Source organism: Triturus cristatus, chromosome 8, assembly GCF_964204655.1.
Source record: "Triturus cristatus chromosome 8, aTriCri1.1, whole genome shotgun sequence".
Lineage (NCBI taxonomy): Eukaryota > Metazoa > Chordata > Amphibia > Caudata > Salamandridae > Triturus > Triturus cristatus.
In genome coordinates this window covers 42,731,463-42,864,846 of record NC_140591.1, presented here as the reverse complement: position 1 = coordinate 42,864,846, position 133,384 = coordinate 42,731,463, and the positions used below count along the sequence as shown (strand labels likewise).

The 133,384-nt window shown below is 45.3% G+C and overlaps 1 protein-coding gene across 4 annotated transcripts; it reads right to left on the bottom strand.

Annotated features, from left to right (window-relative positions):
- Positions 1-39,929: 39,929 nt before the first annotated feature.
- On the bottom strand, positions 39,930-97,011 carry LOC146799964 (uncharacterized). 4 transcript variants are annotated; one of them, XM_085620911.1, is made up of 4 exons: positions 96,824-97,011; positions 79,985-80,062; positions 77,288-77,341; positions 39,930-45,692 (listed from the first exon to the last, which is right to left on the bottom strand). In XM_085620911.1, the coding sequence occupies exon 4, from the start codon at positions 44,645-44,647 to the stop codon at positions 43,481-43,483; it is 1,167 nt and encodes a 388-aa protein (XP_085477037.1). In that variant the 5' UTR covers positions 44,648-45,692; positions 77,288-77,341; positions 79,985-80,062; positions 96,824-97,011; the 3' UTR covers positions 39,930-43,480. The 4 variants fall into 4 exon arrangements, with proteins under 4 accessions (XP_085477037.1, XP_085477038.1, XP_085477040.1 ...); XM_085620912.1 differs by having other exon boundaries at positions 96,812-96,997; XM_085620914.1 differs by lacking the exon at positions 77,288-77,341 and having other exon boundaries at positions 96,812-96,997.
- Between the last annotated feature and the right edge of the window lie 36,373 nt (positions 97,012-133,384).

The window sequence follows — 133,384 nt, the reverse complement described above, 5'->3', positions numbered from 1 at the left end:
TAGTGATTTGGTTCCCAGGGAAGCTGCTGACAAACACATATGCCCACAGCACCCCCCCCTGAAGAGCCACTGCCGCCTCTACTGCACCAGGCCCACAGCAGCACAGAGTTACACAACAAGAGGCCTAGTCACTCAATCTGGGCCATCACCGCCAATATAATCAGCAGGCAAGTGAGGAGCAAACCACCTGCCCCAAGAGGACAAGTTAGCGGCTGACTCTAAGCGCAATGGAGACAACGACCAGGCGGCAGCACCAGGCCAAGTGGCAGCACCGGCCCACGCACCGTTCCAACACGCGGCATCAGGAGTCCTACCCCCATTCAGTGAACTGGAGGACCGAGCGACAGCCTCTCCCCGATGGAAAATTTGGATAGAACGGCTCAATAACTACTTTATCGCAACCCAGGAGAAAGACGAAGCAGTAAAAAGATCCCTGCTCCTGCATTACGCGGGAGACGAAATCTTCAAACTATTCAAGCACTTGCCCAACACAGGAGCAGCAGCCGACTATAACGCGGCGGTGGCCGCGCTCGACGCCCATTTTGATCCACAGTTGAACCCAGATTTCGAACGGTTCCAATTGCGCTAAGCCTGGCAGAGAGAGGGGGAGTCAATGGACGTATTCTATGCCCGACTTCGTGAACTCGCCAGCACATGCACAGAAGATGACCAGCCAAAGGAGATCCACGCACAACTGATCCAGGGGTGTCGAGACAAGACGTTGAGAGGGCTCATCCTGCGCCAACCGAAGATCGTGCTCGAAGACATGCTAGTACTGGCAAGGTCACACGACCTGTCGGCAGCCAGAGCAAACGAGATGGACCAAGCACTAATCAAACCCCAGGGACGGTCTGACAATATTAAAACACAACGTGCAGACGCCCTTCGAGCCAAGCCAAAAGGATACTCACTCAGAAGTCCAAAGCCGGAAATGGCCAAGCTAAGGTGTGGATACTGTGGACATGAAGCACATGCCGTGAAAGACTGCCCCGCACAAGGAAAAACGTGCACCAACTGCGGGATACCCAACCACTTTGCCTCCGTATGCCGAAGGCGCACCAGAAGTCGTGAGTTCCGGACCGAAGGCCCCCGACAATTGCGGTACGACAACTGTCGGTGACAGAGGTGACGCTGTTGCAGCGCGGAACGTCAAATTCCCTCTTCGGCACAGACCAACTACCTCGGCATTCCAATTCACTCAAATACATTAATTGGTGGGGCCCATAACACCAATATACTTACACTCCGTTGATCTGTTTTCTGAGGGAAAATACGCTTCCAAACACTGACATGAGAGGAATACCTTTACCTTACCCTTAAACACATTGCCCTCAGACTTCTAAAATATCCCTCTCATAAGGAGATGGATCATTTAGTTGTTATTTATGATTTTAATGAATAATGCTTGTCTATCTACACATTACTTCTTTACCACATTTCTCTTATTCAAATAATCGACTCAACACATTTGTCAATTAATCAAATATTCTTTATCTAAATTATATTGCAAGAAAATTAGAATTCATCATCAGCATTTCAGAACATAATATTTACCTATTCTGGCTAAAGTCGTCCTCTAAGTCAATCAGTCAAAGAAGAATTTATTCAGCAAAGTTAGGCCGCAATTCAGTCTCTCAAAGATTCAGGATAACAGCTGTCCAGCAGTGTCACCGTCCTCTCCGTCAGCATAACGTCAGGAAATTGAGTTCGTCAAAGAAGAGCAAGACCATCACCTTATCGTCAGATTTAGCCTAATTCCCTACCTACTTTTATAATGAAAATAATGTCAAAAAGTATTAAGATCGGGGTTTAAAGAGTCCGGATTGGTCAACTTTGGGTCGTGAGGTGAAGTTCTCACATAGTCCGCAAAATGAAGTCATCGCACTTGCTGGTTCCGGTTTTTAAATCAAGCATTGTCTTTTGTCTTGGATGGGTTCCCGGAGCGTCCTTGGAGAGTACATGTTCTCCCGGGGTCAGGTCCAGGCCACTGCTGCTGGCGGTGACGCCTGCGCACTTCACCCAGAACCTCATGTTGTCAGGGCAGTCACGTTTAACCTCTCGTTCAGCCATCTTGTCTAGGCCAAAATGGTCAACTTAAGCAAAAGAAACACAAAAACGTAATTAAAACATAGAAATGGCTAATAAAATGTTATCCCCTTGCTAATACCCATATGTGTGTGTATTTATCTAGCAGAAGCAACACTCAGAGCGGTTTATACTTCAAAATAAAGCACAAATCACAAATACATTACCAAAGCAACATATAACATGCAATATTCTAATTTTCTACTACTAATATGCGTACTTAAATTAGTTTACAATTAATATAGCCATGCAAAGTGCAATTCACACGTGTAATTCTTTTGTTAGTATGATTGATAAATGTTTTCACTGCAAACCAATTAATATGATTAATATTAGTTCATTATTCAGATTAATATAAACATGCAGAATAGGAGGGTATACAAAATTTTGTACTACCCGCTCCAGCAATTCCCCCTTTGGTGATTATATCACCACAATAATAAAAATGTTGTATCCCTTTTACGGAAATTTAAATTGATTTCTTGTTTCGTTCATATTTCAGTTTCCCCTGTTTCTTCTCTTTTTGCTGTTTTATACATGCTATCCTTTAATTCTTCTAGTTCTATTTCTTCAAATTCTCTTTCTTGTGTTTTATCCCTTCTCCTTAAGTTTTCTCTTTTTATTCTTTTCTGATTTTTATTCTTTCTACAACAAATACATCCTAGTCTAATTATTAATACTAAGGAAATCAAACAGGTTAATGGAAATAATATCTTACCTATAAATGTACTACCTAATTTTACTACAAAATCTTTAATAGCTGATATTTTCTTACCAATCTTCTCCCAGACACCTTCAACCTCCAGTGGTACAATTTCGTCATGCAATTCTGTAATATTTTTAATATAAATGTTCAAATCTCTACTTTCGTCAGGAATGTAAGTACAACAATGTTGAACTTTCAGCATTCCACAGACTCATCCTCTTTTGCCAATAATATATCAAGGGCAAGTCGATTTTGCATTACCATAGCAAGCATGGCAACCATTTCAGTATTCACCAATAGGAATCCTCCAGCGGTGCTTGTGGATAAGCGATCCACTACTGTTGAATATTTTCTAATTTTGTTCGCATTCAGAGATATTCCCACTGCGGGTATCAGTGCTCCAAAAATGTCACCCACAATTTCAGTCCAAGATTCTCTCTTACTACGTGCTAAATAACTACCTAAACTATGTACACCATCTTCTCCTCTATCCATGTGAAAAATCTTTGGAAAAACCAGGCCAACATAACATGTGCTATACCAATGGTCTGGCAAACGATAATATGCCCTGTTCCCACAAATGAAATACAGTCCTGGAAAGACTGGATCTCTTCCACCTTTAAATCCCCATCCTCCCATGATTCGGTATGCATCATGGCACTCACTATTCCCTAGAAAATAATTGTCATACGCCGTCTGATTCCTTCTTATACACAATTTCCCTGTCTGAGGCCAATCTAAGGCCATAGTTGGACTCGTTTCTCCTCTTAAATGTTTCTCCGTTTCTACATCCCAAAACGTTTTCTCCACTTTCCCTTCTGAAACCTTCCTTTGCATTTTCAATCTCCTTTCTTCAACCATATCCAAAAATGTCTTCTCCTCTTTCTTTAAACTGCAAGTCAAGTTATTTCTAAATATATATTCTAAGGTTAATTCATTTGTCTCTAAGAAAAATTCACCTAATACCTTTGCAGGTTTTACCTTGTTTAGTTTGTTAATTGCTGGTACTTGTGAAAATATGGTATCTACATCTGAAAAAAAATACTCTAATTTACCTGTTTGATCAAATGAACTAGCTATTACACTACATGATATTCCATATGTTACAGGAAGGTGATGATAAGTCACTCCTTCAGATACAGATGCAGGTAATTGCATACATACGTAGCAATCCCTTACGTCCATTGTTTTTACATATTCATACAGCAACTTTGAAAACACATTGTTAGAAAAATCTATTATTGACCTGTCTTTATGTAAATAGTTTTTATCTATTCTAGTTGGAACTACCTTTTGAACTCTCCCTATATTAGTTATGTTATCACTATGTCCTTCTAATGTATCCACAGTAACTTTAAATGAAATTAGTAGAGCGACAACACTCCAAAGAAGCATTAATAATCCTGTACAACTACACCACATTTTGTACCATCTTCTAAGAAAGGGACATTTACTTTTGCTACTTTCTATGTTTGCCATCTTTTCTAAATGAGCCGTGTCTTTTGACTTAGCCTCTTCTACTACACAACTAGTTTCTAACCCAAGGCTTCTAAGCACCTATGTTGTACTACCAGTGTTTGTCTTTTCCAGTATTTTATTGTTCTTCCATCAATAATTTTCTTGTCTCATTCAGTTTGGCATCTCATCGTCTTTCACTTACCCTTCGTTTTCAACATACAGGTTGTCCTGAATATCCGCTTCTCCTCCAATATCGGACAAGATAACTCTCAGGATTTCCGATTCTTCGTCTTCCTCCATCACTTCCGGTACAACCACCTCTGGATTTCCTTGGCTATCCGCCTCTTCCTTCACTTCAGGCAGGGCCACATATGTCCATTCCGGTGATTTATACTTCTGGTTAGGTTTTCTTGTTCATTTGTTTTCTTTGACTACTGTCTGTTCTTCTTCTTTCGATTTTTCCTGACTCGTTACTTCATTCACCTGTTCAGCTCTTGGCGAATTTACACGTGTCAGTCGATATCTCAGTCTCTTTATTTTGTTTGGCCACACCTCGTCTTTTGCCGCTCTTTTCTATTTACTCCCTTTATCATTCTTTTCAGTTCTCCAAGCTCTCTTTCTCAGAACTCGGCCTTCTGGTATTTCATCTTCGCTTTCCTCAGACTCTGTTTCAACTTGCTTTTTACCTTCAACTGGTTCCTTTTCCACCTCTTTTGTTTTCCCTACTTCTGTCCCTCCTCGAATCTCTGTCACGCAATCTTCCTGCTGACTACTTGTCCCTGCTTCTAACTGGATGTTGGAGTTCCCTACACCTCCTCGGGGGTCTTCCGCAATAATCTTTTCCTCTCTCTCTGTATCTGGCACCTGTCCATCTAAAGGTGTTGTTTCAGGTGGAATTTCTCTTAATCTTTCATCTGGTACTTCCTACTCACAGATTTCTTTTATTGTCTCTCCACTGTCCTTTTCTTTGTTCTTCCTTTGTTCTTCCTTGTATGAATGGGCTCTTTGTTCTGTCTCTGAGTCTGAACTGGATTCAGAAATCTATAACCTTTTCCTCAGGGAGTTACTTCTAGGGACCAAAGTTAACCTTGACTCTGTCTCCCCCCTTTCAGAGTTTTCTCCTTCTTTATCTTTTGGCTCTCCGTCATCTGACTCAGTACTGGATTCTGACTCATCAAAATACTCCTTTTCTTTGCAATCAACTGGATTTGGAATTCTCAAAGTATGACTTGCATGGATCCAGTTCTTCAATTCAGCACACTTCACAGCTGTTGTTGTAGTCAAAATGACTTGCCTTGGTTTATCCCACCTGGGAACCAAACAGTTTCTTCTTCTGTGTACTTTTATCCTTACCCAGTCCCCTGGGTTTAGATCATGAGCTGGCTTCTTTTCAAGAGTGGTGGCATCCGCTCCAACCTGATGAAACACAGAATGAACTGCGTCAGCCAGGCTATTACAGTATTCCAATACCATGTCATCAGTTATTGTCATCAGCTTGTTGACTGGTATAAATACATGTCTCATTGCGCATCCCATGAGGATCTCATGAGGACTCAAACCAGTAGTTCTGTCTGGTATTGATCTAATAGTCATGAGTACCAGAGGCAAGACATCGGGCCAATTCATACCTGTGGCTAAACACATTTTCACTATTCTGTTGTTGATAGTACCATCCATTTGTTCTACTACACCAGAAGCTTCTGGCCGATAGGCACAATGCAGTTTTTGTCGTACATTCAATGCTTCACAAATCAATTTTATGATCTCATTATGAAAATGTCCTCCTCTGTCTGATTCAATTGTTACTGGGAACCCAAACCTAGGTATAAATTCCCTCAACAATAATTTTGCCACTGTCATTCCATCATTTCTTCTTGTTGGGAACGCCTCTACCCACCTGGAGAATAGGCATACCATCACCAAAACATACCTCAACCTGTTACAAGGGGGCATCTCAATGAAATCTACTTGCATTCTGGTAAAAGGCCCTCCCCCTCGACCTATTGTTCCTAGACTCACCACTGTTTTTCTTCCTGGATTGTATTGCTGACAAATTAGACATCTTTGACAAATACTTTCCGCCACAAGCCTGAACTTGGCATTATACCAAGTTTGTTTAAAAGACCTAATCATGGCATCTCTCCCTATATGTCCCTGTCCATGATACATCCGTGCCATGGCAGACATCATGCTATCAGGCATAACTGGTCTTCCATCTCGATAGACCCACACATGATCTTTCTCTCTTGGTGCACATCCTGCTTTTAACCACTGTTTTACATCTTCCTCTCTTGCTTCTTCCTGCAATTGTCTTACCTCATCCCATGTTCCCACAGTGTTAGTAAACATTGGGAAACAAGAAATCGATTCCTTTTCCTTTGCCCGATTGATTGAATTCTCATTTTGTGCACAATACTGTGCCATGTCATTGGCGAATTTATTTCCAGTGGCAATGTCATCACCACTGCGACTATGAGCAGCACATTTTACCACAGCCAATTGCCTAGGCAGCTGTATTGCCTCAAGCAACTTTCCAACCACTTCAGCATTCTTAATGGGAGTCCCACTTGAGGTCAGGAAACTTCTTTGCAGCCACATTTGGCCAAAATCATGGACGACCCCGTAGCCATACTGGCTATCAGTTATTACAGTCACTCTCACAGTTTTCCCAATCTTACAGGCTCTGGTCAGAGCAATAAGTTCAGCTACTTGGGCCGACCTTACTCCTTTCAAATATGATGCTTCCATCACAGCTGCAACTGTACATACCGCATATGCTGCACTCAGCACTCCATCGTCTGTTCTCAAACAAGATCCATCAACAAACATGACATAATCACTTTCTGGTAAAGGGTCATCTTTTATGTCAGGTCTTGGTTTTGTACAAAAATCAAGTACATCCAAACAATCATGATCAGCCCAACCCAGAGCCACTGTGATGATATCGTCCTGGTCGTTCCTGATCTTTTACAGATTTCGGGGAAGGAGAGGCAGGGGTGGGAAGTCATAAAGGAATCCTGTATTCAGACCAGATGGAAAACATCACCTAGCGAGTGCCCTCACAGAGATTCTAAAGCGCAAAACTACTGATACTGTGCACTCACTAAAGTGGCAAAAAGATCTAACCAATGTTCTCCTCACTGCTGGAAAATGCTCTGTGCCACCAAAAGATGTAAACATCATTCTTGATCTGCCAATTGCTACCATCTTAACTAATCCACTCTTACATTCAAGGAAGCCTCCAGGTGGTTTGCAGTGAGGTTAATGCCCTGATGCTTCAACTAATTGCGGAGGCGCGGAGATTCCCAACACATTTGTTTGCTGTAAAACTTTTCGCCCTAAGTGAGATGGGTATGCCCAGACGTGGGTCCCTTGCTCACTGTGCCACTGGGTTCAAGCTAGTTTAGCTGAAGGGTGACATACCCTGAAACTGGTCCTAGGATGCTTGTTTCCGGTCCAAGGAGACCTACCTTGGCAGTTTGGGCTGGACTGTTCCCATGAGGCACAGGGTCAAGACTGATTTGCATATGGCTGGGTCTAAACTGGGGTGGCATGGTGAGCAAAAGAACAATGGATTTAACCCAGATCTTTTGACTGCGGGGGAATGTTTGCATTGTCAGCATTCCGTCCATCATTTGTTTGTTGTAACACTAGATTTGAGAATGAAATTAATAGGCAATTTTGCCAAAGTATCCTCAATTATATTACGTAATATTAAAGGGGAAGCAGAGGCGCTGGCAGTATGCCAACGTCTCACGCAGGTTCTGGTAGCAGACCAAGAGCAGGAATTGCCAAAAATTCTTGCTGAAATCTATACATCTATAGGTTGAAATAATTTGGGAGCCAGACCTAATAAGCCACAACACTGAAAAACAATTTACCATACAGGCACCTGAGAGTTCTAAAACAAATGCTGGAACAAACAGAAAAATAAAGACAGACCCACCACACAGGGTGGATCTCCGCAACCGGAGTCCACTGAAAAGCCTTACAACATCTGTAGCTGTGATATAATTAAACAGCCCGATAGGTATCAGTATACTGATACTAGTCTTGTCATTACTTTCGGGACTCACAAAACAAATGCTCAGAGAGGAGGACAACTTGAGCACAAGCAAGAATGAATGAATGAAAGAGGTTTTTGTATAGCGCGATGTTCACTCCAAGGAGCATCTTGCCGCTTAGCGGAAAAGGACATCTAGGAGATTTTCACAGAGGAGAGGATGACTGAGTGAACCGTTTAAATAAGAGATAGCACCAGGTGGTCTGGGGTGGCAAAAATCCACGTTTTGAGGAGCTTCCTGAAAGTGGGTTCAGTTTGTGTGTGCCTCAGCCATGGGCGTCCGCAGGGGGGCAAGGAGGGGTGCTTGCCCCCCCGGAGGGCCCCTCCTGGCCCCCCTGCAGACACCCATGGCAGTAATCACAGCTGAGCTGACTCGCGGCACCAGAATGGGCCATTAGCCTTTTCGTGCCTCATTAACTGGTGAGTTCACTTCGGGGCGCTGCGTTCACACATGACGTCACCAAAAGTACAGAGTTCACCCGAACGTGTCTGCAAAGCATTCACCAACGCATCCATGGTACTTACAATGTAAAATGCTCAGATGCGCAGATCTGGACAGGACTGAAGCCCAGAAGCATGACTGAAGCACGCACCTCCACTAGCAGGGAAAAGGCACGCTACAAGCCACGCAGGAACCATAAGACTCCTCCCCCACCACAAACGTCCTGCTCAGCCCCCATTCCAGAACAGGGATTTCTCAAGAAATCTGCTGCATGTGGGGGCCCTTTTGTTGCCGATCTTCATCTCACATTGAAGTGACCCCTCAGCCAGGGCTTTAAATGGGCCGGTTCCCCCCGGGTTGCAGAGGACGTTGCAACGGGTTCTTATTGGGCTCTAACGTTGTGCCCTTTATTCTGACATAAACACTGATCAATTTCTAAATAATGAATGTAAAAAGGCAATCCATGTCTACGATTTAGTTCCTGTTTGTGTTTGACGTTTTACTTAATATTCCATTCCCTTAGAGTGTTAACGATTTCCCGGATGTTGTGTTTCTGTAGTTTTTTCCGTGTAGCATATAACGCTTGTAAAGCACCTACTTTGATCTGAGTCACCACCAGGTGCTAAGAACGAGCCATGGTTGAATGCTAAGCATCTGAGAATGAGATTTTTATGACCCCTTCTGAGAGGCCCAGAACTAGCCCAAGCCAGCCCGCCTCTGAATGGTTTCAGCGACCCTCCCGACCCCACCCTTTGTTTTCTTTTAGACTGGTGCCACCGAGGTGATATCCTTGCCTGAAGGCAGGGATTTCACCTAAGCACTTGATGTGTTGTGAATGTGAGCATGGGGTGGGAGTGGGAAGATGTGCACAGCAGGGGGAAAGGGATGGCCAGTGCAGGTGACGCTTTTCTTTTGTATAGGAATTTCTGCTGGCGTCATAGCCCAGGGTTTGCTGTCTGTGCACTTGTATAGATGCGTATTCCATACAAGTGCACAGACAGCAAACCCTGGGCTATGACGCCAGCAGGAATTACTTTACAAAGGAAAAGCGTCACCTGCAATGCCATCCCTTTCGCCATGCTGTCTGTGCACTTGTATGGAATACACATCCATGGCGCTGCTCACCAGATGAATGGTGAACAGGGCCATGGATCTGGTTCTTTTGCCTCCAAGGGCACCGACGAAGAAGTAGAGGAGGCCCTGGCAAGGAGAAACCGGGAGTCATTTGACCCACATCTATCTACACATTGAGACCTTCGGGAGGGGCTGGATGCCAGGACGACAGTGCTGCTGATCAGCCCGACTCCACTGAATAGTATCAGAAGAGCAGGCAGCAGTTTTTAAGTAAGTTCCAGTAACTTTAATGCATTCTACAACATCAGCATATACTGGCTGCATATCTAGGTCACTCCAAGTGAACGGTGTTCTAGACTTACATGCATGGAAACGTCAAGGAGGACAGTCCCCTCCGAATATGCAAATGTAGTGTAAGCTTGTAGTGTTCAGCTTTTGGGTTGCCAGGGGGTAACTTTAGGGTTCAGGTTGGTTGTGGGTTTTAGGGTGCCAGGGAGTAATTTTAGGGTTCAGGTTGGGTTAGGGATTGGGGTGCCAGGGGGTAATTTTAGGGTTCCGGGTGGGTATGGGTTTTGGGGTGCCAGGGGGTAATTTTAGGGCTCCAGGTGGGTATGGGTGTTGGTGTGCCAGGGGGTAATTTTAGGATTCAGTGTGGGAGTGGGTTTTGGGGTGCCAGGGGGATAATTTGAGGGTTCACGGAGGGTATGGGTTTTGGGGTACCAGGGGGCAATTTTAGCATTCTGAGTCGGTATGGGTTTTGGGGTGTCAGGGGTTAATTTTAGGGTTCCAGGCGGGTATGGGTGTTGATGTGCCAGGGGGTAATTTTAGGGTTCAGGGTGGGTATGGGTTTTGGGGTGCCAGGGGGATAATTGTAGGGTTCAGGGTGGGTATGGGTATTGGGGTACCAGGGAGGTAATTTTAGGGTTCAGGGCGGGTATGGGTTTTAAGGGGCCAGAGGGGTAATTTCAGGGTTCAGGGCAGGTATGAGTTTTGGGGGTGCAGGGGTAATTTTAGGGTTCAGGGCGGGTAAGGGTTTTGGGGTGCCAGGGGGATAATTTTAGGGATCATGGTGGGTATGGGTTTTGGGGTACCAGGGGGGTAATTGTAGGGTTCAGGGTGGGTATGGGTTTTGGGGTGCAGGGGGGGACATTTTAGAGTTCAGGGCGGGTATGGGTTTTGGGGTGCATGGGGGACAATTTTAGGGGTCAGGTATGGGTTATGGCTTTTGGGGTGCCAGGGGCTAATTTTAGGGATCAGGGAATGTATGAGTTTTAAGGGGCCAGGGGGGTAATTTTAGGGTTCATGTGTGCTCTAATTGTTGTCCAGTTTCAAATGCAGAATTCACCACTTTTTTTCTCAGCTTGATCTGAGCATTACCCGATCCTGATTGTCTGCCATTTTAGCCCCGCCCCTATTGATTAACATTAGCCACGCCCCATCATTTGCCAGGTTAGCCCCACCCTGGAAAAATAACTGCGGACGCCCATGGCCTCAGCTGAGTGGGTAGACCATTCCAGGCTTTTATCCCTAGTACTGCCATAGTCTTTCCACCCCTGGTTTTCAATTTGAAATTGGGTACTGTTAACAAGTTCTCTGAAGTAGACCGCAGAGTACATTTGGTGGTGTATGGCTTGATTCTGGATCTTAGATATTCTGGTCCAGTTTCGCTTATGGCTTTGTATGTATGGTCAGGATTTTTAAAGGATTCCTCTTATGGACAGGTAGCCAGTGAAGCGCTTTAAGTGCTGCTGCTGAGGAGGAGTCTCTAGGCAGTTTGAGTACTAGTCTCGCTGCAGCATTCTGGACCATCTGCAAATCTTTTCACAACCGTCTTTTTCGTTCTTGCATAAAGACTGTTGCAGTAGTCCAAGCAAGATAAAATTAGGGCTGCTGCAACCATCTTTCTAGCAGGCACCGGGAGTAGGTCGAAGAATTTTCGGAGAGTTTTTATAGTTTGGAAACACATGCCTGCAATAGCAAGTGCTCGTTTGTGGAAAGATAGTGTGAGGTCGAATTTTATTCCTAAATTTCTGACTGTATCTACTGTTGTTGGTGGAGCATCTGAATTTGAGGGTCACCACTGATTGGGCCTAAATACATTGGACTTTCCAAACAGCATCATTTCTGTTTTAGAGCTATTACATTTAAGATGATTCAGTTTCATCCAATCCATCACTGCTGTAAGACAGTGGTGAAACTTCTCTTCCACTGCTGTGGAATTTTTATCAAGAGTGAGGATCAGCTGAGTGTCATCAGTGTATGCAATAGATTCAACATCAAAGGTGGCCATCAGAGAGAGAAGTGGTGCCATGTAAAGATTAAAGAGAGTTGGGCTCAGGGATGAGCCATGGGGAACCCCCGATGACAACCATTTTTCTCCCGATATGTAACTTCCCAGTGTTACAATCTGACGTCTATGATAAGACAATGTGAAACCGAGAAAGGACTCACAACGGTCAACTGGTTGTATGACATAATTTCGAAAGACAAAAATTCGACCTACAAAAATATCGCAACGAAAATATCGTGGTCAAGAATATCGACATCCTATCTACAACATGGTAAGTGCAAAAATATCTATAATTTAATATCGATGTCAAAAATATCGTAATTCAAAAATATCGTTTTTTTTTACTTAAAAAATATATGTAAAATAAACCAAATAATACTTATAAATCAAAGAAACATAATTAAATATATTTTATAATATGTAAAATTTATAATAAATGTATATAATTAAATAAAACTTTAATTAAACATATATATATAATATATAATATATACAGTTACTTAATAATTACTTTTAATAATATTTTCTGTAACATAAATTATTAAATATTTATTTAAATTACCAATACATCTATACACATAAAACAATAACATTAATAAATATTAAATAATTACGTATAGCAAATAATAATCAATATTTTTAATTTGAATAATTTTTATTATTAATTATATATTACAATAGCTAAAATATTACAAAACATATTAAATATCAGACACAATAAAACTACTAGTCCAACTTCAACAAAAACAACAGTAAGGAAAATGTTGGATAGCGTAGGGGTAAAAATAACTATTCCAACTCTCGAGAGTGCAACAGTAGGGAAAACATTGGATAGCGTAGGGGTAAAAATTACTATTCCAACTCCAAAGAGTGCAACAGTAGGGAAAGCGTTGGATAGCGTAGGGGTAAAAATTACTATTCCAACTCCAGAGAGTGCAATAGTAGGGAAAGTGTTAGATAGCGTAATGGTAAAAATTACTATTCCCACTCCAGAGAGTGCAATAGTAGGGAAAGTGTTGGATAGCGTAAGGGTAAAAATTACTATTCCCACTCCAGACAGTGCAACAGTAGGGAAAACGTTGGATAGCGTAGGGGTACAAATAACTATTCCAACTCCAAAGAGTGCAACAGTAGGGAAAACGTTGGATAGCGTAGGGGTAAAAATTACTATTCCAACTCCAGAGAGTGCAATAGTAGGAAAAGTGTTTGATAGCGTAAGGGTAAAATTTACTATTCCCACTCCAGAGAGTGCAATAGTAGGGAAAGTGTTGGATAGCGTAGGAGTAAAAATTACTATTCCCACTCCAGACAGTGCAACAGTAGAGAAAACGTTGGATAGCGTAGGGGTAAAAATAACTATTCCAACTCCAAAGAGTGCAACAGTAGGGAAAACGTTGGATAGCGTAGGGGTAAAAATTACTATTCCAACTCCAGAGAGTGCAATAGTAGGGAAAGTGTTGGATAGCGTAAGGGTAAAATTTACTATTCCCACTCCAGACAGTGCAACAGTAGAGAAAAGGTTGGATAGCGTAGGGGTGAAAATGACTATTCCAACTCCAAAGAGTGCAACAGTAGGGAAAGCGCTGGATAGCGTAGGGGTAAAAATTACTATTCCAACTCCAGAGAGTGCAACAGTAGGGAAAGCGCTGGATAGCGTAGGGGTAAAAATTACTATTCCCACTCCAGATACTAAAACAGTTGGGAAAGCACTAGATAGCATAGTGATTCTATGAACATTATAACCAATTCAATAATTTCTTATAAAAAAATTGCATGTTAACAATGGTTTAAAAAAAAATTATTATTAAATACCAATTATGTAAAATAAATATTTAAATAAATACATTTAAATTACATCCCACACTATTCCCCCTTTAACACACAACACACTACACATACAAAATACACAATAGATTTCAATATCAATTTATCTCTTATTTACAATTAATAATACATTCTTTATAATTAATATAGTTATTAATTGACTAATTAATACATATTAACTACGAAATTACAAATATTCACCTATTAATTATTAATTAACAATACATTAATTAGCAATACCAACAAATAAAATAATAAATTATTTATATTTACTATATTTAACTAACTAATAACAATTAATTAATAATAATTACGAATAAATAAAAAATATCATTATTTATTTTATTTTAATTACATCCCACCCTATTCTCCTATAAACCCACAACCCACTACACATAAAAATTCACATAATTAATTTAATAATCAATTAATCACTTAATAAAATTAAATCACCAATTAATTACTAATTAACAATTAATTAATTAACTATAACAATACATAAATAATATTAATAAACTAATTATAATGTATATAATTAACCAAATAATAAAATAATTTTACAATTAATAATTAACAATTAATTAATCTATTATTATAATTAATTACCAATTATTAATTAATTACCAATTAATTAATCATAAATACCAATTAAACAATACATATTAATTCATTAATTATAATTAAATTACTTCCCACCCTATTCCCCTATAAACCCACTACACATAAAAATTCACATAATTAATTTAATTATCAATTAATCACTTAATAAAATTAAATCACCAATTAATTACTAATTAACAATTAATTAATTAACAATAACAATAATTAAATATTAATAATAAACTAATTATAATGTATATAATTAATCAATTAATAAAATAATTTTACAATTAATAATTAATTAACAATTAATCAATTAATTACCAATTATTAATTAATTACCAATTAATTAATCATAAATACCAATTAAACAATACATATTAATTCATTAATTATAATTAAATTACTTCCCACCCTATTCCCCTATAAACCCACAACCCGCTCTGATACTAAAACGCTAAATTAAATTTAAAATAATTATTAATCTCTAAACATTTATTTTTAAATGTATTAAAATGCATTACAATAATCTTTAACATACAAATAAAATACATATTAAATTACATTACACTAAATAAATATCGATATTATTGACATCGAAATTTTTTCTTACGATATTACTTACATCGATATTAATTACTTCGATATTATTAACTTCAATATTACTTACCTTGGAATCGATATTCTGTCCGTCGATATTCTTGACTTCGATATTCTGTACCTACGATATTAAAAACACAATATTATTGTAGGTCGAAATTTAAAACTCGATATTTTGGCTAAACACCCGGTCAACTGACATCATAAAAAAGGAATAGAAACTTCCACAACAAAAACACCAATTCAGAAAGAAGAAAGTAGCAAGAATTTCCATCAAACACGCCACATTTATTGAGAATGTTTCTTCAGAACAAGAAGTGAGGACTGACACTGCTAGACAGCGCAGCAGAGGCCACATAGTTCTCCCGAATCCATACGAGTTTCTGGCTGCAAGAGCAACTAATTAATTTATTCAAGTTGAAATACCAGATCAGAGGGTCAGTCCTCCAGACAGACTGTATGATTTAGACATCCAAACTGAGGGTGATGTACTGCGTACTGTTAAAGTAATGTTCTGGGAAAATTTAACAAATACATATGCCATTCTCCTGGCTGAAATGGATTAGCCGCCAGAGTTTGTTAGAACAGTCCCACAAGGGAAGATGTCATCATTCCTTCCTTCTCTGGTCCTGTTCCTGACTTTGTCAAACAAGAGTATGCCACAGATTGGGCGATTGCACATGCCCCGGCATTATACCACAATCATGTAGGTTGGGATAAGGATTTACTTTATCACAGGATACCCGGATGGTCCAGCGCTGAAACTTTTCAGACACTCACCCCCAGTCACAGATCTGGGTTGAATCCATCATCTTCTTTAGCTAACTTCGCCACCCCAGTTCAGATACAGATATATGCAAATCAGTCTTGACCCTGTGCCTCATGGGAACAGTGCAGACTGAACTGCCAAGCCATGTCTTCCCTGGACAGGAAACAAGCCTCCTAGGACCGGTTTCGGGCTAACAGCCCTCATCAGCCAGGCTAATGGTTGAAAAGCTTGTTTTTTAAAGCTCCTCCATGGGTTTTAAAGTTAGCGGGCCAGACCCCCTACAGTGTAGGAAAGCTATGCCAGTATTGGTTACAGCATTCTACTCTTGCAGTAAAAGAACATCTTTATCGTCTTTCTGAAGACGTGGATTTACAAGATTTCTCGAAACCAAAAAAGTGCGTATCGGGAGGCTTTTTTAGTATAAAATTACTGTGGTTCAAGTCCTAGATGCTAACAATGATAGCTTCCTTGGTATGGTATGAAAAGAATGAGTGATATTCTAAAAATGTCTAAGATTTCGGTTTTTTTTAAACCATGGATTGAGTGAAATTAAGGGGTGAGGAAAATTAGTGTAATTTGCTTTAGCGTAATTAATACTAAAATCTGCATAATTATGTGAAATGCAAGTCCCTCATTTCACACTATATTTTAGTGCAAAATGCAGGCTTGCTTGAATTTTTGACGCAAGGACTCATTTAAACACAAGCACCATGAACAACAGCTCCTCGCGTTCTGTTCCCTGCGTTCACAGTAACTCTTACCATGAATTGCACACTTGTTTTACATTTGTATCACGTGTGTAATTACACAATGTGACATATTAGCTTAATTTCTGGAAATTCACATAACAAGTACAATGCAAAATTACCCAAATTACGCACATTACGCCGGCATAATTAAAATTTCACTCAGGCCTAGTCACATGCTACTTTTCTCGAATGACATTTCTTTTGCACTGTGCGGTGGCACTGGGGTGGGTATTAGGAGGGTTTTACATTCAGAAAGGCAGTTTGTTTGCCACTGTGAAGGTAGCTTTCAGGCTGAGTTTTACAATTATAGTTCTAAACCTAACCATAGCATGATGGGAGGATTCTGAGTGCTTAGTTTGAGCCGGTGGTTGCATGTGGTCACCACGGGCCCTGTTTTTTTGGGACCGGAACGTACTTTTTTATCATTATGCTTTGTCCCAGAGCAAGAGAGAGAAATTCAGAAAAGGGGTAAAGAAAGAGGAAGGGAATGACGTAAAAAGAGTGACAAAAAGAGGGAGGCAGAGATGAAAAGGAGCCAACAGAAGTGAGCTAAAGAGGCAGTAAGTTTATGGGGGTGGGTGAAGGAGGCATAAGGAATCAAGACAATGCAGCCTTGGTATTCAGCAGTCCCAGCATTCAGCTGGCCGGCCATCAGCTTCTGAGAGAACGCTTAGACTCCAGCACTTGTTATTTTACAAATTAAGCCCTGAGAATTCCATGGCTAGACCCGCTAGGGATGGTGTGGTCACTGAGAGAGTGTCATGTACTTATGAGGTAAAGCGGCAGCTATTGGTTTCCAGTGACGCCCAAGTGCCTTCTGGGACTTGCACATTGAAGCATTTTCCTGATGTACCTATCGTGGCCATTATTGATTGGCAGAGGTGTTATGGACTTTGGGAAGAGAACCTTTCACGGTCAAGGAATATCTGCCTACGGAAGCAATACAGAGGAACAGGCAAAGGTCTACACCAGAAAAAGGCACACACAAACAAGACAAACCACAAAGAGCATAGAGAAGGCAAATCAACCCTAATGTGAACAAACAGGGAACAAAACCAATAATGGACAGACACACTAGGGTACCACTAGTGCTGTACACATGTAAGAACTTCCCCACAGCAATAGGACACCTCAACATCTCTGTAGATTACTCTTACAGAGAGTTACACTACAAATCCCAAGGAAAGAGGGCAGCAGAAGGGATTCTGTACCTGGACCGTACAGCACAAACTAGGATTGTACTTAATTACAAGGGACAAACCCTTATGGGTCCAGCATGAGACACAGTGGCAATTTCTAAGAAAATAGAGATGCACACTGTCACAATTAAGGCACTTTAGACTATATGTAACTCAAGATGAAGGATGGGGCAGCAGTTGCCTCCTGGATACCAGGGGCCAAGCCCTGTACAAAAAGAATACACATTTACACAGGTGACCACAAAATAGCACTTTTTAATTCGAATAAAGACTATGATGATGATGATGAGCACACTTACCAGCCATAAGAGCCCAACAGAAGTACACAGAGCAAGTGCCAGAACGCAACTTAAGAGCAGTAGCAAGTACTAACTGGTCACACAAGAAAAAACTGAAGAACAAACGGGGCAGGAAAAGCACAAGGATACCAAGAACCGTAGTAAACAAGAGACTGGATCTAAAAGGCAAGAACAGATTGTAAGAGAAGCACAGAGAAAGGGCACATAAGTAAGGAACAGAAGCTAGGAGACTTGGAGGAAATACAAGAGCAATGACAAACAAAAGGAATAAGCATAAGGAAATATTAGCAGGAACAGAAGGAACAAACTAGGAACAATTAGAAAGGAAGCAGCCCAGAGGCTGCACCTTGCCATTTACAATGCCAATAGCTCAAAATCACGCAATTGCGAGACCTATGGCATTGCAAATGCTTGTTTATGCCACTTACAATGAGCTGTGAAGAATTTCTCAGCAGGAAGCTGCTCAACGCTCAAGACAAACTGAAAGGATTAATTTGTGTTTTCTTATGCAGACATGAAGAAACGCAGCACAGAAGATGCTTCAACTACAGAAGGAGGATGCGAGGCCGTGAGCGGTTTCCGCTCCCGCATAACCCAGCTCCATACACACGCCATTGCCATCGCCGCCTACTGCCTGTTCACCAGCCTACTGGTTTCCTGGTCACAGACGGTTCAGAAGCCGCAGGCGTCACTGTTGTGTGACTGGCGGCCAATCGGAGGAAGCAGACAGGAGCCGGCTGCGGTGCCCCCACTTCACCCCCGCTCTGCTGTTCCTGTCCCATGCCTCGAGGTACCCACCCATCATAAGGCTCAGGATCTGAGGTCATGAGGCAGAGAGGCCCCACAGGCGGCAGACAGAGGCACAAGTCAAAGCGCACTCCCACCAGTGCTAGCCGTAAGGCACAGCGGGGGAATCCAGCAACGGAAACTATGCCGAGCACGTGCAGCGGGCCTAGGTCCTACTTTACCAGGTTCAGCCCCAGGTTTGGGGAAGCTGCCGACTAGAATCGGATGCAGCTTGCAGACTGGGTGTGCTCCCACCCGCAGTGTGCCTATCTGTGCTAGCTGCTTTTTCCACCTCTCGCTCTCCAGGCTGCCTCCAACCCCACTTGCCACCTCAATCAGCTGCCTCTGGTTAGCGCAACTATTCCACCATCAGATGCAAAAAGCCCTAAAGAGAGTGGCAAAGTGTCACCAGGAGTGAAACTACAGTCTCATCCTCTCATACCCCAAATGTTTGTATCCAATTTTAAAATCGCTAGCAACAGCCCCTCTGTAGCGTGCTCGTGCCCCCCCCCTCTGCAATTGTTGAAGGATACATCATGGGGGGGGGAGGCAGCACTGGAAGAAGGGGAGAAAGGGTTCTAACTCACTTGAAACAAGCACCTGTGATCACCTAATAGCAAATTTGTGAGACCGGCCTCACGGCGTTGCCCTCCCAATCATCCAGCCAACCTGCAACCACCCTCAAGACACGACATCTCCGACTCCGGCCGCCCCAGCCACCCAGATCCGAGGGCCGGCCAGAGCCCTGACAGACTCGACACCCTACCACGCATGTCCGACCGAGGGAGCGGGAATCCTCGAGCCAGACCCAGAGGCGCCAGCCCAGTCACACCTCGGGTCGCCTTCCCCGGGAAGACTCGATCGGCCACCAGGCCCCTGGGGAGCAGGCGCATCCCCTGCCGAGCGTCTGGGGTCCCTCCCAGACCCACCTGAAAAGACCAAAGGAGTGAGCGGCAGGAAATCCCGCCGAACCCCCTCCGTCACCCCAGTCCCCCCTCTGCGAGGACTCCGGACTTCAAAGAGCAAGCGGAGTATAACAAGGGGTGCCGGAGAAACGAAGGCAGAGAAGACCTGGAACCATCCGAGCCTGCTGACGCTGTCGCGGCTCCTGAACGCTGAAGTCACCTGGGCCTGCTGAGTGACTCGCGGCCTCTCGCTATTTGAACCATCTGAGCCCTGCTGACGAGGTCGCGGCTCCCGAACACTGAACCACCTGGGCCTGCTGAGTGACTCGCGGCCCCCCAGCTATTGAACCACCTGAGCCTTGCAAACGGAATCGCGGCTCCCGAACTCCGACCACCTGTGCCTGCTGAGAGACTCGCGGCGCTCCCCTTGAGGACGACTCGGTAAGAGATCGCCCAGAGACACGACACCCTCCAGCTCGAGGATTGTGAGCTACCCGCAGGGTATTTCGCAGAGACACTATCTTGAAAGACTGTCCCGCTACCCCCATTCCCCACGACCGATTGTGGTACTTTGTGCCACTGCTGTACTACTTGCATCTTGGATCATAAAGATCCCTTGAAATCATCGATAAAAGAACCTATCGTCCTACAAAGAATACGTGTGGTGTCACTCTGTTCGTAGTGTATCTCAGGGTGTGCGCGCCTAGTTCGGCCTACGTGGGAGAGGTGGGTCAAAGGGGTGGGCAAGACGGGCATCGAACCCCCCTCCGGCGAACGCCTTTCCAACATTTGGTGGCAGACGACGGGATCCGAGCCGACACCGAAAGAGAGCGTGCAGTGAACAACTGACACACTACCAAACAGAGATGGAAGGAGAAACCTCCCTGGGTGCCGCAGGTACCGAAATAACCTCACCGTTCCGAGAGGATCAATTGGACTATTACACACATAGAGAATTAAAACAGTTTTGCAAAGACCTTGGCATCGCTACCACCGGATTAAGCACAAAGGAAGACTTCCAGAAAGTATTGAAAACCTGGGTCGAGACGGGGGCGCCCCCGACCCAAACGGAAGGAGACTCTGCCCATGAACCACCAAGCATCCCGGCGAGAAACAACAGGCCAGAGGGGAACCTGTCCCCCGAGGAGCTAGCGGACCGAGAGAGAAGCCGCAACCACGAACTTGAACTAGCAAAACTAAAAATCGAGGGAGAAATAAAACTAGCAGAGAAAAAGTTGGCCGTAGAGCAGTTACGGCTACAAGGGGAACTCGAAGAGAAAAGACGCCAAAGAGAGCACGACGAAAAGAAGCTCCAGCTAGAACATGAACGCAGCCTGAAGGAGATCGAGTGGCGGGCTAAAAACGAAAAGTCACAGCCACCCGGGAATCCACCGGCCGCTCCCACCGGGTAAACCAAAGTCCACATCCCCAAGGATGTGGTAAAGGAGTATTACAAGAACGACGATATCCAGCAGTGGTTTAAGGCCTACGAAGTCGCCATGACCTCTCACCGAGTCCCGCAGAAGGATTGGGGGGCTGGCCTATGGGGCCGGTTCTTAAGCGAAGGAAGAGACACCCTGCTAGATCTGCCCTCCACGGTCATGAACTCCTACAGCCACATGAAGGAAGCCCTCGTGGGCCGGTATGGACTCACCCCCGAGATGTACCGACAACGGTTCCGAGATTGCAAGAAGATACCGGGCACCACGTGGGTAGAATACGTGAACTTTTACAGCCGAGCCTTGGACGGGTGGATCAAGGGCAGCAAGGTCTCCACCTTCGAAGAACTGTTTGATCTGATTGCCTGGGAACATTTAGCGGCCAATTGCTTTGTAGAACTGCGCCAGCATCTCATGGACAGTAAACTCACCGACCCTCGGAAGCTGGCCGCTGAGGCTGATCGTTGGGTGAATACCCGAGCCACCCGGGGCCCCGTGGGGGACTACGGCCGCCACAGTCAAGGCCCCCCCCGCCAGAGGGGCGGAGGGAACCACGGCCGACCAAGAGACTTCCCCGGGGGGTCCTCAACCAGCCCCCCCAGCAGCCCACCAGCGGCGGGTTCCGCCCCGTCCCCAGCAAGCACCGGAGCCGCAGGACGGCTAGGTCCACGAGCTAAGACCACCTGCTTCCGCTGCCAACAGCCCGGACACTACGCCAATGACCCCTAGTGTCCCCAGTATCAGCGAACCACAACGACCAACCCCCCGGCCCGGCAGATGGCCTCCGTGGATCTGGGGGAAGAGATGGAGGACTCCGAAGAATGGGAACCGGCGGCCATGGCCCTGGTCTCCCTCGGTGATCGAGAAATGGTCCCCGGGACACCCTTGCCCGCCAACACAAAGAAATACCGACAGCAGGTGACCATCAACGGCCACCAAGTCGAGGGCCTCCGCGACACCGGGGCGAGTGTCACCACGGTCCACCGCAGCCTAATTTCAGAAGACCAGATCCTAACCGGTGCCCTCTGTCCGGTCGTATCCTCCGACAATTCTGAGAGCCTCTGCCAGATGGCGCTGGTGCCCTTCGAGTGGGGAGGGGTCTCCGGAGAACTGAAAGTAGCGGTCCGGACATCACAGCCCGTAGACTGCCTCCTGGGCAACGACCTGGAGAGTTCCCCGTGGGGGCAAGTAGAACGAAGAGCCCATCTGGAGATGATGGGCCTACCAGAATGGGTCTGCGCCACCACGCGCTCCATGACCGCGCGATTGCCTCTCTCCGAGGGCAGTGAGGCCCTCCTACCGAACACTATCCCGAGAGCCGGGACACCCTACCAGAAGCGGACAACCCTCCTTCGGAGGGAGAAGAAGACACTAACCCGGGAGAAGGGCCAGAACCTTCCGCCCCGGAGGCCCTGACTGAGCTCGGAGAACTGCCCGAGATGGCCCAGTGGCGCTGTGAGGGGGGGCCCTCCCGTGAAGAGTTCTGCCAGGAACAGGCCACCTGCCCCTCCCTCGTGGGACTCAGACAACAAGCCGAAGCCCAGGCCGCCGGTGATCGAACCGGAACCCATTGGATCTATTGGGACAATGGCCTCCTATACAGCGAGCAAAAGTCCGTCGAGCTAGGCGCAGCCCGGGTACTGGTGGTACCCCTGCGTTTCCGGAGCCTCCTCCTGGGCCTGGCCCACGATGTACCCTTGGCAGGACACTTAGGCCAAGACAAGACATATCAGCGATTGGTTACCCACTTCTATTGGCCCAAGATGCGAGCAAATGTAGAAGTACACTGCAAATCCTGCCCCATGTGCCAGGGCAGTGGGAAGAGTGGCGGAAAACGCAAAGCTCCCTTACAACCGTTCCCCGTTGTGAGTACCCCGTTCGAGCGGGTCGGCATCGACATCGTGGGACCCCTGGATCCGAAGACCACCCAGGGCCACCGATTCATCCTTGTCCTGGTGGACCATGCCACCCGCTACCCCGAGGCCATCCCCCTCCGCACCGTGACGGCTCCCGTGGTGGGCCGGGCTCTCATGGGGATCTTCTCCCGTGTCGGATTTCCCCGCGAGGTTGTGAGTGATCGCGGCACTAACTTTATATCCCGCTACATGAAGTCCCTGTGGCAGCAGTGCGGAGTCACGTATAAGTTCACGACCCCCTACCACCCCCAGGGCAACGGCCTAGTGGAACGCTTCAACCGAACCCTGAAGGGAATGATCCTGGGCCTCGAAGAGCCCCTGCGCCGGAAATGGGACGTCCTCCTCCCTTGCCTCCTGTTCGCATACCGAGAAGTTCCCCAAAAGTCTCTGGGGTTCAGCCCCTTCGAACTGCTATACGGACATCCCGTCCGAGGGCCCCTGAGCCTGGTCAAAGAGGGCTGGGAGACAAGCCCCCGGGGGACACCCCCTGATGTGTTCCGCTACATCCTGGCGCTCCGCAACCAGACGAGGAAGTTCAGAGAACTCGCAGAGGCTAACCTCGAGGCCAGCCAAGAAGAAATGAAGCGCTGGTATGACCAGAACGCAACCCTGGTCGAGTTCCAGCCGGGCCAGCAGGTTTGGGTCATGGCCCCGGTGAAGCCCTGCGCCCTACAAGACAAATGGACTGGTCCGTTCAAGGTGATCGAGCGGAAGGGCCAGGTCACGTACCTGGTCGATGTACAGTCCCCACGGAACCCCCTCCGGGTCCTCCACGTGAACCGTCTCAAGCTCCACTTTGTGAGAACGGAATTAAGTTTGCTACTGGCCACCGATGATGGGGCGGAAGAAGACACCGAACCCCTGCCCGACCCCCTGTGCGCTAAGGACCTGGATGGTTCCGTGGAGGGAGTAAGACTTTCAACCACCCTCACTCCCCAACAGGCCGACGACTGCCGCCAGCTGCTCAGACAATTCGCAGACCTCTTCTCCCTCATTCCAAGGGTCACCGACTGGTGTGTCCACGACGTGGACACCGGCGACAGCCCGCCTGTGAGACACCGAGCCTACCGGGTGCCTGACCGGGTCCGCACCTGCATCAAGACCGAGGTACAGAAGATGCTCACCCTTGGAGTAATCGAACCCTCCGACAGCCCCTGGGCCAGCCCGGTGGTCCTGGTCCCGAAGGCGGCTTCCCCTGGGGTCGCCCCCGAACTAAGATTCTGTGTGGACTACCGGGGGCTCAATGCGGTCACCCGCGCAGACGCTCACCCTATCCCCCGCGCCGACGAGCTCATCGACCGCCTGGGGGCCGCCCGGTTCCTCAGCACTTTCGACCTGACATGCGGATACTGGCAGATTGCTCTCACGGAGGGAGCGAAAGAACGCTCGGCCTTCTCCACACCAGATGGCCACTACCGCTTCAGGGTCATGCCGTTCGGGATGAAGAACGCCCCAGCCACGTTCCAGCGGTTGGTGAACAAGGTCCTGGCCGGACTCGAGGAGTTCAGCGCAGCGTACCTTGACGACATCGCCGTATTCAGCTCGCAATGGCACGAGCATCTCCAGCACCTCCGACAAGTACTCATGGCCCTGCGCCAAGCCGGCCTAACAGTGAAAGCCAGCAAATGCCAGCTCGGGCAAGGCTCCGTGGTCTACCTGGGGCATCAGGTGGGCAGCGGCCAGGTCGCCCCCCTCCAACCGAAGATCGACACCATCAAGTCCTGGGAGCCCCCCACCACGCAGACGGAGGTCCGGGCCTTCCTGGGCCTTACAGGGTACTACCGGAGGTTCATTAAAAACTATGGTAGTATCGCGGGGCCCCTCACGGAGTTGACCTCCAAAAAGCTTCCGAAGAAGGTGCAGTGGACCACCCCGTGCCAGCAGGCGTTCGACGCCTTGAAAACCGCCATGTGCACCGCCCCCGTACTCAAGGCCCCCGACTACTCCCAAGAGTTTGTGGTCCAGACCGACGCATCCGAACACGGCATCGGGGCCGTCCTCTCGCAGTTCGACGACAAGGGCATCGATCAGCCCATAGCCTTCATCAGCCGAAGGCTGCTGCCGCGAGAACAACGTTGGAGTACTATAGAACGAGAGACCTTTGCCGTAGTCTGGGCCCTCAAGAAACTACGGCTCTACTTGTTCGGAACCCATTTCCGAGTACAGACGGACCACCGGCCCTTGCGGTGGCTAATGCAGATGAGGGGGGAGAACCCCAAGCTACTACGATGGTCCATCTCTCTCCAAGGGATGGATTTCACTGTCGAACATCGCCCCGGGGCGGATCATGCCAACGCCGACAGCCTGTCCCGGTTCTTCCGCTTCGGCGAGGAGAATCCCCCAGTGGATGGGTAGTTCTCCACGCCTTTCAGCTGGGGGGGACGCGTGTGAGACCGGCCTCACGGCGTTGCCCTCCCAATCATCCAGCCAACCTGCAACCACCCTCAAGACACGACATCTCCGACTCCGGCCGCCCCAGCCACCCAGATCCGAGGGCCGGCCAGAGCCCTGACAGACTCGACACCCTACCACGCATGTCCGACCGAGGAAGCGGGAACCCTCGAGCCAGACCCAGAGGCGCCAGCCCAGTCACACCTCGGGTCGCCTTCCCCGGGAAGACTCGATCGGCCACCAGGCCCCTGGGGAGCAGGCGCCTCCCCTGCCGAGCGTCTGGGGTCCCTCCCAGACCCACCTGAAAAGACCAAAGGAGTGAGCGGCAGGAAATCCCGCCGAACCCCCTCCGTCACCCCAGTCCCCCCTCTGCGAGGACTCCGGACTTCAAAGAGCAAGCGGAGTATAACAAGGGGTGCCGGAGAAACGAAGGCAGAGAAGACCTGGAACCATCCGAGCCTGCTGACGCTGTCGCGGCTCCTGAACGCTGAAGTCACCTGGGCCTGCTGAGTGACTCGCGGCCTCTCGCTATTTGAACCATCTGAGCCCTGCTGACGAGGTCGCGGCTCCCGAACACTGAACCACCTGGGCCTGCTGAGTGACTCGCGGCCCCCCAGCTATTGAACCACCTGAGCCTTGCAAACGGAATCGCGGCTCCCGAACTCCGACCACCTGTGCCTGCTGAGAGACTCGCGGCGCTCCCCTTGAGGACGACTCGGTAAGAGATCGCCCAGAGACACGACACCCTCCAGCTCGAGGATTGTGAGCTACCCGCAGGGTATTTCGCAGAGACACTATCTTGAAAGACTGTCCCGCTACCCCCATTCCCCACGACCGATTGTGGTACTTTGTGCCACTGCTGTACTACTTGCATCTTGGATCATAAAGATCCCTTGAAATCATCGATAAAAGAACCTATCGTCCTACAAAGAATACGTGTGGTGTCACTCTGTTCGTAGTGTATCTCAGGGTGTGCGCGCCTAGTTCGGCCTTCCGTGGGAGAGGTGGGTCAAAGGGGTGGGCAAGACGGGCATCGAACCCCCCTCCGGCGAACGCCTTTCCAACAAAATTAAAGAAGCTGCGAAGTGGTGAAGCCAAGGGCTTGAGTATCTGACCTAGTGTTATATTAAAACTTAGGGAGAACCGTACCCCAGTATCTAGTCTTAGCGTCAGCACCTCCTACAGCCCAGACCAAGCTCTAGAACTATAAGCCGAACAAATAGTGAAAAGATGAGGTCTGGTAGGATGAGGAGAGCATTACCAATGGCTTTGAAGAACACGGTAGCCTACTTGGGAAACTTGGACCCACAAGGGGAGTCTATGCCCCCTGACTAGGAGTCTAGCCCTCAGCCTTTGGCCCCAACTTCTGCACCTGGCCATGCCTTAGCTAGCCCTAGAGGAAGGGCAAACCAATTGAGCTCACACAACCACGCTTCCAGATTTCTTCAAGAAGTCTGCAGCTGCTGTTAGTACACGCACCACCAAAGAAGAAGAGGGAGAGTTCTTCACTTGTGAATGCCCGGTGCTGGTCGAGACAAGGCCACCGAGGCTCATAGTTCAAGCTACAGTCAGCGCAGTCCCGCTGCCATTATATGACTGCGACATCAGCTGCAATGCTGCTGAAGGCCCAAAGGCCCGAACTATGAAGTTATCCGCTTCATTGGTCCCATTAGCTTCAAGCCCTGCAATGGGCTCTCTGCACCACTCCCCATTGGCCAATCCCCTTGGCCGGGATCCACAGGCACTCCCTTCTAGTCACCTCTCACCAGAGACACACCTGCCTGCTAGAATGCAGGAACGTGAACAAATAAAATCTACCCCATGGGTAAACATAATCTGCCCAGCTGCTCAGAGCCCCCAAATAGGTGCCCATGCACCACCAGTGGCCCAATCTCTGCTGGAAGTTACCTCAGAGTTAAGCCCACCAGCTTCTCAAGAGATCTGTGCCCCAGCTGGAAATATTGCCTTACTCTCCCTACCTGACTAACCTGACGCTTCTGGCAATCCTCAGCCCAGAACCACTTGCTCAGAACTAAACTATCAATCTCTCCTGGAGCTGTTGCTTCTCTTTCCAGAGATGCCCTATAGCCATGTGCCATCTAGCAATGCCAGCCCGGGTCTTCCTTTGGCCACCCCATGTTCTATCAGGCCACCACAACTCCTGTAGACCCTCCAGTCCACTATCTCCACCCTCGATTACCACTCCGATAAGCTGGATCTCCAAGACAACCTTCTTATTTTCCCTGTTGTTGTTATGGCAGGCTATAGTTAGCTTGACAATTTGAACAAATTAATATTTAGAGCTCAATCTACTACCAATCTTGCTCAAAGTGTTTGTTGCTGTTCCCCTATTATTTACAACTTTCATCACTGTCTTAACCGAGGTAAGAGGGTTTAAAGCTGGCTCAGGACAATCCCAAACTCTGTTTAAAGCAACACACCCCCAAGCCTCCAAAGCGCTCAACACTCAACCTTTGGAACTGCTCATCATGTCAATTGCTCCAGCCCAGAGCATAGAGGTTCACCGATTCCAAACAGCCCGGCAGCTATTTCAATTACAGTGCCTCAGCCTGCCGCTGGAACCCTCGGCTCAGATGCAACCCAGCTCTCTAAACTTCTAAGCGAGAGGGAAAGGAAAGGGCGCTGGTAGCAACGGAACAAAAATGGTAGTAATTCCTCTTCAGCCACACACAACCTGTTTTCGTGATTTATTAAAAAGTGCATAAGGACCCCAGTGCCCATTGAAGAAGAAAGGGGTTCTAAGTATTCCAGAAAGATTAAACTACATTACAAAATTGCTGGCTCAGAGACTGCGTAGTGAAACCTTCCTCCAAGTCGACTCACCTGAGAGCCAGGGCAACTTGCGCGTCAAACCGGCTCGAGCGCTGAAGTCCCCATTACAAGGGTCTACCAGCAGTAGAGGGGAGTCTTGGACCTCATGGGGGGTAGGGGCTGAGCCGAACTCTCCCATGCCACGTGCCCAGGCTAATAGAGAAAACATTCAACTTCCAATCTCAAGGGACCTGGGGGTCTCGAAACCATTGCCCGAAAAGGTCTAAAATATGGAAAACTTGCCACCCATCCCATCGGAGGATGAAAATGAGGAAGTGTCTATTGCCCTACACCCTGGTCAGGATTCCCTGTGCTCTACTAGAAGGCAAGGATCAAGTAAGCAAGCAGTCCTGCACCCTCCAGTGCCAAATTGTTGTTCATCCCGGAATACCACACATAAGGCACCCACAAGATCTTAAATAGGGGAAACATCCTAAGGCTAATGAAAGTCATACCTGAGGTCAGCTCCCTGGAATCACAAGACATTGTCTCAGTCGAGTTCTTGGCCCCAAGGGGCACCAAAATCTCTGAACCAACGCTGGTGGCCCTTGCCTCAATGGCCCTCATGCAAAATGTTCTGTCCAGAACCAAGTCATTCAACTCCAGGGGCATTAAGATCAGTGCATTAAAGGAAATCAGCTATCCCGCCATTCCCGCAAAACATTAGATAGCCCCAGAGGTGCCCAGGCAAGAGAACTACTCGGTCTTAAAAAACGCTTTGGGCCGCACCATTCTAGTGGTCAAAAAAGGGGCGACACAGGATCCTTCAAGGGACGAGTGGAATTGACTGCCGTCAGCCCTGTCCCACAGGCACTACGAATGAATTAAGGAAACTGTGCCCCCATGTTCTGAGTAACCATGTCTTTTCTTATGTTCCTGGAACATCAGTGGTCTCGCCCACAAGCACCAGTTCCCAGACCTCCTAGTCTTTTTGAGCAACTTTGAAATCATCATCCTACAAGAAACAAGTCTATGACTAGTGACACCGTTATTGGTTTCATCGAGCACAGCAAACCAGCTTTCAAAGGGGAATAAAAACAGAACACCAATGGGTGGCCTGTTTCTAAATGTCTCCATAAAACTCCAGTCAAAAAGCTAATCCATAACTATGCAGGAGAACTGGCAACAAGTAGTCACACTTCACAATTGGAGACCACATTGCTTGCTCCTGCAACTTCACATTTACATCAACTGAGAAAGGACCTAAACTAAACCATCTTATATTGGCCCTCTGTGACCTAGCCTGGGACCACCCCTTAGCAGATTCTATGATAACAGGAGACTTTAATATGAACCTCTTTCAAGACCACCATGAGGAAATCACAGTGACCTCCCCGGAGGGTGTCTGGAACATCGCAGAAAAACTTAGGCCCAAAGTTTGTCCACGAAGTCCGCTGGGTGAACTTCTGGTCTTTGAGCTTAGCAACCTGGGCTTTAAAGTTCTAAATGGCTGGTTTCCACAAGATGTTCCTCCTAACTGATAAAAAACAGATGGAAAAACACATTCTTATCTTAATTACTCCATATGTAACATAGAAATTTCACCTTAGTGGAAAGTAATTGCATAACTCTGTGCTCTGAGAGTGACCACCCCCCCCCCCCCACGTCATAAGAATAAACACCAATCTGGCCCAACATACACCAATTTGCATTACCAGCAAGGGAATTTACACAGATAACCTTAGGTATCTCAAATAGAGAGATGGCACTTATAGCAAAATCATGGCTGAATATACGACATCTACTGGACAGCCACCAGAAACATCTCCCCGATTGATGAGTGGACAAACCTCACTCTGCTTCTTGCGAAATTCTCACCATCAGCTACAATCACTGCCCGCTGCAGAGTTGCACCAAGTATTTCCCCCCTACTGCTGCAATCCGAAGCTTAAAGAAAGCCCAGAACATCACCTGGAGAGGATTTTGGAAAAACCCTGGCAATAATGAGCTAATTATGGCATTCAAGTATGTGCAAATAGGTTATAAGCAAGTAGTCCAGGCTGAGAAGGCAAGTCGTTTAAATCACTTTTGGGCGATTCTCCTTTACAAAAGTAAGTCAACCAACTCAAGGAATTTTTGGGCCCTGGTAAACTGGCAGGTGAATGATTGCGGCAGACCCGGTTGGGCAAACATCTCCAAACCCGAATGGTCATCCTTTCTCTCTAGGCACTTTATAACGAGTGACTCAGAAAGCCAGACCGATCATGCTTTCCCAAATTAAGTCACCATCTCTGCCACTTCTCAAGACCGTGATTACTTGTCCAAATCCCTTGTAAGTTCACTTTCTCTCTCAAGCCGGCTGCAACAGGCTCTGGCCAAGGCCAGATCAGATGGGCCCCAGGGCCCAACAGCCTTCCCCAGGCCCTTTTCAAGCAGGACATCCCCTTCTGAGATGGCAAGCACACTCCACTTCTTGACTGCTGCTTGAGGAGCTCTGTAACTCTGCAGTCATGGTGTGGAACCATTATTCAACCCATCTACAAAGGAGGCTCTTAATATGATCCCAGCAACTACAGATTAATTGTGCATCTGGATAACGAAGCAACATTTTATGCAAGTCTACTGCTGAAGGATCTGCAGCAATGGGCGAAGTTAAGGTGGCGTATGCTGAAGAACTAAACTGGATTTACTGAAAAATCCGGCACGCTGACAAAATCCATCCTACCAGACAAGGCAATCACCTTGCGCACATTGCTGCTTTGTAGATTTAAGGTGCTGTTTGACCCTGTTCCAAGGGGGGGCCTTCCGGTTAAAACTAAAGAAATGGGGTATTCCACCCAAACTCCTGGAGGCCATCATTCAGTTGCACATCAACACATGGGTCCAAATCGAATTGGGGGATAGATCCTGTGTTCCTGAAAAATGACAACTTTGCGTATTGTATAGCAAGGGTGTATATTAGCCCCCCTCCTTTTCAACTTGTTCATTTCCAATATGTACAATTTACAGGAAAAGCAGCTAGGTTAAGCTTGTATGCACTGCCTGGACATGTCACTTTTCAGTAGTGAAAGTATTACCCACCTCAAATGGCCAGCTGCTTAAAGGACCGTAAAGGATAAATATATGCACAAAAGTATGAGAGGCAACACAAAACAAATTTAACTAAGACAATGTAGTACGAAGAAGGTTGTAGAGTCCACACAGAACTTGTAAAATTTCAAATTTTCTTTATTCCATAGTTCGATACTGTCACATTCACAGCCAACGTGTTTCGTTCCTACACAACGGTACTCGCATCTGTACAGACCACCCAACTAAAGGAACCGGATTTACGCTATCTCAAATAACTGATCAGAAAATAATTTTCCTTTGAATACTCGTCATTCTTACGAATGTGTACATACGTCGCTCCACTGGCCTTACGCTACCACTCGATTATTCTGGCAAGGATTTCTTAATACAGAAATTTCTCTATGACTACTTATTTACGTTCTCGTATTGATGACACGCTACTAATTGACAAGACTTTACTCAACAAGGACACGCCTTGGTGTCGTGACAGTTCTTTATGCGTCATTTAGTTTGATATCTTGCCTTGAAGAAGCCCATGTTTGGGCGAAACGCGTTGGCTGTGAATGTGACAGTATCGAACTATGGAATAAAGAAAATTTGAAATTTTACAAGTTCTGTGTGGACTCTACAACCTTCTTCGTACTACATTGTCTTAGTTAAATTTGTTTTGTGTTGCCTCTCATACATTTGTGCATACATTTCCAATATGTCCAGCGCCCTTGACACAATCAACAGCCATTCCCCAAAGATAGGAGGCAACCGCATCAGCAGCCTGCTTTATGAGGATGACCTTGCCCTGTTTAGCAACACAGGAGTTGGGCTGCAGAGCTTGTTAAATATGCTGCGCTCCTATACCGCCATCACCAACAGCCAGGAGGTTAATACAAAGAAAACCAAAGTTGCAACACTGGGCAGGAAATCCTACAAGGGAGGCTGATTGTTTTACAATGACAACAAGATAATGAAGGCACAATCTTATAAATACCCGTCGGCCCTTATTAATGCAAGGGGCAACTTTGTTTGGCAAATGAAGGAAGTTGAAATTCAAGCTCTGGCACTTCAGAAGTCCCTGTGAAAAGTGTTGAGTATGCTGTTGGGGTGCAAGCCTTCTCCCCCTTCTGAATGTAATGAGGGCAAAAATTATTCCATCTTTGTCCAGGAGTTTTCAATCTCTTCCCAGTAGAATTTTACTGCCGCAGGACAAACTGGTCACCAAGATATACAAGTTTGTCCTTTGCCTGCTCAGATCTTCTTCCACTGCCCAGATCTGGCTGGAACAGGGCCTCTATGATCAGCAGGCAGCCACAGCTGGAGCTTTCCTAAATCTGTGTCACAAACTTAAGCTTGCCAAGAGAGGACACTTAGAGGCTCTACGTGGGATGAGATTCAAAGTGACGGCTCAAGACTACCCTTCCTGAATCTTGAGGACTGGCTTAGCACCTTCAATGCAAGGGACCTTCTTTCACAACACGCTGATATGGACATTCTAGCAAAACATAAGCATGCTTGGGCTAATCATTTCTTATCAACCTGCGCTTTGCTCACCCCATTTATGCTGCACATATTAAAAACATCAGAAGGCAAGATTCATGGCATTCAGGCTTGGGAAATGGCCTTTCCGAAAACCCCTTGCCAGGTGGTGGCGGCCTTTGGAAACAATAACGTGCAGGAGTTGTGGACTGCATGATGAATTTTTTTTAACATATCTGCAGCTGCCCAATTTTACTAGAGGAATGTAAATCTCTCCTGAAGTGGGAATGGAACAAACTGGATATTCGTTCATGCCGGGGGGCCACTATTGCGTCCCTCAATCCTAACAACATCTCTTTAAACATCCTGTTGGCCAAATATGTCGCTTTAGCCGCAAAGCTCTGCTCTCCGTGGACTCTACCGAGTGGCTCCGGCTTAAACACCCTAGTGGATCCCCCGCTGAGGGCTTCACTATAAAGGCGCAATCATTCTTCCGAACTGTCAGACGGTTAATGTAAGAGCTGTGCATGCCCTTGAGCGGAGCGTTGTTTAATTACCATTGTTTGTATTCATGAAATCTTAGCCATTGGATGCTGCGAGGCCCAGCCTCTCATCTGATCACTTCTGCGCCCATCTACAGAATCTTATTGTATTTTTCTTGTCATCTTAGCTATTGCACTTAGACTTTAGTGTCGCGTAGCGTGCCCCCCATGGCGAAGGTTTTTGTGAATTTCATGCTGCATTCATGCTGTGTGTGATATGGCTCTGGCCTCTGTTCCCCCTATACCCAGTTCCTTGCACCTTACTGTGGATTTTTCCTCAGTGGACTTGTTCCTTTTTAGACTTATTGTGGTTTAAACATTGGGCTTGGGGGCGATTTTCCAGGACATTCTCTAATCGCCCATTGCTTGCAGACTACATTTTTGAAAAGTTGCTATCATTGCGTATTGTACTTTGGTCAAACCAACAAGCTTTTAAATGTTTCTTTTTATGTTGATGCCTGTTTTAAACTGCTTCCAACTAGCAATATTGCCCTTGCTGCTAGGTGCGTGGCAATCTTCTGCACCTTGCACTTTCTCTGAAGCAAGAAGCCTTCTTATCCTTTTATCTGGATGTCTGTTTTAACAGGTCTGTAACTTGTAATAATGTCCCTGCTCTTAGGTGTGCGTAATAGTACTTTTGCGCCTCTAGCTATCAACAAATGAGTTAATTTATTTTGCAAAAAGCACCTAATACCCACAGACATAGGCCCACAGTTCGGTCTATTGTAATAAGTCAGTGAAATAAATAGGCTAACTTTTTTACTAAATTATGTTCTACATGCCGTGCCATACTGTCACACTGTAAAATGTGTGTTTTTTTACCTGATTTGTTGTTTTTACTATGCGTATGTGTTTCTTAAAATTGTAATGGTTTTAATTACCCACACAATAGATAAATAATACCGGACAGGATTAATTTGGAAATGGCATTGGCTGTTGTGGACAATGGCAGGACTACATTGTCGACTAAAATATATTCTTTGAATAATATTGTTTTATCTGCATTCGATGTTATACAGAATTACATGTCTCTCTTGCAACATGGACAAAGTCAGCTAAAATTGATTATGCGTTTGAGGAAACCGTGTGCCATGGAAATACCTCAACACAACAGTATTGTTTTTGGCATTCAATTTAACATGCACACTTGCTTAACATTGAGTGTTTAATTGCCTTTTTCGGGCCGAGACACAATCAGCTGTATGGCTCATCCATGGTTTTATCACACTACCAACATCAACATTTCAGTTCACATCTTGTCTGAAACATTTTCAGGTAGGCAGATTTGAGGCTTTAGGGGAGAGTTTGTACATGAAACCTCGATTTTACCTTTCAATTACAAATGTTTGAGTGGAGAAACAGATGCATTTATTAGCGGAAATTAATGTGAAACTTCTTTCAGCTATTCATTACTTTGTAAAGAGGTGATATTTCATGGTGCCAGCCGAGGTTATTTAATTTTCCCTCTGCATCGTCCCTCGAAATCCCCCTTCACTGCCCCACCGCTGTTTCCTGCTTGGACTGCAGCTGTATGGAGTGCTTCCATGACCAACCTGGCATGTTATCTGAAGAGAATGCATAGTTCTTTAATTCAGTCAGTTTTAAGGTTACTTTATAATGGAAGTTACTTGATCCTAAACGACCAAGGTTATTGTGGTATGAAACTGGAATTTCCATAAGTGGTGACGGTTTCCAGGGACCTTACATGCTGTAACAATGTGCTATTCCCTCCAACGCACAAGATTAGAGAAGTTACTGTATGGCCCTTCTATTCAAATTTTTAATGTTATCTTCAATAAGAATGAAAGCCTTATTGTTTCAAAAGGATGTTTCCTTAACATCTGCTCCAGAAATGTTCCATCTCCAAGTGGCAAAGACTTCTTCTAAAGTACAATCACCACTGTGCACAAACCTGCCTCAGCATTTTGGTGAACTTGTGCACCAAATATTCAATGCTTCAAATACTGCTGGGGTGGTACATTTTATTAAAGCGATTGAGTCTGGTTTGTTAGCTGTATTCAAAGTGATTCTGTGCTTTCTAAACTCTTTGGTTTCCAGTGTGTTTGGAGACATATCATGGATGTTATTCCTGTTTATTGAGGTTTTGGTTCTATTTTTGCTGCTCTGCAATGAATGTTCTACCTTGAGGCCAAATAGTGATAGATTTACCACACATCCTGATGTGTCATGAACACATGATGCTGCAATTTGGAGTGTATTTATTCCAGAAACTAAACAACTGGTCTTTGTTCTTTCGACCTCTTTTGTTACACTGACTGCAGCCTGTGTTCCGCTGCCTGTTGTGCTATTTTGAGTGTGCACTGGATTTACGTCTTGCTATATAGCTGGTTCGATCTTTTGACTTAGAACTGCAAATGCGCCCATTGAGGGCTCATCTTCAGTGCTGTCCTATGAGACTTCCATTGTTGCAGGATGGCTACTAAGAGCTATTATCTCCAGCCCGCATAAATGCTTCGCCTCATGAATTCCTGGAATATGGCTCGGTTTCTGCAGATACACCATCGGCCATCACATCATCAGCTCCTGCTGATTGGCCTGGATAAGATCACGTTTGTCCTTTGGGCTTTCCTAGGGTCATTGTGTATTCATCCTCTGCAAATGCAGGTTCCATCCTGGATCCCTCTGACTCTTTGAACATGGGAAACATCCCGGGAGCCTGCTAGACTTTAATTCAGCTTTTTTTGCTTTTAAACCAAATTGACAATTTTTTACTGATTTGCATGATTTTTTATTGACATTTCCAGATGGCTTTTATAATTATAGTATATTTTATTAGCATTTATATACATTTTTGGCTTCGTTTTTATGCTTTTAGTGAGTCGCCCTCTGACCAGAGAGAGGCTCAGTTTCTATTTTAGTTCCAAGTTTTAGCTTGACAGTTTTTTTTTCTTGTGACTTTTAACATGGTTGGCGCTTACACAATAATGTGTTGAGAAATTATACACACTTTTCATTTCTTAGCAAGCTTTATTATCATGTTATTCATACACTGTGTCCAAGACTAGAATACATGGAACGCAATACCCATGTCTGGCTGGAGACAGCTCTTCAGCTCTAGACTAACCATAGCATCAGCATTGCACCTTTGACACAAGGCTATTGGGACTGTGCTTTTATTATATAAACGAGCCAAGAGCCACATTGGGCAGAGGAGCACTTTGGCTGGGATTGTCCTGGATAGAACTTGCTGTGACTAAGATACAAGCAAAAGGCACACAATTGATGGACGGAATGCAGAACAAATCAAAACATTCACCCCCAGTCAAGAGATCTGGGTTAAATCCATCATTCTTTTGCTCACCATGCCACCCCAGTTTAGACCTGACATATGCAAATCAGTCTTGACTCTATGCCTCATGGGAACAGTCCAGCCCAAACTGCGATAGATTTAGGCCCAGATCTCTGTACTGGGTTGAATGTATGACATTGTTCTGCATTCTGTCCATCAACTGTTGTTTTTGCATTTGAGACTAAGATGTAGTCCTGCTGACTGACCCCTATCCTGCTACAGAAGATAGCCTGTTCTGCACAGGCCGGCTTCCTGATACATCACACTCAGGTATGGGGAGTTAGGCAATCCCAGAGGATCTGGCAGAGGGTACTACCGCTATGTTCTCGATAGTATAGGCAGTGTTAGGTAGGAATATAATCTGAGTAATGTCATAATGGTTGAGCTGTTATCCCGGGAAAACGTATTGGGGGATCCCCAAATCCTCGAGAAATGCCTGCTTCAGACTAATACATTTTTTCATATTGCACAGAGCCTACATCACCGCCGGGAAGATAAACATGTTTTTTCAGAAAGATGATGCGAAATGCCCGAGATGCGGAGAGGTGTGTGCAGAACTACTTCACATGCTGTGGACATGCCCTGAGTTACAGACCTTTTGGGAAGCAGTAACAACCACCATTGGGGGGCTAATAGATCAACCGATCCCACCCACTTCTGCTCACTGCCTATTGGGGCTGTTCCCAAACAATGTTAACAATCGGGTTACTAGTCGATTTCAGGATTTGGCCCTGGCCCTTGTGAAGCGTGAGATTACATGACATTGGAAATCCCTGGGGGGACCAAAAAGCCTCACTTGGAAGGCTGAACTAGAGAAAGGGGCGGCCTGCGAGGGGAGGGTACTCCTTCGAAATGCCAAGAAAGGGGTTGGGGCATTGGAACGAGTTTGTGCCTGAGAGGTCCTGGTCAATAGACTGAAGAAGCCTGAATCAACATCAGGGGAGACGACTCCAACAGTAGTGTCCCCATGAGGTACCCCGGAACCACGAGCGGTGGGGGGGGAGGAGGAGGACACAGGGCTTTAGAGAAGGGCCTCTGATACTCCAACACTAGAAGACGGCAGAGAGAACTGTTAGGCGGAGGGGTGGGGGGGGAGAAGGCCACAAAGACTATATTCAACTTACAACCTCACTTTTTTACAGATATAGGATGATTGCTGGAGATCTACTGGGGAGGAGGGAGGCGGGAGTTGGGCGTTAGGGTAGATAAGGGGATGTTTTATTAGCACCAGTTCCATGCAAACATATTCATAAATGTAGATCAGATGCAAAAATGATCGATATGATGTAACTCACTGTTGAAAATTATTACAGTAATGTAATGGAATGTGTATCAAATGTGTTACTGGAAACCCTAATAAAATATGCTTAAAAAAAAATAATAATGGTTGAGCTGTTTACTTTTTTTTTTACCATTCTTGTAATACTGGTTACACTGCTTTGTTTCTTTTACCTAATAATTGCTGCACGCTCTTTCTATGCAAGAATGAGATTGTTTTAATAAATGTTTCAAAACCTAATTCATCTCTTTCTTGTGTTACCTTAGGTATGCAAAACTAAAACAAAAGAAAAGGGTAGGTTGGCTTCCACGATTCCATGGGCAATAATAGGGTGGTCATGTTTGAAGTTGCTAATACCATCAGTCACCCTGGACACGTTAGAGGTCCAAATGGGGCACTGTGAATTAGTTAGGAACCAGGCCAATATTTGCTGATAGATAAGTGTGAACTGAATTCCCGTATTTTGAAGTCTATGATGTCCAGATACACAGTCCAACTGAATTTGTAGGAAGCGTATAATACGGTACGGTAAATAACATACATGTTTCCCCTGTTTAATTCCAGCATGTTTTACCTACCCAAATTTAACGAAGCTTGAGGTATTTAATGCATCTGATAATTATTCTATACGTTCAATAGCATTTAACTCGTAACTCCAACCTGTGCATAAACATGGGTTTACAAATGGGTCGGAATAAACGGGCCCTCTCAAAACCAGGCTTTGAGTCTCTTAGTTGATTTTGGTACTAAACACAACACATAAGAGTGTGGAAATGTTGGGTTGAGCAGTTCAACTTTGCTTTCGCCTAGGAATGTTCTAATCCCTGCTGCCCACAGCCAGTCCTCCTACTCGTGCCCCATCACCATGGACACAGGCCCAGCAATGCCAGATTACTCGGTCGGGTAAACTAGGTAATTATACTCATTAGCACTTGCATGGGGTGGACTGATGCAAATTCGCTGTTGTTAGAATCTGGTCTGGTGATTTGCAGCATGGATTGGGCCTTCCAATGAGCATGCTGGAATTGTCATGCCATACCTTACTTGGAGACAGAAGGCCCCAGTGATAACATAGTCCTCCCTCATTAGCTTTTCAAGCTGTGTTCTCATGCATTTTGTCTTCCACCTTCAACTGGGCACATCGATGTAGGCCACATGATGGTGGTGGGCCGTGCCACTGCCGGGGAGGCCAGTGCAGTCCACCGAAAAGCTCTTCAAGGCCCAATCAGGCCCTCAGCAGTGCAGGCCTCTGCCAGAGGGTCATTCAATAATAGTCCCTCCTCTGCTGGAACCCACATGAAGGTGTACTGCTGCTAAATGGAGTTACCGCATGGTCCTCTTCACTCCATTAGACCTCGCAGCCGGCATGAGTGATCGCAGCGGGACTGGCTTCAGGCATCCCGTACTCTGCTCAGCTCTGCAGTCACGCCAAGTACCCTCCCTGGCCTCAGCATCAGCACGCACTGGTTACATTGGGACAGCAGTAATCCAGGCAGCAGATTTACTGTGCTCCAAAAGCAGACGCCAAAACACTATTTAGGTATGCCGTTGTTTGGTGTTTTTGAGCACGTTAGCTGCAGGGTGGAGGCAGATTTCAGACTCCAGCTGCAGGAGCTTAGTGCAGTGTGGCCACCTTGGGCCTCTGCCCCCTGCCCCCATTGCACAAATCTAACCCCTTGTGCTTTGGTTATGGTTAAATAACTTTACCAATAACTAATGTACAGGAGAATACAGTATGACAAATCATACAATGCAAAGCTGCTGAGAATATTTTGCTACTTATTACCTTTTCTGATGGATGACTAACAAACTTCCCCACTCGAAAGTCACGCCTTCTCCCAACATACACAACATATTACCGTCTGTGCATCAACATACATACGGTCATATTTATTTACATGATTGGGACTCTTTATTTCAAGTTCAGTATTCGTTTTAAAAGCCATATTACAGAACAAAGGCCTCATCAACATGAAATATTTGCCATATAACACGGTTTTCTTAATCAAATAAATACAATCAAACAAAATAAATTATTTGTACATTACATTGGGCCTTCCATAGAGCCTTGTTCCATGGAGAGTAAAGCTCTCCACTGTGGCAGACAGTTAGGAAGATCTCCATACTAGACCCTCATTTGGAGCCAACAAATGTATTTCACCTGAGAGCAGACTTATCAAGTCAGCTTAGAAGATCATGGTGTGAATGATCATGCTTCCATATTTAGTTTAGCATTTTTCAAAGAAAGGAGAATGCTTAGGAGGTGGTATAAATTATCTACAGCTTTCCATATCATGTTCTGCTTTTCTAAAAATAAACTTCATTTACTTCCCCCATCTTGCGCGAGTATGTTACAGTCCAATCTGTTGAACCTGGAAAGCACACACTCCTTCTCCTGTAGTTTATCTGAAATAAATTAAATGTGTTTATGTCCCAGAGAGAATTGTTGTGCCAGAGTGTGCACTACAGACTGAGTGCTATGAAAGTAGAAATTGCTGTTTAATAAGGAAAAATGTATTAATTAACAGTATTGCCCAGTAAAGCAAAAATAAGACAGCAACTATGCTAAAGTGTGATCTTTGAACAAAGTAGAGAAAAATGTTCTAGACTGGATTGTTGCTTACAAATATGATAAGATTATCAACAGTAAGTGAAATAAAACACTTAAAAATGCATTCTGAATAATTTTTTTCTATCAAATATAAATACACCATGAGGATGGCCACATGAATCAATGTCATGTGGACGCTGCTTGACAGGTCTGGATTTCATTTAATATATTAGTGCATTGCAGGTATTGTAATCAAAGTTCATTTTCAATAGAAAGTAACAGATCTCATAAAAATTATTGTTCAAAGAAAGTCTAAGACTTGAAAATCTTTGGGAGATGATGTCATCTAGTCACCCTACACATCAGAATAGCTGAAAAAACATAGATAAAAACAGCTTGATGTATCCTATCCTTAACACATTGTAATCTTCTACTTACAACCATACATAATTTCCAGATCAGAGCACTGAAATCATATCATACTATCATAGAAGAAAAACACACATCAGGCAATCCTGTAATATACTCTTATACAGACTTCATGGAGTTCTGGAGACATTTCATGGGTCCCTATGAAACACTGGTTTCATCGGTAAGTGGATAGCCTCAAACCAGTCTAGAGAACTTTACTATTGCGTTTTGTTGATTCACTAGTTCAATTGTGAAAATGAAAACCTGACCATTCTTATTTTAATGAATGCTAATTCTTAGTTACAGCGTGTGGAGAACAGTTTTAACAATCTCACCTTTATGCAGTCTTCACTTACAATTTTAATTAAAAATTCAAATTTGAAAAACAATACATTTTTCAATCCTACTTCCATAAAAAAGGATGTAAGATAAAAAACACAAACTGGGTAACATTTATGACATGACCTTACATTGCCATCTAAGGGATCTGGTGATATTTACAAACCACATGGCCTTTTGGTTTACGATATCATCAGAACTCCATGAAGGAAATATAGAACCATAAAGCATGGTTACCTCGTATTATTCTACAAGAATAACAAAGGTTCTACATTGATATATACCTGGACCTTGATGCTTACATAACTCAATAAGGCATCCATCATCCCCATGTGTATGAAGGGAACGGAGAAATGAGCCCCATGGTCAACAGTTACCAATATACTGAGCAACAGGATCAAACAGCTATCTCTCCTTACAGTATGCACAAGGAAACCTCCACAGTGGGAAAATAGTTTCAACATAATATCGTGTTTTTTCCAAACCTAGAAAGCTTAGAAATTGAATAATACCAGACATTGGCAAGGGTCAGACACTCTTTGCTGAAAAGTAAATTATACCCTCCCACATTTGCTGGAGCCAAAATTATTTTCTTGGATGTGTTGGAGACAGTGACTTAGTCCGCTGGCAGCATTGATAAGATCCTTCGGGCTACAACTAACATCTTATGCGGACAACACCCAAATTGTGTTGTCTGTACAACGAGGAAAAGAAGCGGAAATAGCTTCAAAATGCCATGACTGCCTGAAAGACATCTCTGGCTGGATGGCCTCCAATTGCCTTAAACTTATTGCAGGCAAAACCGAGGTCATTATATTTGGAAACAATCCCAATCTTTGGACACCGGACCTTTAGGACAGCAGTCTCAGCCCTCATTTTGAAACGGCTGGATTATTGCAACAGTCTGTACCTGAATATAAAAAATACACCTGTACAGACTCCAGCTAGTGCAAAATGCAGCAGCTAGGCTGCTAACGGGCACACCAAGGTTTGTCTCAGTCAGAGATGGACTTCGTCAATTGCACTGGCTCCCAGTAACAAAATGTGCACAATTCAAAGCATTGCGTACTGTTTTTAAGTCTTTGATGGGCAGTGTTCCTGAATTTCTGAGCAGACGCTTCATATGGTATGTCCCAGGAAGAGCGCTGCATTCCTCGGAAGGAAAACAAGTAATTGTTCCCAGAGTGAAAAAAGCCAACTGGGGCGGCAGCAGCTTTTCCTTTTGTGCCACGAAAGCCTGAAACAACCTGCCAGTGCATCTTAGGAATGCCACTGAGCTCCTTCCTTTTAGGAAGGGGCTGAAGACATGGCTATTCTCTGAATAAGCCATTTTACCTATGGAATTAGTGAGACAGTGTTCAGCGCCAGGACACCTTTAAAAGCTCTAATAACATAACATAACTTATAATTTCATGACAGACTGAAACCCACCCTATTTGATGGTTATGTATGAGTTTTCCTATGTGCACTTTTGCGGAAGCACAGGTAGTTGTAAAACATCCATTAAAACAGAATGTTATTTCCATTTTGTGTGTTCACTAATTGACCAGTAGGCATAATAAATCATAAAAGTTCTTCCCTCATTTACTAAATCTGTGGGTGTGCAGAAGGTGTCTTATAGTTTGTGAATGACTGAAACAGTCTACATATTTTATGTTGTTTTTCCTGTGTGTGATTGGTGGTGGCATTTTAGGTACGTTGAGCTAGCAAAGCCCATTCCACCTTCACTACATTTGTGTGTTATTTCTTCTGTATGCCTTCACAGATGGATGGCTGGGACAGATGCTTAAGTAAAGCCCTTTCACATGCATTGCATGTGGGTGTTTTTTCCATTTGTGTGTTAGCTGCGGACTCTTTAGATGCATGGATTTACCAAAGCTCTTTCAACATTCACTGCATTTGTACGATTTCCTCCTGTATGCCATTGCAGATGGATGGTTTGGGTTGATGCTAGGGTAAAGGTCTTTCCACATTCACTGCATGTGTATGGGTTTTCCTGTGTGCGTTAGATTGTGGCTCTTTGGATGAGTAGATCTACTAAACCTCTTTCCACATTCACTGCAAGGGTATTGTTTTACTCCTACATGCTTTGGCAGATAGATGGTTAGCGTTAATGCTCAAGCGAAGACTTTTCCACATTCACTCCTTGTGTATGATTTTTCCAGTGTGCGTGCGCTGGTGGATCTTTACAGTTGATAAACGAGTAAAGCTCTTGCCACAGTCACTGCAGTTGTATGGTTTTTCTCCTGTATGCCCTCGCAGATGGATTGTTAGATGAGATGTGTGTGTAAAGTTCTTTCCACATTCATGGCACGAGTATGGTTTTTCCCCTGTGTGTGTTAACTGGTGACCTTTTAGATGCGTAGATCTACTAAAGCTCTTTCCACATTCACTGCAAGTATGAGGTTTTTCTCCAGTGTGTATCCGCTGGTGAATCTTTACAGTTGATGAACGGGTAAAGCACTTTCCACATTCACTGCATGTGTATGGCTTTTCGACTGTATGTGTTAGGTGGTGGCTCTTTAGATGTGAGGATCTTCTAAAGCTCTTTCCACATTCACTGCAAGTGTATGGTTTTTCTCCTGTATGCCATCGCAGATGGATGGTTAGGTCTGATGCTTCAATAAAGCCCTCGCCACATTCACTGCATGTGTATGGCTTTTCTCCTGTATGCCGTTGCAGATGGATTATGAGGTGTGATGCTTCAGTAAAACTCTTTCCACATTCACTGCAAGTGTATGGTTTTTCTCCTGTGTGCCTTCGCAGATGGATTGTTAGGTGTGATGCTTGAGTGAAGCTCTTTCCACATTCACTGCAGGTGTACGGTTTTTCTCCTGTGTGTGTTCGCTGATGGATCTTTAGGCTCGCTGAAAGAGTAAAGCTCTTTCCACATTCACTGCAAGTGTATGGTTTTTCTCCTGTATGCCTTCGCAGATGGATTGTTAGATGTGATGCTTGAGTAAAGCTCCTTCCACATTCACTGCATTTGTGTAGCTTTTCCCCTGTGTGTGTTTGTTGATGGATCTTAAGTTGTGATAAATCAGTAAAATGTTTGCTACATTCACTGCAAGGATATGCATTTTCCCCGGTGTGTGTTCGCTGATGGATCTTTAATTTTCCTGAGAGAGTAAAGCTCTTTCCACATTCATTGCAGGTGTATGGTTTGTCTCCTGTGGGTGTTCGTTGATGGATGCTTGGGTTAGCTAACAGTGTAAAGCTCTTTCCATTTTCACTGCTTGGGTCTGTGTTTTCTGCTCTCTGTGTTTGATATTTGCCCCACAGAGCCGATGACTCATTAAAAGTCATCTTACATTCATTACACCTAAATACGTTTTTTGTTGTGATGTTACTGGTGTCAGTGTAGGGATCATGAATGATTAAAACTCTTCTCACAAACACAGAACCTTTATGGTATTTCTTCAGTTTTTTAATTTGTTAATAAACTCCTTGTTGTGATGGTTGATTAACACTCTTGCCACAGTCACTTTGTCCTCATGGGTTTTCCCTGCTCATGCTTGGTGATGCTACTTTAGTACTGAGGAGAAGCCAAAGCTTGTCTAACGGGTGTATGATTTGTTTTTCTTTGTGGTTTACAAGTTAAGTATTCGTTATATTTTGGCATACATCCTGCTAATGTGTTACCTTACTGAATCAGTAACTATATTTTAATATTCACTTCATATGTGTAGTATTTGCAGTGTTTTTGTTCTTAATAAAAATGTTGAATAGTAACTGAAATTCTTGCAACACTGATAACATATGTATGGTCAACCTGCATTAAAAACTTTCAAGTACAAGTGCAAATAATAAAACTCACAGCTTAGCTAAATAGTCTGTTTCTTGGAACAACCATACAAATAACAAAACTCATAAGTAAGTCTTGATGTTATAGAATAATGTTCTCCATTGCAAGTAGCTGAATACTTCTTTCTTTGAACCTTTTGATGTCTGCTTCACAATTCATGTTTTCTATACCTATGGTCTCTTTCTACTGACTGTAGGATCCAGCTAAAACAGCCATAGTGATGAACTAGCAGCACAACATTTTTATTAGCATGCTAGAGAGGAGAATATTGTTGTAACTACCTGATAATGATCTAAGATAAAGGGTGGTATATAGCATGTTTATTTGAATGTTTTGAGTCCGGAAGCATGGATGCACTCAGCTTCTTGAAGCCGCTGGATGTTCTTGCAGGATAAGTCTGTTCATGTAAGAGATTCACTGTCTCCTAATTAGTTGTTCTTTTTCAAATTACTGTTTGGCATCATTTCGGGTTCTTCTTGAGTATCAGATACCTTTCCGGTATTGTCATATTTTCTTCATCTTATTATGTGCACAAGAACCTCCTCTCTGTGGATACAAAAATACTTGTAAAGTCAAAATCTATAAGCAGCAGAGTGTACGCTATGTATCTGATGAAATGTAAAAAAAAAAATCACTTCAATAAATCTCAGCCACTGGTAATTAATCTCAGTGGCAATTCAGTCTATGGCTTACTGTGCCACTATTGACAATAATGATTCTTATGGAAATCGGCACTGATCCTGCTCCAAAAAGAACAGCCCAGTATGTACCAGAGTCCACATTCATCTGACTAGTAACATAAGCAACCACACATGATGGTATTGACCTTGTTAGCCTTGGTCAGTGAGTTGTGGCATAAGTCATACAGCACAGCAAGACAAGTAATTAATATATTTTACTTTCTCATGTTCATTGCTTAGGACAGAATAATGTTACAATGACAACACAACACAACACAACATGGCCACTTGTAAGACAAAATCTGAATCCTAGAGGGGAAACGAGAATAGGGTGGCATGTCAAAGTGTATGATATCTGTACGTTCACTGTATTTAATTAACAAGGGAACCCAATTGTAAGGGTCAGGGACCTTGGTAGTAGTATGTTACAATTACAAAATAGTCCCAGATAGATGAGTTTCACACAGAAAACAATGAATATAGGCCTGAAATCAGCGCTATATTAAAGCTGTCCAGCCGGACAGAACATTTTATAATGTATCAACTCACATAAAACACAAGAATAAAGTGGGACACAATCCTGCGTCCAACGCAACATATATTACAAAGACACAAATGAACAGAAATTCACAAATTCAGAAAAAGGCTCAGGCAGGACAAAAAAGACACCGTTACACATCAGTAATTAATTCAATTGCGGTTACGGTGCACATACGGTCGACGACGTTTCGATCCCGTAGAAACAATATTGGGATCATCATCAGGAGGTAAAAATGACATGCCTGAGGGAATTTTAGCCTGAAAGACAATAGTGAAAGGTAGAGGTGACAAAAGAAAAATAAGTAGATCAAAAAGACTTTAGAAAAAATGGTCTGCCACATAGTGCTAGTGAGAGACAAAGGTGGTACAACTCTTCCATCCAGACGTCGTGTACTAGTTGTTGATACAATACACATGCTGGGTGAAAATTGGTAAGAAACAATGATCTCAAGGTGCAGCAATGGATCAAGACCTTAAAGTGTTACGGCGTGGGTGCTACGGGTGAAATGGCAGCCTTGCATACAAGTGCTATAATCGCGTGAGTTGTGATGGGCTAAGTTGTTTCTAGTGTAGCTTACCAAGCGTAATAGCTGGGGGTTAGCAATTAGACAATTGCGATAATGCCAGGAAGGGATTACTGCGGTCGCACGGAGGTCTGTTAGATCACTCGAGAGTCTTGGTGCTGGTAAAAAGAAACGTATTTCATGAATAGCCACCAATTGTATTATCTAAAACCAATACGGGCATGTGTTAACTCTTAACATAGCAAAGGAGGTAGGGTGGGTTTGGGGCAATTCCCAATTGAGGGTACTGGTATGGAGAGGCGCTGTAACTTAGTAAGAAGAGAGAAGGTGCACAGACAGTGAGAGTGCTGAGGGGATAGGCACGTGAAGGATAAAAACGTCTGCTGCTGAAGGACTTAGCTAATTACACAAATAGCAGCAACCAATCCAATTTGGAAATAGGAAAGGTGTTGTGAGTCATGCAACAATGATGCGAGTACCCCAGAGCCGGTACAATAACCTGTGCGGGGAGATAACAGCGTGTCAAGGGAGTGAGACAGGATATCTATGCAAGTAGGGTCTTGCCGGTGACGGGGCTTACCTGTGTATCCTTCGGTGTCCCGGTGTACTCGTGGAATGGGTGAGCTGGGAGGAGGGTATATAAGGAAGTGCAGGGAGGGTCATGTGACAAATCACGTGATCGGAAGGTGCCCGGAACGCGCGGAGACTTGTGCGAACCTCATTAAAAAGAGCATGGTATTGCCCCAGGGAATGCCTTTTATCTCCTGAACCCAAATCCACAAAAAAACAACTAGTGTGTGTCACGACCTTCTCACTAGTCTCGCATAAGGTGCGCAAATGCATCTTGAAACACTAGGATATTCTTAATGCTGGCAATCTGACAACAGACCGCCCGCTCTTTGCCTTTCGCAAGAGTAAGAATATAAAAGATCACCTGGTCAAAGCCGCACTACCAACTACAAAGCAAGCAGGCACACTGAATGAACAATAGGGGTTGGAACCCTTGATTGGCCATGCCAAATGCGGAAACTGTAGTGTCTGCAAATTCACTATTGAGGGGAAGGAGTTAACTTTCAATAACACCAAGGTTGAATCCAAACAATTTTCTAACTGTTATACATGTAATGTAATTATGCTATTGTATGCCCATGCAACAAAATTTACATCTGACAGACTACGCAAAAAGTGCAAATGCAGAAATGCCAGCACCGCAGTCGAATACGCTGCAAAACACCTCATGCACCATTGGTGGAACATTACTCTAGCAATGCCCACAGCGAGGATGACTTAAGGTGGACTGTAGTCAGTGTGATCAGAACACCCCCAAAAGGAGCAGACCTAGGATAACTGCTGAATAAAGAGGAACTCAAGTGGATCCTGCGCACTGGAAGCATCAAAACTGGACTCAACAGACTTGAAGATTGGACGACTTTACTATAAGATCCAACCTGAACTTTTTACAACTTTGTTCCTTTTATCTTTTTTTCCCCCCGCAGGTTATCCTCCGATTTTAAATGTACCACTTGCAAATATTACTGTGTCAGTATGTATGAATTCTTTAGAGTGAGACAGAGTACTTCCTTTTCACCACTCATGTTTGACTTAAAGATGTAACGTCTTTACACCTGGTTACCACGATACATCTTGTATAAGATCATACATAACCATTAATTGACCTATCTCTATTTTTGAGCTCTTCCACAACTCTAAGATGGCCACGCTGTTTCTTTGTTATTCGGTCTTATAACTATCAAGTAGCCAATGTATTTTCTATCACTCTAAGATGCCCGCCATTATCATGTAATGTTTCTGCCTATTGGGTTTCTCATAGTCTTTACAGCTCCATCGGTCAGCTTAACGGATCTGTTTATTATAAAAAATTATGCCCACAATCTTTTTACTATCTTTTCATTGCCTATAATCTTCTCTTTCTTTCAATATTCATTTTGCTCGGTTAATTCTACCTTTTCAATATGGCTGCTACTGCCGAGTCACCGAACACCTTCCGATCACGTAATTTGTCACATGACCCTCCCTGCACTTCCTTATATACCCTCCTCCCGGCTCGCCCATTACGGGAGCCCACTGGATTACCGAAGGATACACAGGTAAGTCCCGTCACCGGCAAGACCCTACTTACATAGATATCATTTATCACTCCCTTGACACGCTGTTATCTCCCTACACAGGTCATTGTACTGGCTCAGGAGTACTCGCATCATTGTTGCGTGACTCACAGCACCTTTCATATTTCCAAAATGGATTGGTTGCTGCTATTCGTGTAATTAGGTAAGCCCTTCAGAAGCTGGCGTTTTTATCCTTCACGTGCCTACCCCCTAAGCACTCTCACGGTCTGTGCGCCTTCTCTCTTCTTACTAGGTTACCGCTCCTCTCTATACCAGTACCCTCAATTGGGAATTGCCCCAATCCCACCCTACCTCCTTTCCTATGGTAAGAGTTAGCGCATGCACTTATTGGTTTTAGACCATACAATTGGTGGCTATTCCTGAAATTCATCTATTTTTACCAGCGCCAAGACGCTCGAGTGATCCAACGTACCTCTGCGCGACCGCAGTAATCCTTTCCTGGCATTATCGTAATTGCCTCATTGCTTGCCCCCTGCTATTACGCTTGGTAAGCTACGCTAGAAACAACTTAGCCCATCACAACTCACACCATTATAGCACTTGTATGCAAGGCTGCCATTTCACCCGTAGCACCCACGCCGTAACACTTTAAGGTCTTGATCCATTGCTGCACCTTGAGATCGTTGTTTCTTACCAATTTTCACCCAGCATGTGTATAGTATCAACACCTAGTACACGCCGTCTGGATGGAAGAGTTGTACCACCTTTGTCTCTCACTAGCACTATTTTACAAACCATTTTAACTAAAGTCTTTTTGATTTACTTATTTTCTTTTGTCCCCTCTACCTTTCATTATTGTCTTTCTGGCTAAAATGCCCTCAGGCATGTCATTTTTACATCCAGATGATGATCCCAATATTGTTTCTACGGGATCGAAACATTGTTGACCTTATATGCACCGTAAACGCAATTGAATTAATTACTGATGTGTAACCGTGTCTGTACATATTGTTTGTTGCATTTCTTGCTACAAGTTGCAAGCATTTTTTGTCCTGCCTGAGCCTTTTTCTGAATTTGTGAATTTCTGTTCATTTGTGTCTTTGTTATATGTGTTGTGTTGGACGCAGGATTGTGTCCCACTTTATTCTTGTGTTTTATGTGATTTGATACATTAAGTTTGCTGTCCTACTGCACAGCTTTAATATAGCACGGATTTCAGGGATATATCTATTGTTTTCTGTGTGAATCTCCCCTGTCAGGGACTATTTTTGAATTGTAACATAATCTGTACGTTCACTGGCAAAGAGAGTGGCCAGGCAATGTCTATATCATGCAAAACAGGATGTTACAGGGACTGCCACATTTCAGTATGATAATGTATCCTGCTGAATGCACAGACAATGGCTATGTGTTTGAAAATTGTGTATTTATTAGCTTGAACACAAGAGAGAGAGAGGACAGTTCTTGATGTTTGCAACTTTCACAAAGTAACTAAGTTGGCATGTGCGTATTTCTTGCAAAACAGTCCACAGTCCTGAACTAACTGCTGTCAACCATATCTGGTGCCATTAGATTTCGATGTTATACATACAATGCTGAGCAGCAACCAGATCTGCTAGTAAGAGACAAGTAAGATGTGTAAGATTAACTGAAGCGAACTTGCACAGGGCTTATGCACAAGTTAAAACAAGTTCTGGAAGTGCCAGATTTAAAATGGCATACGGTGTACTTGGCTACGGTAGTTTCATGAGATAGGTCTGTACCAGGTATGGAAATTGCAGAGAAGATTTCTATCCGTATATTGTAGTGAGATAACAGTGAACTCATTGAAAGTTGTTTAAAGAGACAACAACAATTTCTGTATTTACCCTGCTATCTGGCAGCAGAAGAATAGCCATGCACTGGTTAGACTGATAAGGCTCAGCAAGTGGTTTAAAGCTGCTGCTCACTGGAGCGTTGCTAAAAACATTCACATGCAGTGCGCAGGAAATGACGCTAAACTGAATAAGCACCTGGAAAGATTATACAAAATGCTGTCTAATGTGATGTAGGTCTTTCATTAGGGTACCTTTTTAGACCATTAGTGTAACTGATTTAGAATTATTACACTTTGTAAGTATGTAATATTGATGTGTTTATTAGATCACCCACCTCATACTATGTTTGTTGCTTGAATTTAAAAATCATTAAACATAATATAAAAGAATCTGTCAGTGCTTTGCCCAGTACTTTAAGGTAACCAGACAACGTCTAACTGCTGCATGCAGAGCAACTAAAACTATCACCTGGAAAATCTGTTGCTAACTACAGACTCATCCAAACTCAACCTTCAACTCTATTTAATGCTACTCACAAAAACAGTAGCAGCTAGTAAGAGAAGGTATGAATCTGATAATATTAAAAAACTAACTACAATGACACCACAGACATGGAAAAGCATACAAGATCAAAGGGCAGCATACAACATTTGAATAGTAACCGGCAGCCCCAGCAGCATCAACACAACCATCTCCAAACTCAGACCAAACATATCCTAAAATGCATGGGCTGATGGCAGGCTCAAGATGTAACCCTCGAAGACATGCTCTGAGATAAAGCGCAAAACAGGTCAGACAGCAACAGGCAGTGATAAGAGAAACAATAACTTTGGGCCAGAAACATAAAACGCTAAATTAAAAACAGCAGTACTGCAGTGAGCATTGAGTGGCAGACTCTGTTTTCAAGATCAAGGCAAGATCCCTCAACTGGGAAAAAATGCTATGGCACAATCATTATATCGTGCATTATAAGGCAGTTTAATTGCTTTATGCCACACTATGCAAAACTCATCATACCAATCACGTGCCAGTCTTTGCTATGATATGCCCATTATTTCCCTCTTTTAGTCAGACGGTAGTCATTATTAAGATGTGTCCAAACACTGCATCATACTGCTGGGTTGTGGAGTTATTTACACAATAAACTTACCCAAGGGGAAAATTGCCAGTGAAATCTATCTGCCCTATAAAGAATTTCACCTATCAAATCTACTCCCTCAATTAATTAAATGTTTGAGCAAAAAAGCATTAATAGACTTATTTCTTTTTAATAAAACTAGCATGAAATTAAATGCTTTGCAACAATGCTAAAAGAGGATGGTATTGGTACTTGGATGGGCACTGAGAGCAACTTGCTTCTCTAGACGTCCAGTTGAACTGTGTTGTGCACCCAAGAACTGGACTACAATACTAAATGATGTGGCCCTTGTTGTGCTCATACTTTTAAAGCAGGTTTGCAAATAATGGTTGTGCCTTTTGTCAAATCAATTTACAAGCAGAGAAGTAGCATCTACATCTGGTAAATGTCCGGTAGTGTCCTTGGCACAGTATTTAAGAGGGGATTAAAAACATAGAAGGGTATCCTTTATTCTAGAATCAGCTGATAGCTGTAGCACCTGTCATGTCGCAACAAAATGCTCACAGTGTGTGCTCTGGCACGTTTGACGCTGGGGGAAATTTTAGGTGGTCTTCGAATACTAACGCATTTTTATAAATAAATGTTTTTTGTATCGTAGGACGCAGGTGACTTATGAAAAGAAGTAGAGTCCTCGTACGGTAAGATACTTCTTTATTAGGCAGCAGGACACACGGACATACACAATGCCAGCTCCCTCCTTCTTTCTCCTTCTCAACCGTCTAACTCTCCGCTTCTGGAACTCCCGTGAAACCTCAATTCGAAGGTTCCACGTGGAACTCCAGACCTAGAACCTAACACATCTTTCCCCTATACAGTTTAAAACAAATTACATATGTCCATGTTCCCCTAAAACAGCACATCCACCCAAACTTAATAAGTCACGTTGTACATTAATACATTTCATAATCTCGAAATTTGCAAGGCAATTTAGTTGACCTGGACGAACGCTCTCGAAGATGGGAATCTATAGATGTACTAGTTTGGCTAGAATCAGTAACAGGCCTTTTAACACAAGATGAGTTACAGTGGTTAGAAACAGAAATCTTGCCCTTATTCCACCACTTTCCATCTTCTAATTGTACTGCACACTTATTCGTTCTCACCACAAGTTGAGGTTGAGAAAACTTAGATGAACCTTTGGGTAAAATTCTAGAACATTTAACACGCACCCAATCCCCCACTTTGACATTCAGTTGTCTAGAGCTTGATTGAATGTACTTCTCTTGAGCATCGTGTCTTTTCTTATCAACCTCTTGCAATTTCGTTATAGGCACACTAAATACCCCCATCCATCCTCTCAACATTTTAGAAGAAGGAACTCGACCCCTGAGTAAAACAAAAGGAGAAACTCCTGTATCCGAGTTCGGAGTAGTGCGTACAGCCCATAACAGATTCTTAAGTTCTTTCTTACAATCAAGACGACTAGCCTTAGACAGTTGAATGTTGTCCTTAATCACCCTATTAAACCTTTCCACCAGGCCATTACTCCTAGGGTGATAAAGAGAAGTCTTGGTATGTTTTATGTCAATGAATTTTAAAAACTCCTCAAACTCCGAGGAGGTAAACTGGCCGCCATTGTCAGAAACAATTTCATCAGGAACACCGTCTCTTGCAAAAAGGAACTCTAAGAACTCTATAACACAAGAAGACGTGGGAACCTTCACAAACTTTAATTCAGGCCAACGGCTGTAATAATCCATGACCACGATACCATACTTTGACACACCATGATCTGACAACTTTAAGGGACCTATGAGATCAATGGCCAATTTGGACCATGGTTTTGAAGGAACTTCTATAGCCTGAACCGGACTGGGAACAGTAATTTGAGTTTTGTCGCTGACAACACACTGCATACAATCCCTAACAAAATGTTCAACATCTTTGTCAAGGCCCGGCCACCAGAATTGCTCCCTAACCCTTCTTTTCATAGCACGTATCCCTATATGTCCTTCGTGAGCCAGGGTAAGAACCTTATTCCTCATAGCTGTAGGAACCACCAGAGAAGTGGAACGAAATAACCAACCATTAATGATTGACAGCTCCTCAAAAACGTGTTTAAATTTACTGATAGAATCACAAAGAGATACTCCATCATTCCATCCAGTGTGAATAGTGTTCATTACCTCCTTGATGTCCACATCAGTAGCATAAGCCTCTCTCCACTCTTCTTGTGAAATTGCACTACATGGATTAAAAATGGCAAAACAAAATACATCACCTTCCTCCACCTCTTCTACTTCTTTTATTTTCTCACTATTTGGCAACCTAGACAGGCAATCCGCCACAATATTCTTTTTCCCTGGAACATACTCCACATCAAAATTATGTTCCAACAACCTATATTGCCATTTTGCAATACGAGGTGTTGCTTTCTCACCTCCTTTAGTGGTGAAGTGTTGTACCAAAGGCTTGTGATCAACCCTCACCGTAAATTTGGAGCCCCACAAATAGTGCTTAAAGTGAACAATTCCCCACCAACAAGCTAGAGCTTCACGCTCTATTACCGAGTAAGTTCCTTCTGCACCTTTGAGGCTTCTCGAAGCAAAGGCTACAACACCCTCTCTACCATCCCTGCGTTGCATCAACACAGCACCAAGACCTTTCTGACTGGCATCTGTCATTAATATGGTCTTATCATTTATGTCAAAAGGTTTCAGAGGAATGGCATGAGCAACTTCATGTTTAATCGTCTGAAATTCCCTGTTGCATTCCTCACACCATTTGAAAAGTACACTTTTCTTAAGAAGATTCCTCATGTGAAACGTTTTAGATGAGCAATTAGGAACGAACCTTGCATAAAACTCAATGAGTCCCATGAAAGATCTTAATTGATCCTTGTCAATTGGAATACTGAAGTTTTCTATGGCTTTAATTAGACTATCCTTAGGTTCAATTCCTTTATCAGATAACCTATACCCCAAATAATCCACAGAAGCTACATCCATTTTACACTTGCTCACACTTAAGGTAACACCTTTTTCCTTTAGAATATTGAGTACCTTAGACAAGGTCTCATCATGTTGTTTTTGATCCGAACCATAAACCAAAACGTCATCCTGAAACGCCATCACCCCAGGAATGCTCTTGAACATACTTTCGACGATTCTCTGGAAAACCGCCGAAGCGGATGCAAGACCGAATGGCATACGTTTAAATTGGAACAATCCTTCAGGGGTGATGAAAGCAGTGTAATGCCGCGAATCAGAATGCAACTCAACTTGGTGGTAGGCTGAGGTCATGTCTAACAAACTGAACTTTTTCCCATTTTTGAGGGTGCTGGTCATTTCGGTAATGTTTGGTAAGGGATGCTGATCTATCCAAATGTTTCAGTTTAATTCTCGAAGGTCCACACACATCCGAAGAGAACCATTGGCCTTACGCGCTAAAACTATGGGAGACACCCAATCCGAAGATTCTATGGACTCGATGACATCACTCGCGCAGAGTTTGTCAAGTTCTTTTTTGAGAGCTTCACGTAGAGCCAATGGTACTCTCCGAACTTTATGCACCACAGGTTTGCTTCCCTCAATTAGTTTAATTCTGTGTTTGAAACCTTTAATTAAGCCTAGTTTGTCATTAAAAATCTCAGGGTGAGTATTCACCCACGTTTCATCCGTGAGTGCATGTACCCGAACTAAGTCTTTTTTTAATATTACCTGTTCAGGGTCATTTGGATCTAATATAATTCCCAAATTACCTTGGTCTTTCCAACTTAAAAGGCATGTGTCATCTTTAGCAACATACACAATTGTACTAGCATTATTACCCTTAAAACATAAGTTAGCATCAAATTCACCTATAACATTTATGTTTTTACCACCATACGCTATAGGTTTTACTAACGAATGTCTCAAAACATGCCCTTTAGCTTCGAACAGTTCTTCCCAAATTTTGACTGAGATTAAAGTAAATGGAGATCCAGAATCAGCTAGTACTTTGATGTTGACATCATTTACAGTTAGCATGCATGTGGGTCGTTTAGCCTCTGACTCAATTATAGCAATGACATCAGCATTTTGGGCATCAAATAGTGTACATATCTGTTCTTCATCACTAGAAGAAGATGTGTCCGAGGATTGTTCAATGTTCATGACTTTTTTAGTGGATGACGTGTTGGATAGGCTCACAGACATCTTACTATTGGATCTGCAAGCACTTGCAAAATGTCCCTTCTTTTGACACTTGCTGCAGATTTTATTAAGAGCGGGACAAAACTTGGCATTGCCCAGGTGGGAACTGCTCCCGCAACGGTAACACTCCCAACGTTTATTAGCTCTGGAATTTTTCTCAGTGTTGCGTTGTCCCTCTTTTTTCTCTTTGCGTCTATCTTTAGAAAAGGAATTTTGTTTGGTTTTTAGCGAAGAGACTGCTTGCGCTTGACCATCTGAACTGGTTATGGACATTTGCTCTAAATGAGAAGAAGTACTTTCAATCCTTGTGGCTATCTCGAGCGCCTTCTGTAGAGACAAATTAGGTTTGTTTAAAAGGGCTTCTTGAACCTTTTTACTATTGGTCTTTTCTACCAACTGGTCCCTAATCATCTCTTCTTCAACATTTTTGTAATCACATGACTCAGCTAAAATACGCAAAGCGCCAACATAAGTAGTAGCAGATTCACCAGAGAGCTGAGCTCTTTTCCTGAATTTATGTCTTTCTAGTGTTATGTTCTTGCATGCTTTGAACCTATTATCTAAAGATTTAATAGCAGTAGAATAAGGATCTTCCGCACCATGAGCTTCATCTCCGCTTCCTTCGTCTGCACTTAAAAAGACTACAACTTTTGTTGTATGTTTAAGGATGGTGCGACCTTCAGATCCGAGACAGTGCCTTAAAATTGAAAATTTTCTCTTTTGTGTAAAGGAATCGCCATCAAGAGCGTCAAGATATGCTTCAAAACTTTCTTTCCATTTCTCCCAGTCTAATTCCGGAGAAGATGAGCTTGGAGAAAACGCTGGAGGGGCAGATATAGATTGTTGCATTTTTAGTGGCAGCAATTAAATGGTTAAAGTGGTTGAGAACAAACAGGTGCAGAACCAAGCACAGATTTCAAAGTTTCAACTTTTGTTGGCAATACTGTTGATTTGTTACAAATTGAAGTATGAAAGTTCTTCAATATATCAGCATGCGCGCTGTATTAGAAATGCGCTATTGTTTGTACACAGTTCAAAGTATTAGCGTGCGCATCGCTGTATTAGAAATGCGCAATTGTCTTTCAGCGCGCGTTGCTCGGCAACGAGTAAACACGCAGAGAGTTCCGATGGAAGCGTGTGCGTCAAGCGTTGCTCAGCAACGAGTAAACACGCCGAAAGTTCCGATAGGAGCGTGTGCGTCAAACGTCATGCGTGAGGAGGGGCGCGCGGTGCTGCACGCGATGAATCGCTTGATTCCTTAATAGCCGCCACATACCTTAAAGTTGTTTCAAGTAGTGGAAAAACACACCGCTACATGGATAAACGTTGTCCGGATGCTTCAAACGTCGTGGGACACTCGGAAGCCGCTAATCTTGATCTCCAGGGCTCCGTCGGCTCCAAGACTCGTCCAAAGCACTCTCGTTGCACGCGTGGACGTCCTGCTGGCCAATCGTCGCCAGTGAAAAGAAGTAGAGTCCTCGTACGGTAAGATACTTCTTTATTAGGCAGCAGGACACACGGACATACACAATGCCAGCTCCCTCCTTCTTTCTCCTTCTCAACCGTCTAACTCTCCGCTTCTGGAACTCCCGTGAAACCTCCATTCGAAGGTTCCATGTGGAACTCCAGACCTAGAACCTAACAACTTACAGCTCATTCTACCAGTACATTATGGGGGAGGAGATATTTCACTTGAATTACAACTTGTGAAACTAAAAGGTAAACACTGACCATAATACACTAAGTGCAAAAATACACTTATCTATACCTACAATTGGAAACTGTGAACAAATCACTGCTTGACAAGTATGGTAACCATGCATGCAAGTACGAATGCCTCAGACCAGGGTAAGAAATAACGACTTCATAAATAAGAAAGCAAACACTTTAGACCTCTTTCAGAATGGCTTGAAATAGCGTAAACACTGGACTTTTGCAAGAGTCTATGAAAATAATGATCAAAGAAACCAGAAATGTAAACACACTACTCGACAAAATAATAAGGAAAACCAGGAGCCAAAACTGAAGGATACAAGGGCAGCATTATCAGTGTGCTCAATAAAGCATGCCGCTGAAGCAGAGGAGCCGGAGCCGCAGCAGAATGACACACCAGAGACAGACACAGATAAGGAGTCTCCCGGAAGTGCCTCACAAATGGAGAAAAAAATCTGCTGATGCTGCAGGCGGCTATGAGAGAACAAGACGGAATGATGACTATAAATGCATCGACAAGCCACATATGGATGGAGGACTCTAGTAATAGTATGGATCTGGATTCTAGTGAAGAATCTGTACATGACATTTAGAAATCACTGGATAGTGAAGAACCATGTGAACCTGGCACGCAACAAAAAAGTATATGTTTGAGGCATGTGTGGCTGTAGAAACATATGCTTAGGATAATACCACCATCTAGTGTTGGTCTCAAATGTGTGCAAGTTGGTTTTCTTCAAAGAAAGTCTTTCGAGTAATGAGTTATAGTGACTCCTCCTCTTGCTTGTAATAGACATGGTCCTCGACTCCACTGTTGCATTGTATACTTGTGTTGTCGGATTCAGATGTGTGCTCCTCTGCTCTGGTTCAACACCATCGTCAGTTACTTTCCTGAATACAGTCGGTATTATTTTTGATCGCAGATCTCTCTTTCTACATTAGTTAGGTGCATTGACATCAAATTTGCCCGGGCAAGTCGAATCGGTTGCAGTGCCCCAAGTCCTTTGCCCTTTGGGGCGGAATTCCTCTTTGGCGTTCCATTCAAGAGATATCCACTTGGTGATGGAATGGATGCCTTTCCATTTTTGTCCTTGTTGCCACACCAAATTTCCATGCACCGATCTCTATCAGGTGCCTAATTTGTGCCTTTCCCCTGAGCACGAGGAAGTGACCTGTGAGGCCTGCCGCTCTTTTCGATCAAAGAAGAGACTTGGAGATCGGAGAGCTTGATGCTTAAAGAAGTCTCAATGCAGCGCCAAAGACACCCCAGACTTCTTTGGTCAGAACATACTGAACAGGAGGTACAGGCACCTTCTCTCCTGAAGACAGCTCCGGTTCTGACATGGAGATTACAGATATCACTCCAGGGCAAACCATGAGTACTGTGCCCCCCCTCCACCTCACACCGAATAACGAATGTCTCTACAAAACATTGACTGCCTCCCTTTAATTGGCCAAAGACTGATGTTGGGACCCCACTACCTGCGGGCCGTAGTTGGCACCAAAGTTGTTTTGGACTTGCCCGACCTCTGCTCGGCGCCGGAAAAATGGCACCAACAGCATGTACCTGACCTGAAGTCTATCACATCGGACTACAGATGACCCTCGGAGCCGAACACTTGTGTCTAAACACCATTCCAACTTGACACCTAAAAAACAGCTTCAGAACCGAAACCATCTGCACTGAAAATTCCAGTGTCGAAATCCACACTGGAGCCAAAAACCTACACTTTTTCTAAGCATCCTTTACAGTCTGTGGAACTAGTGCTTGAAAGACTCCAGCAGGAGTAGGACTCGCCTCAAAAGCACATAATGATACACACGCATACTGGCCATATCATTGTGAAACCTTCTCATTCAGGGGCACCATTGTCTTTTAGGTAGCTTTAAAGATGTACATTCCTCCAAATAAGAAGAAAAACGAAGACAGGGCTACCAGTCCACTGCACCTCAGCCCACCACCAGTGCCTGCTGCCCACCACACTCCATCACCACCGCTTTTGCCTGTTCACCGCACAACAGATTAACCGGAGGGTTTCCTACATTGATACACAAGGGATGGGGTGGGGGGAGAAGATCAATATCTCATCCCACCGCAGGATGATCTGTGGGACTCCTAAGATCCAGATCCACCAGCAAATATGGACCCAGATCTCCATCTAGCCAAACCCCACTGCCTTCGATGAGTCTTCTACCTACCATGACCTCATTGGTAAGGTGGCTACATTACACACGGTCCAAATACACACAGAAGCTTTAGAGGATGATTTTGTATTTGAAACCCTCTCCTCTACTCAGCATTCAGCACAATATGTGAAAATGCTAAAAGGCATGTTCAGGCACACACAAGATGTTTTTAATGACCCTGTCGGGTTCAGAATTATCACAGCCAGGGTTGACCAAAAATACTAATCATCACCCATCGACCCTATATACATTAAATGTCAAATTCCACTTGACTCCCTAGTTGTGGCCACAGCCAGTAAGAGGGCTAACTCTCGAACATCTTGTGATGCGCCCCCACCAGATAAGGAGAGTAAGAAAAAAAGTGCAGCGGGTAAGATGGTCAATGCACAGTCTGCCAATCACTGGAGGATTGCAAACTCCATTGGACTCTTATCAAGTAACGACACAGCACATTGGGACAAAATGGATGACATCCTCTAACATCTTCCCGAAGAACACAAGAAAAGGGTCTATCAATCTGCCTCTGAGGAAAAACGTATCTCAAACACAACCATTTGTTGGGCCCTCGATGCAGCTGGCACCGCAGCTAGGGGCATACATGTCTTTGCTCCTTTGGAGACACGCGTGGCTCCGAGTTTCAGGTTTTAAGTCTGAGGTTCAAAAGAACCTGCTGGCTCTTCCCTTTGATGGGAAATACATTTTTGGGCCTCAAGTGGACTTCCTTTCAAAAATCACTTTCCGAATCAAGAAGGACAATGAGATGGCCAAGGCCATGGGGCATTACAAATGCCTTTACAACGGGACTCCTTTCGATGCTCATTTCATCGTACAGGGCACAAAACTACCTCCCCTAAGACCTCCACATCTTATTACAAAGCACATCCCCAAACAACCTCTCCAAGGGGAGATTACAGAGTATCACACAGAGGGAACAATTCTGGAGGCAGACAAGGGCGATTTCACCAAACCTTCCATCTCTACCACCAAACCTTGACTTACCAAACATTCCTCTTGATCACACAACACCTGTAAGGGACTGACTATAAAGGTTATTTCCGGATAGCTGAATATCACCTCCGACCAGTGGGTGTTGGATATTATCCAACATGGCAATTGTCTGAAGGTCACTTCCACACCTCCAAACATCCCACCTGCAACCACAAACTCTCAACAGACCATCAACAGTTCCTCAAAGAAGATGTTCAAGCACTTCTTACATTTTTTTTTTTTTAAAAAGGGTGTATTTGAACCAGCAAGGCACAGGGGGCTCTACACTTTACTTCTTTCCCAAAAAGGATGGCCATTCCTGGACCTCAGACCTCTAAACAGGTACATTCTCTCAGAGAATTTCCACATGGTCACTCTTCAAGATGTCATCCCACTACTACAAGGCAACTTCATGGCCGCACTCAACCTGAAGGACACCTGCTTCCACATATCCATCCAACCGGCTCGTCGCCAGTACTTCAGGTTCATACTAAACGGCCTACACCTCCAGTTCAAAGGGCTCCCATTCGGGGTCACTATAGCCCCCAGGGTTTTCACCAAATGTCTCACAGTAGTAGCTGCTCATCTACGCAAGCAAAACATACACGTTTTTCCATATTTCGATGACTGGCTCATCAAAAGCACAAAAGTATTTTTAACATGCACAGTCCACCATAAATTTACTTCATCAACTAGGCTTCACCATCAATGCAGTCAAATCCCACCTCCAACCCCTTCCAATACAACCATACTTAGGAGTTATTGTTATTTTAATTTTGTAAGGCGCACAGCTACCCTAGGGTTTCCCAGTGCCACCTGAAAAGAGCCAAAAGAGAAGAAAAGGAATCTGCATGTTAAATAGCCAAGTTTGTATTCCCCTCCGGAAAATTTCATAAGAGGGTTCACTTTGGAGTCATCCTCACCTCTCAGCAGGGAATGGCTTACCCAAATGCCACACCGATTCAATCATTCACAGGCGCTCATTCCCCAGTTTCAGCCTCATCAGCAAGTAACAGTGAGCACAGTAATGAATCTCCTAGGGACCATGGCCTCATGCATAGAAATAGTATCTCAGGCCAGACTCAATATGCATCCACTGCAGGAGTGCTTAGCGTATCCATGGTCTGTAGCATAGAGTCAATTGAAAGATCTAATGTTGGTGAGCTGTTAAGCTTACCACTCTCTGCAATGGTGGAATACCAGCAATCTCCTAATAGGGCGACCTTTCCTAGGCCCAGTTCTGCACAGGACCATAATAATGGATGCTTCCCTAAACGGTCAGGGTCACATTGGCAGGATTGCACTGCCCGGGAACACTGAACAATCAGTCAAACACATCTCCATATCAATCGCCTGGAGTTGCTAGCTGTTCTTCTAGTGTTCAAAGCCTTCCTTCTCCACCTCATTGGCAAGGTTCTCCCCATCAAAACCAACAACAGGACGGCCATTTATGATCTGCAAAAACAGGGGGGCACCAGGTTCTCTCAGCTCTCACATATAACCAAGAACATCTGGATGTGGGCTCTTTAGTACAACACTCATCTGTTAGAGGAGGACCTCCCGGGAGTGGACAACGACTTTGCAGATCTCCTCAGCAAGAGGCACCAATGAGTCCGCGTATGGAAACTCAAACGGCAAATCCTCCTCCCATTCTTCTGGCATTGGGGTCACCCACACATAAACCTTATCTCAACAGCCCAAAACGTCAAATGCCCAAACTTTGCCTGCAGGTTCCCACACGCAACTTCAACAGGCATCTCTCACCCTCATCCTAGTGGCTCCCACATAGGTGAGACAACTATAGTTCACTACACTCCTAGAACTATCAGTAATTCCCCTCCAGGTACTCCCAACAGGCAAGATTTTCTCACTCAGAACCATGGAGAAGACAGACACCCAGACCCCCAGTTCCCTCAACCTTGCGACCTGGCTCCTTAAGTCCTAGAGTTTGGTTACTTGACTCTACCTCAACAACGTTTGGACATTCTTAAAGAAGCAAGAAGGCCCACTACAAGGGCCTATTATCCGGAAAAGTGATTTGTTCACTATTGTCATTCAAAACACATTGATCCTGTAGGCGCAAAAATGCAGGATACGGTCTGTTATTTATTTCATTTGCTTACCTCTGGGTTAGCTTTTAAATCCATAAGGCTACACCTAGCAGCTGTAGCCGCATATCTCCAAAACAGACAACACACTTTTCTATTCAGGATTAGTAATTAAAGCCTTCCTAGAGGCTCTCAAAAGAGTCACTCCTACCACCAGCCCCTACTCGGAACCTTAACCATGTGTTAAAAAGGCTAATGGGTCTACCATTTGAGCGCCTCAATTACTGCTTCCTCTAGTTTTTACCCTGGAAGGTAAAATCTTTAATTGCAATCACTTTACTCAGACATGTCAGTGAGCTTTAGGCATTAACTTTAGAAGAACCTTTCTTTCAACTAGATAAGTACAGAGTGGAACTGGTACCAATCTTAAATTCCTTCCAAAGGTGATAACTCAATTCCACCTTAATCAATCAATCTATTGAATTATCAGTATTATTTCTATAACCTGACTCAGTTGCGGAAAGGGCTTTCCACAAGTTAGATATAAAAACGTCCTCATGCACTTTATCGATAGAACCAAATCATCCAGAAAAACACATTACATTACAAATGCAACATTTTTGTTCCAATTCAAAACCACAAAATAAATAGAAACAAATCATTTAGAAAAACACATTACATTACAAATGCAGCATTGTTGTTGCATTTTCAAAACCACACAAAGAACGAGCCATTTCTAAATCAGGCATCTCACGCCGGATTGCCAAATGCATCCAAATTTGCACTATCACCCCAAAAGTTCACTCGGCTTGCAAAAAAAGAGCTTCAATGGCCTTCTTAGGAAACATACCTATAGCTGACATCTGTAAAGCAACTACATCTTCTACACCGCATACATTTACAAAACGTTACTGTAGAAATGTCAAGGCCAGTCAACAAGCTAATGTGGCCCAAGCAATCCTACGTACGTTATTTTAAACTTCTGCAACCCCCTCCCCCCAAGTTAGCTACCGTCTATGGAGGAGAACTGCTATACAGTCTATGCTAAGCATATGTATCTACAGCCACACATGGCCTTAAACGGAAAATGCTACCTACCCAGTAAGCATTCGTTTGTAGCATGTAGTGCTGCAGATTCACATGCACCCTCCCTCTTCCTCGGAAATCTCTGTTGGTGGCAGTAACTTATATATTAGATTACTTTTGCATGGTCATCTCACTAGGATACATTATCCTTCACACTCCATCCTCACCTGCCGTGTGGAAAACAATCTAACAACGGAGTCGAGGGCCATGTGCATTACAAGCAAGAGGACTCGAAAGACTTCTTAGAAGAAAAACAACTTGCACACATTAGAGCGGGATTATGCTAAGCATGTGAATCTACAGCACTACATGCCACAAACCGATGCTTACTGGGTAGGCAACATTTTCTTCAGTCTTATTCAAGGCACATTTAGGAGCATTTAAATCAATGGTAATGAGGAGGGTAGTTATGAGGAAGTTTGATGTTTGTTTTTATCGCAAAGACAGATGCCATGGGGGCGGGGGGGGGGGGAGGGGATGAAGCCACTCGCACTCACTATGGAAGTTCTACACCCATTGGCATGTTTTCATATTTCTCCTATTCAAGGCAGAAAAAACCTCCATATCTCATAAAAACTGTAGCCGTAAGTTAAACAAGATGCAATTGTAAAAAGGTGTCTTGCACAACTACAACATTGTGCCTAAAGGCAGGGTCTGACCATTGTGATGGGTGTGAAATTAACAACTTCAGTCAACTGAATCATGACTGTCTTATGGATGGGTACTGATTGTCATGAAACGTTTATACGAATCCTGTTTTACGAGCTCCATCCCTTTACAATTGTGGAAGTGGTGAGAGTCATCTGCAGTGTGAAAGAGATGGCTGAACCTGCTGAATCTTTTAAGAAGATTGGACAAGTTTTACTTTACCTTAAAGGAGTATAAAGCCCATCAGAGAAAGTGGCAAGCATGTACAAGTAGGACAATGTGGACATTTGCTTCATAATGAAACATAATTTGAGTAGGAAGTATTATCGAAGGCCAATCATCTTTATAGGAGTCTAAAAATAGGGTCTATGGTATTTTGTAAAGTAGTAATTGAAAGCTGCTGATATTTGTATAATTTTTTGGTTTGCATTGCAAAAAGGTATATTTCAGCACATGGTGGAGACCGGCGTGTAGCTTAGCATTAAATGCCTTGAAGACAGATTTTTCTTCCTGATCAGAACAAACATGCCAGACTCAAGGCAGTGCCATAGCAAATGCTGTGAAATAGTTGATGAGATCGATAAAAAGCTAACGCAGAAACTGTCAGGCTTTTACAGTGTTAAAAAGCATGAAATGTTCTTGAGCCCCAAGGATGAGCCAGAAAACTGCATTAACAACTGAACTACGTGCATTTTGCACACAGAGAATAACCCAATGAAAACAGTTTTTCAGCGAATGAATATGTTCTGGAATATATTCTGTCAAGCCTTCTTGAGAGGGGTGGGAAGAAGGGAAGAGGAATAACTCAAGAAACAGCAAATAAAACAAACACTGAGCTGCTGTTCCACAAGCTTTTGAAAGGGTCGAGACAAATGGATTATTTTGTGTTTCAGTGCCATACCTACATATATGCATTTTCATGATCAGTTTAAGCATTGCATGTTCCAAAACAACACTAAGTTTAAAAGAAATATGTTTATTCATACTCAATAAAATAAGCTTTCAATTTTACATCAACACATCTCAGCATCTGGATATCATGATAGGCAAAATAATTAAATTAAGAAAGACCGATGATTCAGGATGGTGTGCATTTTGATTCAAAAAGTGACAGGATGTGGATGCTTTTAAAAATTGTTTATTACAACCCTTTGTGGGTTAGTAGTTTTGGAGGGGTAGACACATTTTACAAAGAAAGCAAAATTCACAAAAATAGAATATATGCACTGGACTGGTTATCAGAGGAAGATGCTCACACATTACTTAACAATGCCTGGAAATGCTTTCGAAAACATTCTACACTCGTCACAGGACTAAGGGCCCGATTTATATCTTGGCACTAAGGACATTCTTACCACCAAGATAATGACCCGCTCCCTGATTTAAATGTAGGCAGATCACTGATGTAACCACATCCCTCCCTGGACGGACCACCACTGCGTCCATTTCTCCTTCTCGAAACCCACCGTCAACACTCTCGCCCCCTCCAGAACTCCGACAGATGACACAACACGAAAGCCATCTGGTTCGCAACGAACCTCTGAGAATCCAAGCGATCATGCCTATGGCTGGAGAAAGTCTGGAGAAACAGAAAAACTATGGAAGCACGCACTGCCTACAGGGCCGCCACCATGGCACACCACCACCCATCAGGCCAATGAAGAGAAACTTCATTCAGGACAGAATCCTCTCCAACTCCCACAAAATCCAAGGAACTCTTCACCATCATAAAAGAATTCACAAGACCCCACAGCGAAACCACTGATGTCCCTCCCTCCCAGGACCTCTGCAACATACTCAGCTCCTTCTTTCTACACAAGATCAGGACGCTCTACAACAACTTCGATGACCAAGACCACGGCACCGTCCCTACACCCTCCACCCTCCACCAGCGACGCTACGCATCCGTCACTCTTCATCTGGACCCCCGTCACCTCAGAAGACACTGCAAAGACTATGAAAAGCATCCACTCTGGAGCACCCACTTACCCCTGCCCACCACACATCTTCTACAGGGCCGCCTCCACCATGGCACCAGAACTACGACGGACAATCAATTGTGCTCTCGAAACAGTCACGTTCCCAGACAACTGGAAACGCGCCGAAGTCAAACCCCTCTTCAAGATGCCCTCCACAGACTCAACTTTCGTCAAGAACTACAGGCTCATCTCTCTCCTCCCCTTCACTGCCAAAGTCATCGAGAAAGTCGGCAACACCCAGAGAACGCATTTCATACAACCCAACAACATCCTCCACTCATCTCAAACCAGATTCCGCAGCAACCACAGCACCGAGACCGCCCTCATAGCTGCCACTGACTACATCCGCACCCTCCTCGATCAAGGCCACACTGTAGCCATTATACTGCTAGACTTCTCAGCAGCCTTCTGCCTCCCACCGCATACTAGCTGCCAGACTCCACGACGCTGGTATCCAGGGAACTGCCGTAGATGGATCCGTTCTTTTCTCTTGGGAAGAACACAAAAAATAAGACTCCTGCACTTCCTCTCCGAAACCAAAGAGATCAGATGCGGAGTACCCCAAGGATCCTCCCTCAGTTCCACGCTCTTAAACATCTACATGGCCCCCCTCGCAATTATCGCCAGAAAACACTCCGCATAGTATCTTACAGCGACGACACCCATCCTCTCCCTCACCAAGGAACCCGACATCACCAGGCACAGTTTCCAGGAATGAATGGAGGACGTCGCATCCTGGATGAGCAGTAGCTGCCTGAAGTTCAACTTGGGGGAAAAAAACGGAAGTCCTCATCCTCGGATGAGAAGACACCTGGTGGCCCCACCCTTGGACACCCACCCATCCCCACGGACCACGCCCGCAACCTCGGCATCACACTGACTCCTCACTCACCATGAACCGCCAATTCAACGCTGTGTCCTCCACATGCATTAAAACCCTCCGCATACTCCGCAAGACCTTCAAATGGATCCCCCCCGACTCCAGCAAGGCCGTCACCCACACACTCATCACCAGCAGGTTAGACTACAGAAAAGCACTCTACGCCGGAATCAACAAAACACTCCTTCGCAAACGCCAGACCGTCGAGAACGCCGCAGCCAGACTTTTCCTCAGCATACCACGACATGACCACATCACCCAGCACCTCCGTGACCTCCACTGGCTCCCCGTCGAAAAAAAAGAGTAACCTTCAAACTGCTCACACACGCCTACAAAGCCCTCCATAACACCGGACCACAATACCTCAACGAAAGAATCTCCTTCCACGCCCACAAGAGAAACCTTTTCTCCGCAGACCTAGACCTTGCCAAGGTGCCCCACATCTACAGAGCCAGAATGGGGGGGGGGGGGCAGATCCTTCTCCTACATCGCAGCCAACACCTGGAACGAACTCCCCCTCAGCATCAGACGAAGCCCGACACTGCAGACTTTCAGAAAAGACCTCAAGAGCTGGCTCTTTGGTTAACCTCGGAGCTGCCCGAATCACCCGCACCCCAGCGCCTTGAGACATTAACGGGCGAGTAGAGCGCTCTATGAATCCCTGATTGATTGATTTGATTGACATCGGTGAACACTCGGTCTTCACCATGGGAACACTCCTCAGACAGCCTGACAGAGTAAGGGCCATCAGAGGTTGACCTCCATGTCCACCCACCTAATTTAGAAGGGGGGACATACAGGTCAATTCTTACTGCCACTCACCACCAGGAAAACCCTGGCGGTAAGGGGCAGCACAAACTGTTGATTGCCTTTTTAGACAGTTTTTTAAATGATAATTATTATTATTTTTTTATCTCACTCCTGGATTTTCTTTGAGAAAAAATAAATAAATAAATGGTCGCTTGATGGGAGGCTCCATCATGTTGATGGAGCAGTGGCTCAAACTCAAAAAGGCAGTGACAGGAACCGCTGTGACGGCGGTTCTTGACAATACATAAACAAGCATTTGCAATGCAATAGGTCTCGCATTTGCAAGAGTTTAAGCTAATGGCATTGTAAATGACTATTCCTTTTATTTATGTTTTAAAAATCAACACGTAAATAAAAGGCATTGTCATTTACAATAGCAATAACTGAAACTCTCGCAAACGCGAGACCTATTGCATTGCAAATGCTTGTTTTGAACTGGAACTGGTCAAAAATGAAAAATGATATCACTTCATTTCCTTACAGCGCTGACCCTAAAAGTAAAGGCTCTGCATTAATGAATCATATACACAAGTTTAAACACCACACATGTAAAAATACATGTCTTGCTTCAGTGGCAGACAATCCTTTCACAGATCTGTACTGTAAACTGGCAGCCAAAGGGTATGTGCTTCAAGAGGACGGGCCTTCTTGTCCACAGGACAAAGTAAATATGAAAACTTGTTGCCCTTGACCCTAAACAAAATGTCCCGGGCATTGGGCAATAGGAATTCCACACCCTACCGTGAGCAGAAACATCTCACTGCCCCGCCTCTTCTCGCTTTTTTGCTGCCTACAGGAGAATCTTGAGGTCAATCTCCCTTTCTGTAGATATATTTTATCCTACCCTTTAATTTCAACGTATAATCCTCTCCCACAATAATACAGTAAGAACGCTTTACAACGTAACAGCAAAGGTCTGACACAGAGGATCTCCCAGCAAGTTTTGGTAATTACTGCCGTGAGCTCACTGGAAAAACAGAATAAAGATGGACATCCAATTTCTCATTCTGTTTCCATCCAATTAGAATAGTAGGAATCACTTTTTGAGAAGCTTCTTTATAAACCACCGAATGGTCCTAAGGCTGAGATCCCCCAAATGTGCACTTCTGCAACACCTGTCTATGCAGAAGCAGGGTAGAGATGCAAGCCAGCACACAACTTACATTCCATAAGCATTTCACACTCATAGACTTTATCAATTTTAAAATGCTTTTCATAGGCTTTGCCTAATACAATCCACAAGCGTACTTCCATCAACCTAAGATTATTAAGTAAATACCTTAAACCACAACCAAAAACACTGAACAAGTTACTTCAAACTATCCTCTGGGACAGAAACCACAGGTTTGTTTTTATTTATTTTTTAAACACATAACCAAGAAATCTTTGTTCCCCACAGACCTCACAGACTCCAAGTCAATGCCACGGTTCGTGGAGACGAATTCAACCTTTTAAGATAAACGCCGACAAAGCAATTACAGGATAAAACATGTTCATTTTGAAAACGCCTTGATTTTCAAAAACTGCAACAACGTTTTTTGCTCTTTTTTGGCAGAACGTTTCGACATCTGACTTGGATTTAAAAATTGATGCTTTCTATTTAATATTGGTACTGATTAATTCAATCAACATAAATGTGTTCATCAGTGCTTAAGCAACAATACTTTCTCTAAGCAGTTGACTTTGAACCAACCAGGGTAGCATTGGAGAGGTTAGTTAAGCAGTAGCCGTAAATGTCACGAGATGCACCCCACCCATGTCCTCATGTTCAGCTGCGACACTACGTGTTACACGCACACTTTATCACTGCTGCACAGCCCCAAACAGGAGATAACAGGAAATGGAGGCTGCAGAGTCAGCTCTAATGCCAAATTTGTTTACAGGACATGGTGGGTCTGCATCAGTAAGAACTGCCTGGCGCCCACAGCTTACAGGGAGAGAACACAGTGAAACTGGAGATCCAAGTGAAAGAGCCACTGAGTCCATTCACAAAGGATTCAAAAACGGAAAGGAAAAAACCAACGAACTACACCTCTACAAACAACTCATACTTGCCCATCTAAGCCTAACGCCAAATGAAAATTGTCTATTTACTCAAACATAATAATAAACACAAGCGTGGCCGCGAAAGCCTGAGTGCTTAAATAAAAAAATAAAAAAAACATGAAACCGGGCGCCATGGTAGAGAGAGCAGCGCTCAAGTATGTTAATTAAAAAAACAAGGAAAAGCCCTCAGCTGAGGAAAACAAGCTGCGGCTGCCATTGCTAAAGCAGTGATGTAAAGCTTACAGCAAGCGAAACTGCTAGTTGAAGCTGCCCGGGATAACAAACGTTGAAGCTGCCCGGGATAACAAATGCATGCAATGTCTTTAAAAAAAACAGAAACACTAAGGAACCTTGGAAGCAGGGCAGCACGCACTTGCATGCAGAGCTGAAGGGTGAGGCTGAACGCATGCATATATCTTGTCCTGCGTGTGCGCAGACAGGAAGGGAGCGAGGGAGCCAAGCCGTACGCGCGTGCAGGTGCCCAAGCTTCAGCATCAAGGAGGAAACACAACGCCACAGAAGACACGTCGTGAGCGTGCACATCGGCTGTCCGGGCGCAAGCTCAGATGCCAGAAAAGACACTCCGTAAGCGTGCACATCAGCTGTAGGGGAAAGTGCACATCTCCTGTCCCCCTTCCAAACCCAAGGCGGCAACAATAGATCTCGCTAGCGAGCAGCGCTATGCGCTGCGTCGCTAGGCGAGACCTAAAAATAACCAATGGCTAAAAACTATGGGAGAAATGTGCTAACTTTTCAAGCAATGCAGCAATCAAAGTTGCAGCACTGCATTGTGTCAAGGTCAGTGTGAAAAACAGTGTTCTATCTACCAAGATATGGCACTGTTTTTCTGTTACCTAGTGTTTGTGCACTTCAGGCTGCCATTCGCCAACACACACACCTGTGCACCATAGTGCAAGGGTGTGTGCATTCTATCAAGCGTAGGTTTTATACTGATAAGGCAGCTTTCCAGTTAAAAAAAAGATGCTCTCATATTTTCCCAACTTTGTTTGTGTGCTGCACACAGGAAAAGTTTGAAAAGCATGGAGAACTTAAAACGTTTGTCCTCTGTTGGGCCTGCCTTCAGGAAGCATAATGTTAGGTGTAAATCTTTGTTTGAAACTACTAATATAGAAGTATTTGCGTCAAAACCCATAGGTGATTGCATGAAAACACCCATAGACCACCCATGGAATGACCCCCCTGGAAGCAAAGGAGCACATAGTGTTACTTCTCATCACTTGGGCAACTTTTCAATGAAAATACAAATTTGCTTTAAAAAGTAGATACCACCAAAATGCCTTACGCTGAGTTTCCATAACTCAAAGACAGAGGGCAGATCGCCCAACTCTGAGTGAGTTGGCAGGTCGAGAAGTGGGTGCTGCGCTAGGTGGCAGCTGGCCCTATGTGACCAATTGGGAGGGAAAAAAATAACAGGGACATCACGGTGGATGACAAATTAGCCTAGTGTTGATGCACTTATTAGGGATCTTGAATGTGCCCTGGGGTGTCATACAGGCTGGCATTATATGCCGATAAGGTCCTGACATTCCTTGATGAGCCTCAGCAGCCAGCACCCCAGGTCCTCCAGATCTTTGGGAAATTCTCAGTGTGATCAACAAAGATAAATCCTCTGTGAATCTCATTGGATGCCCCCCTTCACTGTTGGAAAGGGCAGAGGGCTTTCAAGTCCCGGCAGATTTAAATATCTCAGGGTATCAGTTACAGAGGATGTGCAGAGGGCCTGGGACATAAACATTCAACTGCAGCTGGATCGCCTGACCAGGGACCTGGGGTTCTGATCAGCACTCCGGCTGTCTTTTTTGGGGTGCTCTTTGAAGAGCTTTAAGATAGTAATCTTGCCCCACTTATTATACCAACTACAGACTTATCAATATATTATTCCCTGCTACCTCTTCACTCGAACGGATGTTTGCCCTGCAACATTTTCTGGGGAACTTCCACCCCCCCCAAAAATTTCTCTGTCAAAATGCTTCAAATCCATGTACGAGGGACATATAGCAGCTAAAGTGGATCCATATCAAAGAGAATCCCATTTAATTATTATAAATGAATGGTGGTTTGATACCCGGGGGGGGGGGGGGCCAGCCTTTGCTTCAGATAAATGAGCACTGTGGAGGACAGAGGTAACCCACCTACGTTATGGGGAAGAGACCTCTGAGGTGGAGGGAGGGCTTGACTTAAGGTGGTATCCAATATTGCCCCTTTGAATATTATGCACTTAGAGAGCACCAGGTAAGATTTGGCTTTGTTGACCGAAAAGCAGAGTTCGTACAAGAGTTGAGTGGCTTCTTGTAAGTGGTGAAACAGCAAATCTGGAGGATTGGCTTTGATTAGCCAGTCAGCCAGATAAGAGATTATAGAAATTATCTTCCTTCTGAGAGAGCTGCAACCACTTCCATCACCTTTGTGAAGAATCGTGGTGTGGAAGTGAGGACAAACACTAGGTCTTTGAACTGATAGTGTTCTGATCCTACAGTGAAGCAGAGATATTTCCTGTGGGATATAAGGATAGGGATGTGGAAATAGGCATCCTGCAGATCAACAACAGATACCGTGCAATCTTCCTCATTCAGCGCTAGCAGAACCGGAGCTAGGATCAGCATTTTGAACTTCTTTTTGAGGAACCAGTTCAAAATCCTGAGGTCAAGGATAGATCGTAACTTGCCGTCCTTTTTAGAGATCATCCCTGCCCCTTTCCTGCTCTGGACCCAATGCCACTGCACCCTTGAGCAGAAGAGAATGCACTTCCTTTTGGAGTATTTGCAAGTGTTTGAGCCGTATAGAGTCTAATCGGGCGGTATTGGAGGGAGCTGTTGTTGGAAGGGTAAAGTATTTGCTTTCTACAATTTGGAAGACACAAAGGTCTGACTTGATGGACTCCCATTTTTGAAGAAAGTGGAATACCCTTCCTCCAACGGTTTGAAAATGATCTGGTGTAACGGAACTAGCCTATTTCCCTGCAGTAGCTGCGGAAGAGAAGGAAAAGGAGGAGGATGGGAGGGAGAGGAATAGCTCGCCCTTATCCTAGACCACGTCCCCTTTGCTGCCGGTAAAGCGGATTGGGCTGCTGCAGGCAGTATTGCTGTCTGCGGCGAAAGGAGTATCCGGGGCTCAGGCTCTACATTTTTTGCATTGTCTGTAGTCTCTTAATTGAGATTGAAGACCCAATGATCTAGCTGTTGCCTTGCTACCCTTTATTCATTCAAGAGAAGAGTTGCCTTTGCTCAAAAAATGTTGGGAGCCATTAAATGCTAGGCCCATAGTGTTGGTTGGATGTTCTGGAAGTGGCCTGAGTTCCTAAGCCAAGCATTGAGAGGAAGGGATACTGATGAACCCATAACCCTGGCTACTGAATCAGCCATATTCAGGCCTGACTGGTTAATGTGCTTGGCTGTCGTTTGGCCATTTGCAACTAACCCAGAGAAGGGCCCCCTAAGATCTTCTGAGAGGTTGGGAGTGACCGCTTGGGTAGCATCCAGTGCAGCATGTACATATCTGCATAGCAAGCAAATGGCATTGAGGGATTTTAGTGCCATGCTACCTGCTGAGGAAACTTTCTTTGCAATATGCGCCATCTTTTTAGATTTTCTGTCCGCTGGGGTTGAGGGAAATGATTTTAGGGACGTTTTGGATGAACAGGAGGCTTAAATCACTAATCTTTCGGGAGAAGGGTGAGCTGATAAAAATGAGGGATCTCCTGGGGCTGGTTTGCATCTTCTTGCGACTGATCTAGAGACCGCAGTAGAGGTAGTTGGTTTTCCCCACATTGCCAGTAAAGGCTCAGTCAGTGTCTCATTGAATGGTAGAAGAGGCTCAGATGAATGTGTAGAGGACTGAAGGAATTCAATTAACCCCTTCTGTGCCACGCCCTTTCCCCCTCCTGTGCCGGGCGTTTAATTAGTGGGTGGGGTTCATGACGAGATAGTCTCGTCATGGGCACAGCGCGACCGTGCTCCATGACGAGACTATCTCGTCATGGGCACAGAACAGGTTAAAATATTAGGTTTTAGTTCTGTGTACGTCCAACAGATCAGCAGCTTTCCCTGAATGAGAAATGCCTGACAGAGATACTAGCATACATTGCGGAGATGTTATGTATCCAATTCACTTGCATCTTCAAGGCCCTCGGAAGTGGGATCTGGAGATACTCATCAGTGTCCCAATCAACTGGATCATCTTAAGGATCAAAGTTACCTTCTCTTCTTGACCTATGAGGCCTCATAGGCAGCATATATGAATGAGGTTTTGAGGCAGGTAAAGAGAAAAATTGTAGTGGAGTAGCTGATGGCATCAGAGGCTGCAGAGCCGGTGGAGTGTCCTGCGGTGCAGATGGTGTCCGTTGCAATCGTGAAGACGTTATTTGCTGCATCAATATGTTACGTTCCTTAGTTGATGGTGCAGAAAGAGGTGGGGATATCATTTTTGGTGCTGATCTTGTAGATGCACAAGCCGTTAAAGAATTTGCCCAAGGTACTTGTGGCACAGGGTAGAAGGGAGTGAACGGAGTTGACTGAAACAACATCAGCATTCCTCCTTTGCTATAGGAGAAAGGATCCATGTGGTCAAGCGGCACGCCAATGGGGTTCATGTCTTTATTGAAGAATCCATCCCTGAATCCTGAAATTTAGGGTCCTTGGTCCCTAACTGTGGCCTTGGAGGCAGCACCACAGGTGGAACTGGAGGCAAAGCTGATGTTAGTATCTTTGATGCTGCTGGCGTAGGGTCGATCGGGCTCGGCGCTAGTGTGTCTTTATCTTCCAGAGGGCGTTCCATGTCCGACTATGGACGAAGTGGAGTAAACAGTCTCAGTAAGAAATTTGGCGTCCATACCTTAAATTGAACATCCATAAGAAGAAGTTATCCAGCATTCCTCATCATCCATTAAATACATGTTATAAGCCTTGTCGAACTCATCAAAGTCCCATAATGGAGCAGGCTTATATAAACCAACACTAAAAAAGCGAATACAAACAAAAATTCCTTTCATTTCATGATTTCAGTATTTGTAGAGCGCACAGCTACCCTAGGGCATCCATGGGGATTTCAAATAAAGTGCATTTCTCTTATAATCTATATCCGCATCACATCACGTTAAAGGTATTGTCACCTCAAGTCTGTAAACAAAGAACAATTTATGAAACCCGGGGTCCATCATTTTATGTGAAAAATACCATGTTTCCTGGGAAAGAAAAAAAAAACACAAGACCAGGGGTTCAAGCAAGATAGCAGATGAGAAAGGGTCAATCTAAGTGATTTCTAAGGATAGTGTGAACCCTAAATTGGCAGAGGGAAATTCAAACACAATTACTGATCAGGGTGTTAAAGAACGAAGGGCTTCATTTGCATGCCAGTCGGACCGCCACCGACAGCATGCTGGTAGCGGTCCAACAGGCTGATAGCCCTTCAGTCTGACTGCTGGATTATGATATAGGATTTGGTGTCGGGGGAAAGACTGCTGCCTCCGACAGGATCTAGGCGGTTGGACTCCTATCCTTATAATGGAGGCAGGGAGTGTGCAGGCACCGCCATAGGGATTAGGAAGTCCGTTTACGACTGCCTTTTCATGGTGGTCCGACCGCCATGAAAACGCAGTCTTAAAAGGACTTTGGGGGCCTCTGCTAAGTGGCCCTGGGGCACATGTAGTGTCCCCCACACATTCATGCCCAGTGTAACAAGCACCACATGGTGGCTGGCACACGGGCCATGGATGTGCACAAAGTGCCTTTTCCTACTGCAGCTTGTGCTACCGCTCTTCTCCTGGGTATAAAAGGCTTTATTGTTTGGCCATGCTGCGCAGCAACAGCTGTACAGCATCACCCAGAGGCACCGGCAAATCCAATGGGTCCCAAAAGCGAGATCCACTGGCTTTCCCCAATTGTTAATTCCTTCTAGTATGTAGTTGGATGCAATACTCCTTTACAGCCTGCATGAACAGAAGCTTTCAGGTCCAAGATCCTGTAAAAGGCCTGTTTATTGGGGTGCAGATGCTTTGGGTATTTGAGCTCATCACTGAATGCATAAAAAGCCTCAGACAGCAACTAGTTCAAAGTAAGATTCTCAATTTGTTGAGACAAATGAACCCCCGCGGACATGTCACTGACTAAGTATCTGCCCGATTCCTTGCGGACTTGGCATTGCCAGAGTGAAAGCGAAGCCCAGCGCCAAACGTTCTGCAGCCTGTTCGACAGGACTGTCGCTTAAAAGAAGAAGTAGAAGTGCACCTCAGGTTTTGCTTTTGACATTAAGCATCTTGTTGAAATAAAGTGTGGTTTCATTATGAATTTTGGGTTTCATTAGGTCTTGCTAGTAGCGTGGATAGTGAAGCAGAGCATCATATTTTGGAGTGTGAGGAGCTGATCGAGGACAGTACAGTAATTTAGAAGAAAAAAATGGCTTGTATCCCCCAGAGGACTTCTGAGCTGTGGGCAGTCATTTGTTGTCAATTAACTCTTGGCAAAGCCTTGCAGAAAGTAAAGTAAATGTGTGTCCAGGCAACGTAAACCATTTGTAGCGCGCTCAGGGTCTGAAATATGCAGTCATTAGTCCCAGTGTAAATGAAAATGCCTATATATTGGTTTCATGTTTTTCTGTGTCAAGCGTAAAATAAATACAAAACTAGCCCACAACTTGAGGGTTGAATATGATCTCATTTTTCCAACGTATGGTTTTAATTACGTCCATCTAGTGTTGTGGAGAGCGAAGTACAGTGTTGTATTTTTGGTTACAGAGAGCTAACGGAACAATGTTTGATTTAGCAGTTTTGGTCATTGGGAAAAAATAAGCTGTCGTAAACCCCGCCGTGGATGGGAGTACTTACCCAAGGAGGAGGAGTCCCAATGACGCCCTCAGCATACAGAGAGTGGACGAAGACCTGCAAAGGAAGAAGAGAGGAAGGCGTAGAACTAGAAAACAGACTGAGAAAGAAGAAAAAAACGTAAAAGACATAGAGAGCAATAGAAAGTAGAGACGTGGAGAGGGAAAACCAACAAAGGAGTATAAAAGATTTTCACACGGTGGCAATCTTTGACCCCAAGGCTTGGAAAGCGGAGGACCTCCAACGAGGACTCGACTCGCGGAAGAGGATACCCTGCTGCAGAGGGAACACGATGAGGAGCTACAGCACAGATGACAGCCAGGAAGAACCGAAACCAAGGAGCTGCTGCTGGAGGGAGGAGGAACACAGAGGCAGACCTCAAAATGCAGACAAACGACAGAGATGAAAGACTGCACTCCACCTGGAAACACTGTGGCCCCGCCATGGTTTATTGGAGGGAAGTGGCTGACCAGGTGCATGACAGGAGTAGTTCGGAGAAAGAACAGGTTAGGAAGAGTACAGGCATAGAAGCTGTGGTTTCCCCAGACTTTATGCCTTCTGATTTCCTGTTTTTGACTGCATTGTAGACTTCATTTTGCTGGCTTTAGGAATCTGGGCACTTTACCACTGCTTATAAGTTCTAAAGAGCATGAGCTATTTTCCTAAAACATGATAAAATGTAGTTTATCCACAATTGGCCTATTTGATTCACTTCTAAGTCGCTAGTAGAGAGCATTACATGTGCCCAGGGCCTATAAATGAAATGCTACTAGTGGGCCAAAGAATAAACACCAGAAGCGCACCCATAAACCCAGTTGATATCTGGGTGGTAATTGTGTGCGACTAACAACAATATCTCACCCTGATTAAAACAAAATAAAAGACGCGCATCTTCACTCTAAGGTCGTGAGGTTATACGCTTGTGACATGGGTCAACATGTTTCTTGCCTTTTATCAATTAGATGGCAATTCTTCAGGACCAATCTTGGATCTACCTACACATATCAAAGACTTGAGCCTGCAACCAGCACCTGGACTCTGTCTGCTGTGAACCTTGTTCTGCCAAGTGGTGGCAATCCATTCCTGGGCCCTTGGAAGTGAGTTCTTAAGCTGCAACCCAAGAAGATCGATGCATCAAAGATGTTGTGCCAATCGGAACCAGTGCATTTTCTTCAACACTGCCACATCACCGCTGCTGCACAAACCATGGACACCGCAGCGCCAACTGCGTGACGCATCGTCCCCTGATTCCTCTGTAATTTGTTTATCATTGATTGCCTGGATGTCCTAAATATGTAATACTTGTTGTACCACTTTGTTCCTTGTTGCGCCCTACACCACCGCTGTATATACCACTTCACGTGCCACTTGCGCGTCACAATTTTCAAGAGCACTTGTGCACAGTATCCTATCAGTTATATTTCCATTAATGTAACGCAGTGTTTTCTGTCCATGTGATTGTACATATGCTGTTCAATATGTCCAACATGTTTTAAGTGACTTCAAATACAGAAAACCCTATATATATATATGTATATGTCTCCCTGCGTTTCTCCCCACACTGATTCAATCCTTAGCAACTCAATTTTTCTTACTGTATTTGTTCCCCAAATGAAACCCACATTGAGACATTGTTGTTTGATATAATGTACTGCCCCAGTCTCGCTGTGGTTTACGGGCTACCTCCTGTGGTCCGATTTTATTTTGAAAGCAAAAAATCATCAATCTTGCTTTCAAGCTTCGGTAAATATTTGCATCAAATCAGAGTGCATTCTGGAAGAATTATATATAGGCTCGTATTGCTAAACTTTGAAAACGTGTGTAAACATTTTTAGACTGGAACCACTGTCAGTAGTACAGTCAGACCTTACAACATTTACATAGAGCGCTCATTCTAATAATAAAGGCTTTCAATTAATGAACCATAAATACAAGTTTGAACAACATTAAAATTTGGACAAAAATATTACCTTAACTGCATACAGTGCCCTTCTCTGATCCATAATGTAGTACTGTAAACTTGCAGCCAAAGGGTTTGTGCTGCAGGGGGTTGGGCCTACTTGCCCCAAGAACAAAATACACATGAAAACTTGTTGCCTTTGACCCCGAACAATATGTCCTGGGTGTCGGGCTATAGGAATGACACATCCCTGAACTGTGTGTTGTTTGCACAAATACTTTACACATTGTCTCTTAGTTAAGCCTGACTGCTATGTGCCAAGCTACCAGATGGTGAGCACAGGTTAGTTACCCTGACTAGGACTGTGGTTCCTGCGTGTACAGGGTGCATATCCCTTTCAACCAGAAACCCAATTATTAACAGGCTGGCACCAAGCCCTGGAGGACAACTGGGGGCGAAACCATAACAATCGTGTATCGAATAATGCTTACAGGGTGAGTCCCAGAATCACATGGGTTTCTTTTCTTTTAGAAGGAAGTTTTGACGGCCTAAGTAAGGGTCTTATTCTTGTGATCGGGAGGGGAGGAGAAGAGTGTGAAGAAATAGGAAACAAAGCAGCACGGATAAACCAGGCAGGTGAAATAAAGAGAAAGAAATGCAAGTGTGACAAATATAGCAGAACATGGCTGGAAAAGATATAGCTAGGAAGGACAGCAATAGATGCGAGTTGAGAAGAATCGTCTATCCAATAAATCTGAGTTCTGTCTTTTTAATATTACCTGTGTTAAAATGACACTTACCTTTTCCTTTAATCTGAAGACACTGGAGGTGGAGGCACATGCGGCCTCTGGAGCTAGGCAGACTGCAGTGGTCTAAGCCTAAGGAAAGTAGAGGAACAATCCTGTGAGATATGTACAGACTCTCCAAAGAATTTGAGTCTATATGATAAATGGAGAATAAAACATTTAATTATTCAGAGAGCCTTGTAGTTGGCCTGTGTTACTGAACTAAAAAAAAAAAAACAGAGTCAGAGAAATGAATATGTGGAGTCCCACAGGGATCGACGCTCACCCCCACCCTTTTCAACATATATATGACACTATTTCGTCAGCTTCATCGACATCTCCTAATTTGATCACACTCTACTCATCCTCTCTTTGAAGGGCAAAACAACCACTGCCAGAACCAACTTCATCAACTGCATGACCATGGTAGCAGACTAGATGCGAAAGACTGCCTGCAGCGCAGCTCAACTCTGACAAGTTGAAAGCACTGGTCTTCGCCAACAAGACCTCCGCATGGAACTCCACCTAGTGGCCGTCAGAGCTAGGACCAACACCCGCAACCAAAGACCATGCAAGAAATCCTAGATGTGAAGCACAACACAATGGCTCAAGTCAAAACAGTGTGCACCTCCGCTTCCACACACTGCAAGAAAATCTTCAAATGGTTGCCTCAGAACACCAGATGGACTGTCACGCAAGACCTCATCACCAGTAGTCTGGATTACGTCAATACCCTCTACACCGGAATCTCCAAACTACTCCTACAAAGACTCCAGACCATCCAAAACACCACTACAAAACTCTTATTTGGGCTCCTGTGCCGCACCTGCACCACATCACACCTCAGGAAGCTTTACTGGCCGCCAAGCTCAGCCAATTCAAACTTCTCATGCTCACAAAGCCCTACACAACACAGGACCATAATACTTGAGCAGCCGCAAATACTTTCACCAACCACCCAGACAGCTATGCTCTGCCTCACTCTCACACATTCCTCGCACCCACAAAAGCAAAACTGGAGGTCGCTCATTCACTTACATTTTACCCAAGACATTGAATGACCTCCCTCGACACATGGGAGCCCTCTCCTCACATCTTGAGTTCTGTAAGAAGCTGAAAACCTGGCTCTTTGTATAAGCACCTTGGAGACCACAACCCAACAAAACCTACACAAGTGCCTGGATACCCTCTCGGGTGATATACAAATCAATATAACATAACCCACATTCCACACCCTCTTTTTGCCCAAAGATCCTCTGAATCATGTACGGTCTGTGTGTTTTTACAGAGTGAGTGAATGGGTGTTGGAGGGGCTGTGTTTTTGTGTGTGTGTCTGTCTTTGCATCTGGCCTAGTCTATCTGTATCTATATCAGACCTCTGGGGCCGTTGTGACAACAGCACTGTACGCTTTGGACTGGAGGCAAGTATTAGTGTTTGATATTTTTGAGGAAGGGGTGTTTGTGGCCTACAGCCAGCAGTATGCATCTCAATCACATCTCAAGTTTCTTCCCAGGGTTTATTTTAGGTTTTACCCGAGGTTCCCTTGAGAAATCTTTTGTTTTTCTTCCTTGCATCTCATTAGTCAGAAACCGTCAGTTTCAATTTTAACCTTGTGTGTTTGTCCCTTCGATCGAGCATGGACAAAGTACTGATTAATTACTTTATCAGTGTCATGCCACTGCTCAGGCTGAGATTAAGGTATTTATTAAAATATTTGCTAACTCCCAACATCATTGCACCATTGTGTTCGTAGCCTGCCCATTGTTGCTTGCAAGGCCACCTCCTGCTGGCCCCAGTCATCGCTGCTCATTACATTTTGGTTGCACCAAGCATTTTATTTAATCTATTAAGTGTGAGCGCACTTGGCAAACCTAGCATCTTGGTTGGAGCGAAAAGCAAAATGGTCAGCCATCAGTGCCATGTGTATTATTTTCTTTCTCTCTGCAGGTAGCCAAGCATGTGACCTCCTACACTTGCAGGCGATAGACCCAAGATAAGGCAGTAGAGAAAAGGGGACTTTACTCCCACATGTCCCTATATCCCTGAGTCACACTGCAGACCAGTGGTAGCGGGTGAAATTTGAAAATGGCGGGACAGAAAAAAACCAAGATGACATGCAGAGAGTAAGCAAACAAAACATGCAACCCTCAACACCTAGAAGAACGTTTAGCTGAGGTGGGGAGAATTCTGCCATGAAACCTTCCATTGTGAGACCAAGTAGCCAAAACGGAATCTATATCCAACCAGGATAAGAATAACTCAAGCACTACATGAACTGCAAAGAGCTGCTTAGTGTGCGTTCTCCGTGTAGGCCTGTAATGCAATGGAAACAGTACATTTTAGCTAGGGCTCCCCGTTTTATGGTATTTATTTTTTTTGACATTTCCGTCTGTATTTATCCATATTTATTTTTTGTCAACTTTATCTGTATTTATCCATATTTATTATGGGATTTGTGGAGAAAATAAAGCTGAAACTGGTATTTTTCCACATTTATTTAACCAATAAATATGCAGTCATGCTTGAATGCCTGCCAGGTTTCAGTGATATGAACACCCACAGAAGATAAATCAATGCACTTATATGAAAATATGCACATTTCAGTATCAGCCTTGTGCATATTAACTGCTGTTTAAGTCTCTTTACAAAAATTCTGTTCTTTTTTTAACCCCCTTACCTACCAATGCACACAGTATTTGGCCTGGCAGTCATGGCAAAGTGTATTTAGAATCACTCAAAAGCACCCAATGTCCGTTCCTATACACATTTAAAAATAAATACAGATAAGAAAATAATGGTTTTCTGTCTGTATTTATCTGTAAAAAACAGTAAAAACGGAAAACAGGGAGCCTTAATTTCAGCTCAAGCCATAACAACAGATTCACAAAGAGTTGCACTAACTTCAGTATAAAATTAAACCAGTTGCAACCTTACAGGAGGTGGCGCTGTTTGATTACACTACTTCAGAACAACTGCATTATATCAATCCAGGCACTGAAAGTGCTACTGGAATTGTTTACTGTGAAAAATGCTCACTGATGTGTTTTCTTAAGATGCTTGAAAATTTTGTGGAGGTTTCTGATGGCCATGAAGGCTGCACCACAACAAAGTCAAAGCGGGCCGTCTGTCATTGGTTAAACATTGAAGAGGGACTGCAGCAAAACAGATGTTTCTCACTGCCCGAGTGACATAGGGTCTGACTGCACCATGCCAAAGCCCTTTGAGACTAAATTTAATCGGCATGATGGGGTCACTCCTGAAGTACCTCTCTTTTGACAATCAAGAATGTAAAAAGAAAGCCACTAACAGAAAGAATTGCATCCCATAATTGCCTGGCTGCCCGATGATGATTTGAGGGAAGGTATGTCTTAGAATGTTTTTTCCTCATTGGCTAGGGTATGCACCTAAGCCAGGTAGAATCCACCACTCTAGTCAGGATAAGGAGATTACACGTATTAAATAACCCCTGCTCACCCTCTTGGTAGATTGGCATGAACAGTCAGGCTTAGCTCAGAGGCAATGTGTAAAGCATTTGCTATAGCAAACAGTAATACAGTGAAACACTACAAAAGGACACCACACCAGTTTCATAAAAATATCCAATATTTATCTGTGCAAAACCAGACCCAAAACAATAAAAATCCAACATACAGTGATCCAAATCAAAATAAAGGAAAAATAGACTTTATATACAGTTCCTTGAAGTCGATAGCTAAATCCGGGACTATCACGGTGTTGCGAGCAACCAAAGCCAACAATTCTGGCTGACCGCGGCGCCGTGGGCCAGCTGCGGCATTGGGGAGACCCGTAAAGCAGTACCTTTGGAGATGCAGGTCGTCGGAACTTGCGGTGAGCTCCGGAGGAGCAGCTTCGGCAGGTGTTGGGTCCGAGAGTCGGAGCAGGAGTAGTCGGGTCCTTAAAGGCATACGCGTTGCAGGCCGAACTCCTTAGAGTTCGAGGCCAGGAGTGGCAGCTTCGGCAGGCGCCGGGGCTGCGCTGTTAAGCGGAGTGGTGCGATGTGTGCTGCCCTCAGTTCGTGGTGCAGACAACGCCTCAGTGACGGTCGTCCAGCGGCATCGTGAGGCTATGGATGCGGTGCGAAGATGGGCGGTGCTCTTTGCGGTGCGGACAGATCACGGTGCAAGCAGCGGCATTGTCGCTGGTAGTCCCAAGGCTGCGGTGCGAGACGGGGCAATGCAGTGTGTGGGACCCACAGGTCGCGGAGCAGGCAGCGGTATTGGTTAAAGATCTAGAGTCGATGGTGCTGGCATCAGTGTGCCCAAGCTGCGGTATGGGACAGGGCAGTGCGCCGAGTAACCTGCAAGCGGTGCCCCCACACCTTGATGCAGGCAGTGGCGATGTCAGCTTGGAGCGTCGTCGGTGAGACCAGGGCTGATGTGCGAAGCGGGATGGTGCTCCGTTTGCACTGTCCGCAGGTCATGGTGCAGGCAGCGTCATCAGTGACGGTGTCGTCAGGGATACAAGGGAAGTAATGTGAAGCCAGGCGGTGCGGAGTGCGATGTCCACAGGTCACAGTGAAAGCAGCAGCTCAGTGGAAGTGTTGGACGGCGTCGTCAGTGAGACCAGGGTTGCGGTGCAAAGTGCAGAGGTGCCCTTAGCAGTGCCTTCACGTTACAGAGCCGGCAGCGGCATTGTTAACGGCGCTGGCTCAACTTTTTCTTATGTGGCAGCTGAAACATCCAGTTCCAGAAGCCGGGACCCAGAAGAAGTTGCAGTCTTTGCTTTCCCTGAGACTTCCAACAGGAAGCAAGCTCTACATCAAGCCCTTGGAGATACTTAGAATGCACAAAGAACAGTCTAGTCCTTTCCCTGCTCAAGACAGAAGCAGCAACTGCAGGCCAACCCAGCAAAGCACGCAGCAAAGTTGTAGTCTCTCCTCACAGCTCTTCTTGCTCTTCTTCCGGGCAGGTTCCTTAGTCCAGCAGTTATCTAAAGTTCTGGGGGTCAGGGCCCCAATATGTATACCACATTTCCCTTTGAAGTTAGCACAAAGTTCCATTGGCAAACATAATCCAGTTCTGCCTGGCGCAGGCCAGGCAAACTCCAGGGGGTGGAGACAGCATTGTGGAAGACAGACACAGTCCATTTAGGTGCACGCAACACCTCCTCCCACTACTTTAAATGCAGCCAGGTCTATCCAGCCTGGCTAGGAGTCACCCAGGAAAGGCAGGATGCACCTCAAACCCCCCTAGTGTCTGTCTGGTGTGAATGCCCCTGTCAGTCAAAACCCCAGACAGTGAATACACAATAGGTAGAGGCACATAGATGGTTAGACAAGAAAAATACCCACTTTCTAAGAGTGGTATTTTCAAACACACAATACCAAAATCATCTTTACTAAAAGTTGTATTTTAAATTCCCGAGTTCAGGAAGACTAAACTTAATTTCTCTATCATGCCCCAATGGAAATTTATGGTTGTAAGATGTTACAGAGCAACTCCCATGTCAGCCTATGAGACAGATAACATTGCAATAGTGAAAAACAAAATACAGTCTTTCACTATCAGGACATGTAAAACACACAAGTACTTGTCCTACCTTTCACATACACAGCACCCTTCCCATGGGGCTACCTTGGGCCTGACTGAGTGGTGGCTTACATGTAAGAAAAGAGAAGGTTTGGGCCTGGCAAGTGGGTGCACTTGCCAGGACGACATGGCAGTAAATACTGTGCGCAGACACTGCAGTGGCAGGTCTGAGACACCTTTGAAAGGCTGCCTGTGTGGGTGGCATAATCAGTGCCGCAGGCCCACTAGCAGCATTTGATTTACAGGCCCTGGGCACACACAGTGCACTGTACTAGGGGCCTAGTAGTAAATCAAATAATCCAATCATGAAAACACCAATCCATAAAAACAATTTACATGGACAGCATATGCACTTTAGCACTGAAAAGCATTGGTAAATTGCCCAGAGTCCTAAAACCAATAAAAACAAGGTAAAAAACAGACGGACAAACAGCCAAGGCTAACAGTATGTATTACACTTGAGAACTGCTAAGACCCTAACTTTAAAACTGTACAGTCTATCATTCCCTTGGACAGATAATATTAGAACTACTTCAGGATTCAGTCCCAGATGCACATATTTCTTAGCTATGGAGGCGTCAAGGAAGCACTTGAACATAAGCTTCATAACTTCATACCTGGCTGCCCTATATAATGAGTAGAAAGTGACCCATGCAGCTTCTTCTACACACATTTAGAGAGCATGTGGTTTGAAAACAGAGGTAGTCTAGTACCTATAGGCTGCTCTACATGTTTCAAGTGTAATAAGAGAGGCATGAGAGGAGGCAGGCTTTCATTTTGGGTTAGGCCTGGTACTTTGTGCTCCACGTCCCTAATGAAACTGGTAGAGAAATCTGAGGTTTAAAACATGTTTCCATGTGAATTAACCTTTATACTAATCCATATAACTCACCACAAAAACAACATTGCAAGTAGGCTGTAGATAATGTATTCTGTCAAGTTTGAACGTCTGACCTCTACCATGTCTCAGTCATGTATGTACTTCTACACGTAGTCTGACATCTGTGGTGCAGCTGATGACCCTAACTTAAAAACTATACAGTCTATCATACCCCAGGGCAAATATTGACAAAGCTATTTCACCATTCAGTCCCAGAACCACAGTTCTCTTGTCTAAGCAGACCTCATGGAAGCATCTGAACACACAGCTTCATACCCGGATGTCCTGTATGATAACCAGAAAGGCATCCATGCAGCTTCTTCTACACGCATTTACAGAGCATAGGGTTTGAAACAGAGGCAGTCTAATAACTACAGGCTACTTTACATGTGTCATCTTACCCTTAAAAGGCACTGTCACACTCATTCAGGTCTCTGGAAAGATGCAGACACTAACAAGACTGGCATGCATGTGGACTCTGCCTTTCCTTTTGGGCTAGGCTTGGCACTGGAAGCTCTGTCTCTCTAATGAAATTGGTATAGAAATGTGAGGTTTAAAGCATGTTCCTAAGTGTATTAACCACAATCCTAATACATATAACCCTCCGCAAAGGAACACTGCAAGTAGGCCGTAGATAGCGATGTCTCTGCTTGAAACTGAAAGCGTACTCTGTCAAGTTTGAATGTCTGACTGCTACCATGTCTCAGGGATCTCTGTCCATCTACATGTAGTCTGGCATGTGTGGTGCAGCTGATGACTAACTTAAAAACGCTATGTTCTATCATACCCCTAGACAAATATTTTCAGAGCTACTTTAACATTCAGTCCCAGAAGTACAGATCTGTTTGCTAGGGAGGCCTCATGGAAGCACTTGAACACATAGCTTCATCCCTGGCTGCCCTGTATAATACGTAGAAAGTGATCCATGCATCTTCTTCTACACATATTTACAGAGCATGTGGTGTGAAACAGAGGTAGTGTAGTACCTCTAGTTTTGTTTATATGTGTTATCTTTCCCCTGAGAAGGCAGGCAGCACCGCTCCTTTAACCTTTTCCATTTTATTGAGATCAAGTAAAACAAATGCACTTTCCTGATAGTAAATAGAGAAAGAATTGTGCTGATGGTAACTTACTGCTTAAAAGGGTGTTTTAATTTTAAAATCATCAAATACCATTTATGGCAGCTCATTAACAAGCTGATGCTGGCTGTGTCCTAATCAATGCACACTGCCTCCTTTTATATAGGAGCTGCAGAATGTCAGGGGTATGCTGCTAACTAATATGGGACAGTATTTGCACCTGGTCCCATGGTGCCATGCACTGTCAGGAAATGATGCCTGATGTCACCAATGACCTCCTGACCCCTCACTCTTGCATGGGGCAGGGAAGCTCCCAGATGGACTGCACATTTGGGATCAAAATTATTGTGGACTGTTGGCTGAACTAGGGGTGGCGGAGGCAGAATGCGAGGAGTGATAAATGAAATTACAATGCAGCACTATAAGTTATCTGTGCATTGCATATTTAGAAACGAACAGGACAATAGTGTGGCTGTTTGACCAATCAAGGTTTCCTGATGCCAGATTGCAGTGTTATTTTTGTTGCCCTTGTAGTCTTTCAGTTTTCTGTGCATTGTAATTCTGTCTCTGTGCCCCCTACTCGCCTCCCACTTTTCCCACCCTTCTTCTGCTGCCTCCTGCTTCCCGCGTCTCAGCACCCTGCCCCCCTCCCAGGACCTAATTAATGGAGGCCACAGCGTGACTGTGCTGCCAACACGTCAAAGGCAAGTCAGTCTGCGCCTATTCGAGCCTGGACCGGCCCAGCACCAGGAACCCTGGTTCTCCTGCTGCACACAGTTACTAAGCCGCAGACATCTGAGCCCTGAATACCGGGCACAAAGATAACAACTGCTGCTGCACATCTTGCACCACCAGAGGACCTTTCTCCTGCCAACTCTGCATCACCTGCAACACAGAAGCAATCAAAAACACCAGATACCCTGCGAACACGACTGCATCCAACATTCCAACTGAGACCGCCACGGCACAACTCCAGTGCATTCTATTAAACGCACGATTGCTTGACAAACACTCCACAGGGATCTGGAACACGATCTTATCCCTCACCCCGGACATCGCCTATCTCTTAGAGACCTGGCTCTGCAGCAGACATCGCTATCACCACACTTGAAGACTGCAAGATAACACTCCAGGACTGAATCAACAAACATGGAGGTGGAATTGCCAGCTAGGACACCATACGCTGCACAGCCTCCACAGAAGACTCACTGCCTATAATGAAGCACCTCAATTTCCAACTTCACAAAGACAGAAAAAACACCATCAGAGGCATCCTTGCCTACAGACCATGCCCCAGCTTCTGCAATGCCATCCCTTACCTCACCGCTCCTATCACCATCAACTCCAAGCACTACATCTTCCTAGGGGATCTTGACTTCCACCTCAACAACAGCAACACAATGACATCCTGGAAAGCATGAGCAACATCGGACTCAAACAACTTGTCACTGACCACACCTACATCGCAGGACACATGCTCAACCCCATTTTTACATCCAGCAACAGAGTCAAGTACAACCACGTCTCACAGCTCACCTGGACTGAACAGTACAGCGTCCACTTCACCATCTAAGGATCTACCAACATGGGCATCAAGCCCCCCAGCTTCACGCACAGAAACTGGAGAAAGATCAGAAGACCAGTGGAACAACACTTTAAACTGCCACCTCCCAGACACAACATCCGACCTAGAACAGGCTGCAAAGAACTTTTCCCAGTGGATCACGCACTGCCCCAACACAATCGCCCCATTAAACCAGCCAAACACAAAGTACCAGCCAGAAGAAGAAAAAAAATCTGCATTTGTAAAGCGCGAACTACTCACCCTTAAGGGTCTCAAGGCGCTGTGGGCCGTCGTGGAAATGAAGTGAGCTATTGCCCAGAGTCACATGGTGCTGAGCTGCTGCCGGGGATTGTACCGTGAACCCTGTGCTCCTAAGTCAGCTGCCCTGGCTGCTGCACCACACCTCTGCACTGAGCCAGCTGGTTCACCGTGGCGCTGAAATCCATCAAACGTAACTGCCGGAAATTAGAAAGGAGGTAGCCCACTAACTAGAAGACAATACCACCTTCAAAACAGCCCTCACCCAGTACCACCACCGCTTTAAAGAAACAAGGAAGAATGCTCTAGCAGACCGCATATGAACCAGCACAAACCACAGCAAGGAGCTCTTCTCCATCATGACGGAGTTCTCCAATCATGCAGCCACAGGGAACAACATCACCCCCTCCCAAGAACTGTGTGACAACCGGGCAGACTTCTTCCAAGACAAAATCTGTATCATCTATGAAAATTTCAAACCCCCGCCGACAGAATCATCCTACTCACATCCATGAACACCTGTTTACCCATTGAGACACTTGCACAACTCAAACCACAATCTCCATCATGAACTCCATACACTCGGGAGCACCCACAGACCCATGTCTCCACCTCTCCTTCAACTTCAGGAACAAGATAATCGGTGATGATTACAAGAAAGTCCTGAAGGCCTCCATCACCATGGCCTCCTTCTCAGAGGACTGGAAACACACCGAAGTGAGACCCAGGGCTCGACAAATTTTAAAAATCCTACTTGACCTGCAGGTCTAGTGACTAGAATTTTCTACTCGACCGAACATCAATGCACTTGACCCACAAATTGGTTGCATACAAATTTTCTTTAAAACATTTGCAGCGCCGTTGATCTAAGACCATTAAGACATGATCGAATTTTTTAGCCTCATTACTATTCTCACTGAAATGTTTTTAAAGTTACGAGCACGGCCTTGGATAAACACTCTCAGCAGTACTCGGGTACACTACTGTACATTAAACATACTAGAGCGTGGCCCCGGATGAATACTCTTAGCAGTACTCAGGTTCAACGCTGCACCTTAACATACTAGATTACGGCCCGGCGACTCAACATCCTGTCATTCTGGGCAAATCACTTAATCTCCGCGTACCTAACAAAAATGAGTGTGTCCTTGTGTACCATAACTGGTGCTTATGTTAAGCACTCCAATACCTTCGGGTCGAGTAAGCGCTATATAAATCTGCAAAAAAAGACACTCTTAGCAGTACTCGGGTACACCGCTGTACCTTAAACATATTAGAGTACGGCCCCAGACAAACACATGCTCAAAGGTCCTGTGACCTCAGTGACAGAGTCACTGTCACTCTATGGTGTGCTGCTTCATAGGCCTGACTTCAAGACTGGAGGTGAACTTCAGAATTAATTGTGGTGTACAGGCCTTCGAGGTTAACCTACACTTGCCACTGCTAGGGTCCACCTGCTGGTGCTAAGACACCAGGGCTTTTAAGATCTTGTGGGGCCTTCTAAGGTTTAGCATGGGAATGTGCTCCTTCAGGGAGAGTGGTCTGGTGGACTGGTCATGAAGACGGAACCTGGTTCCCCAGTTCCAAATTCAGCAGCTCTGACCATAGTGCCACATCCTCTCCTCCACTGAACACCATACTGCCCCATTGAGAGAAACTTGAACTGCACTGACCCGCTATAAACACCTGGATGCGACTCAATTCAAATTACACACTATGCTGCCTAAAAAAAAAATTTAAGAACATCCTAGAAAGAGCAAACACTCAGAGAATGCAATATTAAGTAAAGCATGTGAAATGTAACTTGGAACAACATGGTTACCTTTTTCTTTTTACACTCATTATTCAGAAATTAGTGAGTGCTTTTGCCTGAAAAGTTAAGTCCATTACTACAGGGTCCAGAAGGGGCCCGTTTCAAAGCCCATTTCTTATATCCTTACAAAACGTAAGCAGTGTGGTTTAAAAAGACCACGTTTGTGAATACAGAGCCACAGTATGCATTTTGTTTTCCACTTCACCCATCAAGCAGGTATTTCAGTACCTCCAGGAATAGTGCACTTTCCCACCCAGGAAAAACAATGTTGTTCAAAGAGCAAGGAGAAAACGAAAGTAGCGCTTCACTGGCAAACACTGTAAAGTGGCGCTAATGTGTTTAGGGGTGAATAACTCAATCTGGATTATCTGGCCACCTTGCAACCACTCTGTCTTGCTTTAGTTAGTTCGTTTTTTTTCATATTTTGAATGTTTTATTTCTCTCCACCCCGAGGCTGCACTTGAAATTGAAAAATGTCAGAAAAAGCCGACGTATCCAGCAAGTGTTTTTCTTTTTTGGATCCATTTCACAAGGGAGCAAATAAACGAAAGGAGGAAAGAGAAGGTAATACGCGTTTCTTGAAGTCTCGGTTTTACTAAATGAGCATGAGGCGACAGTAAGAGAGGGAAGAGAGAGAGGGAACAAAAAGGGGGTGGGGGCAGCTGCCAGCGGCAGGGGAACTAGACAATGTCTTTGTCTTCTTTGGTCACGAAGGAAAAGACAGAGTCCTTTTCCTTCTCTGCCCGTTTCGCCTGTACTGATATCACTTAGCAGGTTAATGTGTGTAGGTATTCGGCCGGCTGGCTGGGAATGAAGAGCTCACTCGCCAGGCCGGTCAAGTAGGCCTGAAAACTGTCTTGCCCTGAAAGAAATTGACTCGCATTTGCGAGCGGGAGAGTACATTTTTCGAGCCCTGGAGACCCCTCTTGAAGAAACCATTTGCTCACCCAGCTGCACCGAAGAACTACCGGCCCATCTCCCTGCTCCCTTTTCTGGCAAGGGTTCTCAAGAAGGCAATCAACCAGCAACTCAGCAAACACCTGGAACACCACAACCTTCTAGACCCCTTCAATCTGAATTCCAAGCCAACCACAGCACTGAAGTAGCCCTTATTACAGTCACCAATGACATCAGGGCCATCCGGATCATATCGAAACAGCAGCCCTCATCCTCCTGGACCTGTCATCTGCCTTCGACAGTGTCTCCCACCCCATCTTGATCAATAGACCCCACCAAATCGGAATCCAGGAGACGCCCTCAAATGGGTCCCCCTCACACCTCACAGAAAACAAAACGAGAATCCATCTCTCACCATTCACCTTGGAAACCAAGTAGATCATCTGCAGCATCTCACATGAAACGTCCCTCAGCCCCACCCTCTTCAACACGTACATGACCCCCGGCCAACACCATCAGATTTCAAGAACGCAACATCATCTCATACACCTATGACACCCAGCACATCCTCTTGCTGTCAGAGACCCCTTCCACCAACAGAGCTAACTTCCACAGATGTATGCTGAAAGTTGCTGACTGGATGAAGGATAACTGTCTCAAGCTCTTTGGGAACAACACCTTGCTTTGGAACGACGCTTGGTGATCTGCTGAAATCATCCTTTCCCCGCCCCGACAGACCACACCGCAACCTCTGCATCATCTTGAACAGCAAATCATCTATGCAGTAACAAGTAAACGCAGTCTTGTCTGCCTGCTTTCACACCTTACGCATGCTGTGTAAGATTTTCAGGTGGTCCCCAACCAACACCAAGAGGACCGACACTCAGGCCCTTGTCACAAGCAGACTGGACTACAGGAACTGACCCTACATAGGAATCATTGCACGCCTCCTGAAGAGACTACAGACAATACAAAACCCAGCAGCAAGACTTATCCTCAACCTCCCAGATAGACTTGCATCACTCCACACCTCTCAAAGCTTCACTGGCTCCCGATCCAGAAGTGATGCCATTTCAAGATGTTGACACACGCATACAAAGCCCTGCACAATAAAAGACCAGCATACAATGACAAACTAATGACCTTCCAACAACCGACTAAACACCTGAGATTCGCCTCTCTCTTTCTCACCGACACCCTCCATAACAGCCGAGCCAGCCAACAGAGGAGGACCTTCCATCTCTCACCTGGTGGCCAAAGCCTGGAACGACCTTACCCTGCACCTTACAACCGCCTCATCACTCCAGAAAGTCAGGAATGGGCTCAAAGCCTGGCTGTTCAAATGAAAAGGCACCAGAAAGCAGCTAGTATCTTCAGAACCTTGAGAGCCTCACAGGTGATTTGCGGTGCTTTATTTATCCTGATTGATTAAGTAATGCTTCACAGGTGGGCTGTGTTGCAATCATAGAGACTCCGTCTACAGAGGGCGCATGCAGGCTAAGAAGAAGGGAACGACTTGTCATAATGACGCTGCATTCACATATTGACCTAACACATATGATATGATGCCTGTGGTGTCAGAAAAGAAGTTTTAAAAATAAATTATATAAAGCAAGCAAAATTATGATCGGGATTCCTGCTTGTGTGGAAAGAGTTCCAGTCTCCAAGAACAGGTGGCACAGTGGCACACACTGTCAACCACCGGCACAAATTCAGCACTGCGGGTGACCTTAGCTGCGCTGCAAGAGTGTAATGCACCCCCTGGATCCAGGTTCAAGGTGCACAGGAGTGAGTGGGGGGTCTGTATGTCTAATGGCAGCTCAGTGTTTAGTCACCTACCACACTAGTTTCAGGGATCCGGAAAACTACAAATGGTGCCGAGATCCACGGGAGGCTGGACCCGGCAATTGCTGTTTGTGTATTTAAAGGCTCCTCCAAGCCAGCCGCAGCCAAACTGATCTATTGCCACATGTGACAGTGCATCTCCCATAGAGGTTGTGCACCAGAAACAATATACCAAAGAAATGAGCCGCAGACTGCGCCATCCCGGGTCACCATAGCATAGCTGCCATCTTTTCAGATTGCTTATGTGTGACATTTCCATGGTTTCAGTGCACTTATGAGTGACACTCAACTGCCAAATGTGTGACACTTAGAGTGACACTTTCTCATGAGTAAAACCAAACAATGAAGTGCATTGGGAACAGATAAATAACAGAAAGTTCACCCTTTGGAGGAATGAAAAACTCTAAAAATATATTAAAGCTGCTGCAAAACACTGGAAATAAAAGGTTAATGATTGCATTACAACGCTAAATCTCCGCACGCTTTGTGGTAGCCTATTTTTTACTGTGTGTAATACAACGTTAAAACAATGTGCTTCTTAATTGCGCTTTCAGTTGCAGGCTGCCACCTCATGGCACTATAATACAGACGTCACAATACCCCACTGCACCTACCAGGACTCAATTATGTTTCTCTCGGATTACATATCAAAACAAGAGAGAGGGGTCCAACTCACCAAAGGGACAGGACACCAAGTGACATTTGGGATTTTTCAATAGCATACCATACTACTCACTCCTACATTCAAACTGTCACACATCTTTCAGAGAAAACGGTTCAAGCCAAAAAAGTACAAAATATACAAATGTTTGTTAATTGAATCCGTTCAATACATTAAAATTTGCTTAAAATATGCAGTTTCAATTATTAAAAAAGAACAATCTAAATGAGTTCATTGCACGTTATACATAAATTCAAAAAAATGGACATCACAATTTTCATTGGCACATGATTATAACAATTCCAACCACTATTATTATCAAGTTATCCCAGTCATAGATTTTTGATTCATAGGGACCCCTAAATAGTGGTTGGGCAATAAAGGACCAGAAAGCGACGCATTTCATGGTATCAAAGGGTCCAACCACCTTCTTTAGTCTTAATAAATGATGTCTCCCAGTAGTCTTATCGAAGGTTAGGGTTGTCAGATGTGAGGGTGGGGGGCCTTGTTCCACCACTCAATATATCTCACAAGGCTCCTCACAATGCTATAGGGAGCAGGACTAACCAGTGTTCCTGATGTCGTCCTTATTATTCTTAAATATAAGAAGGGAATAGTCTCTAGATGGTACACTAGTCTCACACTTTTCTCAAGATCTTCCGTGTTCCACTTCTGTCGTCCCTAATATCCGGGCTGACATCAGAGAATCGTCTTCAGTTTGAATGTAGGAGTGAGTAGTATGGTATGCTATTGAAAAATCCCAAGGGAATTTGCTTTTGACTTAATCTCTCTGATTACACACAACATCTCTGTAGTAATTGCATTAACCAATTGACGTTTGATGATGGTAGTATAAAATAATGCATTTCCCACCAATTTATTTAACACTTATGATTTATCATCTTTCATTTAGTTGTGTGCTTATTTTGTATGTAGTTACCGAATGATGAAAGGCCAACATAGTAGCTATGGAATGTTTTTTCTTGTTTCTGTTTTGTTGTGACACCTAGGCTGCATTGGCTACCTATGCTTTATGAGCGCTGCAGTTTCAAATGTCACTAGATGGTTAAGACTGGCTTAGTGCAGGGTATCTGAGCAACATATTTCATAGGAAGTTACACGCATATCAACTACGTGCTTTTTTAATTACAAAGAACATTCGTAGTAACTGGTAACCGGTGGCCCCCACATCCCGGTTTGGTGCGCCAGCCCTACAGGGCTTTTCACAGTGCGCACACTGCCGAATGTGCATCGCCTGCCTCTGTGCACCGTGCGATCTACCCGCGGCGGGGCCTGTGAAAAGAAAGAGAGCTGTAGCACAGCCAGGGTCTGCATTGAGCCCGGAGCACACACAGCACTGGTCAGCCCCTGTATCCAGAGAGCCCCCCGCTGCCCCTGTGAGCCGTAGCTGTGGGCTGGCCTGTTACTGCAGGCTGCCTTCCCACAGCTGGGCTAGGCTGGTTCTGATCCACTCCCACCTTTCATTTATTCTAGCAGAGAGCTCAGCTCTGATGAATGTTGATGCTCGGCTGGTTTAGAGCATTGTTTATTTTATGCCTTGCATAAGCACCTACAATGCGTTACAACTGTTTTAATGTCCACTCAAGACCACTACAAAGCACACAAGGAAGTCATTTTTATAATTAGTCTTATTACATGACACAATGTATTTCTTCGCCTCACAATAAAGTGTTACTTAAAATGGCACATCTAAGATGTTGACATGTCCCACGTACAGCATACTACGAACATTCAAATGTCAGACATAAGCAAACTGACAACTTGGCAGCTATGAGCCCCTGATGCGTGGTACTTGGCAGGGTCGGAGGGTCAGGATGGAAGATACCGCAGCAGCTGAAGCTGGACTGAGACCCAGCAGCTCTTCAGACTTCAGCAGCCCCTTCCCTCCACCCCGAGAGGGCCGGTAGCCCCACTCTCTGCTCCCAGGCACCTCCTCTGAGTCAAAGCGGACATGGAGGGTCTCTCAAAGCAGAAGTGGGAAGACTGCGCAGGAGAGGAAGAGAGACTGCAGAGGAGAGGTCAGGTGGGAGGGGAGCGGTGAAGGGGGCCGCAGGTGGGGCGGGGCCATAGCTTGAAATGGGGGAGTGCAGAGCTAAGGTTGTCCAGAAGCGGGGAGGGGGAGAGGCTGCGCCGCAGAGGTGGGAGGGGAGAGGCTGCAGAGGAGAGATGGGGAGAGGGAGAGGTGAAGGGGGCCGCAGGCGGTGAGAGGCTAGAGCTTGAATTGGAGAGTTAAGGTTGTCCAGAAGCGGGGGAGGTGGACCAGAAGACTCCTACCCGCGCAGATACCTGCTCAGAGCCCTCTCTCCCTCGGCCTGGGACGGTGGAGATGACAATCCTGGGTGATGTCTGGGGCAGAGGTTGAAGGTCACCGCACAGACAGAGGATCCTTTCAACCCTACAGCTGCTGGAGCCGGAGGAAGAGTCCGGAAGTTACTACATTCACGGCTGGTGCTGTCTCTGCCCTCGCTGAACCGGAACAGGAAATCACGTGACTGCCGGCCTGAGCGTATTTAAATATTTATTTATTTATGCATTTTTATAAAGCGCGGACTTTACCCGAAGGTGTCAGAGCGCTGTACAATAGAACCATGAGTAACATGAGAGAAATGTTACAAAATAGAACGTACAAAAATAGCAGGACACAGAATCAAACACAGCAGGCAACAGGAACACAATGTCAAACACAGCAAGCAAGGAATGTACAAAAAATAAATAAATATAACAAATTTACAATGACTAACAAACTTCCTGGCGGGGTCTGAGAATGAAGGAATTAGTTCTGAAAGTGTCTTTGGAATAGAAGAGATTTGAGGTCCGCTTTGAAGATCCGGATGGAGGCACGGAGCAAAGGAGGTAGCGAGTTCCAGATTCTCACCGCATTACCTGAGAAGGATTGAGCCATCAATATTTCCCTTTTGATGGAGGGGGGCTCAAGCAGGAACTTTTCCGCATTCCGAGAAGGTCTCAAGCCTCCGGACAATTTCAGTTTATTCGCCAGATAGCGAGGGGAGGAAAAGTGCAAGGCTTTGTGGGTGATACAAGCCGTTTTGTAAAAAGCTCTAGCCTCGATGGGAAGCCATCGGAGAGAAGACAGGATAGGAGTGATGTGGTCACTTCGTTTGGATCCTGAAATTAAGCGAGCTGCTGAATGGGGGACGGATTTAAGGGGGGAGAGGTGAGATTTGGGAAGGCCAGTCAGAAGAGAATTACAATAATCCAGTCTAGAGAGAACTAGCGATTGGACCAAGGTTTTTAGGTCTTTCTCCGGGAAGAACCGACGAATCCCCCACAGAAGGCGCAGCTGATAACGTGCGTTCTTGGCAATGGAGTTGATGTGTGAGATTAGGTTGAGTCTTTTGTCAAGTATGACACCTAGGGATTTAGCGCAGTCGACAATGATGGGTTTACTGTTGAGTAAATTCAGCTGATCCATCCAGGATTTAACAGGAGGCAGGGAGAGAGAGGTAGAAAGGAGGAGGAATTCAGTTTTGGAGGGATTGAGAATGAGTTGGTGAACTAACATCCAGTTCTGAATAGAGTTGAGAGTAGAGTTGAGTAGTGAGAGATCTTGAGAGGAAGACACCTTGAGGTAGATTTGGGTGTCATCTGCATAGAGATGGTAGAGGATTCCAGATTTGCACAGGAGGTTTCCTAATGGTTCCAGATAGAGATTAAACAGAGTGGGTGCAAGGATGGAACTTGAGGGTCGCCTTGACCAATCACCAGTGGAGACGAGAGACTGTTCGAGACAACGGACTAAGCAGTAACATAGACCGCAGTGAACCTGACCAGGCCTCGAGGCTGAAACCAGCTGCAGTCGAAGGAGGAGAAGAAACCGAACCCCGAATAGAAAAGATGTTGGTGGGTCGAGTTTAACACCCCCCCAACACTCACCCCTGTGTATGTCAGGGGAAAGGTGATGTGTGTCTGTCCTAAGCCCCCTAACACTCACACCTGTGTATGTCAGGGGGAAGGAGATGTGTGTCTGTCCTAAGCCCCCAACACTCACCCCTGTGTATGTCAGGGGGAAGGAAATGTGTGTCTGTCCTAAGCCCCCTAACACTCACCCCTGTGTATGTCAGGGGAAAGGTGATGTGTGTCGGTCCTAAGCCCCCAACACTCACCCCTGTGTATGTCAGGGGGAAGGAGATGTGTGTCTGTCCTAAACCTCTTAACCTTTCAGAGCAGCTTTGAGGGGAGCAGCAAAGCTCAGCAGCCTCCGTGACAGCTGCAGACCCCGGACTCTGAAGAGGGAACGAGTGAGGGAGAAGGGAAAGTAGACACATGGATAGAGGCCATTGGACCTGGGAGGGAAATTACGAGAGCGCCGCTGCAAGGACCTCCGGTCTCCGGGCAGTGCATCACTGACCCCTGTTCAGCGACATGCCAAGTATCACGCATCAGGTGTCAGACTAACGCGTTCTAGTGCTGGTGTCCGCATCTTCCCACTAAAATACATTAGTCATGCATTGTAGCTCCTGAACCCTCTATGTCGCAAAATGTGATATAGTACATTGGACTTGGAGGGGAAGCGAAAAGAGTGCTGCTGCAAGGACTTGACAGCTGAGCCAGAAGGAAAAAATGTGTTTTCAAATGTTTTAAAATTTGTAAAAACATAAGAAAAACAGGCATGAGCACACTGCATGCCATACGATTACAATAGTTTGGACATCTGTGGGACATGGACAGCCTGTATCAATAATTCATACATAAGACATGGCATGCGCATATCTATGCTCAGTGCAGCTGTATTCAAGTAAAGATACAAACTATACCGCATTTTGTGTGTAAGTCATTAAATCAGCAATCATTTTAACTATGGACCTTGAGGTATCCAGGTAGTGTATCACAGACACATGTACATCAACATCACCGTCACTATCTTGTACCACATCAGGGGTCATTTTAGTGCTGTTGTCTGCATCACCGCAGTAAAATGCATTAGCCATGCACTACAGTTCCTAGACCCAGTATGAAGCACTAACCAGGTTGCATAACAAAAACTGTTACCATCTAATGTATATATGATAGAGTCTTTTTGATTTCTTGATCAATGTTCGTGTTAATTTTTCTAAGGCCATAAGATTGTTATCTTGACCCACTGTGACTAACAGGATATAATTGGTTATATTTATTTTATTTTTACTATGTGCCTTTAGCTCTCCTTGGATTGTAAGCCACTTCTGGTGGGATAGCTTGACTATCCATAGGTTTTGTATGCTGAGTGACTAAATGTTTTCAGCTATAGTCACGTTTTTAATAGGAAGAAAAAGCACCAACCCCTTTCTTCCCCTCCTCGCCATGCCCTTCTTCCTAACCCCCCAACCCTGTTAAACTGATCATTTATATATCTTGGTTAACTATGCTTGTCAGTGTTTTTGATGTCGCATAAGTTTTCAGGACCAGTACGTTCTTTTAGTTTCAGTTTTTTCAGTGGTCCCCATGTACCACTTGCCAGATACTATCCCTTCCCTACGGCGGGTCTTTCTCTTCTCCCTTGCTGGTACACTTTCTATGGTACAGTGCATGTTCAAGTCTTCTCTCACAGCACATTTTGATGCGTCAGCCATGTTTATATACAATCGGCACTCTCATCTGAAAAACACATTTTTCTCCTGCTTTGGACAGATCGAGGAATTTCTTTCCTACATGTTAGCTCCATTATAATGAATTAGACGCCTTGTTAGTTGTTCCCTTATTTCCTTGACCAGCTCTATTAACCTCAGCAACTGTTTAGCGCTAGTTTACTCACAGACTCTTTTCTGTGTAAGTACCAGTGAAGGCCTTTCTTAACTTTACGATTAACCTTTTTTGACAAAGTATTTATATCCTGACATTAGCATTTTTACAGGAGCTGGCGTTCCCTAAAATTAATCGTGACTTTATGCACTTCTCACCCTGCTGTGAGACTAGTTGTGCACCTTTCACATTCATTTTTCAATTTTAGTACCAATCAAACATTTATTTTTACCATTCTTTTCTTGCAGTTCCCTCTGTAACTACTCACACAGACACTAGTGATATGGCCTTTTACTAAATTACCAAAATCATATATATATTTCCTTGCATTCGTTTCCTCCTTCCTACCGCCTCTTACCCCTCCGCCTCCTTTATTGTCTCTTTTTCGCCACAATCTGATTTGTTTGTGCTCTATTTGTCCTGATAATGACCTGATAAATTACGGAAGGCTGAAACGCCGGCTAAAAGATCCCAGCTGACAAATGAATGAATGAATGAATGAAGAAGCATTTATAGAGCGCCTGGTTACCCGAGGGCATCCCCGCGCTAAAAGACACTCTAATCACTCGTAACAGTTCACGGGAAAAGTAAGGTTTTTAGCTGTTTACGGAAGTGGCCGCAGTTAGTTTGGGACTGAATATGCAAAGGGGCCATATTCCAGAGTTTTGCACCACAGTGAGAGAACATACGGCCTCCACATCTGGTGCGTTTTACTTTAGGAAGTATTAGCAAGTATTTGCCCTCTGATCTTAAAGTTCTTTGTGGTTGATAGGGGTGAACCATAGCCTGGACCAGCCTAGATCCTTTCCCAGTCAGACATTTTTGTATGATACACATAGATTTGAATTGGATCCTCTCCTGAATGGGGAGCCAATGCAGTGAGGATAACGCCGATCTGGCAGAGAGGTTTTTCGCAATATTTAACAGGTTTCGGGCTGCGCAGTTTTGTACCGTCTGCATAACTTTGATAGTAGACAGCGGGGCTCCAAGATATATGGCATTCGCGTAGTCCAACCTTGACAGGATAAGCGCCTGTACCAGCAGTCTTCTAGCTAGAAAAGGGAGCAAGGGAAGGATCCTCCTAATCATCCGAAGAAGACCGTAACAAGTACCTGCGACTTTCCGTACCTGTTCCTTAAAGTCCAGGTTGGCATCTAACACGATTCCTAGACTTTTTATGGATTTGTTTGGGGTGGGTGAGGGTCCAAGGCTAACTGGCCACCAAGAATCAATGGTCATAGGTGTTGCCTTACCAAGAAGCATAACCTCCGTTTTTGCTCCATTGAGCTTCAAGTAGGAGGCCTCCATCCAGCTAGCCACTCTTTCCAGACATACCGTAAGAGCCCCTCCTGAGTTGTCATTATTGTTCAAAGAGACGACTAACTGAGTATCATCCGCATAGGTGACAACTTGCACCCCAAATGGGGTAAACATACTTGCCAATGAACTCAGGTAGACGTTGAACAAGGTGGGGCTTAATGCCGAGCCCTGAGGGACTCCGCAAGAAAGAGGTACTGGGTCAGAGATGCAGTCGTCCGCAAAGACGGAGAAAACTCTGTCTTCTAAAAAAGACCAAAGCCATTTCAATACAGCACCCCCAACCCCAATGCCTTGGAGTCGGTTGAACACTTATTAATATATGTTGCATAATGGAACACAGATGAACTCTTGATTTATTCTCTTTTCCTTGAACATTACTGGATTAATATCTCTTTTCACCAATTTTCACCTTGTGATGTCCACATGAGTTCACAAGTACTGTGTGTTTACCCTGCACATCAAGCACTTATTTTTGAAATTTATATTGAGGTGGCTGCTAATGGATTATAAAAAGATTAAAAATACTTGATTAGTTTGGACTAGCATTGGCAATATCTTTCTGTAATTTGTTTACATACACAATACATGTGTTTTAAGTATTGTATGAGTGAAAAAGTTGTTTCTTTTGAATGATTCCTTCATGAACAGTGTTGCAGATACAACTAACAAAGGCAGCCAGCACATTAAATAAGTAGCTTAAGCCTGTGAATAAATGTCATCTCTCTTTGGGCCATATAAACAATATGTAGGGTAATGTGCATCTTTTATGAAGCACTCGTCTGCCCTTGTGCTGAGTGCACGCTATGTAAAACTGCCAAAAATAAAAAAAATGGAGATGCTGCCTGTCACCCACACTCTCATCTCAATCTAAAAGAATTAGGGACAAAGGATTAACCTTTGATGTGAGAAAGAGATACTCATCTTGTCACTGAATTTCACAGTATGAACACTGGAAAATGTGGCTTCCCTGCCTGACCAAATAGTGTGACCCTAAACAAATGTATTTCACTGAGCCTTGTTCTTTATCATATATGAGAGCAGCTTCAAATATGTGACCCTCAGTGTGCGCCATACAACAACTGCGCTTGTGTTTGATGTAAAAGACTATAATGTTACTCCATCTACAATAAGGATCTAGGCCACATAAAGGGAAGACATGACAACTGACTTTCCTCTTAGTTTATTTATAGCATTGCCATTAGGGCGGAGGCAAGAATTTTTCTCAGTTAATTTCTAAAAACATTTTAATAAAAACTTCTCAATCTGACATACTAAATTGAAACCCTTCTGCATGTTAAAGAAATACACTTTTTTAGATTTTGAAGACACCATATCATATGATATTTGTTGTATGATTTACATGGTAAATATTTGCAAGGCTTGGCTCATGCACAGACTCACAAAGTCGGAGCCAACCCTTGTCTTGGCTCAACCTGTTAATTTGTTGGCTTACCCACCTGTATGTTATGTTGTAGACTTGTAAAGCGCATAGCTGCCCCAGCAACGGGGCGTCCCGGCGCTGTAGACCGCTGGGGAACCCGTCCTGGCTATCCCTGTGAGATGGTCCCTTTCTGGGTATCTCCAAGGTGAAACCAGGCATCCCTGGCGTCTGTGGGGGGCCGTTGTAGAGATGAGGCAAGCTTAATGCCCAGAGTTGCCGAGTGTGTTCCTGGTTAGAGTAGGTACCGAGGCGAGAATTATCGAGTCCGTTTTGACCCTGGTCCACGACCCTGCCACGTCGGGAATTGAACCCTGGTCCCTGGCCGAATCTCTGCTTACGGGTCTGCCGCCTCTAACTAGTGAGCCACACCTCTCCACTGGCTCTTTATATGGTATACCAAAAAGAGGTATACTTTGAAAAGAGCCCAGATATTCTCTTACAGGTGGACAGGTGCATGCCCTATTAATCCCAAGGTTCTCTTCTAGCTGGTAGTGTGGTCGAGCTGCCTTAGGCTTATCAGAGATGAGTGTGAGACATCTGCAAATACAAACAATAGTCAATAATAGTCTGAGGGAAGAGGTGTGGCGGTGTGGCGCCGCGGCCAGGGTGACTGACTCCGGAATCTGGGGATCACGGTTAGATTCCCAGAGCCGGCGGCAGATTAGCCCAGCACCATGTGACTCTGGGCAATAGCTTGCTTAATCTTCCCGACGGCCCCCAGTGCCTAGAGACCCTAACGGGTGATTGTTCGCGCTCTACAAATGTGGGTTATTATATTATTATAAATGATGCACACAAACAATAGGGAGATTCACAGCAATGTATAAAAAATAACACATTTTTATATATGTTTAGGCACCAGAATCAAAACGATCAGGTAAGTACGTTTTTTATGAAGAATACTGTTCATGCCTTGGAAAATCCTAAAAACTTTACCAGACATTCAGGTCTAGTAACTTAAAGAATCTACTTGACCTATTTGTAAAGCTCTTGACGCCGAAACTGGTGTCAAATGATGTGATGGTGGGCAAATAATGTATGTTATTGAGCCGCCATTTTGTTCATTATCACATATGAGAGCACCTTCCAATTGGTGAGTTCAACATGTCTGCTGTACAAAAAACTCTTTGGTTTCATTTAATAGACTAAACTTTTTATCCATATAAAATAGAAATCTAGCCACATATAGGATACACATGCCCCCTGCCTTTCCTCTTAGTTAATTACCAGCATTTTCATCAGGGTGGGGGCATGAATGTTTCTCAAATCATGTTAAAAAACTTTTATTAAATACATAACTAAAGCATGAAGTGGTAGCACACTGTCATTTGTAATCAGCAGATTTTACATTGAAATGGTCACAAACGTTCCCACTGACATGCAGCTTTACTGACAAAACTATATAGTGTGCAAACAATAATGTTTGGAAATAGAGTTTCTGCAAATATCTGTTATTTGCAGAAACTTAACATTATTCTAGTTAGTTTTGCTCCTATTGAACTCTTTGTTTGCATCACACTTAATTACAAGAAATATGCTTTTGCAATTCCTGATATATTTTGAAAAATGTATAATATTTATTTACAGGCTATTTATTTAAATGTTATGCATTAGAGAAAAACAACTGATATTTTCAGACAGCTCACTAGACAAAAACCTCATACTCTAGTAAGAGAGAGAAAAATAAACCTAATTTTCCAAACAGCGTTTAGTTAAAAGACAAACTGACATGTGACCTCTTTCCTTAACAGCCAGAGATTAAAACAATATTTAATGACATCTTTTTCCTCATTCACTTTCTGAATGAACAGAACACCTGTTCCTTTCCAGCCGAAGTTCACTCGCCAGATGGGACTAGTAGGTGCTAAAAATAGCTCGACCTGATATATTTTTGCTTGCAATGGCGAGTGGGCGAGTAGATTTTGCGAGGCCTGCTTTTGCATTTAAAAAGTCAAGACAGTACATTTTTCAGAAGCTGCAAAGTTATCCTATGGGAGGAAAAACTAGTATGGCATTCAGGTACACTATATCGACTTACGAGACAAATCTACTGGACTTAAGGTGAGTATGGAGAAAGGTCCAAGGCAGCACTCACAGGTCACCTTGAGCAGCAATGGGGCAGCCAGGTGCAGAGGTGTTTTTCAGCATCGGGTGCCCAATGCTATCCTATGGAGATCAGTCCGGTTGAAAAGAGGCTGCAGGGTTGGACGGTGAAGCCAGAAGGGTTGAACCAAAAGGGGGCTCATGTCTCACGATGCTTGGGGAAGTGGGGACACCTTTGGTCCTCTTCTTCACAGGCCCGGGGAGATGAGTGCAGACGTGTCTTCAGACATTGGATTTCATCATCGTGGTTGAGGGGGCCTGCAAACCGAGGCTTCAGGTGGTCCTGTAAGGTCCGCAGTGGGCAAGTCAGGTGGGCTTTGTCTCTGGAGGGCAAGCTGGCACCATTTGCCCACTTCAGTTCAGACTAGCGGCACAGGTTCAGTGGTGCTTTCTGGTGCCAGGTTTTGGTGGTCCTGGGTCCTCTCAGGTCTCTTTGGGTGCCTACAGGATGCAGGGAAGTAGCTCCGCTGCTCCACGGGAGTTCCTTAGTCTTGGCAGAAGGGCTGGCAGTCCTCCCAGGTTTTTGGAGGCACAGCAGCTTGCAGCATGAGCCGACTTTAGCACAATCATCAGGAACAGCAGACAGACCGGCAGGGTTGGCCCCAAGTCAGTTGCTTCTTCCACAGTTCTTGCTTATCACGTGTCTGCAGTCCTTCTTCTTCTTTTGGTCATCAGGATCTGATTTGCTGCTACCAAGGTTCCCCTAAATACTGAATTTTGGGTCGTTAGGGGAGTGGGGGGTAGTAGCCAATGGGCTACCTACTCTTGGGGTCACTACATTCCCTATATGCCCACTTCCTGGGGGAGGTGATCATAACCCTGTCCCAGAATTCCTGATTTTGCCATCACCAATATGGCTTACTTTGAAAAGTCCCCTCCACTTCCCGCAGCTCACCTTAGGCACTAGCCTGAGGGTGGACATGCCTATCTGACTAGATAATTCTCCGGCTCTGGACAAAGGGGGTTGGCTTCTCCTGCGAGAGAAACTAGATTCACATACCAAAGCTCCCCTGTCTTGGAATGTTAATCTGCAGGTCTTCCCGTGGGAGGAGGTGAAAACACCCCCTGCCTAAGAAGGCCCGGTTTCTGGCCTCCTGAGAGCAAAGGCCCTCACCTTTTGGGGGGGGGGGGAAAGGGGGAGGTCAGACACTCGTTCTCTGGTGATGGGCTGACGAAAGCTAGTCAGTCAGCAAGAGGGGCTGGTAGGTTTTCAGGGGGCGCCTCTAAGGAGAACTCTTGGGCCATGTATTACTAAATCCGACACTGGCTTCAATGCGGGTTTATTAAAACGAGATGTTTGCTACCATTCAGATATGCCCTCGCATGTAATATAAGGCCCCCTGCCTTAGGGCAGTACGGCCTGCTGTATTTGTGACTTACAAATATTACATGCAGTGTTAGGGGACATGGCACATAGGGATGTGTGTCATGTCGTGTTTTCATTTTTGTCTGCACCAAGACACGAAGCCTGCAGTGGCAGTTTGCATGAGCTCGGTGAGGGGTCCTTTGGGGTGGCATAATTTGTTCTGAAGCCCTTGGGGACCCTTTATAGTGCCTCAGGCCCTAGGTACCAGGGGGACCATTTACTAGGGATTTACAGAGCGCACTAAAGTTATTGCCAATTGGGGAAACAATTGCACAGCTTTGGGAAAGAGATCTGGCACTGGGGACCTGGTTAGCCGGACCCCAGTGCTCTTTCAGTTGAACATCAAATACCTGGCAAAAAGTGGGGGGGAACTTGTCAAAAAAAGCACTTACACCTATTAGTGAATTTAGTCAATCACTCATCCGCAGTCCGTTCAAGTGTTTGAGGGGTGCCAGCATAGTGGCAGAGGGTGTGTGGTCACAGCAGCAGTGGCCAACCAGCCAGCCTTCACCCTGTTGATGGACCTGAGTCAGAGAGACGCACAAACAGCAGTCTGCCTGCCTGCCTGCTAGCGCAACAATTCCACCACCAGCTAACAGCCAGGGAGAGAAGACCTCACGACAGAGCAGTATTGTGACACTGGGCTGCGGTCAGACCAGACATTGAGTCCAAGAGCAGGCTCATTCCCTGGCGAGCACAAGGCCCAGGCTGCCTGCAGTCAGCACAGTGTGGTGCACCACAGTCTGCAGCCAAATAGTTGAGTAATAGAGTGAGAACTGTTGAGTAAAATGGTGTGAAGGAGAGAACTGGTGTGTTTGTGACACTTCAAATAAAACGACCCCTTTTCCAGACCTAGAACTATTTAATTCCAAGTCTAATACTTTCAGAAAAGAAACATTTCAATTGTCATTGTTAATCATTGTTGTTATCCATTGATCTGATTCTGCTAACAAGCATTGGCGACACCAATACGGCTGGCTTGTTTTAGGCATATGCTCATTGCTGTGTGATATTTCTGGATACAGTGACTAAAAATTCACAGAGAGGGACTCGGACACTGGCCATTGCTTTGATTTACTTGCAAGAAAGTGTCACTTGAAGTCTCATATATTTGACAGTTACAAGCCACTTATAGCCTTATCTTAACCATAGAAATTCCACACATAAGTGATCTGAAAACGTGAGAACTGTGCATGGCTCACCAAGTGTCAACATTTCATTTGGAGGTTGAAGCAGCGCGCCAGCGAGCTCAGCTATCCCTTTATCGTGCCTGTACACCGGCGTGGACGCGTCCTCTGCCGGCATGTCTACTGTTAGTGAATCGTCAACTTTGGGGCTCAGTCAAGAAATCATCCTCAATCGAAGCAAACTGTGTTTAGCTGGTAGAGACAACGCTGCTGTCGATTGATTTAGGAAACAGTTTAACATATTCCAAAAGCATTGTGAAAGGTGAGCACTCCAACTCTGCACTCTCAATATCTTGACAATAGTCTGGTATCCCTTTATGAAGTATCCGGGGGTCGTTCCCACCCATGTGAAAGAAACCAGCCGCGCCGCTCATGCAGCGCGCACACTGGGAAGGCCTGCCTGGGTCTATTCTGTGCAAGAAACTGGGGGAGCACTATAGGCTTTTTGCAAATTTGAAATGAAGCAGTTTATTTCCATAGTGCACTCATTTAGTTTGAGTTTCCCGAATCCAATTAAATGTTTCAAGAGCATTTTTAATAGCTGTAGTGCAGCGTTCAGGGTGTACACCATACAGCTTAGAAATCCAGCTCTACCTCCGGGATTTGTGCTCCTTGGAGTGAGTGGGGGCAACCATAGGTTCATCCGAGAAAGAGGGGCGCCTAGCCGACTCCGCATACCACAGCTGCCGATAATCGATCATGTCTATGGCAGTCACCTTCCTGGTTCCTTTAAATTGTTGTAGTGTTATAAATGTACTGTTTATGTACAGCTGAGCCAGTCTTACCAGATCACCCTACCCCAGTCTATATTTAACGCCCTTATCCAGGGTTGAAGGAAGACCTGGGTGGGTCAGGGAGTAAACTTGTGGCACTCCAGCCACCCTACAAAGGACCACACGACCAGTTAGGACAGTGGACGGGTTGTATAAGCTGTGCTGGTTTAGCAAGCTTAATTGCAACACTGGGGTTTAAGTCTCCCACATTTACCTGATTATCTTTTATCAGAAGATGGGGCGCACGCGCACAGTAAGTGTGAATCAAGCCACTGTGCTGCATGATATTATCTGTCCAAGTCAGGGACCCCTTTATCATATGGAACTGTGTACAATCCCCAGGTCGATTGAGCGCTTTGTCCTCCCAGTATCACTGTGGGCAATGCAGACCTCAGCTTAGCAACCTGGTCTGACGCAACCACAGACGCCGATCTTAATGAACTGGCAGACTTAACTGAACGTCACTGCTATAGGCATGCAGGAGGCCAGTACACATGACAAGGAAATCTACAGTGATACAAAAAACTGGTAATTAGGACTTCGCTCCACATTAATGGCTCAGAAATGGCAAGACATGACATTCCACTTCAGTATGTTGATGTGCAAAATATGTATTTTCACGCAGAAAGATCAAACACCGATGAAGCTCAACAGTCGTGCATAGCTTCTCATAAGGCACAAACTCCTGATTATCCTGCTTACAAGGATCTTTATATACCGCACTTAGGGCCTCATGTAGGAAGCCAAATACCGGTCGGTAACGGCCGAAATTCGGTAAATATCCTTTTACCGACCGGTATTTAGGCATTTGCGATGTAGGGGGCTGATTTCTGGATTCGGTATTTACCGAATCAGAAATTAAGAAATCGGTAAAATACCGATTCGGTAAATACCGAATCCTGAAATCATATGTAGGCAGCACTCTAAAGAGTGAAAATTAGTATTAGAAATTCGTTATTTACCACCAAATACAGGTTGGTGATAAATAACGAATACCTTGCAAAAAGCAATATTTTGCTGATTTAAGAGTGCCATGTGGCAGACATACATGCCCTTAGGGCATGTATGTGCGCCACATGTACACACATGCAAGATTCAGGGGTGCAACAGGGTGTCAATGTGACACCCTGCCACCCTTGTATATGCTTCCCCCATTACCGAATCGGTATTTACCGATTCGGTAATGAGGCATACCTTCCCATTGATTCCTATGGGCCTCCAGGCCTATAGGAATCAATGGACATCACATTTACCGATTCATAAATACCGAATCGGTAAAATTCGGTATTTATGAATCGGTAAATGTGAGGCTACCTACATATGGCCCAAAATGCCCACACATACTGGGCAGTTAACGCTATACAATTTCAAAGAGCTAGCTTCCAGCTCGAAAAGAGTGCATCTATAATCCGATTAACACCTGGGCGATACATTTTTAAAAATATTAACCGTAAGAGACCCAGTGAATGGGAACAGTAAGCTTTCTGCAATGAAACGTATCTGTTTTGGGGTATGGTACGAAATAAGTTCCAAATATTAGCCTGTGATGTTTTTGTTAGCAACAAGTGGGTACCTTTAGTTGCTCGAGCTCCTTGAAAGAGCAAGCATGCTTGCTAGCAAGAACAAAGAATGAAAAAATTAAATAATAAACTCCATGGTAGGAACATTGGAGTGATTGTAGCATTCTGCAAGAGAGTGTTTCTATGTTTGAAAGGACTTATGGTGTCACAGAACATGTTAAAGCACTTAGTATTTTAAATGTGAGGAAAAAATAGGTGCAAAATTTAAAAGCGGGGCCCAATAAACGTCGCCCTCCGCACTCTTTGCACAGAATGTTTAAAACAACAGGAGCCTAGATGGGAGGAGTCTGCATTGAAATCACAGAGTGGGATTATGACAAATGTGGCTGATGCAAAAGAAATACAGAGACAGGAACAACTGCGCTCCGAATGTGACAATGCCTGCAAAGAATGTCTCCAGCTCCAATACAGGGATCAATATACATTTACGACACAAAGATCAGCCTCGGGTTACAACTCAGGGGTCAGTCTCAGATCAAAGACGCAAGGCTCAATACCAAGTTAGGAATGCGTGGGTTAGTGAGTCGGAAATGAATTGCCCGGTCTCTGAACACTGGTCAGTCTCAGTTTTAGAGGGCAATCATGGAAGCACTGGTCAGTTCCTGGATAGACTGGTCATTTATGGTTAGCAAGACATGGGTCAGTCTTTGGTTAGGAGTCATGGTTTCATCTTAAGTTACAATGTATTGTCAGTCTTCGGTTTGGATGCAGATGTCAGTCTTGGGCTAGGGATGCGTGGATCAGTCTCCGTTAGGGACGCACGGTCCAACGCTGGATAGGAATGCACAAGATAGTCTCTGATTAGGACTCACTGGTTCGTCTCCATGTAGGGTGAAGAAGGGGTTTGCCACAGGTTAGGGATGAGCATGGGCAGTCTCCAGTTAGGATCTAGAGATAAATTTTCTGTAAGGCACTGGGGTCAGTCTCTGGTTTAGGAGTATGGTCAGTCTCGGTTAGGGATGCATGTGCCAGTCTCTGAGTAGAATGCCTTGATCGTTTTTGGATTACAATACATTGCTAAACTAGGGTGATGTACTATCGGTTTTAGTTTATGGCTGCATAGTGACGACTCTGCTTATATTGCTGCATTGGTAAACCTTGGGCTGATTGGTTTGGAGAGAGGATGTGGTATAACATCCAGAGCTGATGACTTTAGGCCAGGGGAACCGGGTTCAAGTCTTGGGGCGGATCTCTCCATGGCTACAAAAAGAACTAGGAGAAGAGGTCTGTATTTAGGCTTGATTCCACACACACATTACAGTTCCCACAGCGCTACCAGTTGTGGGGTCTGTAGCAATAAGAAAACAAGCAGCAAAGTGGGAGGGGTTTGGGGGAAATCCTCTCACTTTGGAGTGAGAGAAAGAAAATTAAAGAGGCGCCATCGAAAACAGCATCTAACATTTCATCTCACTCTTCGAATGCACAGCAAAAGTAAAGAGATGAGAAGAATTACAGCCCTGTTTACTGAAACGGAAGTCGGAGCTCGGAGGACCGAAAAGATCAATTGCTTGTGTAGACTGCTCTTAGACAAAGGAAAAAGTATTCCCTTTTACAGTTGCTAAAATGGGATAAGTAGAAGGCTACAAGTAATGGGGTACTGCTCGGTGGGAGTGAACAAACGATGAATAGAAGGGACAAATTGGGAAAATTAACCACTTGAAGCAATGATTTTTAAAAGACACTGAAAGAAACGAATGAAAAGCAATGGACGTGTTGTAAGCCCACAAAGTATATACAGCATTTCACAAAGCGAAAGCGCAAATGCTGTCTAGGCTTGACCTAAAAAAGATTTACCAAGAGGAATAGGAATATTGTTGAACAGACAAAAATGTGTGCATTCCTCACATTTTAATCAAAGTAACTCTGCCAGCCTTTGATAGTGGCAGTGTTATCCACTGAGTAACCTGCCCAATTTTCAATTATCGGGCCATATTTGCCCAGGGCACCAGGTGTTGTTCCTTATCTATAAGAACTCCAAACATCTAACCAAACTCTCGTACCAGTGCAGTGGGTAATTGGCCTGTGGCCTAAGGGAGGAGTCCATGAAGGGGAATTTTTCAGATTTTGTCCAGTTAATATCTATACCTGCCAGTGCCCTATACCTCATTATTTTGTTCATGATCTCCCCGAGGTTGACCTGCATTTGTTTCACAAAGAAAATGATTTCATTAACATAAAGTGATAATAAAGCGCATCAGTTTGGGAAGGCAACACCCCTATGTTGATAGGTCTTCTGCAGCCACGTAGCTAAATACTCCACAGTCAGGGCAAACAGTAGAGGTGAGGACAGCACCCCTCTCATGTACCTCTATACACTGTAAATGGCATGGAAGAATGTCTACTGGCAACACTTAGCCCCTCATCAGTGTGTTGAGTCAGTTCGCAATGATCCAAGCTTTTATTATCGAGATTCAATAGAGATGGAGCTCTGTGGGATGGGCATTCCTGGGCATCTTTGCCAGGATTTAGGATTACGGTGATCACAGGCTCTTTGTCAGTGGGGGCAGTAGCACTCCTGTTTCTATCGATTCTTGATAGAGGTAAGCTAGCCGCAACGCAAGAATTGTCTTAAATGCCTTATGCAGTAAGAGTGTCCAATCCAGATGCTTTGTTCCCTGATAGGCTTTCAAAGGCCAATGAGGTTTTCTGTGCATCAGTTGGCTGATGACGGCTGATAGCCAGAAACCGGTCCTAGGATGCTTGATTCCGGTCCAGGGAAGACATGGCTTGGCAGTTCGGGCTGGACTGTTCCCATGAGGCACAGGGTCAAGACTGATTTGCATATGGCCATGTCTAAACTGGGGTGGTGTAGTGGGCAAAAGAACGATGGATTTAACCCAGATCTCTTGACTGGGGGAGAATGTATGCATTGTCAGCATTCCGTCCATCATTTGTTTGTTGTAACGCTTTTCGCCCTAAGTGGGATGGGTATTCCCAGACGTGGGACCCGTGCTCACTACGCCACTGGAGTCAAGCTATCCTGGCTGATGATGGCTGATAGCCAGAAACCGGTCCTAGGATGCTTGATTCCGGTCCAGGGAAGACATGGCTTGGCAGTTCGGGCTGGACTGTTCCCATGAGGCACAGGGTCAAGACTGATTTGCATATGGCCATGTCTAAACTGGGGTGGCGGAGTGGGCAAAAGAACAATGGATTTAACCCAGATCTCTCGACTGGGGGAGAATGTCTGCATTGTCAGCATTCCGTCCATCATTTGTTTGTTGTAACGCTATAAAAAAAAGAGAGCATGCCTACTTCAAAAGAGAAGCTTCGGAAAGAAATAGAGAACTTGACAAAGAAACAATGGAAAGCGCCTTTAAATCTACTAAAAATAACCTTCAAACACTTTCCAAACATATATAGATAATCTCAACCATTATTTCTTTTGAAAGGAGTCTTGATTCCCTGCAAAAAGGGCGGGCTCAAATGTGAGCATTAAAGCAATTAAATTGAACATTAGAAATTCTTAAAAAAGCATTAATTGACGTGGAAGCTCATAGACTGATCAACTGTGTTTGTCCCCTCGAATTAAACTTCAAGGAAGAAAAGGTTCTCTGAAAAGGGGCTTCGTACAAGTTCTATCTCTAGGACCGACAGAGAGCACTCTAGCTGATGTGGCTCCTGCATGGCGTAATCTTGCAAATCATTGCATTGTACTTGTATCATTGTCAAAAACACAAATCTTTGGGTTGGGGAAAAAAAATACACACATCTTCTGTTTAGCAAATCTGGAAGTTCCCTTTTGATTTCAGCTGTTAGAAGAAATACAATCCCGCTTTCAACAGCGCAGCTGCTTGCACTAACCCACTAGTACATCATTCCTTTGTGACTCTATCACCTTGCTCAGCACATGCAGCCCTCTGATGCACTTTCCTTGGTTCTAAACTCCTTTCAAAAAGATGATGGACAGAATGCTGAACAAATCAAACATTTGCCCTCAGTCACAGATCTGGGTTAAATCAATAGTTTTTTACTGGCTACACCATTCCAGTTTGGAGCCAGCCTTATGCAAATCATTCTTGACCATGCTCCCCATGGGAACAGTGCAGCCCAAATTGCCAGGCCAGGTCTTCCCTAGACCGGGAAAAAGCACCCATAGACCAGTTTCTGGGTGTCACCCCTCATGAGGCAGGCTAGCTTAAATCCAGTAGAATAGCTAGCACAGGAGCCACGTCTGGGCATACTCTTCCCACTTAGGGAGACAAATGCAAAAAAGAACAGATGATGGACGTAATGCTGATAAAAATCAAACATTCACCCCAGTCACAGATCTGGGTTAAAATCCATAGATTGTTGCCCACCATGTCATTCCAGTTTGGACCCAGGCATATGCAAATCAGTCTTGGCCCTGCTCTCCATGTGATGAGTCTAGCCCAGACTGCCAGGCCAGGTCCTCCTTGCTGCACCTGTTTCATTCATTCTATCTCATAGCACACCACTAGGAAAGGGTTCATATCTAATTACAACAAATAAAACTGGCTGTGGGTTGACCCCAGATCTCATATACAAGCTAAATATTCAAAAGACAATAACATTTTGTGGTATTGCATTTTATCCTTCTCCAGAGAAAACTGTTTTAAAGTGTTCTCTGGCCAAGAGTAGATATAACAAATAGAAGCTTTGATGAATGAAACAATCTAGTTGCAACTCTGACACTAAAAGGTTCCTTTAGCGTCTGCAGGACATAGTTTGCAGAATCTGCATCTGAAATTCAGCAACTTCTGCAGACTCAATAGATCACCCATTTTGCTGTATTACTATCCCCTTAACTGCAGAGTGGTTGAGAAATGGGGCGGGGCCTCCGATCTCTCTGTGTGGGACTTACTGGTGGTAACAGGAGGTGTTCTTGGCTCCCAATGACCCTCTGCAGATAAGGGGTCTTCATCACTCAACCATTAGTGCCCCAGGAGGAGTGCTTGCGGAATAGTTGGAAAAGGGGGCGGGGACTCTGACAAGCTCTCAGTAATCCCACTGTGTAGGACTTACTGGTGGTAACAATAAGGGTTCTTGGCCCCCAGCAACCCTCAACAGCCAAGGGGACTTCATAACCCAACGAGTGTTGCAAGTAGCAGACAATGAGCCTCAGAGTGGAGGGTCGTCTAGCCAAGCGCAAAAACCCACTGGCAAGCACTGTAATAAATCAATAATGGATTTAGGTTCACATTTTAAAGCTCTCAACCATGGCTTATTAACATATTTTATAACAGGTCGTGACTGAGAGCTCTGGAATTGAGGCTGAAGGCAATGCTAGTTTCTCACAGTGCCTGTCAGTGGGCGAAATGTACAAATAAAACTAAAAACAAACTTGCATTTTTCATCCTAATTGCAGTCAGCGTGAATCCCCCTGAAGCCTCGGCCAGCTACCCTCTCCAAATTGCAGCGCTGTTTTTATGCTACTGCAGATGAGCAGCATGAGAGCAGCGACAGGATTGGCTAGCGCGGGACATCTCAATGCTCCATCAGGCACAGGGGGGCCTGTGTCGGCTATCCACTTAGTTGTCTTCCACAGCTGGGTGGAGAGGTTTACTTTGCCCGTGTCAGGCTGACAGTCGCAAGACAGACGGCCAAACTGACATATGCAGTGTAAACTGGAGTGAGCACCAGTCCCCTGCTTCCAGTCGGCAGCAATGGCCCCGCCCCTAAATACTGCTTGGGCTGAGAGCAGGGAAAAATAAAATAGTAATTCACTTTATTAATATTGGATTTTTCACTTTTGCTTCACTGGCAGCAGGGGGGCGACGATCCTCTGCCCTAATGGGGTTTTGCCGCTGAGTAGGGCACCAGGAGGCACGCTTGTAAAGTTGTTGAGAAAGGGGGCGGGCATCTGACAAGCTTTCAGTAATCCCACTCTGTGGGACTTACAGGTGGTAACAATAACAGTTCTTGGCCAGTGGTTAATTTGTAAAAAAAATAAGTGCCGGGGCTCTCGTCAGGAGGCAGCTTGCACCAGCCAGTCAGCGCTGCCTAAAACAGAACCAACTACTAACCATAAAAGTGGGTAGAGGATGCAGCGTAATGGCCCGAGCTGCCAACTTCAGAGCTGGGGATTCAGGTTCAAGTCTCAACATTGACTCAACATCCTGTGATTCTGGGCAAATCACTTAATTTCCCTGTAAATTAATATGTCCTTAACTGGTGCTTTGGAAAAGCACCGGTGTTGATGATTAAGTGCCAGTGCTGAGCACCGGAAACGACCACCTCAAATTAAGCACTGTTCTTGACCCAAACAACCCTGAGCAGCCAAAGGGACTTCATCACCCAACCACTAGTGTGCCAGGAGGCATGTTTGCAGAGTAGTGGAGAAAGGGGGTGGGGCCTCCAACAAGCTCTCAGCAACCCCAGCGTGTCTGATTTACTGGTGGAAAAAGGAGGGGTTCTTGGCCCCAAATGACCCTCAGCAGCCAAGGGGACCTCATCTCTCAACGATTAGTGCTAAGGAGGTGCGTTAGGAGACTGTTTGAGGAAGAAGGCTGGCCTCCACCGGACTCTCAGCAATTTCACTGTGTGGGACTTACTGGTGGTACCTGGAGGGGATCTTGGCCACCCAACTACCCTCAGCATCTAAGGGGACTTCGTCCCCCAACAAGGAATGTGCAATGAGGTACGTTTGCAGAGTGTCAGACAAAGGGGGGCGCGGGCTCCGATGAGCTCTCAGCAGTCTCACTGTGTGGGTCTTACTTGTGGTAAGTGGAGGGGTTCTTGGCCCCCCAACGACCCTCAGCAGCCAAGGGAATTTCATCCCCCAACCAGTAGTGTGCCAGGTGGGCGTTTTCAGACTGGTTGAGAAAGGAGGCTTGGCCTCCACCAAGCTCTCACCAATCCCACTGTGTGGGACTTACTTGTGGTAAAAAGGAGGGGTTCTGGGCCCCAAATGACCCTTAGCAGCCAAAAGGACCTAATCCCCCAATGACTAGTGCTAAGGAGGCATGTTAGAAGAGTCGTTGAGAAAGGAGGTGGGCCTCCGACGAGCTTTCAGCAATTTCACTGTACGGGACATACTGGTGGTAACAGAAGGGGTTCTTGGCCAATCAACGATCCTCAGCATCCAAGGAGACTTCGTCCCCTAATGAGCAGTGCACCATGATGCACATTTGCAGTGTTTTGGAGAAAGGTGGAGAGGCCTCAGACGAGCTCTTCGCAATCCCGCTATATGGGACTTACTGCTAGCAACAGGAGGGGTTCTTGGACCCCAATAACCCTCGCCATACACAGGTTTTTTTTCCGCCAACAAGTAGTGAACCAGGAGGAGCGTTTGCGGAGTGGTGAAGAAAGGGACGGGCCTCCAACAAGCTCTCAGTAATCTCACTGTGTGGGACCTACTGGTGGTAACTCAGAAGGGGTTCTTTGCCCCCAACAACCCTCAGCAGCCAAGGGAATTTAATCCGCCAACCAGTGTTGTGCTAGGTGGGGCGTTTGCAGATTAGTTGAGAAATGGGGCTGGGCCTCCGACAAGCTTTCAGCAATCCCACTGTGTGGGACTTACTGGTGGTAAAAGGAGGGTTTTTTGGCCCCAGATGACTGTCCGCAGCCAATGGGACTTTATCCCCCAACAAGTCGTGCCAGTGGCGGGCAATGACCCTCAACAGTGGAGAGTCGTCGAGAGGAGCACCAAACCTACTGGCAGGCACTGTAATAAGTCAGGCTCAAATTCCAAAGCTCTCAATCATGGCTTCTTAACAGAGTTTATAACGGGGAGTGACTGAGAGCTGTGGCTGGGAGGCTGAACGCAATGCGAGTTTCTCACAGTGCCTGTCAGTGGGTAAAAATGTAAAAGTAAAATGAAAAACAAACATGTTTTTCATCCTGATTGCAGTCAGCGCGAATCCTCCTGCTGACTCAGCCAGCTACCCTCTCCACATCCCGTTGCTGCAGATGAGCAGCATGAGAGCAGCGTCAGGATTGGCTGTCACGGGGTGCCTCGATGCTCCTTCAAGCACCGGGGGGGGGGGGCGGCTGCGTCTGCTCTCCACTTAGCTGTCTTACACAGCTGAGTGGACCGGTTTACTTTGCTCGTGTCAGTCTGGCCATCGCAAGACAGCCGGCCAAAGTGACATGGGCAGTGTAAATTGGTGGAGTGAGCACCAGTCCCGTGTAGCCGGTCAACAGATTTGGCCCCTCCACCAAACATAGCTTGGGCTGGAAGCAGTAATAAATAAAATGGTAACTAATTTTATTTTTCACTTTTGCTGCACGGGCAGCAGGGGAGCGCCGCTCCTCAGCTCTAATGGGGGGGCCACAGCTGAGTAGTGCACTGTGAGGCACATTTGCAGAGTGGTTGAGAAAAGGGGCAGGGCCTCCGATGAGCACTCCTGCTGTGTGAAACTTTCTGGTGGTAAGATGAGGAGTTCTTGGTCCCCAACGACCCTCATCAGCCAAGGGGACTTAATCCCCCAACCAGTAGTGCGCCAGGAGGGGCGTTTACAGAGTAGTTGAGAAAAGGGGCAGGGCCTGGGACAAGCTCTCAGCAATCCCACTGTGTGGAACTTACTAGTGGTAACAATAGGGGTTCTTGGCTCCCAACAACCCTTAGCAGTGAAGGGGACTTCATCCCCCAACGGGTTGTGCCAGTGGCGGGCTGTGACCCTCAACAGTGGAGGATCGTCAATCCGAGTGCCAAACCCACTGGCAGGCACTGTAATAAATCAACAATGGCTTTAGACTCAAATTTTTAAGCTCTCACTCATGGCTCGTTAACAGATTTTATAACAGGTCATGACTGAGAGCTCTGGAATTAAGGCTCAAGGCAATGCGGGTTTCTCACAGTGCCTGTCAGTGGGTGAAAAAGGTAAAAATAAAATGAATCACAAACTTACCTTTTTCGTCTTGGTTACAGTCAGCTCGAATCTTCCTGGAGCCTCACCCAGCTACCCTCTCCAAATGACGATGCCACTTTCATGCTGCAGATGAGCAGCATGAGAGCAACTTCAGGATTGGATGTAGTGGCACGCCTCAATGCTCCGTCAAGCACCAGGGGGCCTGTGTCTGCGATCCACTTGACTTTCTTGCACAGCTGGGGGGAGAGGTTTACATTGCGCTTGTCAGGCTGGCCTTCGCAAGACAGCTAGCCAAAGTGACGTGCGCAGTGTAAACTGGTGGGTGAGCGCCAGCCCCTTGCTGCCAGTCAGCAGTAATGACCCTGCCCCCAAACACTTCTTTGGGTTTGAGCAGTGAGAAATAAAATGGCAATTAATTTTATTACCATTTTATTTTTCAGGTTTTTTTGCACTGGCAGCAGGGTGGTGATGCTCCCTAATGGGGGCACACCGCTGAATAGGGTTTATGCAAACAAAGCAAGAAGTCAGTGGTGGCATATAAAGAAGCACATCAATCCTATAGAAACCAAACTGCACTATAACAAATAATAAATTCCCAATATTGGTGCCTCTCAAGGTCACAAAAACATCCCACTGCCAAAGGATGTCACTACACGGTATGTTCTAAGAACTTCCGTGTATTTTTCTATAAGAAAACACTGTGCCTTGACACTCCTGATGTCCTTATTTTAGTCTTCGCCAGTAGGCACAAAAAACCTACAACGAGTTCTCAGCAATCCCACTGTGTAGGACTCACTGGTGGTAACAGTAGGGGTCTTGGCTGCCAACGACCCTCAGCATCCAAGGAGACTTCATCCCCCAAAAAGTAGTGCTCCATGAGGCGCATTTGCAAAGTGGTTGAAAAAGAGGGCGGGCCTCCAATGAGCTCTCAGCAATCCCACTTTTAGGATTTACTAGCGGTAACAATAGGGGTTCAAAGTCCCCTAGACCCTCTGCATCCAAGGGAACTTCATCCCCCAAGTAGGAGAGCACCAGGAAGCCTGTTTGCAGAGTGGTTGAAAAGGGGGAGGGGCTTCCAATGAGCTCTCAGCAATCCCCCTGTGTGGGATTTACTGGTGGTAACAATAGGGGCTTTTGGCAAAGGGGACTTCGCCCCCCCCACAGATAGTGAACCAGGAGGTGTGTTTGCAGAGCAGTTGAAAAAGTGAATGGGGTGTCTGACAAGTTCTCAGCAATCCTGCTGGGTGGGTCTTATTGAGGGGTCTTGGCCCCATGACCCTCAACAGGCAAGGGGACTACATTCTCCAACCAGTAGTGCAGCAGGAGGCTTGTTTGCAGAGCGGTTGAGAAACAAGGCGGGCCTCCAAGAGCTCTCAGCAACTCTGCTGTGTGGGACTTACTGGTGGTAACAAGAGTTGCTCTTGGCCCCCAACGATCCCAAGCATTAAAGGGGACTTCATCCCCCAACGATTAGTGCACCAGGAGGCATGTTTTGAGAGTGCTTTTGAAAAGAGGCATCGCCTCTGACAAGCTCTCTGCAATTCTGCTTTGAGGGACTTACTTGTGGTAACAGGAGGCGTTCTTGGCGCCCAATGTCCCTCAGCATCCAAGGGGACTTCATTAGGTGTGGCAGAGCAATACTCTGCATGCTTCTTAGGAATTCGACTGAGTTTTTTGGTAACGCTGTGGAACTCTGTGGTGTAAAACTCTGCAAGATCCACCAAGACCTACTATTAACCACAGTCATTTTTGAAGAGTAGACAACCGAGGATTCCAGGGTGGTGTACCTTGCATGGATCCCAGGAGGTTTTCTTAGCAACAATGCTCTTAAAACTTTGTGTTAGATAACACATTTCTACATTACATTTCTGTGATGGAAAATTCCAGAAATTGCAGGAATCCACAGAATTCCTACCACCCAGCATTACCTCACTTGTGCCCAAAAAAACACTACACCACGTATGGCTTCGACTAGTTCCTACAACAGGAATGGATCAGACCAAGGTCAATGGGAGCCCTTGTCTAGTTTAAAAAAATGTCTGTGGTTGGTAGGTTTCAATGGGTGGCGTCCAAATACGGCCCCAAAGCCTGCAGCTACCCCTATCACTGATCTATCCATGTAGCGCTTTGGGGCCTTTTGTCTCAAGGTCACTTGGCCCACCCACACATGTGAGGTACCACTGTTACCAGGAGACTTGGGGAAATGCTGGGTGGTAGGAAATTTGTTGCTCCCCACAGATTCTAGAAGTTTTCCTCACAAACGTAAAGAAAGTGTGCGTTTTTAATCAAAGTTTGGGGTTTGCGGGTGGCGTGACTAGCCACCGAACAGGGTGGTTGCAACCTACTTCGGCTCCCATAGCCCCAACTTAATCCGCCATTAATCCTGCCTGTGCATCACCTACACCTTACCGCAAAACCACCATGGGAGTCAGGGTCGCCTGAAGCTGCGGACTCGATCAGACGCGGCGGTCTGGTGCCAGATATCCAGCAACTCTGCGTCCGGCCCGGAGGTAGTGCGGCTTGCAGCGGGAGACTCCGGGCTGAGGCCAGTGGCGTGGATTAGAGGCAGACGCGCCGTGAGCCACAGTGCATCCATGGGACCCGCAGCCTGGTCGGAGGGTGCCCTGGTTCACACTGGACAGAGCAGGGTCTCCTGCTGATCTGTGTTGTCTCCTTGACCCCCCCGGCGTGACCAGCGGTATGACCAGCAGCGGCGCACGCAGGGAACTGAGAGGCTTCCCAGGATGGCAGCAGGGCTATGCTGCGAAGCGGCAGTGAGACTGCAGGCCCTGGCCGAAGACTGAGTGCGGGCTGGCCAACTTCTGTGATATGGGTGGTGAGCGGCGGCACCCTGGTGTGGACGAAAGAATCAGACTGGCGGAATACAGCGAGTGCATAGCCCGGGACCATAGGACATACACTGCCCATAATTATTATTGGAGCATTAAAGTTGCGTGAGGGGCTGGTTTGACGACCCTGTGTCTGCTTCCTTTTCCCACCATTGCCGCCACATACAACTAAATGCAAAAATGATATCCCCCCCATAGGCTGTGGCAGCCACTACCAATACGAATCGGAGGATCAGGCATCCGCCCACATATCCACCCTCCTAGACCAGTGAAATCACGTCCATTTGGTACATAGGAGCACAAGCACAATACCGTTTTCCTTCCTCATCCAGAGAACTAAGGCGCCCGTTAGAGGAGGGGAGTGTAGCCCCGCCTGCGGAAGCAGCCAAACCAGGTCCTGGTGCGGCCTCTGGGTGGGGTGGACTCCCCTTAGCTCACATCTCTTGCTCCTGCCCCCTACCAAAGTGTCAAGCTCGTGTCTGCCGGACTCGCTGCGATGGTGTAGACTCCACTGAGTAACTTGGGGCTTCAACCGGCTGGTTCACCCCCAACTAATCATGTTGAAGGATAAAGGCAGCGCCTCAACTGCGAAGCAATCCACCATTGACAAATTCACTGGCCCGACTGCAGGGAGCCAGACTGTGGGTGCCGCCAGAGGCCCGAACAACCTTCCAGATAATGCAGCACTGCTGTGGCTATAACCTATTCAAGAGATGCACTGGATGCCAAAATAAGAGCAGTTGGGTCGGACTTTCTGCTGCTGAGCCAGAACCTGCGCAATGCAGTGGAGCAAATCACACAGACTGAGACCAGAGTGTCTGATGCAGAAGATGCGTTCACGACCCTCCGTGGTAAAGTAAATACACTGGAGAAACTCACACAGGACCTAGCCACCCGAGTCAAAGATGCTGAAGGTAGGGCCCGTCAAAACAACCTACAATTCATGGGGCTCCCAGAGAGGTGCGAGGGCAAAGATGCAGGTGCCTTTTTGACATCATGGCTTAAATCCGGGATATCGGAAGAATCATTATCACCGTGCTCTGCTCGCAAAGCCACCACAGGAGCCCGACTACGGCCGGTCACAGCACGATTTCTTAATTACCATGACCAGGACACCATCCTAGGAGTGGCTTGCGCCAAAGGTACCCTTACATACAACTCCCACCGAGTGATGATCTTTCCAGACTATACTCAGATTGTGCAACAACAAAGCCAATCGTTAACTGCAGCTTAAGCTGAACTCCCTGACTTACAAATTTCATACATGCTCCTATTTCCAGCGCATTTGAGAGTTATGGTGGCCACACTCAATTATTTGATACTCCAGAGGAAGTATTTTTTTGGACCAACGAAGTTAGACACAAAAAAACACATACACCGCCAACGAAAGACACTGACTCGTGAGTCGTGAGCCAGCCACCCACGGAATGGCCACAACTCCAAGAAAGAAGTTCGCCGACACAGTGAACCCTACCATTTGCTATTATATATTCCTTTCGAATAACTGGTGCTGATCCCATTCCACCCGAGAAACAAGGTAATATAGATGCTGCCATGAAATGGGGCTACAGCACCTGAACTGACCATCTTGGGCTTTTTGTGACGTTAGCCCTAATGTTAAGTAGTGGGATTTATTGGAGGAACCCGTTGGGGCAAACATGGTGGTTCACCCGCAACAGATACTTCACTGTTCTCTGAGGTATTGGGGATGGGAAGTGGAGGGGGATGGGACGGGATGGGAGTTTGGTTAGTTACTTTGTTTTTGTTGCATTACATGATTCACTGCATACACACCCTCACATACAGACCTCAGGAAATCACAACCCTTAGCCGATATGGCATCCTCATGCAACTCAAGATTGATCGACCATCTTAACATAATAACCTGGAATGTATGGGGTATGCTGGACAAAATCAAATGGGGGCGGTGTTAAAAAAAGCAAAGCGCATGGACGCAGATATTTTACTTTTACAAGAAACTCATTTACAGGTATGGATACATGCATACCTTCCATTCAGGGTTCGTTAGAGGGTCCCGTGGCTCTGCCATCCTTATTCATCAATGAGTTCCATTCACACACATTTGGACATGGGCGGATACACAGGGCAGATACATTTGCATTTATGGGCAAATTGGGGCTGAATGTATTGTGCTGGGCAGTGTATATGCACCCCCCCTTTCAGACACATTTGTGGAGTGTATAGTCGACCTGTTGACTTCCTTACCTGAGGGGCTGGCCATAATAGGTGGGGATTGGAACGACACACTCTGCCCAAAACAAGTTAGAACCACTCCGTGCCCGACGCACCCGGAGTCTCAAAGCTGGTCCCTATGGTGGGGCTGTTGGGGTGGTCCGATGTATGGACAACATTACATCCAACCTTGGCCAGGTTTATCTACTTCTCAACAACCTACAACTCCTTCTCGAGACTGGACTACCTTTTGTTACTCGAGAACACACCCTCCAAATGTCAGAGGCCGATATTTTGGCCTGCGGCCTCTCAGATCATTCTCCTGTACAAGCTAAATTATCACTAGGTTCCAAGACACCCCCATTCCGTTGGCGCCTCTCCACATGGCACCTCCATAACCTGGCATACAAAGCATGCCGACACGGAGAGATCCAGGAATACTTTTCACTTAACGAAGGATCAGCTTCATCGGCCACCATATTATGGGAGGCTATGAAACATACTATTCAGGGTTTTGATATAAGCTACTGGACCACCGAAAAACGTCATCAAAAACAAAAGCTAATACAATTGGAAGCCAAAATATTAGACTCTAAAAGACAGAGTCAAAACAGGGATAGGGCTGGGCCCCGTCGACAGTTGGCCTTGTTACATCAACAGTATAGGGCAGAACTCCTTGGTGAAGCTATGGAGGGCCACAAAGAGCAGGATGTATCAATGGGGAGAAAAGTCGAGTAAACTCCTACACAGACTGTGCCTATATTCTCTTAAACCGGTTCAGATTCCCACCATCAAATCCGACACTGGGGCCACTCTTACCAATCTAGCTGCTATTGCGAAATGTTTTGCAGCATATTATCAAACCCTATATACGAAGCGAGAACACATCACCATCTCCAAAATAGAGGACTTCTTTAGAGATATTCCTCCATGAACTATATCACAATCCACCCGAGCATCCCTAGAAACGCCTATTACCCATTAGCGGGTTCCCATGCGAATACTTTAAGTCATTTATCGCTATACTGGATCCCCATTATCTGGCCATTCTGTCTCAAGCCCTGGAGGATCGACAACTGTGCCCCAGGCTGGAGGCATGCCGAGATTTTAGTCTTTCCGAAACCCGGTCGCCCACCTGAATTACTTTCGTCTTGAAGGCCAATCTCACTACTCAATATAGAGGCCAAATATTGGCGAACAGACTCATGCCAGAACTAGTCCAACTAGTCCATCCAGACCAGGCCGGCTTTATTCCAACTCAGGCAACCAGACATAATATACGGCGGGCCAGTAACACGATCCCCGAGGTCGACCGACTTGATCGACCGGCAGCACTGTTTTTAGCCAATAATGACAAAGCATTCGACTCGGTCAGCTGGCAAAATCTGTTCACTTTGTTACAATGTTTAAATATAGGCCCCAACTTTATGGCGCTTTTACAACTTTTATACACGGATCTTACGGCCTCGTTAAGGGTCGCCAGGATGGCTTCTCAGCAGTTTCCAATCGGCCGAGGCACTCAGCAAGGCTACCCTCTCTCCCCACTTCTATTTGCTTTAGCTATTGAGCCATTGGCGGCATGGGTCCAACGGAACGCAGTGATGCGCGTATTCGAATGGACACCCAAGATATCAGACCATATTGCACTCTATGCGGACGACGTCCTATTCTTTTTTACAGACCTGCATAGGTCCGGACAAAGGATTCTCCAGATCATGCGAATCTTTGGGGAGACCTCTGAGCTATGTATAAACAATCAAAAATTCCTTGTGTTGCCGATTCGGGGCTCCCTGGGGCATGGACGCTGAATCCAAGAGGTATACGTGGCAACAAGTGGGTTCTAATACCGTGGCATATTTCTGGCTGATGCGCAATCTCTCTCCTGGGACCGGAATATCGGTACCCTCACAGAGTGGGTAAAGGCAGAGGTCAAGGCGTGCTCCAATCTCCAACTTTCGCTGTAGGGTAGATCGGTCATCTTCAAAATGGTATCCCTCCCCCGCCTCCTGTATCAACTACAGTCCCACCCCTACCCAATCCCGCAACACTGGTTCAAACAAATTAAGGCGATCCTGGGTCAATTCCTTTGGGGTTGGGGGAGTACAGCTGGAGTAGCGCTTCACACCTGCTTTCAATCTACATACTGTGGTGGAATCAAAGCAGCAGATATCCGATCATACCATACCGCCACCCATTTACAAGTGCTGAACTAGTGGTGGTATGACTCCAGGTCTGACCCAGCCTACAAGGTGGAGCAATGGATCATTCCCACTATTACTACTTGTACAATAGATCGACCCCACTGACACTCCCGCCAGCAACGAGAGTAGTGTTCATAGTATGGCGTCAATCTCTTCGGCGAATGGGGTTGTGGGGGCGAATCACCAGGGAGACCCCGTTATGGCACAATCATTTATTTCCGCAAAAGGCTAATCTACAGGGCTTTGTGTAGTGGGACCGAATAGGAATCTTCACGGTAGGCGACATAGTACAAGGGGTAGTTCTCAAATCCTTCCAAGACCTACAGGGTGAATATGTACTACACCGCAGCCAATTCTATAAATACCTGCAGCTCCGTCACGCTATACACTAATAACTCCACGACCTATCCGAGATGCCGAAAATTAATCAATTAGAGGACAAACTACTCATGGGTGACCTGATAGACCATAAAATCACCAAAATTGATCAGACCCTAACCACAAATAGCCCTAGCTTCAGTTTATTTAGGTCTTTATTTTGATTAACAAAGAATCATAAAAGACAACATACTTCAATAAAACATATAGCCTAGCACAGTACCACAATGACTGCTGCTTAGAAAAACAGTAAAATCAATAAAATTACCTAAAAAAAATAATAAGTACATACAGTGTAATGTTATCTCAGATTAATTGTAGAAACAGATTGTACGTCATATAAATGGCTAAAATCACAGAATTTGTTTTACAACCTGCATAAAAGACAGTAAACAAATTTGGACATAAGGATTACTGACGACTATGACAATTTGATAAAGTAGCTGCTACAGATGGGACAGAGACTATGTATTGCGGGAGAGGTTGTGTTAACAAGCCCTCAACTTTCTTGCTTGAATAACCCACAACCAGCTCAAAATATGGCCACTGCTATGACAATAGAGTCATCACTGTTAGTTTTCAAAATCCTGAGAGCCTCCAGAGCTACTCTAGTGCCCATATTCTTGCAAACAGGTTTCAACCAATTGAGCCTGGGTGACCTATAGGCAGGGCATATAAAGAAAATGTGAGCTAGTGACTCAGCTGGACAAAAATGACATTTATCATCCATAGGGGGGTGCCAGCTTTTAGTATACACTTTGATAGGAAGAGACCCCACCCTAAACTGGTGATACAACTTTCTGTCAATTGGTCTTGTTATAATGTCCCAGTATCTGGATCTCCATATCTAGCAAGAGGGACCAGATTTCAACATTAAGAAGTATATAGTCAATACGACTACTTCTAAATCCATTGCTGAAAGTGTGGGTACCCTTGCTATCCGAATGCGACCTCCCGTTAACTGCTCTGAGGCTCCTTTCCAAACATAACCCTTTGAGCTGTAATGCAGCCTCTGTCCACTTTTTGATGGGGATAGGTTTAATTGCGGAATATTCCATTGAGCATCCTCTTCCAAACTGAGATTTCCATCATCATGGTCGAGGGGCTCAAAGGTGCAACTAAAGTCGCCCGCTATTATCAAGTTGCAGCCGCCCCCCTGGCTAGCTAAGAACTTATCAAGGTCTGTGACTACTGTTGAAGCTCTACCCCCAGGCATCCCTCTGGCATAGACGTTAAATACCAGAGCGTCAAGCACATCAGCCTTCCTAATCCGCAAAACCAATATGTCGGGACTATCAATGTAGACTTCCTGAACCACCCATCCATCTGACTGCTTAACCCAACACTTGAGTCCGCCAGACGGCCTGCCTTTCTGGCCCCCTAGCGCTGGTTTATAAAAATTAGGATAACCTGGGAAAAAGATGGGAGTCAATGACCAGGTTTATTGAAAAGACCAGATATCATATTTGTCAATAAACACTGCCCAGTCGGTAGAGGTAGATTTTGTTGACAATCCCGCTACATTCCAGGAGGAAAAAGACAACGAGGGCTGTGCTTGCTGTATTACGGTGATGTTAGTTGGGTCAAACGGACCCATAGTGTTAGACATAACCACTTGCTTGTTAAGAGAGATATTGAGTTGTTTATACACACCGTAAGTACAGGGATATTTGGCTAGGGGAATAGTGACAGAGTCCCTAGGTGCCAACTCAATTTTTTTTATTGTCCCGGTACCACAAGCAGTCCCTAGGTCTGCAAGGCTTCAATCAGCGGGCCAGAGACAGAGACATCCCCAATACAAGAAGGCCCTGTATGAGCTTGGTCGAAAGTGCTCATAGCCAGCCTGGGTGATCCCCTGGCTCCTGAGGCTCCTGTTAAAGTCAGGCCACCAGGGGCTTTAAGTCAGTCTAACTCTTCCATGGAGGTTAAGGCATCAAAGCGATTACTAGTGGGAATCAGGAAAGCGGGGAACTGGCGGAAAGAGTGGCCACACGAGTTAAATTTCCCCCTCCTCTCACTACGTCCAATGACCCCTTCTATTTTATAGAAGAAACCCAGAGGGACACATTTAATGACCACGCCCTTGATGGAACAACTGCCCGCCCTCTCCAGTATATGCTGTACCAATCTTGGAGAACTAAAACTAAGGACCACCTAATCGCCAGGGAGACACTTGTGAGATTTTCCCACCCATGGAACTCGGCGGACCATCTTAAACTCGTGGAATAGGGGTTCCCTGATGCCTGTCCTAACACTCAACAAATGAAGTGCCTTGTTTCTTAACGTAGACCAGTGCTCCCGCACACCAGGGGCAAGCACTGGAACATTAGTCAGAACAACTGTATGGCTTCCGGTGGAAGATGAAGGAAAGGCTGGGTACTCGAAAGGTCGTAGAAATGGGGCAGATGGACCTGATGACTACTTGGTCTGTCTACCTGCTTTGTAGAGGGGAATGTGGTATTTGTGGTTTGAGACAAATTGTACGGATGGATAACCTGTGTAACAGGCCCAGACAAAGATATGGAGCAATTTGAATTGTTAACCGGGCCCCTAACAGCTTCCACTGGCCTTTCACTCAGATGTGTCGTGACCCCTCCCACCGTTGTCCCATTGGAGCTATTAGGAGGGAATTTGGAAATACCCAACTCTATTTTGTCTAGTCTTTCCTCGATCAGGGACAACTACTTTAGTATGGGGTTGATCAGTGCCGATAAATTGGATTCAATCCTGGTCCAGAGGTCTACCTCAGTATTCAAATGGGAGGAATCACAAGCTACCGCTGGGCGAGGCTGGCTAGTTGCAGCATTACTAGCCAACGCGCAACTAGTGCTAGCAACAGACTTCCCTTTGCGTTTCCCAGATCTTAGGGGAATGTGGTTGGTTTTTGGTGGTCCTCGAGCTTTCCTCTTTTTGAACGGTGGTTCAACCAAGGTAGCATGGCTAGACTTCTGACCATTAGGGATGACCAGGGTGGTATTAGGGGAGTTTTCCAAGTTTCCTGTGTTGAGGGTGAAGGAATCATATGACTGCTGTGAGAAGGGGAAAGCGAACCACTAGGCTCGACTAAGGCTTCGATGGTGTCTGGCTCACTACGTGGGTGAAGTGAGGAGGTTCCAAGAGTACTGCTGAGAGCTACTGGTTCTAATGATAACCTGCGTTCGGTGAGCTCAATTTCATGCAATAACACTGTTTCTGCCCTAATAAGGACGGCATCGAGTGTCCCCACAACCCCCGCCCCTGCTGTTGTTTTGCTTTTTTTCATAACGACTATACACCACTAATTGAGCTTACCCTGGTCCCTTCTCCACCCCACACAAACCAGCAGCTATAACGTCAGAGGGCTGGCCCAGCCCAGCCTCTTCTGGCCCCTGACAGGCTCAGATGGGCCCGCCCTTGTTCCGGGCTTCGCACGGGCTGCGTCCCGCGCGGCGGTGGGAGATGCTGTGCTATAAGCGTGTTGGCCACACCTCCCCCTCATTCGCGGCAGCTGCGGGATGGAGCGGTGCACTTTGGGGGTTGCAGTCCTCCCCAGAGTGTGTAGAGCAGTGCGGGTGACACCGGAATGGCGGCGTAGCCCCTGGGACCCTCGTCCCACCAGGAGTTCTCTAAGAGACAGTTGTGGCAATGCAGGCGGCAAGTGGGCACAACGAACAGGCAGCAAAGTTCCCCCTAGCACTATACACTTTCTACGGAGTAAATGGGAGGTTGATCTGGGACCCTAGGACAACGAAGACTGGATGGAAGCCCTCCAATCACCCAGAGGGGCTGCCATATCCACACGTCTTAGACTCGTACAGTTCAAATACCTTCACAGAACATACTACGCCAGGCTCAAGCTATGGAGAGCTGGACTGATTACATCCCCTCAGTGCTTCCGCTGTAAACAAGAGGAGGACTCCTTCCTTCATACCATATGGTCGTGTATGGTTCTGAAACGCTTCTGGTTGGGAGAATTGGAATGCCTGGGAAGGTGTTGGGGTGGGATCTTTCGAGATCTCCAAAATTTACAATGCTCCACTGTACGGAGGGGATTGGGGGAAATATATATATATTTTTAACTTTATTTACCATTTTCACATTGATACACAACAAAATGGCATATGTATTACTCATTGCAAGAATACAATGCACATTGTTTTTGAAAAGTGGTCTAGTACAGAACGCATGATGTAGGCAACATACACATTATTTACTACTTAAACAACGATCAGTCAACCTGTAAACGACCCCTTATGCCAAGGCTCATTGCCCCCTTCCTACCACCAAGAGGTGTATACTAATGTCAATCTTGGCAGCAGAGGTCTAACCCACCCCGGTAGGTTCTATCCCTGCAGGCTGCTGGGAATTAGGGGCAGAACCAATGTCCAGCAAATAGCTCTTGAGGGGGCTCCAGATGCCGCGTGGCCAGGATGCCAAAGGCTGAGTCATAGCAAACAGTTCGCAATTTGTGTTACAGTATACCAGGCTATTAAGCTAAGCTTTTGTAGTAGGTGTGGCTTTGCTTCCCCCAATGTAGCGCTATCTCCCTTTTTGCCAGTAACAGCGCAGTAGCTGTGAATTCGCACATTTGCTTAGGAATCTCTCATATTTTTCCCATCAGTGCCATCTCAGGTGTAGGGGTTATAATGAGTAGCACCATGCTAGATAAGGGCGTGAAGATGGCCCTCCAATAGTTCCCTATCTTTATGCAATTCCAGGACATGTGGACAAAATCAGCGTGTTGTGCTCCAAACTTGGGGCACGTGTGTGGTCGACTGGGGTCAATTCTGTGAATCTTCGCTGGGGACATGTATGCTCTCAATAGAAATCCAAAATGTATCAACTTGTGCTTACTATCAAGGGAGCTCTCTTTGGTCTGGGCACAGCAATAGTCCCAATGTGAATCTTGTATCGGGTGCCTCAGATCTCGCTCCCATGCCTCACGGATCTTAGCATCCCTACCAGGAACCAGGGCCATACTGGCGCTATATAGCTTGGATATAAGATGGTCCCCCCCCTTGCTCATGATCAATATTGTTAGCGGCAGAAAATTCACAGGCTCCAATGGAAATTCAGTAATTTGCGCAGGTAGTGTGCTACGGAGCCTGCTAAGAACAAATTGGTCCATAAAGGATGCTTCACTAAACCTCACCTCTTCTGTACTCGAAAACACATATCCCCCTGGAAAGAGGTCTCTGATTGTTTCAAGAGAATATGTAGTGAGAGTGCGTTGAACCAACTTCTCCTCGGTGATAGGCAGCCATGGATTATTTGCAATCAGAATCGCAGGAGAGTAAAGGGTGTGCCCGCCAGTTGTACGTGCTAAGTTCTGCCAATCGCAGCTAGTGGTGGATACAGTCTGGATATCTTGGGGATTTACTCCAGTTTATGCCCAATCCAGAGAATCCACCAAATCGAATAATTTCTCTGACTAGCGGTGCAAGATTCTCTTGGGGATGTCGAACGTAAAGAATAATATCGTCCGCATAAAGTGATATATTGGGGGAAATATTTACAAGCAACACCTGTTGTTTGTAGGGCACATAGTGGATAAACAGGACATTGCCAGAATGGGGAAAGCAGAAACACCGCCCAGTATCAGAGCTTGGAAATGAGGTATGGACTATAATATGGGGCTGGAAAGCCCAGTGTTCATAGCACGTTGATGCCCCCAGAAGCATAAGAAAATTTGGCAGAGATTGGCCGACTATAGAGGTCTGCCTTAGAAGTTCTGAATAAAGATCACAACCTTCAGATGACAGGTCTATAATGTGGGAAAGCGTATCTGCAGATAAGGGTCAAATTATCCCTCATACTTCATGAAGACATGTGGGGTTTGTGGAGGAGTGCGGGGTGCTTGAATGCATATTGTTATATGTTTAGATTCAGCTTAAAATGGGGCATTCGTAGCAGTACTGCCAGGTCTGTAGACACACTATGTGACATGTTCAACCTTGGTATACTACAATCATCCGTCTCACTGTGCCGGATGTTTAGAGTTTGTATTTTCTTAACTGCCAAAAAATAATGGCATTATGGGTAAGAAAATATGAGATCCACACAAAGCACTTTCACTCTGAGTATCCTTGTTAGGCGCTCCTCAGAGGCTTTCACTCTGAGTATCCTTGTTCGGCGCTCTTCAGAGGCTCTCACTCTGAGTATCCTTGTTAGGCGCTCTTCAGAGGCTCTCACTCTGAGTATCCTTGTTAGGCGCTCTTCAGAGGCTTTCACTCTGAGTATCCTTGTTAGGCGCTCTTCAGAGGCTTTCACTCTGAGTATCCTTGTTAGGCGCTCTTCAGAGGCTTTCACTCTGAGTATCCTTGTTAGGCGCTCTTCAGAGGCTTTCACTCTGAGTATCCTTGTTAGGCGCTCTTCAGAGGCTTTCACTCTGAGTATCCTTGTTAGGCGCTCTTCAGAGGCTTTCACTCTGAGTATCCTTGTTAGGCGCTCTTCAAAGGCTTTCACTCTGAGTATCCTTGTTAGGCGCTCTTCAGAGGCTTTCACTCTGAGTATCCCTGTTAGGCGCTCTTCAGAGGCTTTCACTCTGAGTATCCTTGTTAGACGCTCTTCAGAGGCTCTCACTCTGAGTATCCTTGTTCGGCGCTCTTCCGAGGCTTTCACTTTGAGTATCCTTGTTCGGCGCTCTTCAGAGACTTTCACTCTGAGTATCCTTGTTAGGCGCTCTTCAGAGGCTTCACAATGAGTATCCTTGTTAGGCGCTCTTCAGAGGCTTTCACTCTGAGTATCCCTGTTAGGCGCTCTTCAGAGGCTTTCACTCTGAGTATCCTTGTTAGGCGCTCTTCAGAGGCTCTCACTCTGAGTATCCTTGTTAGGTGCTCTTCAGAGGCTTTCACTCTGAGTATCCTTGTTAGGCGCTCTTCAGAGGCTTTCACTCTGAGTATCCTTGTTCGGCGCTCTTCAGAGGCTTTCACTCTGAGTATCCTTGTTAGGCGCTCTTCAGAGG

What these genes read in the sequence shown, in the direction of transcription:
- LOC146799964 (XM_085620911.1), bottom strand. Translation starts at nt 44,647, where the DNA reads ATGACTTTTAATGAGTCATCGGCTCTGTGGGGCAAATATCAAACACAG.